The sequence below is a fragment of the Pezoporus occidentalis genome, unplaced genomic scaffold (assembly GCF_034315485.1).
Source record: "Pezoporus occidentalis ecotype Australia unplaced genomic scaffold, CSIRO_AGI_Poc_V1 ctg26, whole genome shotgun sequence".
NCBI classification, from domain to species: Eukaryota; Metazoa; Chordata; class Aves; order Psittaciformes; family Psittacidae; genus Pezoporus; species Pezoporus occidentalis.
Window position 1 is genome coordinate 5,559,330 of NW_026914502.1, and position 142,298 is coordinate 5,701,627.

General features: G+C 43.2%; 6 protein-coding genes and 1 non-coding gene across 24 annotated transcripts in view; 1 reads left to right on the forward strand and 6 right to left on the reverse strand.

Annotated features, from left to right (window-relative positions):
• Positions 1-1,196: 1,196 nt before the first annotated feature.
• CLCN1 (chloride voltage-gated channel 1) lies at positions 1,197-38,287 on the reverse strand. Its single transcript, XM_062624038.1, has 23 exons — positions 37,880-38,287; positions 32,649-32,802; positions 32,068-32,199; positions 30,431-30,559; positions 30,194-30,327; positions 29,217-29,294; positions 28,375-28,453; positions 21,453-21,578; positions 19,926-20,010; positions 17,437-17,538; positions 15,561-15,645; positions 15,004-15,153; positions 12,332-12,401; positions 10,703-10,813; positions 10,362-10,575; positions 9,488-9,621; positions 8,776-9,002; positions 8,549-8,654; positions 7,192-7,274; positions 6,414-6,452; positions 5,331-5,435; positions 3,389-3,475; positions 1,197-2,915 (listed from the first exon to the last, which is right to left on the reverse strand). The coding sequence occupies exons 1-23, from the start codon at positions 38,066-38,068 to the stop codon at positions 2,517-2,519; spliced, it is 3,018 nt and encodes a 1,005-aa protein (XP_062480022.1). The 5' UTR covers positions 38,069-38,287; the 3' UTR covers positions 1,197-2,516.
• Positions 38,288-56,396: 18,109 nt separating this feature from the next.
• Positions 56,397-75,603, reverse strand: CASP2 (caspase 2). 5 transcript variants are annotated; one of them, XM_062624040.1, is made up of 10 exons: positions 75,377-75,598; positions 71,751-71,918; positions 68,700-68,775; positions 67,177-67,271; positions 65,478-65,654; positions 63,961-64,089; positions 63,133-63,223; positions 59,157-59,306; positions 58,956-59,065; positions 56,397-58,399 (listed from the first exon to the last, which is right to left on the reverse strand). In XM_062624040.1, the coding sequence occupies exons 1-10, from the start codon at positions 75,506-75,508 to the stop codon at positions 58,265-58,267; spliced, it is 1,263 nt and encodes a 420-aa protein (XP_062480024.1). In that variant the 5' UTR covers positions 75,509-75,598; the 3' UTR covers positions 56,397-58,264. The 5 variants fall into 5 exon arrangements, with proteins under 5 accessions (XP_062480024.1, XP_062480025.1, XP_062480028.1 ...); XM_062624044.1 differs by lacking the exon at positions 58,956-59,065 and adding an exon at positions 62,957-63,018 and having other exon boundaries at positions 58,273-58,399; positions 75,377-75,603; XM_062624042.1 differs by lacking the exon at positions 56,397-58,399 and adding an exon at positions 62,957-63,018 and having other exon boundaries at positions 58,937-59,065; positions 75,377-75,602.
• TRNAI-AAU (transfer RNA isoleucine (anticodon AAU)) lies at positions 61,150-61,223 on the reverse strand. The gene has a single exon. It is a non-coding gene; the product is annotated as a tRNA-Ile (tRNA).
• A 2,986-nt stretch (positions 75,604-78,589) lies between the features above and the next one.
• On the reverse strand, positions 78,590-82,689 carry TMEM139 (transmembrane protein 139). 2 transcript variants are annotated; one of them, XM_062624045.1, is made up of 4 exons: positions 82,646-82,689; positions 82,172-82,517; positions 80,881-81,189; positions 78,590-79,535 (listed from the first exon to the last, which is right to left on the reverse strand). In XM_062624045.1, exons 3-4 carry the CDS (start codon positions 81,126-81,128, stop codon positions 79,127-79,129), a joined length of 657 nt encoding a protein of 218 aa, XP_062480029.1. In that variant the 5' UTR covers positions 81,129-81,189; positions 82,172-82,517; positions 82,646-82,689; the 3' UTR covers positions 78,590-79,126. The 2 variants fall into 2 exon arrangements, with proteins under 2 accessions (XP_062480029.1, XP_062480030.1); XM_062624046.1 differs by having other exon boundaries at positions 82,172-82,275; positions 82,559-82,687.
• Positions 82,690-94,635: 11,946 nt separating this feature from the next.
• On the forward strand, positions 94,636-133,908 carry LOC134166408 (rap1 GTPase-activating protein 1-like). Of its 13 annotated transcripts, none has more exons than XM_062624058.1 (24): positions 94,636-94,803; positions 100,785-100,878; positions 101,492-101,527; positions 103,304-103,351; positions 104,457-104,495; positions 104,576-104,767; positions 109,999-110,102; positions 111,768-111,846; positions 112,134-112,187; positions 112,278-112,361; positions 112,619-112,719; positions 113,345-113,474; positions 113,726-113,881; positions 116,066-116,137; positions 116,312-116,398; positions 117,052-117,186; positions 118,691-118,837; positions 120,025-120,128; positions 122,572-122,688; positions 126,982-127,108; positions 127,197-127,299; positions 131,251-131,336; positions 131,492-131,563; positions 132,978-133,908. In XM_062624058.1, exons 3-23 carry the CDS (start codon positions 101,510-101,512, stop codon positions 131,513-131,515), a joined length of 2,007 nt encoding a protein of 668 aa, XP_062480042.1. In that variant the 5' UTR covers positions 94,636-94,803; positions 100,785-100,878; positions 101,492-101,509; the 3' UTR covers positions 131,516-131,563; positions 132,978-133,908. The 13 variants fall into 13 exon arrangements, 11 of the variants coding, with proteins under 11 accessions (XP_062480042.1, XP_062480041.1, XP_062480037.1 ...); XM_062624057.1 differs by lacking the exon at positions 94,636-94,803 and adding an exon at positions 94,811-94,947; XM_062624047.1 differs by lacking the exon at positions 94,636-94,803 and adding an exon at positions 97,432-97,690.
• A 141-nt stretch (positions 133,909-134,049) lies between these two features.
• On the reverse strand, positions 134,050-139,999 carry GSTK1 (glutathione S-transferase kappa 1). Its single transcript, XM_062624059.1, has 8 exons — positions 139,886-139,999; positions 139,258-139,339; positions 138,400-138,528; positions 137,970-138,070; positions 137,750-137,785; positions 136,142-136,258; positions 135,499-135,592; positions 134,050-134,351 (listed from the first exon to the last, which is right to left on the reverse strand). The coding sequence occupies exons 1-8, from the start codon at positions 139,949-139,951 to the stop codon at positions 134,311-134,313; spliced, it is 666 nt and encodes a 221-aa protein (XP_062480043.1). The 5' UTR covers positions 139,952-139,999; the 3' UTR covers positions 134,050-134,310.
• Positions 140,000-141,753: 1,754 nt separating this feature from the next.
• The window catches only part of LOC134166411 (antigen WC1.1-like), a gene marked incomplete at its 5' end in the record, with an annotated part of 16,163 nt that continues 15,618 nt past the window's right edge, over positions 141,754-142,298 (reverse strand). The window contains one exon of the mRNA XM_062624060.1: positions 141,754-142,298. This exon is cut by the window's right edge and continues 1,172 nt beyond it.

Sequence of the window (142,298 nt, forward strand, 5' to 3'; positions counted from 1 at the left end):
AAGCCTTTCCATGTGCATAATTTTTGTTCCAGCTTCATCTCCCCCAGCTCACAATCTGTCTGTCATGACTCACACACTCTCTGGCTTTGATTTAGACTCCATCTGCTTTCTCAGCCAGTCAGATCCCAGTTCTTCTGTAACACACCGTAGGAGAAGTGTGGGACTGGAGTAGAACATAGCTCTGCATTCAGGAGAGAGGAGGGGGAGGTGTATTGACTCCTGCCTCAAAATTTCTCCTCGTCTCAGAGCTAAGCTGCAAAATGCAAGTCTTGTACTTGGTGTAGTACAATGAGGCAGGGGCTGACCTGCAGAAACTTGTCCTTCCTGAGGGCGTGCGGATCCTCAGATCAGATTTGGTCTCAGAGTTGCTGCTCCCCACACGTTTATGTGTTTCTAAAAGGAATGGCCTTTCCCCTGCACTCCCTTAAAACACTACCGCTGTTCCCTGAGGAAAAACAGCAGTTGTTTTGCCCCTTCTCTGTAGGCAGGGGAAGGTAACACAAAGGTAGGAGGGAGGCTGTGTGCTAATGCCTGGCAGCTAGAAATGTGCCACAACCCTCCGGTGGAGGCAGGCAGCTGGTGTGTGCAAGAGGCTTGCTCTCAGATCACCACAATCTTCTCACAAGGACAGGGTGACATCAGAGGAGATCGTTTAGCCAGGGAAAGGCTGTTCCCAGTCAGCTTATAGAGGGGGATCGTGTGTCAAACACAATATGGAGCTGGTGGGCTCTGAATTCCAGACAGCAAAACCAAATCTCTCTCCTTCATTAAGGAACTCCTCATGTTCCTTACACCCAGGTAGGGGAGATTTCCCTTGTCACAGACTCTCTCCCCATGAGCATCATCAGAGAGGAACTGGCGCAAGGTCAATCCTTGACATTAAAGCCAAGAGGGAATTTTCCTAGAGAGACTGGGTCAGAAGGAATGGTTTCTACGTGCTCCTGAGACAGCTTATGAAAAATCACCCATTAAGGTGAAACCGGTCCCTCCGAGTTAGGTGATGCTTTGCTAATATCAGGATGTGGCCCAGCATCGGGGAGAATACCCTCCAAGAACATATTCTCAGAGCCTAAATTTCTTCTCTTGCTGGTAAGTGGAAACACACCCAATGGGACTTCATCTGAGTGCTACGACACACCACAAATGTGACAGAAAGAAATGTAGAACGTTAGAGGAAAGCCACAGAAGACACAGAATTTGATTTTGCCTATTTACTGAGAAAACCTCACAAGGCCAGTGAGTTAAACAAAGCAGCATCTTACCTTCGGATGCTGAGGTTTTGCATGCATGACACAAACTGACAAGACATCTTTTTGCAAGATAGAGATCAAGATCTGCTCCAGATTTAGAACTGGAATAGAGGGGGATGCTGCAGACAAGGGCTGAGGTCTTTACTGTTAGTCACAACGGAGACAAGCTGGAAAAAATGAGAGCTGGAATTCCAGATATGCAGAAATATGTGGAAAGGAGGCAGGGTAGAATTACCAGGAAAGAGAGCAGGAATTTTCAGGGATAAACCTGTTTTCAAGGTGTAGGGAATGTGGCTTCCCTCTGCTGTAGTTCTTGTCAGCCTGCTAACGCTCCGTAATTCCTTATTTAGTTCCTATATTTTAAGACTATAACTTTGTAAAAATGGTGATTCAGAGAGACAGACACAGGTTTTGAAACACAGGTGCACACAGGCTGGTTCACTCCTCTTCCTCCAACACTGAGGATGCCCCCACTTAAGAGTTTCCCATTCTATTTAAAGATTCCAGACATGATGGGCAAACGAAGAGGCTTTCCTCCCTTCCAGTGCTTTTCTTAGAGCCATGGCTGAATTCAAGACATGAAAGACAGACTAAATGTTTCCCTCCTATCTATTTTTAGGGCATGGCTCAGCTAAAGGACAGAGGAGAAGCTCCTAACTGCACACCCACCCAAGAAAACCCCAGAGTTAAAACTGAGACAGAGGAAAAATGTCCTACATGGGAATGTTGGGGGGGATTGAAGATAAGAGCTAGAGAAAATGAACTGTGGCAATATGGACAGGATTGCAGTCAGAAGCAGCAATATGCTCCTAGGTTTGGCTGTGTTTACACTGGTAGCTGCAGCCAGCTGTGACACAGATGACACCAATTCCAAGACTACACCAATTGAGAATGAGAAAAGCTGCTCCTTCTCCAGTTTCCACATGGCAGATTGAACCAGAGCATCCTGATGGTGCCCAGCAGTATTCACGTCCTGTTACAATCCCTTCTACCACGGTATATAAACATGGCAGAAGCTTAAGTACTGTAAGCCCAGTCTTAATCACCTTGCAGTCCACATCTGACTCCTGCACACACCCGTATAGTCCAATACTCTTTCCACAGGCAGAGAGCAGCAGTAGAAAGGGTCAGTCTGATGCCCCTTCTCCCAGCTGAATCAATCCTCTGTGGCGATTGCAAAGAACATCCAAAAGCTTCTCTTTGAGGAGCAAACACAAGAAAACTGGCTCAACCGAAGAGTGTGAATGACTACTCCCCTCACACCAGCTATAAGGGGACATCCTCATCCTCATCTTCATCCTCATCCAGGTCAGTGGAGCGTAGGCTTATGTCCTTGAGGATGTCCGAGATGTTTTCATCAACTGGCCCTGTCAGCTCCATCTCTTCCAACTCGGTATCGGTGGCAGAAGTGGAGAATGGGACTTCCCCCTCTTCATGGAAGTGCGAGTGCTGGGGGGAGTGCGTGCTGGGAAGCAGCGGGCTCTCTGTGCGCAAGTCCGCTGCTTGCTGTGCTGCCGCCGTGGAGTTGTCCTGTCGGCTCCACGACTGAGTGGCCTGAGTGGCCTTCTCCATGCTCACGGAATTCCGGTTGGTGTCACGGAAGCTGGCAAGTGGTGGGCGCAGGCGAACCCCAGAGCGTGTGGAGCCCTCTATTGCCTTCTGGAGCTACGAGAAGAGGAAAAGCTCAGCAAAAATGGGTGAGAGGGAGGCTGACCCAGCCCTACAAGCAGAAGTTCATCTACTCTCCAGGGTAAAGGAATCACAACTAGAGAGAGTCACAGCTCTGCCTCTGGGGCCTGTGGAGATCATCTTTTACACTGGTGGTGTAATTTTTCATTCCCTGCTAAATAACAAATTCCATACCATTTTCAGAGACAGTAATAGCCATCAGTTAAGAGCCCTATGTTCAACAAAAGGATGCGCCATCCAGCATCCCTGTAAACGATACCTGCTTCCTCCTCTGAAATAGTCATCTGGTCATCTCCATAGCTTCCAAAGCATTGTCTCAGAAGCTTTCAACACTGGCTGAAAATGTATTAAAATACTCCCAGCTGGATCCTCCAGCACCTGTAGGTTACTGCGTTGATGCACGGGACATCTGCAGTTGATTAAAAGGAGATGGAAGGATATGGACTTACCTCTTCCAATGCCAACACTCCCCTCAGCTTCCCCATACTGGTGACATAGGCATGGCTGAGGCCCAGTAATGAGAATAATGTATGTGTCTGTGAGCAAAAACACAAAAGACCATTTCAGGGACTTTGGATTGGTAGCATCATACTTTGTGCTACAACTGGGACTTGGGATGTAGAAATGGGAACCATACGAGCACATGAGTCTGCGGTTATCTCAGTGAGAAACTACCTTTCCCCTTCCCCTTTTGCAGGTAGCAAATACCACCCCTTGGTCCTTCTGCCATGCAGCCATAGTTGGGAGTGTGCTGATGATGGAGAGCACATTCTCAAGGTTACTCCTATCCTGCATCTGGCAAACAGAGATGCACATGCAACATCCTGTTTATCTGGGGACTTATGCAGATCCTATTTAATGTTGCTGCTGGAAACCAAACTATCACATAGGAATATGCAAAGCCAGAACCTACTTAGGTTATTTATTCCAGTGCCTTCCTTAACACCAGAAAATGTCTTTTTTTCCTGTTCCAGAATATTTCCTGTCAAAACTTATTTTTGCTGCTGCTTATCCAGCTCAGTGGAAACACTGAGAACAAGATATTCCCTTTTCTGAAGCCTCCTGAAAAGGACAGCTATCATGGGGCTATCAGTCATGATTGCTTTAGCCTAAATAGACCACGTTGGTTTACAGTTCTTCATAGAACACACTTCCTAACACTTGCAGCATTCTCAGTGCTCTGTGGTGTATTTCCAACCTCCAAGTTCTTTAAGCCGAGCTCTACCTGGACTTTACCCGTGGCCTTACATGAAGTCATTCTTTCAGAGCTGGTGCTTGCCCTTATTTTTAACATCACATGAAATATTGAATGTCATGTTCAAGTGTAAACTAGGGACAATCTCATTTGTCAGGAACAAGACATTTTACCCTAATGTAAAAGAAAATCAGCCTGCTTAAGTACAATTTGATCTTGATCAGGTGTGATATTTTTGCCTTTATCAGTAGGCTTACATGTAGCTGTACATGCCTCACACTGATTATTCCTGCATGTTTTGTGCATCCAAGTTAAGTTGATTTGTCTGTTATTTCAGAGTTTCTCATTTGCTCTTTTTTATGAGAGGTATCAAACTGTCCCCATTTGCAGTCTTTAGTTATAACTTCTTACATTCTCAAAGATAAATACTAATGGCTTTCAGATGACTTCAGACAGCCCTTTAGAAAACACCAAATTCATCCTAAATCTATGCTAACCTGTTCTTATTTTGCTCAAGGCTGAGGTCATACCCCTTTGATAAGAATGATTAATTAATTCTGTGCATTTGCTGACTATGCATGTTAAATGAATATTGATAAAGACATGCACTGTGCACTCTGGCTTCAGCAGACTGCTTTCCCTTTCCACTGAGTGAAAGTTCAATCCTCTCTTACAATGACTGCTTTTATCCCCAGTCATCCTGTGCTAACTCTAGAAGTTGTATGATCGAGATCCCTTGTTCTTCACATAAATGAATAGCCTATGATATAGGGTGGTTTCAAGCAACTCTTCTCAATCATTGAGGCAGATTCTACCCCTAACAGAAACACCCTGAGAAATCCAGGACTAATCCCTCCGGGGCTGTACACTGACAAGCAGGGTGTAAATCTCAGTGTAATGCCCCCAGCAGCAAGGCATACAATGCTTCTGTTAATGTAGTGACTGAAAAATCTTATGTGGTGTCCAAATCTATTTTAGTAAATGCACTTAGACTTCTTCTCATGTAGCCTTTCATTCTGCAGGAGACTGGAGGTATGCACAGGTTAGAGCAAGAAACTGACTTCTGTAGCTGGATGTGGAAGTAGCAGGTGATAGCAGTTGAAGACAAGGAGAAGAAATAAGTCATAGACTAGAATCACAATGATGGATAGGGTGGAGAGAAACAGTGCATGCCTCAGGGAGACATCTGTACCCACCTTGTGCAGGGATGTTCTCTCCACTAGTTGGAAAGGGGAAGGGTCTATGTGGCAGCTGTCAAAGCACACGTTCTTGTTCAGTTCCTCCTGTTCCCAAGCATCTATCTGATACAGGAAAAGAAGAGGAATCTCCTACAGTAATCAGCAGTGTTGCTGTCTTGTGTACCCAAATTAGTCCCATTCTTCTGTTAATGCTTCCTCCTTCCTATATAGATCATTCCTCTTGTCCATTATATCACACCCCTCAGGTTTCCCATCCCTTCCTTGCCAGATGTCAAGTCCCTGTGGAAACAGAGCAATCCCAATGCCTCAGAGGTTTCCTGAGAAGGTGAGGTTTTGCTCCTTCCTCCTTAAAGAGGAAGGGAACACAGAATCATAGAACAGTTAGGGTTGGAAAGGACCTTAATATCATCCAGTTCCAACCCCCCCGCCATGGGCAGGGACACCTCACACTAAACCATGTCACCCAAGGCTCTGTCCAACCTGCCCTTGAACACCGCCAGGGATGGAGCATTCACAACCTCCCTGGGCAACCCATTCCAGTGCCTCACCACCCTCACAGGAAAGAATTTCCTCCTTATATCCAACCTAAACTTCTCCTGTTTAAGTTTTAACCCATTACCCCTTGTCCTATCACTACAGCCCCTAACAAAGAGTCCCTCCCCAGCATCCTTATAGGCCCCTTTCAGATACTGGAAGGTTTCTATGAGGTCTCCACATCTTAGCTTTCCCTTCTGAGTGCATCTTCCCCTTATCATTGCAAGATGATTGACTGTTCCTTTGTGTAAGACAGGAAGGAACAACACATATCCATTGAAAGATTTAGGTGAGGGGAAAACTGTAGAGGTCCCTAGTCCAAAACCCTGCTCACAATAGGGCTGAATTCAAAGCTAGATCAGATCAGTCACATCTAGCAGAACAATCGCTTATTAGGTGAGAGCAGCCAGTTGTGCAATTCTAAGAAGAAAATAGCTTTAGCTATGGCTGTGGCAATCACTAAGGTTGTTGAAGTATTGCAAGTAATAGGAAATGGTTAAAAGAAGCACTTAAGTAACCCCACTTCCTTTCTGCAGTCAGTCTTACCTCTTCTGGCCTCATTGTTTCAACAACTTCCACTGGCTCCTGTAGGAGAAAACACTGTTCAGGACAACGAACCCAGAGCTTCACAGAGCACAGAAAGGAAAAACATGCAGAGTCTCCTCACACCATCTGCTCCCCTTTTTGTTCCAAATGGGGTACGACTGAGTGCTTTGATTTTCTTTATACATATACATTATAAGGTGTACTCTGTACTGGCTGTGCTTCCCTTGCCAACGAAGATTGACTATGGAATGCTGGTGGCCCAATTCAGGTGCCTAAACATCCAGTACTGCTGTAGATGCTCCCAGATATCCCACATGGGGTCCAACCACGGCCCTAGAGTAGATGCATCTTCCATAGGCTTTGTATGATACCCACCAACCTTTGCAGGCGTATCAGGCTACCCAAGGGCATCTATCATGGCACAAAGTAAAAGCATTTCTTTTTATCTCACCAATACTGTTTGCCAAATGGGACAGAACTGCACTTTACTCCAGGTTAGCCAAAACAGTGTAAGTTATTCACTGAGAAAAACTGCCAACACTCAGTCATGATGGTAGCCTTTACACCTGAGCACAGATGGCTCTTTAGGAAAGGGCATACTCCTTTACATGAATCACACCCCCTCTCCTTGGAGAGAGTTCCCCACTGATGTTGTCAGAGTTCAGGACCAGAAGCGTGTCCATGCTTTGGCCAAGTGCTGAATGGCTCTAAGGAGCAGGTTCTACTACCATTGCATTCTCTTCCCCCTTCAGACTACTGGGCTCTCTGCATCCCTAACCTGGATGGCACTCTCTGTTTCATGTGCACGGCTGTAATGGCACAAGAGCTGCTGGATCAGTTGCCTCCAACTCCTGAAATTGCCTGAAAAAGGAAAACAAATGAATAGGAGAACAAATAAGAGACAAAAATACAAAGCCCGGTGCCCAACTCCTTGCCCAAAGCAGGTTTGGAAATCATACAAGGGACGCAGTACATGGTACATGACAGAGCTGCGCCAGGCACAATCTAGCATTCAATTTGTAATTTGGTGTCTGTGACATGCCAGAATAAATATTCCCATGCAATATCTTTTCCTCAAGGAGAAGAAACAACTCATTACACAGTAGCCCTTGCAGATATCATTTATAGATCGGTGTCCCTAAAGAAAAAAACCAACCAACCAAACCAAACCAAACCAAACAGAAGCAAGACTACTGACACAGCATGGATACAAGGGATAAACTGCTGTGATGAGAGTTTTCTGCAGTCCACAAAGAGAATGTGTTTTGGAGGATGAGTACGGAAAGGAGAGGTGACAATGTGGAAATTACTTCAGACAAAACATATCAACAGCCTTAATACTGTGACAGGTACAAAGGAGTCCATGGGTTGCGACAGCTGTGAACCGAACTAAAACTGATGGCAGAAGACACTCCTGCTCTGCTTCCTCTTGTTACTCCTGGATCACTCAGTACCAGCTTCACCTAAAGTGTCTCACACGCTGTCCTTGTTTTGGTGTGATTCTTTTTCTGCTTCGGTAGGTGGTTGTCCCACCACTCTGCCTTGGAAGCATAAAGTGGATTTTCCTATGCCTTAGAGGTTTAGTCATACGTGAATGATGTTAAGGAACCAGGATGTGCTGCATGCTATATTATGTGCTTCAAAGAGCCAAAGCCCTGCCCTCTGTATTCATTCTCGAGATTGGGCTATACCTCTGTGCTTTTTTACTCTCTGCACATTTCAAGACATGTAAAGATAAAAAACCCCACCATCCTGCATCAAATATACATGATGCATGGATCAGAAATGAGCTACAAGGTGGAAGAGGCAAGATCTGGGACCTTTCCATGCAGACTCCAGAAAATGTCCAAGGGTATAATATTGCAAAGGCTGGAATGGGGAGCACTGATGCAGAGCAGCCGGAGTGGGTTTACTTTTGCCATGCTCTTTGAAGGGTCACAAACAAAAACGTATTTACAGATATGTTGAGGTGATGCTGAAGTGCATTAACAAAGAACCTTTCATAAGGGAACAGCAGAGAAAGCTCCTTCTCTCAGTCTCTGAGAAACCAGCACCTTGCCCAGGCATGTACACACATTTAGCATGAAAGCTTCTACAAGCTGCCTAGGATGTGGCTGAGGCACACCAGAAGTTACCTGCGAGGTGCTGTGGCTCTGAAGGTTCAGGCATTTGTTTAAGAGGACCTGTCGGGCCATTGGGCTCCTCTGGGTAACTGGGAGTGGGACTTGGGGGCTGAGGCAGCTGTTATGGAAAGGAAAGAAAATAAAGTCCACCCTGTGTCATTTCTTTCTCAGCCTGTCCGAATGCCTTACTGCTTCTTAAGCAGTCTCTGTGCTGTAGTCTCTTCACTTCCCTCCCTCACCTCTCCCTTCTCATCTGTATCCTCATCCTCATCAACATAAGCAAAAGATTCATGCTTCAGCTTTGGCAGGGTTGCCCACGGTCCCTTGCTGTGCCCATCGTAGGGTGCCTCAGACAGCTTCTGCTGCATTTCCCTGTGGAGGAGCCGTCGCCGTTCTGGGCTTATATGTCTCTGGAGGAGATCCTGCAGTTCAGATCGCTCTACAGACCCCAGAAGGATCATGGTCTCTGCAGAACACAGAGCAAGAAGCCATTAAGCCACTTAAAGTTTTTTTCCAAAGTCCCCTGCCACACACTGCCCTTTCCTCCATCCAACTTCTTCAAAGTGCTCGGACTTGTACTGTCTAGAGCTATGCAAGAGTCATTGACCAGCCTTGCTAGCTGCTGCTAGTACTCTGTGGGGCTGTGGGAAGCTCACCATTCCTGAGTTGCGCCACATCAGAGGCAAGATCCTTCCCTGTTGCCACAGTTCAGTCCACAAACTTCCCACACACCTCCCTTACCTGCTCTATGCTTCACTACCCACACTCCAGCTTACTTGTCTGACCAGCTGAAACAGCCTTCTGTCATACACCATCCATAGCGGAAGATTTTTAGGATGATTTTTATGTAGTGGGTCACAGACTCCTTCACATGTAAGTTGAAAGCCAATTTCTATGGCTCTTTAACCTCAGACAGTCTTCAGGAAGGACCAGGTCCTCCACCGTGCTTACCTGGTGAGTCCACCAAAGGCAAAGTCTTAACAGTGGTGCTTTGGAGAAGAGCTTGCAAATCTCGGTATTTGCAGTTGGAAGAGACAAATTTCACATCTTGGACCATAATATCCTCAACAAAGATATTGTATTTGCTGTGAATTTATGGACAATAAAGGGAATAATTAGCATATTACAAATGTCTAGCAGATAAATCCCTTCAAGAAATATATAAACGACCAATTCCTTAAAACATGTTCTCAATACAGCTGAGAACAGAATCTACAGAGGAATAATCTTCTGTGAGAGGAACCAAAGAGGACTTTCCAACAGAATCAACACAGATTAACTGGATTTTCATTACAGCTGTATTCCACTCCATTACCCCTCATGATAAAAATACACACATCTATATGTGTGTATATATATACATATATATACACATACCTACATCTATGTATAGATGTTTTATATATACATACCTATGTATATTATTAAAGATAGGAAGACACGTGTATGAATAACTGAATTTTGTTTGAAGCAAAATATCCAAATAGTTTTTTTGGTTTTGCTGGAGAAAAAAGTCCAAACCCCACTGAATCCAGAACAAAATGGAAATGAGACACTTGATTTTTAACTTCTGAAATTGGTACAATGTGGTAGTTTTACTACAAACTCCTAACACTGCAGATCGTTCAAACCTGTGCTCCATTTCTGTGCATGAACTCTAATTCTACTCCACCACTTGTTTCTTTTTCTAGCTGCAGGCATGTTCTGCCTTTTTATTTTCTTTGTAGTACTATCCCCTTTTCGTGACCTTTTATTCTCCCATGATCTCATTCTCTTCTTTATTTCTTTGCCACTCCCCACCTCCACCTCTGTTTTACCACTATACCTTATGTGATTCCAGCCCAGGTCTGGCAGGTAGGGCAACTTCTTCACCTGGATGATGCTATCATAGAGGCTAGGCTGCAGACTCTGGGCCACCATGTTGGCAAGGATGACAGCCACCATCATGGGGAGGATGTGAGAGATCTGACCTGTCAGCTCGAAGCAGATCACAGCAGTGGAGACAGTGTGGCTCACCGCTCCTGTCATTGCTGCTGCGCCTTTCCCAGGTAAGGTGCCAAAGGAATAGAGAGACAACGACTGTCATACAGAAACAGCATGCCTTGTCAACCAGGAAAGTCACAGGGATGGGACCAGATGAAGGAAAACAAGGACATGGACACTCACCAATGACTGCATACCCTCCAGGTAAGATCTGATAAACAATACCATCAAAGAGGATTCCCTTGGGAAAAAGTGATGCCATGATTTCCCCAATAAGACGCCCAAACGCAGCACCTGGAAAATATCACTGACAGTTACGGGATTAACATCTAAAGAGCACCCAGTCTGTGCTGTGAAATCACCTGAGTATTTTCTAATGGAAACAAAATCAAAACTTACATTAAAATGACACCAGGAACTAAAGAGTCACAACACACGGAAGTTAGACTTCAAGAGGAGAGAAGGGTACTATGATATGGAAATAGAGCTAACCCCTCATTCTTCCACTTCGGCACACCAGGCACAGAAGTATCTGTGATTTCCTCCCAGGCAGGAGGGAATTCTTGCAGTGTCAGTCCAGATCACAGCTGAGGCCCTTCACACACTCATTCAGTGAATGTCTGAACACTTCCAGAGGTCTTGTTCTGACCCCTGCTCACAACAGGGCTAATTTCAAAGTGAGATCAAGTCACCCAGGGCCTTGTCCACACAGGCTTTAACAGTCAGCAAGGATGGAGGTTCTCCAGCCTTTCTGAGCACCTTAACCAAGGAAACATTTCTTTTTTCCTTATGTCCCATCAGAATTTTCCCTGTTGCAGCTTGTGCCTTTACCTATTTTTTATTGTGTGTCTATATGAGGCACGTTTCTATCCTCTCTGTCCCCTGCTGCATTAGGTGGTGAAGGCCACCATTAGATCCCCTCTTCCCTTCTCTTCTGCAGGCTGAACAAGCCAGTCTTCAGGATCTCATTTGTTTTGAGCTCCAGGACCAACAATCTCAGCGGCCTTCACTAGACTCATTGCACTTTGTCAAAATCTCTTGTGCTGATGGACACAAAATACTCTGGAATCACGTCCAAAATGCTGAACGCAGGGGAATAACCGATTTCTTTGCCTTCTTGGCTAGGCTCTTCTTAATACAGCCTTGTTTGTGTTAGCCTTCATCACTGCAAGGATATGCTACTGACTCTTGTTTAGTTGCTGCCTGCCAGGACCCAGGGGTCCTTAGCACACAGCATCTCATTTAAGAACTGTGGGTACTTAGTGCTGAACTTCATGAACTTGTGCACTTTAGTCTAACGTAACCTCCCTTCCTTAACTTTAGAATCATATTCTTTTTAACTGTTGATCTTGGAATTAAAACAAGTTAAAAACCAACAGACTCCATGTTACCATATTTCAGTCAGAAGAAATGATTAAGTGGTGGATTACACTGCAGGCACTAGTTTTGAGGTTCTCTCTTCTGCTTGGTCTTCAGGGGTGAAAGGTGCAACTACTACTACTAATAGGTTGAAAGTTTCTCTGTAGGTGAAGAGGCAGAGAAATGAGAAGGCCTGGCTCAGCATGCCTCCCCACAATGTGGCTTTCCTTATGTAAAAGACAGGGATTTCTCCTTAACATTTGGATTTGGGTGGTGGGAAAATTACAGAAGCAGAGACTCAGAGGTTGGTGTATGGACTGTTAACTGAGCTTGTCATAGGAACCAAGTGATCAGTCCTCATCCACTAGAAGAAACCTGCCTGGGTTCATCTGCAATGGTTTCATCCTCTCCCCCTGTCAGGCCTGTATGCAGCAACACAGAATTGAAACTCACCTAGGACAAACACAGGCATGAAGCCTCCACAGGGGATTGGCATCGTGGTAGCAATGACAGCCATCAAGAACTGGAACAGAGGCAGAGGGTGCAGTTGTTACTGAGCAGCAATAGCACTTTCTGCAGCCCCCACTCTACTGCCCAGTCTGTGAATCCATGAGGGATCTGGTGGTTCAGCCAGAAAGCGAAGGGTAAAGGGGCTGTGGGGTGTGAAGGGGAGCTGGAGGAACTCTGACAACACCAACCCTGATGCAGAGGACCTCTGGTTGATGGCTGTGGTGGCAGGGAAGCTGAATCACCAAGGGGATGGACGAACAAGAGAGCTCTTTGGCCTTGGACCTCAGAAATTGCAATTTCCCACTGCTCCAAACAGCTCAGCTTTTCACAGAGCAAGGTTGTCAAAATTTCACAGGCTCAGAATGATTTCAGTGTGACATGAACTCTGGAGGTCTCTCCCCCAAATCCCTGCTCCCAAAAGGGCAAAGCCCTAAGTTAGATCAGGTTTCTTAGGTCCTTATCCAGGTGAGTTCTGAACATCTTGAAGCGTGGCGATTCCCCAGCTTTTCTGGGCATTTTTGCCACTATTGACCCACACTCAGAGGAGAATTTTTTCCTAAAGTCCAACTCTCATAAGTTTCCTTTATTCTAGCTTGTGCCTGTTGCCTCTTGTCCTATCACTATGTTGGGCAAAATGATGAAATCCATACTGGTACCGCTAAGACCAAGTCAAATGACGACTTAGCCCAGCACATACAGACTTCTTCTGGAGGCCACAGCCTAATCTTACAAATACTTCAAAGGCCAATATGTTCACACTTCCTCAGGCAGTGTGACAAGAGAGTTTCACAGCTGAGGGAAACACAGAGAATGCTGCTGTTTTGAAAGCTTGTACTGGCAAGATGTCATTTGCTGCAGCAGTTTCATTGATAGAGAGACCACGGTTAGGCACAACAGGAGCAATACTTTCAGGTATTTCAGAAACATATTCTCCTCAGGACAGGCAACTCTTTCCTTTCTGAGGTCCACCTTTGAGACAGCGATGCCTTTCTAAACATTACTGTAGCTGTAGATAGATGAGATACTAATCTGTAGAAGGTCAGTTTGGTGAGAAAATCTACTCAAGACAACTTTTCCACTGTAACTCCCATTGGAAAGGGAAAATGAAGGCAAGATATAGCCTGCCATTTAGGAAAGCCCTCTATAAAGGTAACAAAGAGCCAGGAGAACAGTATTTCTCAGCCCATGGTAGGGGAACGTGCTGTGAAGATGGGTTGGACCATCAATTTGATGCTGGCTGTTGCTCTTCCTTCCGTAAGCTATTTGAATATTCCAGAGGAGAAGTTCCTGGCTTGCTACAGAGGCCAGCAAGCTGCATAAGTGGAGTACTGATAACTGAAGCCAGAGCTAACTAAGCTCTGTCTTTACAGTACCAAACCCAAGCCATACATACAGCTGAGAACTGGAACTATACTGCAGAGGAGAATCAGGCTTAGTCTTTGCCCAGAGTCAAACCAGCAGTTTCTTATTTATATGGCCTATTCCAGCTCTGAATATATCCAGAATGGAACGGTGGTCTAGTGAATTGAGAAAGGTTTTAGTTAATGGGACAAAGCCAATGAGTCTAGGGTCTGAGGATACAGCTCTTCCAAAAGAGAAGAGATGGACTCAGGATAGATACACCATGTAGTCCATTCCTGTTTTATTTAAGTAAATGAGACCTTATCTGCTTGGTACATATAATCAGAATTATCATAGAAGTAGAACCCCTTAACTGCCTGTCAGAAACTCAGTACAGGCTTTTTTACTTCAGGTGGAATCAGCTGTGTCAATCAGTCATTGCTGTCCATTCCTGATCTGCCAAAATGTTCAGCTGCTAGCACCAAGGTGGTCTCAGCTGATTTTCTCCTTTGCAACAACAACAAAAATCACCATTTCTATGATATTTTTACTATTTTATGGTAAAAAAAAAAGGTCTTTCTTGCTACTTGTATTTTGAACACTGGAATATAAGGTTTTCTTCTTTCAAATCTCTTCTCTTTGTGCTGTCACGTATAAGTTACACAGCTGATCTTTTCAGAGGCTGAGCAGTTGCAACTTCCACAGACCATGTCAGCTCAGAACATCTAACCTGCTGTTGCTTTCCAAGAAGTGAGCAAAGCTGTCTTCAGCTGCATTTGTCCATCACGTTACAGTACTGCTAACAAATCCTTGAGCCTAACACAACTACAGATTGTCCTTGTATGTTCTTCTTTGTCTTCTAGCTATAGTTGTGGATATCAGGTAGGCTGTATCAGACTTTATTTAGACCAAACCTAAAATATCTGAGGCCTTTTTAGTCAACTGTTTATTTTTGTGGAACCTGAGAAATCTTTTCCTGGTGGAATTGCCCCTACCAGCTGCCGTGGGTACCAAAGGTCACTCAATGGGATGCATGAGGAAGATGACTTAGGGAGCAGTGAAGGAGGTCACTAGTAAGGCCAGGAAACAATTCCCTAGTAATTTTGGCAGTCTAATTCAAGGTGGGCAAACATCACATCAAAAGATATAGGGAGCCATTGTAGTGCTTCATTCAATACCGAGCAACTCCTCATCGGGAGTTCAAAACTATTTTACAAAAGATCAAGAACATTCAATCTGAGTGGAGAAGGATTGTGGTCCGCTGGGTTTCCTACCTTTATGAAGAAGAAGAGGAAGATGATGATGAAGACGCTCACTTTAGGATGGATCCAGGCAGCAGACTTCCCCATGATCTGAGGGTCCCCTGTGTATGTTGCCCAGGTATAGTTATCAAAGAGAGAGCTGATGGCTTCCCGTGGCATCAACTAAACAGCAAAAAAAACAGGCATGAGCCATAAGATGGGATGGAGTAAATATTCTACCTCTGTTGTGAGAAAGTGGAGATTTTTACTTTGGTAATTCACAATTATAAGACTCAATTCACATTTTTTAATCTGCAAGAGAGCAGTACTTTACCTGGGCTGGTGAAAAGCCTAACTACCTTTACACATGGGGTAACATCTTACTACTTTCTTAGGAGAGTGAACCTTCTTCTAGCTTTATATGAAGGAGATAGCAGAGATCAGGAGCCTCAGAATACAGTCCTTCCTCAACCCAAACTCCTCCCATAGCTTCCTTCCTCTTTCCATGACATAAAGTTATTGGGGCACAGGATAAGGAGAGACTGTTCCACGGAACTGCACAGGATTTCAAACACACATCCCACTCTCACCTCTCCTGCCATGAACTGTCCAAATCCAGGAGGAAAGGTCATAGTTGCTATAAGGAAGGTTATAACCCCAGGGTATATGAGGCGGCTGAAAAGAAAGTAAAGTTTATTAAAATACAACCTCATATTCTTTTCTTGAAGTGCTATCACTTGAGGACTATGAATTCTGTTCCTGTGAAAGCTCTCTGTCACATACGTATCAATTGCTTTGGAGCTCTGTTGCCGGCAGTTTAATGCCCTGCTCCACTGCTCATCATTCACAGAGTTCGACTGCCAGCAAAACCATTTTCCCCATTATAAAAAGTGCAATGGGAGGGATGGAAGCAAAAGAGGGATGTACAAAATGCACAAACATGAATATGCGGGGTGTGGAGTGGAGAGGAGATGTGTATTTGCAGTGACATGTGAACCTATTGTCAAAAGCCAGCACCTCTTCCATTTGTCCTGATTATTCAAGTCTTGCTTCTTCATCCCCCATGCAATGTATCCTGCCCTCATATATTTAAATGTAGATTTTTTTGATAGATTTCTGCACACATTCCCCATTGCATTAATTCTTATGAAAAAATTTGCTTTTCTTTCCATTGAATTGCTGACCATCACAATTTTGGGGAAGGGGCCCTTGGTGGCCAGTGGGCCTAGCTGTGCTGGACCAGTGGGGCACAGCTGGACAGCAGGCTGAAGACACCTGTGTCTTCCTACTGCTGTGTCCAATCCCAGGATGGGTTTCTGGGTACACTGTGAAATTTCATGGGCACTAGAACAATACGAGTTTAAGCTGCCTCCATGTGCTGGACTAATCCTGTCCAGTCCCCCCTGACAAATTACTGTGTTCCTTACAGGAAGTTCTGTCTGAGATGCTGTAGTATTCAGGAAGACAAAACATAACCTTTAATTTCTTTCTAATACCTACAAAATTCTGAGAAATTAGAAGTTTAAATTCCACCTTTTCAGGCTTTGCTCCACTTCTCTATTAATTTTGATGGCTTTGCTAGTGCTTGTGGGTAATACTAAATCATGAAGAAAGACAAGTGCTCTTCCACGTAATACACTGAGTTAGACTGAACTTCTTAACTAGCAGTTTTCTTCTGTTCAAATCTGCAACTTGCTAAGAAATGTAGGTCCAGCACACTTCTCATCTTAAAAAAATCCTCATAGCACCAGATTTCTTCTGTCAAAAACCTGAAGACATTTATAGTTCGCCACCTTTTCTTGTTCAGGTTGTAAGTTTGGAAGTTGTAACTTAATTAGAGAGGGGAAACAAGATAACTTCAATTGCCCTGTAAAACCTTCATTGCTATGAGTTTTATGTTGTTCTGTGTTTCTCTTCCATGCTGCAATTCACACAGTATTATCAGTTTCAGCTGCTGGTTTGTAAATACGCAGTAACTGCAAAGCTGCGGCACATTCTTTACCTTTTTGCCTACATACTGGTTAAAAAACAATTAGATTTTAAAGACTTTGATTTCAGTTGTATTTAATTTTCTGAAAATATAAATGAATTTCTTTTTTACAGATTCTAATAAAAATCCAAACCAGAAGCAGCACACTCTTAAAGAGCATGAGCATTGATTTTCTAATCAAAAATATTTTCTGTCCAATGAATAGATTCCCTTGTCCTCTTAATGAATATTAGAGACTCCCTTCTAAGTCAAGAAGCTATTTGAAACTATTGGGGCTGATCAAAAGAAAATCCAGTGCAGAACAAATTCTCCTGATGTTTGTAAATATCCAACTCTCATATAATTTCAGTTTCTCATAGTTTTACTATCTTACACTGGAATTGTTCTACAAGCTTTCAGGGAGCATTCGTTACTGTCCAATACCAGTCGAGTATACAAATCTGGTCCCTAAAGAGAGTATCTTCAAAGGCACTCACTATTTGGTGAGAAACTGGCTCAGAGCCGTATGACGCCGGATGCACAGGACCACTTGGCGATTGAGATAAACGAAAAATGCCCCAAGGAATCCAGAACATATCCTAAGGTGGAGAAAATGAAATATAAATCCTACCAAACCACAGATAATACACAAACCAAGAGAACGAGTTCAAGTGTTTTTCCCCTTCCGCTGTTCATGAGGTCTTGTAGAAGTCACCTCCTACCTCGACTCATTTGAAGATGCTGACTCCCTGATGAAAAGGGAGAGATTATTTTGGACCTTTGTCACACACACTGCTATTTTAACACATAAATTTTCTTTTTACAGAGAGGGAAATCTCATCTATAAAGATCTATAACATAATCTAGACAAATAAACTATAAAAAAGGACGGAGAGATCTTAGTGGGAACTGACAAAGAGCAACTGGGCAAAGACCAGTGTTTTCGGAACTCAGACATTAGGTTGGAACAAGAAATAATATGAATGAAGGGAGTTTAACTGATTCATCAAAGTTACACACCTACATCAAACACTAAAAGTACTAGCAATTCTTGTGCCTACAGCAAAGTATGTCATCTCTATGATCCTAATTACTTAGGCCTGTGTTCCTGATCCTAATAAAGTCAAAATAGGTAGAGTTGCAATGCTCCGCATGTTAATGAGACCTGCAAGACCACAGAATACTGAGGATAAATAGATAAATAGATTCTATTAATTTGTAAACTTAATAGAATTCCCCTCTCTTACATGTTATGTAGGCTTTTGCCAAATCTCATTCAAAGATTAATTTAGTTTACTTAAAAAGATGCATGTTGAAAAAATCCTGCTTGGTCATTTAAGAAATGCATAGAAACAAGTTTAAATTAAATATAAAGGTATTCATAGACAAATGTGTCCATTGAATTTCTCTTTAATATTTCAAGCCAGCACTGCTTAGCACAGACAAGTCCAAAGGCTGCGCAGTGAACTGAATTTCTTTCTAATACTTTATATTAAAAAATAGATCACTCCATTTCTGCCTATCAATTTGACAATACAATAGAAGTGCTCCTCCTCTATACATATTTATATATATATTTTTTTTTTTTTGGTATATATATGCAAATTAACACCATTGGCTGACACGGAAGAATATGATCTTACTGCTATTACTGCTTCAGCTGGCTCAGGTTTTTTTGTCCTACCTGAAAGTGAAGAAATATATTGGATAGAAAAAGAGTTCAACTTTGAGACCTAATGTTAAGAGAATTTGGAGCATTTCAAGTTGGCATCAGGGCTCTATCCAAGACAGTCCAGGTCTTTGGCTTTCCTTAAAAACATACCATGTTGGATACCTTGGCATTTGAAAGCATTTCACTGTTGTCATATACTCCTTTCTATGTGCATTACTAAAAAGATAGCTCTGCCAACTATGTTCAAACCACAATGACAAGAAGTTTTGCATTCTAGCAGCTGTAAATCATAAGGATTATCTTTTTCCTTGCCAATCTAAACAGATTGCCCCAAGTTTAGCATGCAAAGTCTATTGAAGAAGAACAAAGTGGATATACATTAATAACCAAACTCCTATATGTTCATAGAGTTTCAACGTCTGGTGCCTTCAAAAAAATCCCGCTTGAGTTCATATTCAAGTAAATGAACATGAGGGCAGCCTGCTAAGAGAAGCTGGAAAACCACAAATATACTTCTGATCTTGGATCCAGGTCTTGCAACAGAATGTGTTCACAACACCAGCACAGGTATTTGTTCTCCAGTCCATTCCCCTCACTACCGCTCTGCAGTGATTTCCCTGGAGCCTCTCTCAAACTCTAACTTCTTGGTGACTTTTCCTCACAGCAATTCCAAACTCAGTTTTTCTCAAGTATTTCCCAATTCTCTTCTAATTTTTCTAAAATTCATTCATTTCCCCAAATTTCCTCCACAAAAGAAGCCAACTCAGATATCTCCATAAATAACATAAATCTGACAATCAAATTAATCACTGTTCTCATTGAATCCTATTATCGTTCAGTCACCCTTGCCACCATGTTGAGTGTTCCAACCTCTCTAGAAAAGGAAAACCATTCTGACCTTGCAAAAGGGAAACTTCCTGGTTAAATCTTCTGTCCTGTTTTTGTCAAGTGAGAAGACCATACTTGTTCGGTCAGTTCATTTTGGGATGCCATCACAACAATTAAAAGGCCATTCAGGAGATCTATAGGCAGAACCTAGACCAAGTCAGACTTACTTTTTTTCTAGAACTTAACTGCTAAAGAAGATGCATGGAAAGGAAATAGCAAACAACTTGACAATACCCACATTTCCTTCCTTACCCTTTGTGCCACATAGGCACCATTTCTGAAGGAGGAATCCCAACAAGCAGAGGCCTTATTTGTGATAAGCAAACTGTCTGAAAGAGATGTATGTAACTGTTTTGCAAAAGAGCATCCAACAGGGCTCACATGATAACCTTTATAGGGCAAGGAGCCAGGCTCCTGGGAGCTTACCCTATTACAGCAAATGCCGGCAGCTCTTGCAGATCAAAGGGGAAATCCATGCGGAAGTTGGTTCTGAACAGGGCTGTGATGGTATCTGTGAGAGAAATAAAGAGGTAAAGAAGGAAAGGGAATAATGAGGTGGGAAGACAGTGGCATAAAAGCTAAGGGGAGGGACAAAGGAACTAGATATACATGCTCCTGTGTGGTTTCATGACCACAATTATATACAATTTACAGATTGGCAGACGGCACTGATTTTAGTAGTGCCTATTTTTGAGCACTTGCAACCCGAGCACTTTAGGTGGTATAGGTTTATTTTCAGGGAAAGTATATATTTTTTAGATACAATCCCAGAAAATTAAAACTCTTCCCACTATATTCACTGCCTCCAAAAGCTCTCTTTGCCAAGGCAGGCAGTGCTTGTGTATCTGGAGAAGCTGTGTCACTCAGTTGTGATTGCTTTCTAGGAAAAAAACCCTCAGGTACTCTCTGAAATTTTATCTGTAAAATATTTCACTGCTACTAAAAGAAGGAAAGTCTTCGAAATCAAGAGATGTAAAATGTCAGCTAAAACCCATCTTCTCCAGCTCGCTTCTCCCGGTAGTGTTGCACTGCTAAAATGACTCAGACGCTGAAACCCATCCTGGAGGCACCTAGTTATGTAGAAACAGTAAATATCTGTACGCCAAGAGGTAAAGTACAAATCAGCAATCTCATGCAGAGTGGAAAGGCAGCTAAATGAGGATGGGTATAAATCCCACCTTGCCCTGGATGAAGGAAATCCAACCCTGTGGAGTCAAGAGACCTAAGAGCAGTTTTAAGTAAGGGAACTGCCCACACGGAGCTCAGATCAATAAAATACATACAAATGTAATATTAAAATATAAAGAAATGATATGCAAGAAGGTTACAAAGAAAGGGCAGCCTTCTGCAGCAGCTGGAACTCCATTGACACAGTATCTGAAATGCTCCTCTGAACAAGCTTGTCCTGTGCTATTTCTGTCTGTACAAATGTTGCACTCACACTTTCCAGTTACTTGAGAGGGTTATTTTTTCAGTCAGACCCTACCAATCCTGTAGCATGCTAATCATTTCACCACCTCCATTTGCTAGACTATTTGGTTTTGATGTTTCTAGCTGAGAGATGACCAAAGCAGACCCTGGCCTTTCCAGCACATTGCCGCAGCACACATTGTACTATGCATTGCATCCTCTGTGGTGGACTACCTCTATATCTGAAGCCTTGACATTACACTGAGTAGAAGCAAAAATCCCTCCTCAGGGGCTCTCTTTCTTGTGGGGACTCAAATTCAGTCATATTTTAGTCATATCCCCAGCACACTCAGGAATAGGTTGGGTTATACAATTGATAACATAAGATACTTCCCTTTCTCCTTCCTTCTGTAGTGCTGCAAGTCATATGCCATGGCAGAAGTTTCAAACATTATCCAAGGTTGTGGTTTTGAGGAAAATGAAAAATAATACATTAACAGGGCAACTTTGATACAGAGAGAATAGGAATGGCTCTTAGCTTACCTGCATCCTTGTTCCAAACAGCAAGGACTCGGAAAATGAAGGCACTAAAAGTAGCTGCAAAGAAACCTCTCCAATAATTGCGCACAGCAAAGTAGGTGGAAGTGACCTCAATGCTGAAAAGCACCCCTAAAAAGAGTTGGAAAAGGAGCAAAGTTAAAATCAGAAGTGTAATATTAGAAGCATGAGAAAGGCTTCTAAATAGTCTTCTAGAGCAGTGGTCTCCTCACTTCTTTGATCACCCATCCCTACCAGTGTAAGATTTTTGAGCACATACTCCCCAATTTATTTATTTAAAAGTGATATTCATGTACTATTGTACTAACATAGTACGTAAACTATAAAGCACATACAAAAATAGAAATAGAAAAAAAAGGATGACGTAAAGATGATTTATTTTTTAATTATTTATGGAACAAAAAAAGTTTTGTTATCACTACAAATATTATCTTTTAGTTTTGAAAATCTCGGTTTAACACTTCGTGATACAGTGATTCAAAGGTCAGTTTCTATTTTCTGTCTGATACTTTGCCTCGATGGCTGTTGTAGCTGAAAAAGAGATCTCACCAAGTTGAGAAGATAGAAAGAAAAATGGCTGTGCTGGCTTAATCATGGCACTATTTTTTCGTTTCCATCCACCAGTTATGCAAAGATTGTCGTTGAGATTTGGGCAGTAAATTTCCATCTTTCCTGATGGCAGCTGTTCTTGCAAACTGATCAGGAGGTGTTAAATTTTTACATCTTTAACAAATGGGTTCAAAACCCACTGAAACTCTTCATCTGTTTGGCAACAAATTCACAGTTTCTTTTGAAAAGCAGTTACTTTCTCACCCACTGTCAGAACATCACTTTCACCCTGAAGGGATAGAATCATAGAATGGTTCGGGTTGGAAAGGACCTTAAGATCATCCAGTTCCAACCCCCTTGCCATGGGCAGGGACACCTCACATGGGACACCTCACAGGGACACCATGGCACCCAAGGCTCTGTCCAACCTGGCCTTGAACACTGCCAGGGACAGAGCATTCACCACTTCTCTGGGCAACCTGTGCTAGTTCTACATCCTCACAGTAAAGAACTTCTTCCTTATACCTAACCTGAACTTGCCCTACTTCAGTTTGAACCCATCACCCCTTGTCCTACCACTACAGTCCCTGATGAAGAGTCCCTCTCCAGCATCCAAGTGCATACACACGAAGCATGTATCTTTTAAATACTACTGACAGAAGCAGCTGTCCTCACAGAAAAGAGCAGCAAATTCAGAACATTTGTCTTTTTATAAACAAAAAATGCATAACTGGTCTTTAAATTCAACAACGCTTTTAAAAGCCCATTGCCATAAGACAACCAGCAAATGTCTGTGTGTTACAAAGGATCTTCAGAGTCATTCCCTGTCTCGTTTCCAAGTATTGCAAAGATTGTACTGTTTCAAGGTCTTGTTTTTAGGAAATGAACCACATCAATGACATCTTGTAGCACTTGTGCATATCTGGCTCTGATTTCTTTAATGCAATAGCCTGCCTATGAACAGTGCGGTGAATGAATTTCAGGTGTGGTGCTCTCTATGCAACCTTACTACACAATCCTTTTCTTATGCCAGTCAAAGCAGCTGCTCCACCAGTCATTACACTTGCACAGCTTTTTCATAAAGAGATTTTATCAAAGAAGTAAATTTACTGTTGAGAACAGAGATTCTGTGGTAGATCTTTCTTTAAGGGCTCAGAGAGGAGAGTTCTTCATGTATTTTACTATCAAAACAGAATCTAGCAAATACTGTAAGCTGAGACATGTTAGAAACATCCAGCTGCATAGCAAGCCTCTCACACTGTAATGTGTACTGATGCTTCATTCTTCAAACCTTCAGCAATGCTCTTTCTATGCGTCTGCCAACAGTGCTTGCTTTCAATGCTGTTTGCAGTTTAGTTTGCTGCCGTACTGCTGTGTGCTGTTTCAGCCTTTTTTTGACTGTGGCAGGAAGAACAAGCATTGCCCCAGTCGTATGTGGATTTTTGTCTTTTGCTATGAAGCAAAAAACCTCAAAGGGAGCTTCTAAACATTTATCATGAAGTTCAGGGACATTTTGAAAGGTACTGGATGGGGTATCACACGGCTTGAGACACCACTGAGAAAACTGTATAGGTTTGCTCTGGATGCTCAGCTCTTAAATGTCTTGCTAATTCTGACGGCTTCATACCATCACCAGCTAACTTCTCGAAGCACAATACAGACTTACAAGTGCACGCTTACACAGACCTGATTAGCTGTCTTGTGCCTTGTAGAGTGGCTGATTAAGAGTCTGGGGTAGGCTGTAGAAAGAGAAGTGTCAGCTCGGCCATTTTTTGTCATCTCTCTGTGCTCGTAGTATTATGTTCAACCCCCAGTCTCTTCGCAGGGATCATTTTAAGCCACTTGTCCATTTTGTAAGGGTCAGTTTAGTTAATGCTAGGTAATATAATAAATAAATCCACTGAAGTGGGCACACACTTATTGCAGTATCATTGCGAATGAGTGAGGGCACCACAGCCAACCCTCTGTGTTGTGAACAACCCTACACCCAGGACTCTTCATGCACTGTATGTGACAAGTGGCCATCTGCCATACAGATTGAGGGCACCACGTATACTGCCAATATGTGCACTGAATATCAGTAAAGCTTCATTTCCATTCCTTCCTTCCTTCCTTGGGTATGCATATCCCAATTTGGAGACCACTGTTCTAGAGAGCCTTCCCCTCTTGCCTCCAGAAGGCTGATAATACCATGGAAATAAAGCCATGAGTTCCCCAGAGTTGCTGGGGAAGTTGGTAATGCTAAAATGTAAGCTTCCTTGGTAAAAGTCACTGACAGGTCAAAAACACAGTGAGGGAAAGGGAGAGAAGAGAACTAGGCAGGAGAGGATTTAGGTACCTGAGAAAAAGGAAACAGAACAGCCACTTGCCTCCAAGTGGTGTCCCAAAGCAGCAGCCGACCCCCACGGCGCAACCCACGGTCAGGACATCTGTGTAATAATATGGCTGCTACTGGTGAAAGAGACAAAGAGAGACAGACAAACAGAAGAAAGAAGGAAAGAAAGCAGAGAGTGAGTAACAAAGTCAGCAGGTACAGCCTGTGATGCCACCCAGCTGTGTCACCCGTCCCAGATTTATAGCTATATTTATCTGATTTCTCCCTTCTGGATGGCTTGAAAATGTTCAAAAGGCAAGACCTAGCACAAGACAGGCAGGTGTCTGGAATACATCTTCAAGACACGGAGAAGACAGCATCTCATCTGTCATTGAAACATGCAGATTTCTGTCACTAGAGGAGAAATGTCTAGTGGAAAGTCCTCCAGAGGGTGCATATTTTGTTCCATCTTTTTTACTTTGGCAGGAATCTCAGGATGCACATGTGCCAGAGAGAGCCTCAGAAAACCTGCCCTGTGAGTCTGTGCGTGCAACACACGTGCATATCCAGAACCAAGTGTGGACAGTGGTCCTGTCACTCCACATAGGTGTGTGGGTAACAGATCACCCAGTAAAGCATCGTGCTGTCCTCATGAAAACAATCATGATACCAAAGGGAAATGGAAAGTATGAAAGGTAGAATCTCTCCTGAGACAGTTCTGGAAGACACAGAGCTGTTGAAAGGTAGAAAGTGCTCTTCCACTCTTTGTGCAGCATTTAGCCCTGAAGTGCCTGAGAATGGTGAAAGATTAGTGTATAGGTTTTATTTTACTTGGTCTGAACCCTAGGGGGTATTTAATACACCAGTGTTAAAAGCCTCTGTATTTGGTACTTCCTACCATCATGTCTTCCCAAAGTATCCCGTTACTTCTCCCATGAGTTTTCAGAACGGGTCGGCCTGTTTTATGGTGGGAATTTGAGTGGCAGGCAACTAATTCTTGTTTACCTGAGCAGGTGTTAGATACAGCCTCAACCAAAAGGTGTGTCCTGGGTTCAGTCTCAAGGCTGTCTCTGCACAACCAAGCAAAAAGGGCCTTAGACCATTCCCTAACCCAGAACAATATTTCTTTATTCACAGGTTTGCCCTAGGTAATTTGGGGGCCCTATTAGTGCCCCTGTGACCTTAAAACATATTAATGTCCTGAAAGGGGATGGGGTTCAGATTGAAGTGTCTGGCAGAGGGGGGGGTTGTGTTATAGCCCACAAGCATGGAAATTAACACCTTGAAACTGAGGGTACATGCAACGTAGCCTGCAGTATAGCAAGAAGTTATTAGACCAGTTTGAAGGTGCAAAGCCTGATGGGACAGTGTTGAAGAACACAACGAGATAGAGCAACCTATAGCAACCACTGAGAACAGCCTGTGGCATATGGCATCTCCCAGTGTGAATGATTAAGAAGAACCCAGCTAGGGCTACAAAAGCTATGATAACTTTGTTTGTTCCCATACTGCAATGTTATCATAGACTCACAGCAAGTTTTAGTCTGGAAGGTACCTCTTCTCCAACTGTCTGCTCAGAGCTGGGCTAACAAGGCTAGATCAGGGTGCTCAGGATCAGGGTGCTTGGTGAGCCCTGAGCACCTCCAAGGATGCAGATTCCCCAGCCTCTCTTGATGCATGCCACCCTGAACCACCTTTGGGGCAAGGGGAGAAGTTCTTCCAATGCATAGATAGGAATTCCTTTGCTACAAGTTGTGCCAGTTGTTTCTTGCCCTTTCACCATTCTTTGAGAAGAGTTTGTACCTCTAACGTCTCTTTTAGCTACAGAAGACAGGGATTAGATCACTGTCCCTTTAGCCTTCTCTTTTCTTCTCTAGCCTCTCCTACTGAACTACATAAGCTTCCTGCAGTCTCTGACTATATTAATGCCAGATACAGAGAAAGAAACAAGCTGTAGACTGTGCTAGGGAAGGTTTTTGGTTTTGTTTGCATTGAGTGTTTTTTACCATTAAGAGAGACCCTGTTCTCCTGCATACTGCCAGTGGTTCCACCTGAGAGTGGTCTAATCCTTGGTTCTGAACCTGCTTTCTGTCAAGGTTTTTGGCAGACTTTAAAGTTGTATCTTGAAGCCTCAGGCTTCAGCTCAGGCTGTCCTCAACTTGCTATACTGCCCACATACACACAGCTCTCTGCCTGTCTCTTGCTGAACCTGATTGTCTTCCTGGCACATCTTTTCTCAAGTTAACATCTGCAGAATCTCTAATTTGTAGCTGAAAAACAATGTTCCTTCCCTTTTTTTTTTTAACAGCACCAGTATAAAGATCATAATTATTGTTAATGCAAGACCATATTGCATTTGTCAGGTAACTCATCCATTTGAAGACTAACAGGAAAGTAGTGCATGGAAGAAATAAAGCCAGCTTAGAAAAAACATCACATTTCATAGAATCATACAATAGTTGGGGTTGGAAAGGACCTTAAGATCATCCAGTTCCAACCCCCCTGCCATGGGCAGGGACACCTCACTCTAAACCATGTCACCCAAGGCTCTGTCCAACCTGGCCTTGAACACCACCAGGGACTGAGTATTCACAACTTCTTTGGGCAACCCATTCCAGTGCCTCACCACCCTAACAGGAAAGAATTTCCTCCTTATATCCAATCTAAACTTCCCCTGTTTAAGTTTGAACCCATTACCCCTTGTCCTATCACTACAGTCCCTAATGAAGAGTCCCTCCCCAGCATCCTTACAGGCCCCCTTCAGATACTGGAAGCTGCTATGAGGTCTCCACGCAGCCTTCTCTTCTCCAGGCTGAACAGCCCCCACTTTCTCAGCCTGTCTTCATACGGGAGGGGTCTCCAGTCCCCTGATCATCCTCGTGGCCTCCTCTGGACTTTTAAAAACCTCTTTAAACTTCTTGGCACAATAACCACGGAAAGAGGCTCAGAACAGTGCATGGGGGGAAAGTGAAATGAAGTCACAACAGAGAATGGAAAACATTTTAAGACAAATGATTTATGAATAGATTTTTACTGTTTTATAAAGAATTTACGGTATGTGCTTCTGGCACATGTTTTGTCTATGGAAATTTCATGAATGAGGAGACTAGTATGAATGTGAGGGGTCAGAGATTAATTTCCACATTTCTCCTCACATCAGGGTCTAAAAGGTGGGAAGCAACAACTGGAGATGTCTCCAACTCCCTGCTTGGAGCTGTGCTAATTTCAAGGCTCGATCAGGTTCTTGTTCAGGTGAGTTCTGGACATCTCCAAGGGGGGGGCATTCTCTGGAGCCTCTGGGCATTTGTGCCAGTGCTGAACCACCCCTGGGGAAAGGGAGTGTATTTGCCTTGTACATAGTCAGCATTTCCCTTGTTCCAAGCTGTGCGCATTGTCTCTTGCACTGTGCCACTCTGAAAAGAGCCTGGATCACTCCTCACTAAAATCCCCCTTTAGGTGGTTGATGACATCAGTTAGTCCATCCCCCTTTATCCTTTTCTCCTTTAGGTTAAGTAAACCCAGCTCCTGCAGCTTCTCTTCATGTACCATTGCTCCAATTTCTCAACCACCTTATTGGCCTTTCACATCTCTCATACGGGGAGCTCAAACCGCTACACACTGCTACGTTCTCCAGTCCACCGACTAAGTATTCATGGAGTAGCTCCCTGTTTGCATTATCACTTCCTGCCATAATTGCTATCATCTCCTGTTCTCAGATATTGGTATTCCCTTTTGGGGTTTTTGACTTCTGTTCTTTACTTGGTCCTTACTGATTTTCTGGACAGCCCCTGGCATTCTCCAGGTTGAACAATGTCCGTGGCAGGTAGGGACTGTACAAGCTGCATCATTAGAAATCAGCACATTAATAGGTGTCACTTTTCCTGTAACCTTCCCTTTCTCTCACTGCCACCAGTTACACGCAGAAAGAAACTCGTGTTGCTAGAGTGGAGAGGTATCTGTGGAGTACCTTTCCTCAGAGCACAAAATCTCACCCCAAGAGGCTAAATGAGTCATACATTAAATGTCATATAGAAAGACACTTGCCTCCAAGAGGAGCCTCGAAGCAACATCCAACTCCAACTGCACAAGCCGCCACCAGGAGGTCGAACTGCCTATGCACATTCTGGAACAGAGAGTGCAGCCAGAGAAGGGCATGCTGGGGTTAGAGGGAGCAAAGCCAGGGGGTTAGGATCCAGAACAATGAAACAAAGCAACAGCCAGCAGCAGACTCAGCCATTGCTATTACCAACAGCAGGCTCTACACATTTAGTGCAGTCTTTAGTACTGTCAGCTGGTCTTCAGCAGTGACATCTGGTCCTGATGACAGGGCAGCAGAAAGGATCTACTCAAGGAGAAGAGCATCTCCCATTGTTGTATTACACAGCCAGTTTCTGCTAAGAGTCTATGTAAAGCAGTTTCTACATGTAGCTATATACGTAGTGAATGGATTTTTTTATACAGCTAGTCAATACAGTGATCAGCCTGCAGAGGCTGTTCTGTGACAGCATAAGCCCAGAGACAGTGTCAGTGTCTATAATTAGCAATGCTGTATAAATTTGGCTTAAAGACAAACTGATCTTTGCCTGCAGCTACTTTTTTATACAAAGATGACAGTGCATAAGTATCAGCATCATGAGACTGAAAACTTGTTAAACGCGTATTCCTAACCATCCTCCGTGTAACTGGTAGGTAACGCTGGTGGTCTTATTTGACTGTGTATCTGGCTTCTCAATACCATTTTCTTTGGCTTGTATTTTACTGTTTTATAGGGTAGGGTGAACTTCAATCCATATGTTTCCTTTTTGGTTTGTGGCCTACCAATACTACCCTATGTGTCTTAGGAGTTCAACCTGTAGAAGACCTGTATGCAGAGACATGTGCCTTACCTCATACACACCACAGAAGATTGACATGAACTTGCTGAGTACTGCAGCACAGATACTGGCAATGTGCACAAAAGGACCCTGGAAGAGAAGAAGAGGAAGAAATCAGAGAGGGTTACCATCTGGTTACTGACAAGCACTTAGCCATTGCAGATCTCAAATTTCTCTTTGGCTATCTCAGCCACTCCTCCAATCATTGGTTTTTATCCCTCTAAAATACTACCTGACTTAATTTCTTTGATGTTTTCTATATCAAGCCTTTCTAACTAGAAGGAAAAATGGCCAACGTAAGACAAGTGTTGCTGGAAAGAGCAGAGCTCTGGAGAAGAATGGCAGCAAAACAAATAAAACATTTATAGAATCTTCTTCCACAGACAACTCGTAGAATCCCAGACTGGTTTGGGTTGGAAAGGACCTTAAAGCTCATCCAGTTCCAGCCCCCTGCCATGGGCAGGGACACCTTCCACTAGAGCAGGTTGCTCCAAGCCCATTCCATCCTGGCCTTGAACACTGCCAGGGATGGGGCAACCACAGCTTCTCTGGGCAACCTGTTCCAGTGCCTAACAACTCAGCATGGTATCTAATTTAAATCTTCCTTCATTCAGTTTAAAGACATTCTCCCTTGTCCTATCACTACATGCCCTTGCAAAATGTCCCCCTCCAGCCTTCTTGTAGACTCTTTTGGTATTGGAAGGCTGCAATAAGGTCTCTGTGGAGCCTTCTCCTCTCCAGGCTGAACAACTCCAGCTCTCTCAGCCTGTCTCCATAGGAGAGGTTCTCCAGCCCTTTGATCATCTTCATGGCCTCTTCTAGACTTGCTTCAATAGGTCCACATCCCTCTTGTGTTTGGAGCCCCAAAACCGAATGCAGTATTCCAGGTGGGGTCTCATGAGAGAGGTGATGCAGCCCAGGATACAGTTGGCTTTCGTCCCACCTTCCAAATTCTGGCCCCTACTGCACATGAAAACAGCAATATTTACCTCTTTCCCCACAGGCATGCCACTTCCAAGCCCAGCTGTGAGGCCCACAACTTTGGCCACAAAAGCTTTGAGAGTGAGATATTCCTTGAGCACCACTCCCCTCATAATGGTCTTTAGCTCTGGTATCCCAGACCCTGAAAACAACAGGAGAGCAGGGCATGAACAAAATCCCCAGACAAACGGAGTAAGACAAAGGAGACAGACAGAAACAGATCTTGCCATGCCTTCTGCCCTCACCAACAGCCTGTGGAGAGACGAGGTGGCAGAAAATGGCCGCAAACAGAATAAGAACAAGTGGGTATGTGACCCACACCAGATACTGCATAGGAACATTCGGGTGCAGCTCTCTGTACATCCACTTGTAGGCTGTAGGCACACAAAGAAAGAAGTTGTCAGTAACCACAGGTGCTCCAAACAGGTTGGCAGACATCAAAGAATCACACACTGGCTAAACCTGCCCATACTAAATCTCCCTGAGACATTATATCCTAAAGCCCTCATTTTCTAAGACAATCATTGACTCATTTTGAGTAAGAGTTCCCAAATAAAGCAGGCATTCTGCAGGAATGGAGAGAAGTGTCTCTCTATTCCTAGACACTACTAATACCTGTGCCCAAATGTGGCATAGGAAGAGGTTATGTGCAGTTGTATGGATGAATCACTGTACAGGGTCTTTTCATTTGGCCTTACATGGGTCCTGAAGGACAATAAAGTGGTCCACCAATAGCTAGTGCCTTCTCCTCCATCTCAATCCCATGAAAAATCATTCCTTCATAAAAGCTACCTTAAAAGCTCTGATTATGGTTTGTCTTTTAGAGCAGCTATGGGGCATTAAGGGAGCTGCGCCAAGTGTTAAAACAGCAGTGGTTCCATTGCTCAGCCAGGAACAGCAGCACAAGCTGCTGAGAATCCAAATTGAACTGATGCTCCTGTGCAGTTCATCTCCTTTACCTGAGCTGGCTCCCCACACAGCAGGAGGCTGGGATTTGGCAGAGGGAAAGAAATACCCAAAGGACTCAGCTGCGGGGAGTATAAAGGACAGGGGCTCTCTGACACTAATATGCCTGGCAGATGTGGGAGCTCTAGATGGAGGAACACTGGGATGAAGGAGTATTGGAGCCTTGAGAAACTGCAGCGTTCAGTGGACATCAGCAGCCAAGAACACCGAGAGGAAAGGGCTGGAGTGTGTGCACAGGTCAGGACTGGGACACTGAGGGCAAGGGCAAAGAAATAGTGCAGTTACCAGGATGTGGGCAATGCGGTGTGTGCATGTGTGCATTGAGATGGTGGAAAAGGGAACTGAAGGATCTTGTAACTGTTACGGCTGCAGATAGCAATTAGGAGTTCTCTGTGGAAAAAGCCAAAGGAGGGAGCAGTACATGGCCAGGTAGCAGAAAACTGCAGGGCAGTGTATAAATAAATATTGGAAAGAAAAATAATGAGGTTAAAAGCAGAAACAGTGTCTGGAGGGCACCTAAGAACCCTTTCCCCTCCCCACTCCTCATGTGCTCAATACCCCTGGGAAGGATGTGGACTATTATAATAGGAAGGACCACAGTGCCACTTCCCTGTGTCCTTACATATTCAAGGGAGCAGGAGGGAAAGGGAGTAAAAATAGTGATTTGTCCTTGACTCCTCATACACATATCCTTTGTTTCTGCCTGCTCACTTCCAAATTTGCTCCTGCCATCCCTTTAAAGAACTTCTCCCTAGTTAACCTTTTCTCCCCTATGTTGCAAGTACTTCAAGGGGGACTTGCACCATAGGCAGCAAGGGGTGAGGATGGGAACACTGATGTTAAAGGAGGAATAACAATGTCACTGGGCTTTGTAGTCTTGTTTACAGTGCTTTTGCAGCACCTGAATGGGACCCACCCTGTAGGCTCTTCGCACTGGCATAATCCATTCCCCAGCTCACCAACGCCATGACCAGACCCAACAGAATCAAGAAAATCCAGTCCTCTCCAAGCTTCCTGGTAACATATTTCTGGATGCGTCTAGCACAGTCTGTGGAGGGAAGAGCGAATCAGAAACACTGAGGGCACACAGATGAAACAAGTGTCTGTCTCTCCTCTCCTATGCCGAGAACTGACTACAGTAAGGATTTATTTCGAAGCATCATGGGCTTTGTGTGGAAGAACTGGTACCCATCCTTCTCTTACACAGTCCTGCAAACTCTTATGCAGTTAAAAACCCCCAAAACCACAGGGAGGAGTGAGGTGTGTGTGTGGGGAGGACAGACAGAGCAGAACTCAACATCTTTCCAAACAGATCTTGGCTCTTCCTAGGATGAAAGCTCACATGAAAAAGCCTTTTCAATCCACTGGGATTCCTTTTGCTTCCCTCCTTCTTCCCAGTCACAATTTTCTTGTCTTTTAGCCTTGCTTAAATTCCATTTCTCTGCCTGGCCTACCCAGTATCTGGACATAGGGTAATGAAAGATGCTTTGTCCCTACCTTGACATTTGGAATAGTGCTCTTCTTTGATCTGCACTTGACTATCACGTTTCAGGGGTCTTTCATTGTTCTTTTGGACCTGCTTCTTATTCAGTAGTTTTGCTGCTTCCTTGTCTGCAAAGTCGGTTACCTGGTCTGTGTACTGGCCATAAAGCTAGGAGAGCAGAAAGCAAGAGAGATCAAAAGGAAAAGGTAAGGCAAAAAGCTCCTTCAGAAATCGCATCAAAGATGAAAAGGCAGATCGACTGCATTTCCTTTTTGGGGGTACAAGATACGATCCCAGACTATTAGTTGTTTTCTAACATCCTGAGAAAGAGCTGGCTGTGGTCTGAACAGACGGAGCGAGGCTTTCTGGAGGTAAAACAGAAGGTCAAAGAGTTCGCATGAGGTCTGCCACCCTCAGGGCTGTCCCATAGATTTCAGCAGCACTGTGAAACATCTCTGAAGGCTTGGAGAGGTATTACACTATCAAACAGGCTGCATGAATGTCCTGCATCTGTTCCTCCTGCTGCCAAGGAATGTTTAACAGGGCACACAGCCACTGTGGAGGAAAAGAAGCAGCATCAGCTCAGAAATATCACAGGGTACTGCACAGCTCCCCCCGTTATTTACCCAATTCATCATGCTAACTCCTCACATATATCCAGCTCCTCTGAATTTCCTAGCTGTTTAATGTAGTCTTTGTCTTCAGCTGCTAATCTCGAAACGCACTTGGTTATATGCAATTCAAAACTAGCTACATGCGCTTACCAGTGACATTTCACACATGGATCTGTAGTAAACTTGGCAGTTGTGCTGTCTCGTCAACAAGATCTCAAGGGAGCTTCAAGGATCCTGACTGTACCCCTGTAAAGAGCAGCTATCCTACCTCACTCCTTCATAGTACAGGTGGGGAAGGTGTGCATTTGAGAAGCAGAGAATAAACCCCTCCTCCTCACATGTCTTTCAGTGAACAAGCTTTGGCTTTACCTGAGTGAGGTCAGGCTACCACCTGATGACAGACACAGGAGAGATATAAAGCTCTACCATGCGCTTAGGAGACATTTCTATTTGACAGCTTCGTGTCTCCTCCTTTCAAAGTAACATAGGAGATGTTGCTCCTCTTTCCTTGGGATCAAATAGGTTCAGAGACCCGGTGAAGGATCTACACTGGAAGGCATGTCTGGAAGTTTCTAGTCCAAGCCTTTGCTCACAGCATGCAAACTCCAAAGCCAGATCAGGTTACTCAAAACCTCGCCCAGACAGCTCCTGAACATTTCCAAGGGTGGAAATTCTCCAGCTCCTCTGAGCACCTGTTTCAGTGCTCTAGCAGTTCTTGTTTCCACGTAACAGATATGACTGAAGTAATAAGTAGTTTATTTATTTGCATATATTCTTCAAGAGACACTCGAACCGTGTGCTCCCATCAAAAACCCTACTGTGTGTTCTGTGAAAACAAAACCATCTAGGCTTCATTAAATCATCCTATTCTTAAGGTGGCTTACCTGCTGACTCTTAAACAAAGAGCTCCTATCTGAATGCATTCTTCCATTCACCACTGCACTGGAAGCTGACACATTTAATGTAATTATTAACCATATGATTATCAGCATACTCTAGGCAAATTACACAATATGCATACTCTGCAGGGAGGAATGACCATGCTATCACTCCCATAATACAGACAGGGCAGTGAAACATCAGGCTGAAGAACTTTGTATACAAGGTAAGCTGTCAAATATAGAATGCAGTCCTAAATAGTAGACTGCTCCTTCTTTCTCTCTCACTGTGCCTATTTCACCCAGAAATGCCAAGTACTAGCAGATTTTAGACAAATGCATCTTCACATCACCTTAGCTAATGTGTCACTGCCTTTACATGGTCATCAAATGCAGCTTAATCCAAACTATGAACTCAAGCCTGTGCCAGGTATGATGCTCAAATTAATCTTGCATCTGCCCAGATGGAACAGCATGACAGTATAAAAGTATGAAAAGTAAAAGTCCTCATACAGTATCCTTATTCATTATCTGGCTGGAAAATGATGCACTCAGGATGCAGGAACAAAGGAGTTAGTTGTTTTGTCAGGCACAAAAATGAAGGTTCTGTCCTGGAGAATGAGTTAGCCTCAATACAACACGCTTCATACACTGCTTTTGCTTCCCCAAGACTCTGGTAGTATTTAAAATGGTAGGAGATTGTGGGACAGAAAGAATCCAGAAACCAAAGGGTGACCTTAAAGCAAAATGAGGTTAGGCAAGAAACATCTACTCCGTTAGAAGGCACGTAAACCTAAAAATATAACACAGTAGGACTTAGACTGTTCCTTCTTCTGATGCTCTTTCTCTAACACAAGGAACAGAGCGTTTCTGAGCACCATCAGAACTGGGGAGAACTGCAAAAGGTATCAATTACCACCTCAAAGGCTGTGCCAGGAAAGGTACTATCAAGCCTAGCTTGGCTAAATGCTGAGTGAGACCACGGTACAGGTGCCAAACCAGCTGAAGGGGGGGAAGCGGTGGGTGGTGTGTGGAAACGGAAACCATTCAGGGACAAAGTGCAACCAGGGTGATGTTCCAGTTCAGGGAGGACTCGTTTCTTAGTGTTTGAGCAGGGTTTGAGAAATAAAAAAGATGGGAAAGTTTCATTGAGTAACTGCACAGGATCCCCAGGGAAAAACACGTGTACAGCACCACAACCTCAGTGCTTCCCTGGGAGCTGGTTTCCGAGTGCTCAGCACCTACATAAAACTGCCCTTCTTTCACAGTCCAAAGCCTAAGCGATTCCCCATGCCATTTGGACTCAACAATGTGCTCTCCACAGCAAACTCCAGCCCTGAAATCCCTTCCCACAGCACTGTCAGTGCATGCTTTTAATCTACTGCTTCTGGCCATTGAGGCACCCTAGGGCTCTACTGCTCATCGCTCTCACTCTTTCCTTGTAGCCATCCTGCTGTTCCTGAAATTACCTTCCCAGATTTTTTTTTCCTATGGATCACAAAACCCATATAGCCATGAAGGTCCTGAAGGTGAAACCTTTGTAAGTCAGCTTTTTCAATGTCAGGTAAAAGTCTAGGCTCAACTTCTCAGACACAGAGCCAAAGAGATACCTGTGAGGGGCAGGGGCAAGCAACGAAACAATACTTCTTCCTGAAGAACAGAAGGCAAAGGGGAGATCTGGCTTGGGCCAGAGACCTCCAGAGGCCTCTCCCACCTACATCCTTCTGTGAGCCTGTTATTTGATATTACTGTACTGCCTAATTCCTTGTAATAACACATCCCTCCCACTACGCCCATCTGTGTATTGCTGGATGAGCTCTCTGCCATGAACACCCTTTCTTAAAGCCACGAATAACACAGCTTCTGAATACTTCGCCAGCTGTAGCTGCTTCCTCATGCAGCAAGAACACAACACAAAATCCTACAGTGCATGATAAAGTATGTTTTTGCCAATGCATATTATGTCATCTATCATATATCTTTCATCTTCATTGTAAAAAATTATGTATATATTACTATTATTATACTATTATTAATATTTTATTATTTATTAACCACTATATGTTTTTTGACTGACAGTTCTTTGAAGGTCCCAGGCCAAAGACCAAGATCTCACTGTTCTGGGGTTTGTGTAAACTATATCAAAGCACACAGCCAGTCTAAAATAGCTTCTAACCTACATATAAAACAGAAGCAGAAGGGCACAACTGAATCAAAGTCTCTCTCTGCCAACTCTTTTTACACATGACAGTGGGGAAGGAAATCTTAATGGTTACTCTGCATGGAAATGGATAATAACAAGTGCAACAAATTGTTTTTCATGCTAATGATGCAAGCGTGCATGTTTGTACAAGATGGACATTAGAGGGCGTATTTATACTTTATCTGCATGTGCATGAATGGCTAGCAAAATATACATATGTACAGCAAACCTGTTTATGTCAAAGTATGTCTGCATACAAAGTTTCATACATAAACATACATGCACATGTGTACATAATTGTTTATATAAAAGTATTTCTAGGGCATATTTTTCATACAGTAAATCTAATTTTCATATCATAAATTCTTTTTATATAGTAAATTTTCATATAGTAAATCTACAGATAGAGCTGTCTTGACTTTTAGATTGCAAACTGTGTTTATAAATGTTCATAAATGGTTGCTTGGGGGCACTACTGCCTGAAGATATGCATGGGAATATGCATTTGATGATGTGCCCATTTGTGCATGAGGCTGTCTACCTACATGCACTGACCAGCATGCCTCACTGTGTCATCTGTGCCTGTTGCAATGTGGCACATGTAATTTCCATTGGGATATTTATCTATTGGAAGAGGTTTTCTTGGTGGCAAACGTGGCTTTTTTCCTATCACTAAATCACAAAAGTCTTCAGGAGATGATTAATGGATCCCCTCCCTCATCTCCCGATTGTTCACCTAAGTATTCATGTAAAGGGCTTTCTATTGACGTAAGGAGAAACATCCACTCTATATGAATATCACATTCATATGTTCTCTTTCACCCTTTGCCTGGATCCTTCATTGCTCTAAAGCCCCCTTAGGTAAGCTTAGTCTGAGCAGAGTGGTAGGAAATAAGACACCAGGACTCTGCTGCAAGACCTTCCCTTTGCAAGAGGCTGTTCCAGAAGAAGAGGTAGAGGAGATACAGAGGATAACAGAACAAGAAGCCATAAGCAGAGTATGTTTTCTGAACCACGGCTTGTATGAACTAGAGCAAGAGTCAGGTCAGGTTTAAGGGTTAAAAAATCCTCACTTAACAGCTCTCCTGAGAATTACCAAAACTATCAAAATACATTCACGGGTCTGTGACCATGAAGTGCTTTTTGGTCAGAGAAAAGTGAGAACAGAGCTCTGCATCACTTTGTCTATACACCTGTGCAGATAGATACCCATCCATATACATCACTGTTCTGCTTGTTTTTATTTACTCCTTTACTGTACTTAATATCACTCTCCATGCAGCTGTGATTTCTCATCTGCATTACCAGACTGCATGATTTTCCCAATCCCAGCTTGTCCACTAACTCTTCGTGTCCATGGCAGGTGAAAATGACCCCTGACTCAAAATGCTGACAGCACTCATCGATGTAGTTACAACCATGGAAGCCAGCAAGCGAAGGGAAGAGGTGGTAGGGTTGGGAACAGACAGCACCGTCCTGGGAACCCCAAGAGCCTATGTCATCCCTGGAAGACCTGTGCTGCCACAAACGTCCCAGTTGTCCAGCCCTACCTGTGGGTAGCTGAGGGAGTTCTCCAGGCAGTGCAGGTCGTCCCCTGTCCCCCTGGCCTCATGTCCTGCCTCCACAGGTATCCCGTAACGGGTGCATTTCTCAAAGCAGACATGGTTGTATTGCGGAGTGCCCCCCCACAAAGCTGACTTCGATCTGGGCTCCTGCGTCATGGTCTCTGAGCCTTCCATGCCTCTACTCTTCCTCACGCTCAGTTGTCACAGAGCTGTTGCTCTGAGCCTTACCTAGAACCACCTCATGTTCTGGCCAAGTGTATGGCCTCCACACTTAATTCTGCTCCCTCTCTTCCTTCTTTCTCTCCTCAGACCACTCTGATTTGTCCTCTTGCTGCACTCACTTTCTCTCTGCCCCTCCTCCTCCTTATGCTTCTCTCACTTTCTCCCCTTCCTACCCAAAGGCAGTGATTGCAGGGTTCAACTATATTTATAGCAACCTTCTTCTGCCACATGATCTCAGCAAAAGGCACTAACTCTGCCGGGATTGAATATCAGGTGTGAGCAAGAGGGGAACTCCTGAAGGAGAGGGAAGAGGGGAGCGTGGAGGGGGGTGGAAAGAAGGTGATAAGACAGACCTAGAAGTACAGAGACAGAAAGCAGACAGGAGGAGGCAGAAATGATTATTCAGGAGATCTCTTCACTCACACTTCCCTATTCTGAGCAAGCCATATTTGCAATGAGAACAAAATTCAGTGGGCTTCCTCATTCTCTCCCCAGATATCAGGTGTCCGAAAGACTAAGTGACAATCATAAAGATGCCAGCAACTACGGTGAGATAGAACAAGATGGGTACACACTCAATGTCCCAACTTTTCCAAGTCCACGATCCACAAGAGAAGCAGCAAGTCCTAATGGAGAAGTCGGGCATCCCTGTAAACTGTTGGGCATTACAGCTTAAACTCAGCCTTTCCATGTGCCCTTATGGGGAATACTTGACACATTTGGAGAATGTTATCAAACTGCTCTGTGCATATTCAGTCATGGGTATATAGAGAAGTGTATTCTTCTTGATGCTCACTTTTCCACATGCTAAAGCATTCAACAGCTTCTCCTCTCCACTATGGCACGTGTTTCTTGGCCAGGCAAAAAAAAAGCAATGAGCTCAGCCAACACCGGTGACCTACCAACCAGTGACAGGAATGAAGAGCATGTTCCAAAACATCGCCTAGGGATAGCTCCCAGTACTGTCAGTGTGCTGCCTGTAACTATATGTCTTCTGATGCCTATTAAACTACAGTGAGCTTTGAGTTCAAGATCCTAGAAACTGTGTACAAGAAGACCCTGCATGCCTCAGAATCACTAAAGAGCTGCTATTAACTCCTTCTTCCTCCTCTTGTGCACTATCACCTCTCTAGAATAATGGTTTCCAAGCTTCTCACACTGCAGGATAAGAGATTTGGAGGCAGCATGGGGGAGAGGCAGGCAAAACACCCTTCTCTGGTGTCCAAAACAGTAGTCTCGCTATTTCATTTTGCAGACCCCTGTAAAACATTTCACCGGGAGGCTCTCTCAGGATGCATGGTCCTTCAGAACGGGGTACAAAGAAAGGCTCTGAGAGGAAGCCTTGGGTGAGATGGTTTAGCATGAGGTGTCCCTGCCCATGGCAGGGGGGTTGGAACTAGATTATCTTAAGGTCCTTTCCAACCCTAACTATTCTATGATTCTATGATTTCCTCCATAAACCACCTCCCTACCTCCTACAATGTTTCTGCTAACAATATCCATATGGCTATCCATTAGCAATAATATCTATATGAATATTGCTACTCTGTCCAATACACACGTGGTGGCAGGCCAGGCAAGCCCTGAGTAGTTACAAAAGCAGTATCAGCGCTGCCTCAAAGTCTGTTTCATTCTCACCGGCAGTCACTTTGCTGTCAATAAGCAATGTTTCCTGGAGGAAGACTGTGGCACAGCAGTAGGACAAAACTTGTAATGAACCACCTTAAAGAAGAGTTTCTAAGTGGCTGTGCCTAGGAAATGAGAGAACAGCATTCTGATACCCTCTTAGGTTTCCCTCCTAAAGGGTTTTATTCCCTCATAAAGGCTCCCAATTTATTGAGATGCTTTTGGAAGACCAGTGTCATTATGGCTTACATAAATATCATGCATAGCATATACAATACAGTGTAGAAAATACATAAAAATACATAGAATATAAGTGCACATCATGTACAGAAAACCTAAAAACCAACCACAGTAAGCCCCAGCAAACATCAAAGCTGTAACACAGAACCACATCTTCAGTTACTGTTATGTTTACTGGAGGTGAACACTCATGATCACAGCTACTGGAGAAAACTAATGGGAACCTTTAGCCAAAGGTGCACTCTTCTAGCTCTTGTTTATCCAGAGGCACAAGAACAGCACATCACAAATTGCTTCAGTTTCAAAAAGAACCCCCTACTGCCAGCCAATCAAACTCCACTGTTTTGTATGATACTGGTGTGGAATTCCCATGGAAAATAATGAGAAGATGACCCTGAAAGTTTGGGTTTTTTCCAAGAACTGTCCCCTCTCAGCCTCCAAACTGGCCCCAGCCTCACTCACCTCATCAATGAAAGCATGAAGGGCACAAGGCCGATGTTCACCACATGGCTCTAGATGCTACCCAAAACCAGCAGCCTTTACTATCCTCATGAGGAAGACAGCCCATAAAACCCCTGCACCCTCAGCTGTACTTTCCACAACATAATACACCTCATCCAGTGCACCACACGGTAGACTGATAACTACAGGTGAAACAGTGGCACATGCGTACACTCCAAGGACCTAGCTCAAAGGACATCTGCAGCTAAGGACCATGGGGGAGAGCACTTCTCATCAAACAATCTCTATACCTCTGATCTCTCTACCCAGATATTTCTCCCAAGGAGAAGACTGAGAAATGAAATTCACCGTTCTAGTGCATGACAAAATACATGACATCTGTAGAGATACCGGACAAATGAGACATAAGCAAACACAAACCTTTGGTTGGTAACATTTGGGTCTTGCTTACATTTCAGACTTTTCCTATTTTTAGAGCAAATGCTATAAACTACTTCTATGAACTCCATCACTGCCAAGTACTAGCTGCTGACCATACTAGTTTGCCCTCTCCATTTGTCTCAGCTGAGAAAAATAATACCAATATAAAAATTATAGCACAGATATGTTATCAGTACCATTTTTAAATTCCTGATTTATTATCAAAGTTAAACTAGTAAATTTTGTACAGTTTTGATTAAGCTTCCTATTTTTCCTCTCATTGCCACATCCAAATGCAGATACCCACACAAAACCACCTAACCCTCCTACACAAGGGATCTTGCCTGCTTGCCATAAAACAAACCCTGGTAGTAACATGAGAAGGTGAAAAGAGAGAAGATAGTAGTTCTCTTGGCACCTGAATAATAAATCCATCACAAAGGAGGGCAAACCAATTCCCCTGCAGTGATAACCTTTCCTGTTATCACTGGCTGCTGACACAGGGATGATGACAGTGAGAGTCAGCATGGCATTTATTGGACTCCCTCCCTCTTTTATCAGCCCCCTGCTTTGACTCGTAGGAAAGTGCTGGGGGAAGGGAAGAACTTCATCAAGCAAGTGCATCCAGGCTGAATTACTGGGTCATTTTGGTATGAAGGCTACAGGAAGTCTTTTCTCTGTGGAACTCTTTACGCTAAAGCTTCTGTATACTTAATCCGCAAGAGCCTATTTTGAGCGTCACAAAGGGAAAAAGGTGCCATGAGGGTGCAGTAATTACCAGCTTGTCACAGAGACAGGTATTTCAAGCCCAGATCAGCCAGCAGAAGGAAGTGCAGAAGGTGCCCCACAAATGGCATTGTGTCCCAGGGCTGACATTTAATGTCTATGCCATCTAAATATATTATACCTGGAACAGGAATCCAGGGAGCGCCGACATATCAACATTAGAAGCTACTGACCGAAGTTAGGAGTGGTGAAAGGATAATGGGCTAATAAAAAGAAGGTGTAGAGGTTAAATGATGGGAACTGTTCCAACATGCATTTAACTTGAGAACTGAAATAAGTTCTAGAAACTGCTAACTCGGATTGCTTATGGGAGATCACTGATTTTTGGATGTCATGTTTGTATGTTTAATAACATCGCTCACAGTCTTGCTCAAGTGCATTACTTGGTGTTCATAGTAAGCAGAAAGCACTGAGAGTATTTGCTGCCCCTGGTCTGGAGTATAACTCAATTTTTTCCTATCTATATCAGTGCCGTATTCTGATCCACGAGCAGGGTTATGTCCGTGGCACAGTTTGATAGGGATCAGTCAGAAAACAAGAACAAAAGCAGATACGGTCCTTGTGAAACTTCTCAAATCCCACTCCCTCTGCTGCTTGTCCCTGCTTCAGAAGAGCCACTGCTCCCAGCCAGGTGCACTGGCTGGGCCAGGGACCTTTACATAGCAGGAAATGTCCCACTCCACAGGCTTTTGGGCACTACAAGGACCACAGGCTCACACAAGCCTTCAGGCTCCTCAGACCCATCATGCTGAGGGACAAGCTGTGACACCAGCTGAAGACCTGTTCGGCTGGGGACAAGATGCAGCTGACCCTGCCATAGAATCATAGAATAGTTGGGGTTGGAAAGGACCTTAAGATCATCCAGTTCCAACCCCCTTGCCATGGGCAGGGACACCTTGCACTAAAGCATGTCACCCAAGGCTCTGTCCAACCTGGCCTTGAACACCGCTATGGCAGATTACAACCTCTTCTTCATAGCTCTATTCAAGGAGGGAAGGGGACCCTGGGAGCAGAGTGCTTCCCTGTAACATGGGGACTATAGCTCTGGCTTGAACAGTGATGCTGGTGGTATCACTGGCACCACCGCTGCTGGCCAGAAGAACCCTCACCCCCTTCTCTCTCTCTCTCCAAGTGAAACGGCTCGAAATCCTGCCATTAAAGCCCATGAGATGGAGTTAAGGAGCACTCTCATTGCAGGAGGGCTCTCCATTGTGTTAGCTGCAGGAGACTTTCACCTTGGCAATTTAACTGTACTTCAAGGCATTACCATTTGGACAGACATGTCTGTCTATACAATTTCATACTGAGTTTTGTCACACTGATCATTACAACCCTGTCCTCTCTTGACCTATAGTCTTGAATGCTAGGGAACATAATCGTTGTACTAAACTAGCTGCTGCACATTCAGATCTGCTTGGAAGTGCATTAATGCATTTAATATCTGTGCTCTGACACCAGGTCTGCAATGTCATTTTTATCAGGATGCCTTCCTCAGCAGTACCAGCCCACAGGAGTGTCTGGCCTTGGCTGTGAATTTCTGCCCTGCTCCTAGAGCTGCATTGGAAATAGCAGGCAGATATCATTGGTCAGCTCTCCCTAAAGGAGACCTGGTACCACCTTCAACCAGACAGGAATGCTTCTTTCACCTACATCCAAGTGCAAGAGATCAGGCTGAGCAACTCCTGACTAAACAGAGTCTGCATCTTGCACTGGAACATCTCCCAGGCAGCATCTGACACTGAACTGTCATCCCTTCCATACAACCATCCACTCTGTGAGGGCTGCTGTCATTTCTTGCTGGCCTACTGGCCATTGTAACGTGAGCATAGTAGGACCTGTGAAAAGACAGGACCAAAGACCTTGGGAATGGTATGTGCCTGGCTGCCCTGCCATAGCTACACACAGAGACAGCTGCCAGCAGCAGGATGCGGCAACAGAGCAACTGTACTGGTTTTGGAGCTGGGTGACTGTCTTGCGATCCATCTTTCTACAGTAAGTGTTTGGAGATGTAGGATAAAAGCTGTAGGATTTGGAAGTTTACTTGTCCTAGACTGTTCTGGTTTGGTTTTTTTTTTTCCCCTGGTCATTCATGCAGCTTCTTTGGGAGACTGATCATACCACACATTCCTTTTACAACCTGAAGGAAAAGAGGGTTCCAGGAAACATAGAATCTGAATCCTGGCAGGGAACAGCCAGGATTTTAAGGATCATTTTAAGGATCTGAAGCAGATGAAAGAAGGACTGAGGGTTATTTGGACCTGTTCTCTTTAGATACCACTATGGTGTTCTTCAGTAACCCAGATCTTCTGGAAATGTTTCATTTTTTTTGGTCATGTCTCTTGATTAAAAAGCTTCTTCCTTTTATATGGGTTTCTCTTTGATCTATTCTAGTGGATTCTTTTGATCCTTGTTGGAATATCGACTCCAAGCACACTGTGGTCACTAAGAAGTACTGGTTTCAATGAAGTTGTGAAACTGTTTAGCACGGTATCTAGTCATAACATTTTGTGCACTTCCAGCTTACTATTCCACAATCACCAATTGCATCTACTTCCCACCCAGTGACAAGCCTATATGGAGGTCATGGCAGTTCTTTGGTACTGTTGTTTCTTGCCCTAGCTGGCTCTCTGATCTCAATCAACATACGAGTTTTGCAATCTGGGTTCAGAGGCTGGTGACACAGATCCAACACTACCCCATTCCTACTTAGGTCTGAAATGTCAACATATTTGGATGCCGAGTTCGTTAGTTTGATCCAGATTCTCATTAGCACATAGTACTACTCCATCACTAGTATGCTTTACCTTATCTTTAAGCAGATTTTTTACGCTGGTATTACAATTTCCCATTGATTGTCTACCACAAAGATTTTAAAATGCCTGCTGTATCTTCTGTTACAACAAGAGACTGGTCCTACATGTTATTTTTCATAATTCTAGCATTTGCATACAGGTAAGTATACCACTACTTTGGTTCCTGGTTTGGTATTCTATTTAAATTGAACCATTTTTGCTTCCTCTGTTCAACTGTTCAAAGACTTTGATCTGCCCTGCACTTGAAAATACAGGATTTCTGTAACTTCCCTATCCTTCCTAGAAATGCAGAAAATACACTTGTTTGTATTCTTTTTATACGCTTTATATACCATAAAGAAAATATACTTCATAGGTTTGTAAATGCAGAAAATTGCACCTGTTATTTTCTCCCAAGTTTTCAATCTGACAGTGTACTGACAACCTCCTTAACGTTCACCATCAGAAGCCTGATTCCTGCTGCTCGTCTCTCCCTCCTGCACAAAGTCACTCTTTATAATAGGTGTGCCAGAGTATTCTCAGGTGTTTTGTTAATACATTACACTAACATTATACTATGTACTTGCTATAAGGTTCTCAGGTTCTATAAGCTATTGGAAATTAGATGGTGAGTAGAATATAAACCAAACAAGACTGGAAGAAACAGCACATTAAGAAACAATAAGCAAGCGATACTTGGATAATCTCTTACTACCAGCTGAATACATGAATTCTCTCATTTCCTTTCCTTTCCTTTCCTTTCCCTGGACAGGCACTTTTGAAGGAAAAGGTCAATTGAGTACTTGTCCAACCCCTGGGGTTCTGCTCCCTAAGATGCTGCTGAGATGAAGATGGGGGCAGTTCTCACAAGGGTGGATCCAGAAGGGCACATCGGGCAGTTGTTAGCACTGTATCACAAGTTTAAGCTGTTGTAAATCATGTTTCAGGGGTAGTGTTTCTTTAATATGTTTATGCCTATGCATAGCCTATTTAGAATTTGATCAGTTTCACACAGTGATGGAACAATAAAAGTGATGACAGTGGGTAGCTCAGGTCTAGAACTGAATGGAAATTGAAAAGTACTACACAGAAGGACTACTTCTTGCAGATAGTCTGACTCTTTCTTTGGGTTTACAGTGAAGGACTACTGGTCAGACTGGAATAGCCCATGCTACCCAAGGCCTACACAGAAGAGGCTGCCTGTCACATTCTGTACCCACTTAATTAAAAGCCAGTGATGTCTCAGACCTTACATTTCTTAGTCTCCCTTATTCCTCATTTCCAAACAGGGTCAAGTTTGGTCTTTTATCTTTTGGTATGAGTGCAGTTAAAAAGAGAAAAACAGAAACCAAAAAGGAACTCTTTCGGGGTCACGGGGTAAAAGCAGATCAGACTGCTTCTGAAAGGTACAGAAGAAGCTGTGTTAAAGAACAGAGAACACACAGTAGTTCAAGAGTTTTCAGTGTTGGCCTGAACCTTCACAGCTGCCTCAAAACTGTGAGCAGCATCCAGAAAGGACACTCACATTCCCTTCCTTGCACCAGCTCTGTCTGCCCTTAGCATTGTGAAGGTAAACTGATGGAAAAGCATTCATATCTTTATGTGATTAACTGCTCAGTGCCATGCTCTGAATGAGTTCAGCATGGGTCACACTAGCAGCATTTAAGTAAGAAGCTGTTACATGTGGTGGGCAATAGATCATCTCAGCTACAGCATAGACATTCACATAAAGCACTAAAACACATGCTTACAGGAAAGGGGAGCTTTACTTAGCCCTTCCTTATCTTCCCAACAGAAAGATTTCCATGTACCTGTGGAATGAAGTTCCTACACCACACTAGCTGTTTCTTCTGCCACTATAACGTTGCACAGCTGTGCTGTGCTTGATCTTGCACTTGCCTTTACCATTCCTGGGAATCTTTAAGTAAACCTGCAGTTCTTCTACCCTATGGGGCTGGAGCATCATGGATTTCCAATTAGTGGAACAGTGCCTTGTTCTCTACTGCTGATAATAAACTTGATGTCAAGCGGTTCAATATCAAACACCTTTCTCGCCTGGAAAAGGGCTCACAGTTTGTCGGCAAGTTATTCAGAGGAGTGAAAACAAAGGCTGACTGTATAAGGACCTTAACAGGATGCCTGAGCAGTAAAATGACAGATGAAACAGTCACAATAAATGTAAAGTGATGACTGTGAGGAGGAACAGATGTTCTAGCTTTGCACACACAAGAATCGTCCAACTGTTACTATTTAAGCTGACTTTTACTGTTCAAGAATAAGGTCTTGGGGATAAACAAAGAGGTCACGGTAATGACTCCCTCAAGATTCTTCTAGAACCATGGGTTTAAAATGAGGAAAACAAGTCCAAATTAAACGCAACATGCACCTTGAGCGATACCTGCATTTCTGTTTTCCCTAATCTCAAAAAAAATAGAGCAGAACTGGAAGAGTTTCAGAGCATAGTCAAAATCATGGAATAGCTTCTGCATGAGGAACAGCTAAGAAGACTTGAACCTCCCAGGTTGGAAAGGGCAACAAGGGCTGAACATGAATAAGATCATGAGAGATACAGAGAAAGTGAACTGAGAAGGTTCAATTTGCTCTATCTTGGGATGTAGGCAGGGGGTTGGTCAGATAATATGCATCTTGTTCTATTAAAGTCAAAACTTTTCAGAACTTAGATCACAGAATGGTTTGGGTTGGAAAGGACCTTAAGATCACCCAATTCCAACTCCCTGCCGTGGGCAGGGACGTCTCACACTAGACCATGTCACCCAAGGCTCTGTCCAGCCTAGCCTTAAACTCTGCCAGGGATGGGGCATCCATTTTCTTCGGGCATCCTGATCTCCAAGGATGCAAGTTCTGCAACCTCTCCAGGTAACCTGCGCCATTGTTCAATCACAGCAAAACCTTTTTCCTCATTGTCATACTGTATTTTAATTTGTGCCCATTCCACCTTGTCCTGTCACTGGGCAACACTGAGAAGAGTCTGGGTACATCATCTTCAGTGTTGCATCAGATAACAAAATCCCCCTGAGCCTTCTCTTCCCCAGGCTAAAGAGTCCCAGGTCTCAGTCTTTCCTCATATGCGAGATGCACCAGTCTCTTCATCATCTTTGTGGCCCTTTGCTGAACTCTCTCCAGTAGCTCCATGTCTTTTGAAGTGGGGAGCTCAGAATTAGACACAGGACTCCAAACGTGGCATCGCCACAGCTAAGTGGATGGAAGGATCACCTCCTACAACCTCTGGCATCACTCCTCCTAATGCAGCCCAAGACACCATTAGCCTTCTTGGCAGCAAGGGCACACTGATGGCTCATGTTCAACTTGGTATCCCTCAGGTCCCCTAGACCCTTTTATGCCAAGCTGCTTTCCAGCCAGTCAGTCCCCAGCGTGTACTGTATTGGATTCTTCCTCCTCGGGTGTAGACTCTGTATTTCCCTTTGTTGAATTTCATAAGCTTCTTCTCTGCCCTTTCCTCCATCCTGTCAAGGTCTCTCTGAATGGCAATGCAACCCTTTGGTGTATTACCAGCTCACCCCAGGTTTGTATTATCTGCAAATTTACTCAGTTCTATCATCTAGATAATTAACAAAGAGGTTTTAATATTAGATCCAGTATTTGCCTTGCCATGCAAACAACCAGCAATTAGATCCGGTTCCCCAAGTAGTTCTAAGTCACTTAATAGTAAATTAAAACACTTTAAATAATCAGGTTCTGATAAGGTAGTCTCCAGGCTAAGCCCGTCCTCCTTCTGTGTCAACAAGGTGAGTTAACAGTTATCATTGTACCATGCAGGTATGTGGCAGCTGTTCTATGAATGCTAACAGCAGCAACTTTAGCAACAACTTTCTGGTACTTCACTAAAGCAATCATAAACAGAATAACTTATTTTTATGAAGTCTTTTCTGCCAGCTTTGCTGCAGCATGCCCAGGTTCTTTGCTGTGATTTTGTGGAGATTCACAACAGTAGTAGCCAGCTTTACCTTGAGGACTTGTATTTCCTGTACACTTCTGCATTGATGCATTATTTCTCATGCACTGTACTTTGTATGCCACCTGCTGTACAGCCTGGGCAGTAAATCTCTGTATTCCAGTTGCCCCTTTACTGCTGTTGACAATTTTACTAGCAACAGGTCTAACTTTCTGAAGTACCAGGAATGCTGGTACACAGCCTTTCTACCCCAGCCCCAACTCTCCGCCTCCCAACTTGTCTGAAGTAATTTAACCTGATCTACTGCCAAATCAGCATGCAAGAATCAGCTGTTGAAACAATGAACTTACTTTGTCCATGTAAAAAAGCTTATAGCTTGCAGCTACCCTGCTAGGTTTCAAACAAGTGTGGGATTCCCCCTTCTGCCATCCCACAGCACAAAAGCAAGAGGTCTGTTTGCCCGGTGATTGGCTGATGGTTACAGAAGAGGAACACTACTGTGTGTACATTAGAGGGGAATGACTTTCAAGTCCCCAGGCGTTTGTACCACGCAGCCAGGGCAAGACCCTGTCACTGATTTCTGCAGTGTATTTCTGACAAGGCAAGGTATTAGTTCTGTGATCCCACCAATGGGAAGTGGGAAGAAAAATCAATGCAGATCTTCAAATATGCCTATAGAACCAAGTCAGTAGATGTCAAAACAAGGGAAATAGATGGCAAGGTGGGTATGAGTGAATAGGAAGACTTTAGCTTCAGTAGATATTAAATTCCAGTCTGACTTAAGGGAAGATGGGAATGAACCTCTTCTTTTCTCCTCTGTTTTTCCTATTGTCGTTATCAGCAGTCTTCAAATTGCCCTGTAGAGCTTGGCCCTGTATTCATCTGCCTGTTGTTCTCCCCAGCTTTGGAATCAGCAATAGAAATGATGCACAAGTGATCTTTCTCATGACCTCAGTTTTCCAGGTCTCTCCTCCCTTCTAACATTACATTGACAACATCTTCAAAAAGCAAAAGAGGAGAGGGAAGCTGTGGAGAATCCCCCCACTGCCTTGGGACAGCACAGGGAAAGGGTCACACGGGATATTTTTAGAACAGAATCCAATGGCAGTGATGTGAGGAAGGCACAGAGAAAAACACAGCTGTGAAACCGAACACTTGGCTTCATAGACACTGAAAGCAGGAATAGCAGAGAAACAAACTGAGAAGACACAGCAGAAGACAAGAGTGAGAATAAGGTACGTGAGGGTAACAAGAGAATGGTAAAAGACTAAGAGGCAATGAACACCTGGGAAAGAAATGGCTAAAGAGAACATGGGAGAGAGATGCAAAAGACTGAGCCAGCAAGAGAAAAAATTAATGGAGTAGCCAAGTTACATAAATAAACAGAGATACTTTAAACACAGAAGGAATCAAAGGGCAAGAAATGGTCAGCTGACTCATCAGCACCCTTATGTAAATTATTTGTGACCTTGAAGTCTCACCAGGAACTCCTCAGACTACCAGCTCTCCTCATCCCACGGTATAAGGGCTTCGTAAGTGACTTAGGTTTTGCATTGAGGCACTGCAATAGATTTTCTAAATCAGAGGAAAATAGAAGTCATTCCTACAGTCTTGGAAGCATCTCTCTTTTACTAACAGACCAGCATTCCTGGAGAGCAGTGATTGTTTTATGTATGAAACCTGATTATGTAGCATTAGTTTGGAAGTGCTCTCTGCTATTGTGCACTCAGTACACAAGAAAGAACTAACACGACTGACTACAGGGAGTGGACTGCGGTAATGATGATACTTGATAGGAGTATGCTCCTAAAGTTAGCATTTTAAGGCATCAATTGCTAAGGCACTCAAGGCCTCAAAGTGTCTGGGATCCACCTGAGGCAAGTACATCCAGAATTACAGTTGCTTGTTCACTTGCTACCTGATCTTTAAAATTCTTCATTTTTCTTGTCTTAGAAATAATTCATCCTTCAAGGTGACTGATTCAGAATGTACTTAGCACCAATGCCTGGATTAGATCCAGCAACTAGTTGTTCTTGGTAACTAGCTGCTACTCTGCCTGTGATCCCTAAGAACTCAAGTATATATGTCCATTCTTGAAGAATTCCTACTTCTACATCCACCTCTTTAACGAAATATGTTGTAGCATAGTTGCCTCCTTATTATAAAGCTTATCAGGGATGTGGGTGACTTGAATTCAGCTGAAGAACTGGTTTTGGTTTATGCAAACACTTCAGGGATCAAACAGCTATCATTTATTAAATAATCTTGTCCTGTCCAGAAGCCATAAATACCTCTCAATGGCAAATATTTGGGATAAATTTATGGATGAATGAAGACCATGCATGCAGTACATCATCTTCCTTTCTCTCCTGAATACCTAGTAAGTAATGCACAAATACTTTGTCAAAGACTCGCCTTAGCACAAGTAATACGGATAACTTGACCTAATTAGTTGTCTTCCCATAGGCATTGAGAAAAACTGTCATTAAATACTCTAATCAGTCTGATTCTAAACTAAAGAATCTAAACCTGAAAATTCTAGAGATTCATGAGTTTGTTACAGTTACAGAACAAATACAGCTGTTCTCCCCAAGGCGGACACTCACTATTGCTGCTGTCTCATGCTCTCTTCTTTACCACTGCTTTAGTTCAGGTTTTTGTTCCTAACAGTTCAGTGCCTCGTGCAATTTGATAACTCCGAAACCAACTGAGTTTGAATTTTTTTATCCAGAACCCAACTCTTGCTCTCCCTCCACAAACCTTACCTGTTTGTATACTGTGCAAACACGCCACTGCAACCCCATTATGTCCTATATTGAGCCCAGTCTCAATGATCTACTGGTGTGCAACTTGATCTTGACACTCAGGCTGCTACCTTTTTGTATTGTACTACAGAAAGCCAGGCAAACAGAGATGAAATATTTCATAATCCAGCCTTTACACTGTAATGACTGGTTCCTTCAGCGATGTTAATACTTGACAAGTAATAAAGTATCCTTAGAAAACACTGCTGAGCTTGTGATGTGCTTATGTGGAGCACTAAGAAATCTACATTCATTACATAAGTCTGGATTCAAAATAGAGCTTTCAGTCATAAAGGGCTGTATGGTCACACAAAAGATCAATCAATTCTTCATTCATCTGTAAATCATACACAAGAGCAGGGCTCAGCAGCAGAAAATGATGGACTGAAAGCTATTCTCCTGGTCCTCACCTCAGCTTTCTGTTCCCAAAAGCAACCCTACATTCCCCTGTGTAAACTAGGTTCTGTAAGAAGTCTCTCCATCTTTCTTTGCAGTATCTCAAAGAAGATGAGATTTCATATTTTCCTCAGACTGAAAGAGGCTTATTTGTCTCCAAACACTGCTACCAAAACTTTATACGCTCAGGTACAGACAGGCCACCATCCATTGTTACAGGCTTGGACTCCATTCATGCTGTTCCCTAAGCAACCTGGAGTGCATGATGCTAATTCTCACTTCAGTGACCACAGGACATGGCTTTTATTTTACCTCAGTTTGTTTGGAGAAGTGTGAGGACTCATGACACGCAATATATCTTAGTTCTCCTACTTGGCAGTAATGTCCTAAAGTACCAGAAAGGAGGGTCATAGCCTACATCCAAATACCCATAAACCAAAGCAGTGCAAGACCCCACTGGGGTATGCCCAAAAGATGCCCCAGAGCAACACGTTCTGGTGCTTTCACAGCACCTGTTAACACCCACCATAGCAGAATCCTAACCATGTCTTCTGGGAGCTGTAATGAAGGACAGGGAAAGGTTTCAGTGCCTTATCTGGAGTTATGTGCAAAAAGGAAACCCATTCAGAACCAGCAGTTACTTTTCTATACAGCTCTATTAGAGCAGGCATCCCTGCAGACTCAGCCCTGAGGCTCTCCAGTATTTTTTACCTTGTCTGGTGAATTCAGTGATGCACATTTTTCACCCATGAAGATTAGGAACAATTTTCATACTGAGAAAAGGAGAATATGGCCTCATTTGCTCTTGAAGGAAGACACCACTGGGGTATGTGCTCAGGCAGGGCTCTCACGGATTCTTCCTCATGCAGTCAGGGGAGGATATTTGTAGGCAGCTTTTTAGCCACTTAAGTAGAGAAGGGAACAGCCATCGTGTAGGAAACATTCTGTCTACAGGTATTGTACTCACCAGAGTTTGTTGGTATCGAAACGCTTTCGTTGGAGAGGCATCCCCAGTCATATCCCCAGGGACAACGTCCTGTGGAGCAGGGGTTGTTCAGAGCAACGTCTTCCCCGTCTGCTCTCCACAGCAAAATCATGGAGTGAAATGGACGCAAGGCTTCAGCTAAAATCCCAAAGAGCACCCTGAGAGAGAAGGTTATTGGTGAGGGAAAGGCAGAGAGGGAGAGTGTAACCAGAGACTCCCTGCCCCCTCCTGTTCAGTCTGTGCTTGGACACAGCAGCCGCTTCCCTGCTTTAATATCCCTTGCTGCCCTGGCACCAGGACAACTCAGTAAATTAGTAGGAGGTAAAGTTTCCCTTTCCTCTCTCAGTATCATTCTTCACTGCATTTGGAAGGGTTCAACAGCAGGACCATAGGAAAACGGGGCTAATGACAGAGAGAGACTAGGGAAGAGGAGGATGAAAATAAAAACGACTAAAACTAGAGACAAGCATCCCACAACTTGAGCAGGGTTATTCCTACAAACTGTTTCAGGGACAACTTTGTGAAGTGTCAGCGTCTGAGGAGGTACGTTCTCCTAGCAGCCCTTGGAAAACTATTCCTTATATAAACTACATGGTGTCCTCACATTTAACATGATTCTTAAAGCATACCCATTACTGCTGATGCCCTGGCCACAGTATCTCACCACAAATCAACAGCCTTCCTTGTAGGCTTTGTACCTTCACGAACCTTCTCCCACTGGCATAACTAACCCTTGGAATCTTTTCCATAGAGAGTCAGAGAATGGTTGAAAGGGAGCTCTGGAGGTCACCTGGTCCAAGTCCCCTGCTCAAACAGAGCCACCTAGAACCAGTCACCTAAGATCATGTCCAGACGGCTTTTGAGTATCTGCAAAAATGAAGAAGATTCTGCCACCTCCCTGGGTAATCTGCCCGCACACTGCCTGTGACGGCAGTCAGTAACTTGGCTACAATCTCACCTCCACTTCTCTACATGTATAAATTGGGCATTCTAACTCCTCCGTGATGGAACATGAGGATACAACTCCATGTTTCGGACAAGCCAGTGGGCTCACTCCTCTCTCCTCCCCGAACCAGGGACACCTCTGTGGCAAGATCTGCACCTCCAGCTATGTTGGATGACAGCGAGGTGGAAGTAAACTCCACAGTAAACTGGTAATAAACCAATTGGCTCAATTAATTGTTGGTTAGCCTTTGTATTTCAGTGCTAATGCAGTTAGTGGATTCATCAACAGCAATTCCAAATCTGTGTTTCTGCTGCTTCAGTAAACTGCACTATCTGTGAATCCATGAACCATGACAGTTCTTACTAAACATAACTGGACCTACAGTGCCCAACTGGTGGTGCTCAGAAACTAAGCCCAGCTGCAGCCAGCCCCTCTGATCTATGAGGGTTGCCTGAGATGCAACTACTGCTACTGCCTGAGACAGCAAGCCCAGGAATCAGTGGGAATGAAGCAGATAACACAGATCACAGCTCTTTACAAACATCTGCTGGGTTTTCTTCCCCTCTGTTATCTGTAAAGCTTTTCAATCAGGGAAATTGCTAAATTCTGTACATAGCTAAAGTAGACAGTTACTTAAAGTAACATCATTAGTCTTCTCCCATTAAATAAAGTCGAGTTATGCAAGGGTATGAAAGGTGAAAACATTTCCCTTTTTAAGGTCATTCAGTCAAGGACCTTTTCAATGCAGAAGGAACTGATAAAGCCACAAACAAAGCCACATGGAGACCCAGACCTGAGAGACAAGGGATATGTTATCATGCCAAAGAACTCAGTCACTATTTTATGGACTATTAGAAAACTACAGGCACAGCTTTGGAGAAGGCCGGCCTGGACTTTGCAACCAGTAAGAAGGATGAAATAAGAGGAATGCAAGGGTTGGAGATATTTGGACTGGGTCTGTGGGACTATGCAAAACCTGAGGAAAAGGGTTGGGGAGGAAGAAAGTGGGGAACAGACAGAAAGGGGACAGTTTGTGAAAACCAAGGCTGGTCAATGTGCTTGCCTGACTGAGCGCTGTACCTGACCACCAGTTTGTCCTATGTTCTTATTAAATCCTTTCTTAGCTATTTTCCCATGAAATCTCACCATCCCATGTCTGCAAGTGCTGTAAGGTTGAGGTGCCAGCAGCTGGCAAGTTTGGCACGGACTGGAATAACCAGCAAGCAAGAGGCTCTGAGTCCAGTTAGGGGTATCAGGTATTCAGGGGCACCCGTGAGTGTGGGGTGCCTGTGGGATGAGCATGCGAGCACACGTTTGCTAGCAAGCATCAAGCTGAACTAGCCAGCAGGAGCAAGGAAGACCCACGGAGCCGTTAAGTAAGGCCCAAGATCTAGGCAGGAGTATGGGAGAGACAGGGGGTCTGTGCTCTATGTACTCCATGAATGTGCCTGTAAACCTAGAGAGCAGGGATGGGGAGGAATGCTTTCACTACTGAACTTCAATCCATACCAGCCAAAGAGCAGAAAGGGGAGGTGGCTGTTTAAGTGTTGAGTCCTGGCAGCACTGAAGTTAGGCGCCGATGAAGGCAACTCTTTTATCTGTTGCACTGTGTTTAGCCAGTCATGTCAGTGTCCTCTGCACATGGGTCTGTTTCCGAGATGCTCACTCAGCCTTCCTTACTGTTTGGATCTGCAAATGGAAAATCAGCAGCTACAGCCACGGGCCTGGGACAGAAAGCCAAGAACTGTTTTTCCAAAGGCAAATCCTTTCAGCATCTATTACTTTTCATAATGGCAGACAGGGAAACAAAACCAGTTTAGAACTGCTCCAACTGTATTCATTTACGGAATTGTTCTATTAATAAACACACTGATTTTCATGCAACTCAAGGTTTGTGAATACTTTGTCTACTTCCTGTTCACTGTTTCCACGCCCCATCCCACAAAACTTCTGAGCTCATTCTTTCGGTTTTGAGCCAAATGTGAAGCAGTTAACACTTTGCTGTTATCCTAGCTACCAAAGTCATTCCTTAAACTATGCCAGTAGCTCAGAACTTAATTCTCTGAAAATATAAACATCTTGCTTATTTCATCTTCAGGACTATTAGAAACCCTTACTACCGACAGGTAGATGTTGGTAATTCCACTGCTAACATTACTACTAGATTTCCTCTAGCAGAGTTTGGTGTTATTGAAAAAACAATGTTTTTCCCCCCTCAGGAAACACCCTAAGTGTCACAGATAAGACAGAGTAAATGACAACTTCTACTGGATCTGAACACTGGGAACTGTTCTAGAGCTGATGAGAACAGAGCCTTTACCTTCTTATTTCAGTCACCCACTGGCTTTTTCCCAGGACTCAGCTTCCCTTTCAAGCAGCTCATCTGTGAAGGTGGAGAAGCAAGTTCTGCTGGTTCTGCTCCCAGACATGGGCATTACACACCAACACCTCTGGGCATCCCCTAGCATTCGTTTCCATGCAGCTCTCTGATCCCCTGGATCTTTTGCTACTTCCAGGATCTTTCCTCTAGCTGGTATCTTGACCTTCTTCCCAGGCGCATCCTCCTTCCAAGACTCCTTTTTTTCAGGAACCCTTCATTTTGGCACCAACTCTTCCTTTAAGAATACCAAGCCCACAGTTTTCCCAATCTAAATATCTCAGTGCTGAAACACAACATCAGCCTCTCACTTGGTTGCTCTCAAAGACAAAGAGCTTACTTACAAGCAGGCCATACAAGTTGCAGTCAGAAAGTAGCAAGCTTCTGGGCTTTCACCGTAAGAGTTCAAAAGCACTTCTTGGAAGTACTACCTCAAGAAATCATGCGAAATTCTCTTTACATAGAAACAGCATTTCTGCACAAGGTATAGCTCTCCAAATGGAAGATACAGGTTAATCAAAGAAGAATTCTTTATTTTGACACCTCAAGGCAGTAAAATACAAGTATACAAAAAGAATATATGAAAGTGGCAGTGATAATGCAACTTGATGCAATCCTACAGAAATCTAATCCATCAGAGAGGACTACTTCATTCATACACCTACCTGTAAAATATTGCACCATTTCAAAGAGGGAGCACTCGGGAAGAAAGTGGGTTTTATACTCCACGGAGGTACAATGGCCCCTAAACCAGCATCTTAACTTCAGAGTAAGGCACCAATTGGCAAGTATGATCCTTGTTCTGTTTATCACATTGTGTGTAAGGTAAGCGCAAGATGCTGCACCTTTGTCAGCTGGAGGACATAATAGTCTTCATTTGCCTCAGCAAAACAATAAAACAGTACATGCCTAGTTTTCCAGCCTCCCTCCATATCCCTTTGTGCTTCCTATTCATGACTCTATCCTTAAAAAGTATTTTAAAAGCCACACTTAACATAAGAGGAGTAAGGCAGAAACAATGCCAACTTGCTGCTACAAAACAGAGATCGAGACTCAGGTGAACACAGACCGTAGCTCATATGCAACCCAGTACATCCGGACTTAGGCTCTACCACAAGAAGAGCACAATGCCCACCTCCCACATCGCATCAAAAAGGAGTAACTGCAACCAGACACAAGCAAGAGACATGCATGAAGAGACCGTGTAGGAAATTTCCAAAAGTGATGGATTATGCCTTATTTCTCACTGAGGATTTGAAATGACACTTTGCAAACAGCATCAGCTAAACCACAGCTTCAAATGATCATGGCTGAAGAAAGAAACCACGTAACAGGGTAGTAACATGAAATTCTTCCCTTTCATTTCAAAGGGAAACAGACTGCAGTGATAAATAGTCCAAGTAACACGCTTAGACTGTAAAGAGCTGCCTTGAATACTTTTGTTAATTAAACAAAAGACAAAAGATCCTTTTGTACAAAGCTGTCAGGTTTCAGGGATCCAGTGGTACAGTGCAATTCATAGTGTCCTGAGAAGCTGGCGGATTGAATGTTCTGCCTCTTATGACACACAGGTACAATGGCAAACACATTCCTTAAAAGCAATATTCCATGCAGTTGCTCACTTTTGGGACTAAGGGGAGCTAACCTAGAATTTCTAGATTCAGAACTATTTCTGGGGCAGTTTATGGAGGTTTATTTGTCTGTATGAGAAACCCTAGATCTCGACCTGTTTCGTTGATAACTTGCGATGTCTTGCATTTCTTCTGGTTACTTGGCTACAGAAGGAATGTGCAAAACCAGGCTTTTAACTTATCAAGATGATAGGAAAGTGTCAAGTACTGAAAACAATAACCTTCTATTTTAGAGAGGGGAAGAAGTCTCCTTCACAAGGGAGCCCTCTTCTAACGTCCATAGGAGCTGACTGTCCTGCATGAAGAACCATACAGAAAGCACTTAAAACTTTTAAAATAGAAGCATAAAATAAGTAGCATTTTATGAATAATTTTCCTTTCAGAAAGGCTTAACTTTTAAAAAATTGTATGATTTGTCTGTTTCCCTTTTCACGTTCACTTTTCTTAGAAATGTCCTTAATGTCTCCTTCCAAAGGATGTTCCCACTTCTTCCCAGTTCCAGTGCTGATCCTCTTTCCATCAACTTCTATACATATGGATTAAGTCAGGATGTAAGAATTTTAAACCCTGAACTGAATCAGATTAGTGAGTTGCCAGACTATTTAAAGACATCAAGAATCGGACTGGCCAGATATAAACCATCACTCCCTGCTTGTGCATCTCATGTCACAGCCTAAAGAATGAAAGCGTGGACATCCATACTCCAAGTCCAGCTTTGGCAGTATCTCCCTTGCACAGAGCTGGCAGGGTTATTTTCCTGGCAGATAACCAGGGAACAGGTAAAGGTCCTGGCAGAGCGTGCTGCAGTATTCTGACATTTCTTTGCAGCGGTGGAATTCTGTGCCTGGGGCATAACCTTCTCGTTGCTTGATGTGCCTGTTCACCTGGATGTGAGAACAAAACACCAGGAGGATTAAGACAAGGAAGAAAAACTTCATTGTTTTCTGTGCTGGTAGATTATTCTGTTTACCTGACTAAGTAGTCCCTTATGTATTGTCTTTCTAAATTATAAGGATAATGAACTTGGGTGCAGTTCCACAGCAGCTCAAGTTCCTCACACTGCTGTCTTCACTCCCTCTACCCCCATTTTCTTATTCTTTACCTCATGTGATTGTGCAGTTATGTGGTGAGCCAGTTCAATGAATGACTCTACCTGAAAGAACAGCTATTTCTATAGAAGGAAAGTAATTCTTGGCAGATTAATTCTTCTCTTAAGTTCACCATGTGACTGCACAAGGAATGGACAAAGTCAAAGAAAAAGCATTTTTACTTTGGTTAAACTGCCGTGGAACTGCATATAAGTAAACAGCAGAAAAAGCAATAATTCTGCTACAAACAAGGCAAGAACAATTGCTTTAATAGTAAATTAATCCTACCAATGTGAAGCACTGGAGGGCTCTTCAGATACAAGTGTGGGAGAGGAAAGACACTCCTGCTCACCTTCACCAACATGTCAGCCACGTGAGTGTCTCGAGAGTCCTCTGCAAACACAGAGGTGAGAGCCTCAACATACCAGGATCCACGCTTGGTGTTTCGCATGGCTGCAGTGCCTAAGAAGAAACTGTGTATGATGAAGTTTCTGGGGAATGCAGACACATAAAACCTCCTTCTGCCTTAACTATTAGGGTCTCCCTGCAGTACCTTTCAGACAAGCATATCCACAGATCATATCGGAGCAGGTAGGCAGACGCAGCTTGAGATTTTCTTCCTTGTTTGCATCGCTTTCCTCACAGCCTGGGGAATCTGACCATTCTTTCCCATCTTGCTGATCCACTCCCCGGTCTGTTTCATCTGAGGGGGCAAATAAACAAAGAGGGAGTGGGACAGAAGGAAAAGAAAAAGAAGGAATTATCTGTATTTACTGGAGGTAGTTTTCTTGTTCTTCCTTTGTTTGGAGCTCTGGTCACCAATGCCACAACTGCTGCCAAGGCAAAAGCTTTTACATGACTTTAAGTGGTTTTAGCTGTCCTCAAAATTCATCTGCAAGTTCTTCTGCACAAACTAATGTAGATACCACCAGCTGCTGAACCTAATGTGACTATCAGTCCACATGCTGATTATTTTTTTCTCCCCTCTCCTTTCCTATGCAGATCATGGGATAACTGGAAAGCAAAGCTCCTGATAGTTCTACTTCATGCATGGAAGGATTCGATACCTAGAGTTAGAAGTTTCTATTTTCCACTTTTACCTACCTTAGAAATGTCCAAAACCATCTAGTCTAGTTTGCAGTACTAATTACCTACTTACTGCAGAACTCAAGCAAGAGCTGATTTTAGTTGCTAAGGTCTACCTTCAAGACATCAAGGAAACATGGACCAAATAGCTCACCTAGTTCTAAATCCTGATTAAAATCAAGGCTTTCAATATATAACTTCTGCTTCAATCAAAAGCATAAGTTGTGCAATAATAAAACGTGCAATAATTTCACCCCAAACTGGAGAGAAAACCCCAGTACATGGAGATTAGTTTAAAACCTGAAGAACATTTCTTTTGCAGCATTCATTAGTATGTATTATGACAAGTGTAGATATTCTCAATTGCTTGTTTACTTGATGCAGTTCCCACTGTAATCTAGACTAACTGCTTAGTAGTAGTAGTAACTTTAATAGCCCAACTATGTTGTATGAAAAATAAAACTACATTTTACAGGGTTTTTTATATAATTTTGCCCTTTTGTTGCAAGATGAGATTCTATTATTTTACTTCCTAACAGTATGGGTCAGATTTTAGTTTTAGGAGGCATAAGCGTCCACTTCCTCTCATAATGTCTCTAGGTTTTTGTCGCCAGATTGTGCCTAAGAAATGCATTTGGATTCCTAACCCGTTTACAGGCAGTGGCATCTCATAATTATGGCACAGGAAAGGGTCAGTTGATAAGTCAGCAGTGTTGTTGCTTTCCTCCAAAATGAAAGCAGCAGTGGGAAGGGTCAAACACGCCAGACTGGGATTGTGGGACACACAGATATAGCCTACAACTAAGGCCCCACAGCTCAACATTTCATGACTGCTTCCATCAAGTTCCTTCATCTCTTTAAGGGAGCAATGCAAATTTTTCCATTTTGAACTACACTTTTTAAATGTATTTTATCACACATCTCCAAGTGCTTTTCATTCTTCCTAAAAATTCCATATACTCTTCACAGTGCATGTTATTTCAAATAAGACTCAATTTTACAACCAAGCTGTATTATTCACACTGTCATCATCCCGTAATATAGTCAAAACCTTTTTGATTAAAGCTTCAGAATTAGATGTCTTCCTTTCCTCATTCATTTGTCTTCAAATACCATTCCAGTCAGCTTACTAACGTAATTAAAAAGTATAAAGCACTGGGTTAGGTATTCCTCTGCATACCAACCCTTAGTATATATCAATGGTAACCGTCACCCAGATTGAACCAGCCTGTTTAAATTTTACTCAAGGTCCCAGACAGCTGTTTTCCCAATTGATCTAAATACAGTAAATTGCTCTAACCACCTATTTGTCATTATTTAGAACCACAGAACAGTTAGGGTTGGAAAGGACCTTAAGATCATCCAGTTCCAACCCCCCTGCCATGGGCAGGGACACCTCACACTAAACCATCTCACCCGAGGCTCTGTCCAACCTGGCCTTGAACACTGCCAAAAAACAATGGCCCGTACGGGGATCGAACCCGCGACCTTGGCGTTATTAGCACCACGCTCTAACCAACTGAGCTAACCGGCCTGCCGGCATGGCTTGCTTTTCCGGATCAGCTACTACATTGAACACAGATGTTAAGCATATACAATGCCTCATTTTATGTCATGTCATAGTGAAATGTGGCAATTTGTCCTTTCCCATTCCTTTCTGTCGCTGCTGAGTTTTGATCCATGACTGTAGGTGGACTATTCAATTCTTTAGGAGACTTCTGCCAAAGGCCCTTTGGAAATCAAGTAGGCTGTAACAACTCCTCTTCATCTACAGTTTTTAATGTGTCATTAATAGAAGATAGGTAAGGCCTATTACACAAACTTCGGGGAAAAAGAATAACCTATGCATTTTGCATTCAGTTTCAACTGGTTCCAGCTAACCACAGGGACAAAGTACTAATAACAAAGTTGCCCACACTATATATTTGAATTCTGCTATTGAAAAAAAGCATTCTTTTGGCTAGCCTAACCTTTGAATGCTAACATTCAAAGGATAACAAAAGGATACACATTTCTGTTGACAGCTCAATTACTTGGTAATTAGCTTTCCCCCACAGATATTAATCAAGATTTAAGAGAGGTTTACAAAAGGCATTCTCCCCCCCCCGCCTTTTTTTAATTGAAGAAAGATTTTCCCTTCAGTCACTCAAGTCTCAACCCTTTGCCTATTGCAGTATCCCAGTTCTACAGCATTTTGCATAGAGAGCTCCAACTCCAACTGAAAACCTTTTGGGGATAGGAAGGCCAAGTCTGATTTGCCAACGTTGACAGACCCATTATTATAAGATTACAGTCAAATAAACCTGATCAACTAATTAGGTCCACTGCAAATTCTGGCTTACTACACCTATTTCCACAATGTTACATGTCTGCATATTCAGAAGTACCTATATTCAATTCATACTGTAAATGTGCACGCTATAATATTCCCAAATGCTTAGTTGAAGTGATTATTTTTGATTGTAAAAATACTTCATGCAGACTTTAGGTTTTTCTCTGCACTGGGACTAAATGCGAATAGATAACAGGCAAAAGGAATATCCACCTGGCAAGAAAGCAGCTCTGCTAAAAGTGAAAAAGAAGGGAAACAATTCCAAGGAACAAGGGAAAATAAAGGGGAAAAGCATACACACTAGCAACCTTCTCACAAGGTAAAAAGCAAAGCTTTCTAAGACAGAACTCCTCTTCAGAGTATCTGCAGTTTCAGAGTGACCTCAAAAAGTCCAAACAGTTTAAGGACAAATTTGGTCATCAGCAAATTTGAAAAGTAGTTTGTTACAGATGTGTTCAGTTACAAAAGGAGGGAAAACAAATAACAGAATTAAAGAAAATGCAAACAGAAAGAGTGGAAAAAGAACAGGTCTGTGAGAATCAAGAACTATCATGCACAATAGTTAGGTAAGAATTCTATGATAGTATGTGGAAAAGGGTCTAAAGCATCTGGAGGTTGAAAACAGGACAGAATAAAGGAAAAGAAAAAACCCACACATTTGGAGCCAACTGATAGCTCAACAGATGACAAAACAAGAGACACAATGCATCCAGGATCAAGAGACAGACAGGACCTCAGACAAGACTCCAGTGTTAGTGTACCACTCCATGCTGTGCTGCAATTTGATGTACCATATGCCCCACTCCCCCTACTGCAGGCATAGCAAGAGAAAGCCTCAATATATGAGTTGGGATATAATAGAGCTTTGTATCACTAAAGTGCTCTGGGGTCTGCAAGTCAATGCACACACCTCATGCAGAGCAAAAGACACTTACAGAGCAACAGATGCAGTGGCAGCAGCAGGGCAGAGGGAGGTGAATATGGGTCCCACTTACACCTGAGAGAAGCAAAGAGGAAAGTTGACAGCAAGTTGAATGTGAGGGTGTGTATGTGTGTAAAATGAGCCTTAATGGCATGCCAAATACATGGCTTTTAGTATTTAGGAACTCACCTCCCCGGCAGGCCTGAATAAAGAACATTTTGGGCTTATTCTGGAGATTTGGACAGTTTGCATTATCAAAAAGCCGGAAGGCCTCCTGCAACTGAAAGAAGAAAGATGATAAATATTACTCACTGCAGCCTTTTGTGAGCCAAACCCAGTCTCATTTTGCTTCCATGTATTTATAGAACCCTAGAACAGTTAGGGTTGGAAAGGACCTTAAGATCATCCAGTTCCAGCCCCCCTGCCATGGGCAGGGGCAGCCCTCACTAAACCATGGCACCCAAGGCTCTGTCCAACCTGGCCTTGAACACTGCCAGGGATGGAGCATTCACAACTTCTTTGGGCAACCCATTCCAGTGCTTCACCACCCTTAAAGAACTTCTTCCTTATATCCAATCTAAACTTCTCCTGTTTCAGTTTTAACCCATTACCCCTTGTCCTATCACTACAGTCCCTAATGAAGAGTCCCTCCCCAGCATCCTTATAGGCCCCCTTCAGATACTGATCATTTCTGTTATTAACTCTTGATATTTTCTCCTTTATCTCCAGACTCATCACATAACTTTTCCACCCTCCCCCCAAGCTCTACTAGTTTGAGTTCATGCACTCTATGTAGTACTTGTACAAAGAGAGAATAGAGTAACTTCCCTTCTATGCCACTCTTTACCTTACAGACCTCTCATAGACAGCCCCTTGTTCTTTTTCTCCTATAAGCCCTCCTTTTTAAAATAGAGAATCCTCAGTCTCTCATCATTTCAGTTTTGGGTTTTTTATCTCTTTCCATCATTACTTTCAAAGAGATAACATGCAACAACATAGCAGGACACAGCAATATACCTGCAGTAATTTGCCATCACTGCCATAAACCCCACCCTCCACACCATGGGAAAGTAAAGCTACAATGCAGGAATCCACATCTCGATGACCTGGCATCTTAGAGAATCTCTCCAATGCATTCTGCATCTCCTGGAAGAGAGAGGAAACAAAAATGTTTGATGCTCTCCAGACCTGCGCAGGAAAACTGGGGCAATATACGGGGAAAAACACAAGCAGTCATTAAATCATAGCCTGGTTTGTGTTGTAAGGGGCCTTAAAGCTCATCCAGTTCCAACCCCCCTGCCACAGGCAGGGACACCTTCCACTAGAGCAGCTTGCTCCAAGCCTCATCCAACCTGGCCTTAAACACTGCCAGGGATGGGGCAACCACAGCTTCTCTGGGAACCCCATGCCAGTGCCTCAGCACCCTCACAGGGAAGAATTTCTTCCTAATGTCTAATCTAAATCTACCCTCTGCCAGTTTAAAACCATTCCTCTTGTCCTATCTCTACTTGTTTTTATAAGAAGTGCCTCTCCAAGTAGCCCTATTAGGTACTGGAAGCTGCTCTAAGGCCTCCCCAGAGCCTTTTCTTTTCCAAAATGAACAACCCCAGCTCTCTCAGCCTGTCTTTATAGGAGAGATGTTCCAGCCCTCTGATCACCTTTGTAGCTCTCCTCTGGACCCACTCCAACAGATCCTGTCCTGTCCTCCTGTTAGGAAATAAAACCTATGTACACCAAATTTACAGGGCAAAAGATGTGTTCCATTAAAAAAAAACAGCAAAATATTCTTGTGTGTAATATTGAGTCCTAAGGATAACACTGCAAAGTTAGAATCCCTTAGGCTGACAGGGGAATGCAGCAAGTATCCAAGCTGGTACATATGCATTCAACATAACAGAAACCAACTTATATTTTTATACAGGTTTTACATCGACACTTGAGTGTGGCTGGGATACTGGAGCAACTTAGCAGATACATATTCCGGTATTTCAGGCATTCAAACACTAGTGAGCAGAACACAACAACAACTAAAAGTGGAAAGCTTTAGGAACTCTGACAACATGGCAGGTGCAATATAATATTGCAAAAGATGCCTTCTTGAATAAAACACACTTTAACAGGTTCTGTAACACTTGGTTTCATAGGGATTTAAAAGGCCTAAGAATGAATGAGGTTGAAGAAGGCTGTAATTGCATTCCTAGAGGAAAGAGAGTGGCTTGATTCAGTCAGTCATGGAATATTACCAATTTTCCTAACACAGCCACTTCTCTAACAAAATGAAGACTGAAAGAGTGGAACTTAACTGCATAGATACTGGAAGACTGGTAAATGGGATGGCAGTTGGCTCCATCAGTGAAAAGACATGAAAACACCACTTACACTTTCAAAGACTAGGTGAAATATCTGCAAAGATTAACCTTTAGGATAGCAGAACACTGGAGAAGTCTATCTAGAGTAAACTGGAGACCTTATTCATTTGTGGCTTTAACTCTGATCCATACTGGTTGCGAAGTATTGGGATCCACCCGCTTTACCTGTGCGGTCTGATCATGGAAGACAGTCACTTGATACCCAAGATGCTTGAAAAGCATCTCGAGGGAAGTGCAGTCCACATCTCCCCCTGCACGATACTCCAAGTCCTTCTCACTGCTGAAATGGACATTGCTGAGAATAAGTGCTAAGCCTCGGGGCTCTGATATCAGTTTATACGCCTGCAAAGAAGATGTAAGATTTGTAAATTCTGACTACATAAGGGAAGCGTTAGAGCAGAACAGCAATCCCTACATACCAGCTTGATCCGCAGGATTTCTGGACTGTGGAAGCACAAAACCAGCAGAGGTCGTTTCTGTTTAGGTTGTGGTTTTTTTTCTCTGTGTGCTTGTATGTGGGGGTTATTTGGTGTTTCCTTTTGTTTGGTTGTGGTTTTTTGTTGTGGTGGTTTTGGCGTTTTGGTTTTTTATAGAACAACTGTTTGTATTGCAAAGGGTCCCAAAGACAACTGTAGCTGCAAGTCTCCACAACTGCTGACCCCACAACACCACTATGAAGATGTGATACTAGCTTGCCTTATTTCTCAAAGAAGCACACAGCATTTCAAACTGTGAACTGGACCTTGCTAACTCTTTTCCCTTTTCCCACCCTCACTCCTGCACAGCCCTGTATATTTCTGCCATCCCCATGTTACCTTAGGACAACACAATGTAAAATTTGATGAACATTTCCTAATTGCTGCTGAGAGCAGACACAGATGTAAAATAGCGTGTGAGTGCAATTCTAACAGCAAGGAACTGTCAATCACTGATCCTGAAAGTTATATAGCAGGTTAAAAGGGAAAGAACTAATTTAAGAGAGGTTTGCTCAAATTAACTTCCCTCTCTCCCCCCTCCCACTCTAACAACAAGTCTGTTACTAACACTTGTGTGAATTGAAAGTGAAATTTAATACCAAAGGGGCATATCAGGTTAGGTGCATCTAGGCTCAGCTGTAAGAGCCAAGTCAATAGTAAAAAACCCAAACCCAATCTGCTTTGCTGCAGATAGAGCCTGTGAGAGAAGTGTTAAGTGTTAATATATTGTGTAACCTAGCGAAGGGTCTGGCCCATTATACAAAATGATTGCTTTTTCCCTTAATCCTTAATTATCCTTTTTTTTTCCCTTAATCCCACCACAATTTATGCTTAACAAATTGAATAAATAAAAACTAATTAGGCTACCTACATAACTTCTAACACTGCAGATTAGAAGTTCAGGCTGTTCTAGCCAGCATCTAATCCTAATCTGGTTCTTGAGATTAAGGAGAGACTCTTCATGGTACAACTGGCAACTAAACTAGCCAAGACTGTGACTACTAGTAGAAGCACAGTTCTAGTACCTTACAGTCATTTGCAAGGTGTGTCATCACACAGGAGATGAGGATGCAAACAAATATATATGAGGCAATAAGACTGACAGCTTACACAGAGCAACAGAATAGAGGACATTTCACAAAAGTTCTTCACCAAAAACCAGAGGCAGAGATTTGTACAGTTACAGAACTTCTTGACATTTGTAAATTAGAACTACATCAAGTCAAACAGAACTGGTAACACCTCTCAGTGATGCAAACAGCACAACACTGATCTGCATCCCAATGAAGCAAGCATTTAGACTCAGTTTTAAGTTGCAAACGTTCAGTTGATACATCCAAACACCTCACGTCTTTCATACCTCAAGATTTTCTCTCTCAACTACTTACCAAGTGCTGATGATCATGATAAAATTTGGGAGTGCAGTATTTCACTTGAGGAATCAGGGGACCATCTCCATTATCCAAAGAATTTTCCATTGGTTCTGCGCAAAACAAACATATCAATAATAAAAAACTCCAGCTACAAAGCCTCTGCATTAGGACAGTAACTTGCAAATGTTCATCCATGTGGTCTTAGACATATTCCTGTATTATAATATTCATACCTCTAAAAATTCTGTTTGAACAGGGACTACAGACACACAATGAAACACAGCAGGGAAAAAAGACTGGAATGGTATACTTATTTTTTATAGTTTTAACTGGCAACTCTTTTTCATCTTGTATGTGGGTCAGCCTTATCTAAGGCCTAGCAAATTTGGTTCTAGAGTATGAAAACATAACTCTCATCTAAAATTAGAGCTGTGAGCTTTCTGTTGCTTTGCACAGTATGTTATTTCTTTCACAGCCAAACCATGGCTAGAAATACTCAACTAGAAGAGTGCTTTTCCCTTCATAAAAGGCCTCCCCCACTGGATACAATGACTTCTATTTTGCTGAACATGTGTGTAAATGATCAAACCAGATGTTTCTAACTGCCATAAAGTGCAATGCCTTTTTCTGTTTATCTGCCTCTGAACAACCCTTTCCTCTGGGTAACAGCAGATAGTGGGAATGATAATCAACTATTTGCCACTTGCTGACAAAACACTCACTCCCCTGTCCAGAAGGGACAGATGACATTCACGATCTCCTCTGAAATCCTTTTGCAACCTTTTACATAGCTTTCCTAGTTAGAGGAACCTATGCTGTAAAAAAAATGAAACAATCCAACTTTTGCACCTAAATAAAATAGAAAATAATTAGGAAAAAAAAATTAAAACAAGGCCTTCAACATTTGGAGACTTGTTCTTTAACATCAGAGAGAGCTCCTAGTAATGAGCATATAGTTAAAGCTGTGGCTGGGGAACATGAATACTCCAGGCATTACAAGGGGCAACATAAAAACTAGCAAGGAGGTTCATTCTAACAACTAGTTCCCTGATCTAAGTCACAGATTCCTGCTAAAGGAAAGTTGATTTGACACTTGACAAAAGCTACAGAAATGTATATTGGGGTCCATGTAACATATGAAAGGCCTTGTACTTAAACTTATTTGTCAAGAAGGAAGTCCAAGTGAAGGAGTACTGCTCAAAATTGGTATCTTTTCACATTTCTATTTCAATTAAACTTTATTACAAATCTTAAACAAAAATCTTCCAAAATCTAAAATTTTACTGACATGTACTATTTGAGCAACAAAATTTCCTGTAAGAATAAGGGAAGCTGATTAGAAACCGCTTCGGTTCTCTATTCCAATATGCCATTTCATTTTCTAGCCTAATTCTGCCTCCTGCATCTGATCATAATACAGCCAGTTCACTACCAAGTTTGCATTCCTGGGATGGACAAAGCGGTGGGAAGCTTATTTCTAGAACTAAATTAACAGAGTATTAAGAAACCAAGCAGATAGCAAGTCAAGTGCAACTCACCTATCCAGCGCGGTCTCTTTGAATTACATGACTCACTGATAGGGATTGGAAGATTTGATCCATAACGGTGTTCAAGCTACAAAACATTCAATATATCTATGAAAAGAGTTTCATAAAACAGCTATTTCTTAATCTGCAATACAAGACTGTAGGTATTATGGAACACAGACACATGCATTTACATACACATATACATCACTTAAAAAATATGATGGCTCACACCAAATGAAACATCACAACAAGACAGCAACAGCATTTTCTGTCAATTCAAAGTTTCTTCCCTTCTTTGCTCATCTCTACTCCTAACCCAAGTTCCCAGTTTGAAAACCTTAACACTGTCATTGTACCTCCTCATTTCTGCCAAAACTGTATTTGTCCAGTGATTTCCATCTTTCTGTTTGCTTTCAAGGTTTCATTTTCATGGCAAACAACTGGGAAAAGTTTCACGATCGCTTTCCCTTGCTCTCATGGGGGACTTCAACCTACCAGATGTCTGCTGGAAGTACAACACAGCAGAGAAGAAACAGTCCAGGAGGTTCTTAGAGCTTCCTAACCTATCTGGTGAGTGAGCCAACTAGGGGAGATGCCTGGTCAGATTTACTGTTGGCAAAGAGGACAGTGGGTAATGTGATGGGTGAGGCCCTCTTGGGCAAAGCGATCATGAAATGACTGAATTTTCAATCCTTGGAGAAGTCAGGAAGAAGGTCAGCAAAGTGTCCACCTTAGACTTCTGGAGGGCCGACTTCGGCCTTTTCAGCACACTGGTTGGCAGAATTCCTCAGGAGACATTACTGAAGGGCAAAGGGGTCCAGGAAGGCTGCATGCTCTTCAGGGATGAAATCCTTAAGGCGCAGGAGCAGGTGGTCCCTTTGTCCTGAAAGTCAGCCCGTCAGGAAGAGACCAGCCTGGATGAACAGGCAGATAGTGCTGGAACTCAGGAAAACTAAGAGAATCTATTACCTGTGGAAGGAAGGGACTGTCACCTCATGAGCAGTACAAGGATGTTGTTAGGCTATGGAGAGAGAAAGTTCGAAACACAAAGGCAGAGATGGAACTAAATCTGGCCACTGCCATCAAAGATAAAAAGTACTTTTACAAATATATTAGCAATAAAGGAGGGCCAAGGAGAACCACCATCCTCTGCTGGACACAAGGGGTAACCTAATGACTGAGGATGAGGAAAAGGCTGAGGTACTTAACGCTGACTTTGCCTCTGTCTTTAATGGTCACACCAGCCATTCTCAGGGTACCCGGTACCCTGAGCTGGATAGCAGAGACTGGGAGTTGACTGAAGTCCCCATAATTCAGGAAGAAATGGTTAGAGACCTCCTGCTCCACTTAGACATATACAAGCCTATGGGACCTGATGGGTTCCACCCAAGAGTGCTGAAGGAGATGGCAGAGGAGCTCACTAAACCACTCTCCATCATCTATCAGCGGTCCTAGTGTAGTGGGCAGGTCCCAGGGGACTGGAGGTTGGCCAACATGACACCTCTATGCAAAAAGAGCAGGAAGAAAGACCCTGGAAACTACAGGCCTGTCAGCCTGAGCTCAGTGCCAGGAAAAGTCACGGAGCAGATGATCCCAAGTAAGATCATAAAGCACGTGCAGGAAAACAGAGGGATCAGGCCCAGGCAGCATGGATTCATGAAGGGTAGGTCCTTCTTGACCAACCTGAGCTCCTTCTATGAGACGGTGACCTAACTGGTGGATGAGGGAAAGGCTGTGGACATTGTCTATTTGTATTTAAGTAAAACATTTGACATTTTCCCACAATATTCTCCTGGAGAAACTGGCTGCTCATGGCCTGGACAGGAGGATTCTTCACTAGGTTGGAAACTGGCTGGATGGCCAAGCTCAAAGAGTAAATGGCATCACATCTAGGTGGCAACTGGTCACTAGTGGCGTCACTCAGGGCTTGGTGTTAGAGCCAGTGTTATTCAATATTTTCACTGATGATCTGGATGAGGAGATCAAGGACACCCTCAGTAAATTTGCAGATGACACCAAGTCAGGGACTGATGATTTGCCAACGGACAAAAAAAGCTCTGCAGTGGGATCTGGACAGGCTGGATCAATGGGTTGTGGACAGTGGTACGAGGTTCAACAGGCAAAGTGCTGGGTCCAGCATCTCAGCCACAAAAACCCCATGGAACCCTCCAGGCTTGGAAAAGAGTGGCTGGAAACTGCTCATGGAAAAGGACCTGGGGGTGCTGACTGACAGAGCTGAACGTGAACAGCTTGTGCCCACGCAGCCAACAGCATTCTGGCCTAGATCAGAAATAGCGTGGCCAGCAGGAGCAAGGAAGTCATCATCCCCGTGTACTCAGCTCTGGTTAGGCTTCACCTCGAATCCTGTGTTCAGCTCTGGACCTCTCACTACAAGAGGGACACTGAGGTGCTGCAAGCAGGTCCAGAGAAGTGCAATGGAACTGGTCAAAGGCCTGGAACACAAGTGTGATGAGGAACAGCTGAGAGACCTTTGGGGTTTAGTGTGGAGAAGAGAAGGCTTAAAATGACCTTATCAATGCATATGAGTACCTCTACGGGGGACATACAGAAGACGGAGCCAGATGTTTTTCAGTGGTGCCCAGGGACAGGACAAGAGACAATGGGCACAAGCTGGAACACAGGTTTCCTCTGAACATCAGGAAACAGGTTTTTTTACTATGAGGGTGATGAACACTGGAGCAGGTTGCCCAGAGAGGTTGTGGAGTCTCCAACCTTGGAGATACTCAAAAGCCACCTGGACATAGCCCTGGGCAACCTGTTCAAGGTGATGCTACCTGAGCAGGAGACTTGGACCAGGTGATCTCCAGAGGTCCCTTCCAACCTCTGCCATCTTGTGACACCGTGTGACACTCTCTTCCTCCCAAATTCCTTCCCCTCTTCTTTCACTATGTGTACTATAAGTTTCAGTTTGCAATAAAACCCCATCCTGACCTTTGTAAACAACCTTTTTTTTTTCCCCATTTGAAAAAATTATCACTTTGCACCCAAACCCAATCTGAAATGCAGTCCACCGGGCTCAGTTTTTAAGAACTGCTGTACCCTTGCAATCCCTTGGCTCAGGCTGGATGCTGTCTTCAAGATTACTGCCTCCAGATGCTGCTGTCTGGTTTCTCGTAGAGCTTCACAGAATGCTGAGAATGCATTAGGACCTCTCTTGGGCAGCAAATTGAGGAATTCCACATTTTGGCTGAAACTTCCAGGCTTGGCCTAGATCCAGAGAAAAACAATGCACACTCTACTACATTAATTTATGACTAACAGCATTTGGTTTTGTATCAACTATATCCCTTAACCTCAGTATTCTCCTGTCCTTTCCGTTATTAATCAAACTTCTTTCTATAAATCAGTCTCCATCTGCTACAGTAAACAAACCACTTTCTTTCAGCCTTCTCATAAATGGCCTCTTCCCCTTGACAATGCAACTACCTTTTCATATTCTAACGGGAACCTCAACTTTCAGAGCACTGTTGACTAGAAGTATGTACAGTAATAACTCACCTGTGCCTTTGCAGAAGTATGAAAATACTTGGCCCTTTCTCCTGGTAACACTTCTTCATTAGTCCACAGAAGATAACCAGCTCCATATATTGTATCTTGCTGTAAGCCCACTGAATTTTATTTTACCTAATAAAGTAAATTAACAGCTGATATTCTAAGGTACCTATTAATTACTTCTTCCTTTCTAGCAGGCCAGTAGATCTTTATAACACACTTAGAAACATTAATCATCTTAATTTTTATGTCTTCACAGTCTATGACTTTAAGCCATAAATCATAAGAACACAAGCTGACCTCAAGAACTGGATTTTAAGTTTTACTGAAAAGTTAAGAAATTTCCATAATGTTTAGATTCTGCACTTTGTAGGTACAGTAGTCAGCTTTTGGCAGACTTACTCCTGACTCACAGGACCACAGAAATATAGAATGGTTTGGGTGAGAAGGGACCTTAAAGCTCATCCAGTTCCAACCCCCTGCCATGGGCAGGGACACCTTCCACTCGACCAGGTTGCACTAAGCCTTGGCCTTGAACCCTGCCAGGGATGGGGCATGTTTACTTAAACATCAAAATAAAGAAATATAGCACTTTTTGTATTTAAGGCAGCATTAAGGTATCTCCTTATGAAACTTCCACATCCACTTCAGGTTATACTAAACAATAGTCAGCAAACATTCAGAAGCGAAATATTTTTCTTTATTCTTTCTTCAAAGTGTATATAATTGAAAAAAATTATCAAATTGTTTTGTATCGTTCTGAATAACCTAATTTAAATTCATGCCTCTAAGTGCCTACCCTCTCTCCCCATTTTTGACATCAAAGGAACCTGCTCCTATTTATTAGCTCTTCTCCAGTATACACATACAAACTCTTTACTTTTTATATTCCTTGTGAGCTCTTCATCCTGCAAAACTACCTTTGTCTTCAGAGGCTCTTTCTGCACTATCCTCCCCTCTCACCTTTTCCTTACGTGTGGTAAAATTTCAGTACTGGTTTAGCACCTCACACTTGAAGAAATTTCATCCTTCCTTGATCTCCCTGAGCTCCTTGGTTTATTTCACTTTCCTTAGATTACAAAAGTTTATTTAAGTGAATTTGCCCTATTTCCAGAATCATTATTCTTCTGCTTAGTTTAAATCAAACCAAAAGGACCAGTATAACTGTTTTTAAGACAAGATGATTTAAAACATATTTATCCAGACCTTAATAATTTCCTAACTTCTTGGGGAAGCAGCAGGCTATACAGAACCAGCCAGCTAGCATATCCAGGAAAATCTACACTCCATCAGCCACGGTGGCATTTGTCTCCTCCTATTTCCACTAAGGTACCCAATGATTAGCATCACAATACATTTTCAAGAACAGGCTACCTAAAGGCACTCCCAAGACTTTTCACATTTCAGCCATAGCGGAGGACTACTACAAATTCACAGACATTCATAGAAAAATGAAAAGCAACACAAAGTGGTTTTAACCCAAGTGATCTTTTTTTTAAATGCACATTACTTTGTATCTATAGCACTGTTATTAGCATGTTCCCTTCATTTCTATCCTTATTTCACAGTACTACTGTTCCAGTTGTCAGTGCTTTCCTTCTTCCCCACTGTATTTGTTTTCATTGTAATGTCCAGATTCATACCCTGCAACAGTAGTTCAAGTCGCTTTGTTCTCTTGCTCAATCTGCTATTGCTATTTATATATATTTAAGCTCTCAGTTATGTGTGTAGGTTGTATTAGGCATAATTTTTTCCACTAAGCTATTGCTATTTACCTGACTTACCCATGGTAATACCTTTCTCCTTACCGATAATCCATTACTAAGTATTGTTGCATCTCCTTTTATGTAATTACACCTGAAGGGGAAGATTCCTCTAGTCTGCTTCCCCTGTCTCAGCAGCATTTTGCCAAAAAGACTCTTCTCTGGCATTATCCCACCTTTGGGAGGGCTTTTTCTTTCTTTTCCTTTTTCTCCTTTTCTTTTCCTCCCCTCTGTCCCCCTTCAGTAACTAACTGCAGGCTAGCAACTGAACATCCCTACCAACCACCCATACTTAGCATAAATTGTATTATCAGCACTGTTTTCAGCACAAATCCAAAACATAACCCCATACTAGCTACTATGAAGAAATTAACTCTATCCCAGCCAAAACCAGCACAAACAGTTCTTGATTCATTCTCTGACTTTTCACTGTCTTGCTGCACCTTTGTCCTCCTTCACTAGGGATCTGAGCTATTTCAGGTGAGACTGCCTGCACCTCCCAATTACCTAGCACAGGTGCCCCTAACAGGTCCCATGAATAATTTCACATTATGTGACACATGTGAGTCAAAAGTCATCACAAAGTTATTTCTTCATTACTTCTAAAAACCTTATCAGTCTAAGGTTCACACCACGTGCAGCAGTGCCCAGAAATAGCTCAGAATTCTGTTTTTCAGCATCTGTTTTTACAACAGGACCATCAATCCTACTAACGGACTAAAAAGTGCCTCAATTGCTTATTTGAGTCCTGAGATGCACTTGACATACACCTTCAGTCACTTCCTTTCCTGCTTTCTCTTTGAAGAATTTTACCTTCATCCTGCACACACTTCAGTGCATTACCACGCCCCTGGGAGCAATCCCAAGATAATTCCAGTGACTTCTCTTCATAGTACCAACTACACAGGATAAGTTAACAAAAGTGTATGAATGGCATTCGCTATGTGAGAGTGAGGGTGCTGGATCATGTAAAGCTCTTCATGCAATTAAGGAAAACACAGACAAAGTACAAATTCTTTAAGTGCCAGGTGACACAATAAGCTGATTTACAATATATTACTTATTTTCACAGTATTCTTGGGGAAATAGGTGTTATTTCTACTTCTACATAGGGAGGCACAAAATGACAACAAAGGACTGGAAGATAACTACTGGACTCACAAAGCACAGTCTGCTGCAACTCCAGCATGCAAGCCAACGATTTAGTAAGCCCCAGTCAAAATTAGTATCGCAAACAGTGGCTTACAGTTCTCCCGTGGGTTGCAAGCAAAACCCACATGCTTTGCACGTTCCACACATGTAATCGCATTAGAATAAGCAGTTTATCATGTTGCCACTGCCAGGAAGGACACTGAGCTTAACTAGAACTCGAGGTTAAGGCTCGGGTGTAGCCGAGTATAACCTGCATACCTGTATAACTTCCACCATCTCCGCGGTGATGATGTCTTTCTCTATCATATGCTCCAGCAACTCACTTAAAAGCAGCTGCTTTGCCAGCAACACCCGGTTCTTCTTTAGCGCTTCCTGGTGACACCGCTGCATTCCGCACGCTTCCCTAGCGGGAGAGGTGAGACCTAAGCGCAACTCAGCTGTACGAGCCACCCTTTCCTTCCGCCCAAGAGCAAGCGGACCGACCCCGCCGCCAGCCGGACAACGGCCGGAAGCGGCCTGCGCTACCCCCGGCTCCCAAACCCGCACGGGCCGAGGCAGGAGCAGGGCTCTGCGTGCCCCCCCCCCCCCAACCCCGGGGCCCGGCTCCCACCGAGCGGCTCGCACCCATCGCACCCATCGCACCCCGGGACTCACCGCTCCCCGACGGCCACGGCGACCCGGACCGCTCTGCCTCCGCTCAGTCACGTGAGCGAGGCAAGCGCTCCGCGCCACAGGACGAGCGTCAGGCGCGCCCTGTGTGGCGGATGTGCGCATGCGCGGGCGCGCCTTGCGCCGGTGGGGTTCGTGTCTGTTCGTGCCTGGGCGTGGTGGGTGCGGGGTGTGATCATGGAGGTCTTGTGGTGCTTAAAGGGGCTGCAGGAAACCCGGAGAGGGGCTTGGGACAGGGCCTGTAGGGACGGGACAAGGGGAATGGCTTTAACCTGCCAGAGGGGAGATGAGATGAGCTCTTAGGCAGAAGCTCTTCCCTGTGAGGGTGCTGAGGCGCTGGCACAGGGTGCCCAGAGAAGCTGTGGCTGTCCCATCCCTGGCAGCGTTCAAGGCCAGGGTGGACACGGGCTTGGAGCAAGCTGCTCTAGTGGAAGGTGTCCCTGCCCGTGGGATTAGTCTTGCACATCAGAGTAATGGGAGGGGTTCTGTGTGTGGGTAGAATAGCAAGTATGCAGCTTTCCTTGCAAACAGAGCAGTTCTGTGATTGGCTTTTGGTTGGGGTTTTTTGTTGGATTTCTGTTACAGGTTTTCTGTTACGTCTCTTGTTAACACACATTTCAGGTGAAATCAGCGGAAATTGATAGAATCACAGAACAGTTAGGGTTAGAAAGGACCTTAAGATCATCCAGTTCCAACCCCCCTGCCAAGGGCAGGGACACCTCACTCTAAACCATGGCACCCAAGGCTCTGTCCAACCTGGCCTTGAACACCACCAGGGATGGAGCATTCACAACTGCCCTGGGGAACCCATTCCAGTGCCTCACCACCCGTACAGTAAAGAATTTCCTCCTTATATCCAACCTAAATTTCCCCTGTTTTAAGTTTTAACCCATTACGCCTTGTCCTGTCACTACAGTCCCTATTTAAGAGTCCCTCCCCAGCATCCCTATAGGCCCCTTTTAAACACTGGAAGGCTGCTATGAGGTCTGCACTCAGCCTTCTCCAGGCTGAACAGCTCCAACTTCCTCAGCCTGTCTTCATACGGGAGGTGCTCCAGTCCCCTGATCATCTTCGTGGCCTCCTCTGGACTTGTTCAACAGTTCCATGTCCTTTTTATGTTGAGGACACCAGAACTGCACACAATACTCCAAGTGAGGTCTCACGAGAGCAGAGTAGAGGAGCAGGATCACCTCCTGCGACCTGCCGGTCACGCTCCTTGATAAAGGGCTCAAGTAATGTTCCGTAGTTAAATGGGAGAAGGGAGCACATGGGTTGTGCAGAGTACACTTGAAATATGAAGGGAGAAGCAAATGAAAATCCTTTTAGCAGAAGCAAATTTACAGCTCTTGTCATGTAAAGCTCCAGATAGTTTTTCCTTGGTGTACAGGAGTTTCACATGCTAAAACTTAACACAAGTCCAAAGGCTTGAATAACTTGAAAAGGTAAAAATCCCAGTGATCAAAACTGGTGACATTTTGGCCTTTGTTTTGACCAGTTTTTGTCTGTGCTGGCTGCCTGAATTTCTTCCTGACTCCTGGCAGTTTGGTGCACTCAGAAAGGTCCTGGGTGGCCCAGTTCACACTCTCTTTCTATTACTGTGTGGTATACGTGTATTGTTTTTGATTGTGGTTTGTTCTTTTGTGTTTGCAGATATAGGAGGGAAATGCACAAAGTGGTTGCCTTTAAAGAAATCACACTTCATCTATCAGCAGATTTATATCTCATTCTATAATAATAGTGTCATCATAGCTGCATCATTAATGATAGTAAAGTGATTCAGTTGTAGATTTAGAAATTAAACTCCACTTTCTACGCCAAGATTCTCAGATAAGCTGAATGCAGGCAAAAGCATGGCTTTCTGGGGTGTTTCTTTTGGGAGGAAAAACTAATGATGCCACCAGGTATTTTTAATGTGGTTTATTTATAAACAACATAAAAAGGGGTTTGGTTTTTTTTTTTCTTTTTTTGATCTTAAAAGAATCAAACAATAAGAATTTATTTACTTCTAGCCTGTGGTTTGATGGTTTCTCATATGAATTAAAGGTGATGCAGTCATATGAGACACAGCTTTGATCATTGCTGCTCTCCTTCATAAAGAGATTCAGACCACCTTATTTCATTGCTTATATTTGGACACTCGCCAGACATGAATGATTCTTTGCATGCTGCAGACTGCTTTAACCCTGCACAGCCTATCAGGTTAGCTCTACCGTTGTAAATGACCGCACAGCATCACTGATCAGTGAGAGCTGAAACCTGGCTCCAGCCTAGAGCCACGAGAACACCACATGTGCCTCAAAGCTGTTATTCTCCAGGGTGCTCTGCTGCAGCTGTGGCCTTGGCAGATGGACTGGCCCTTTGCAGAGTCCAGAGAGAAGCCTCCATGCATGGCAGCATTATGGAGAGCTGGAGGTGCAAATGCTTGCCATGATAACAATAAAGTATCTTGAGTCATCTGTTTGGGCCTGTAGTACAGTTGAAAAACACACCCTCCTGTAGAGCTGCAAAGAGCAGGGGTTCAGGCAGAGGACATGTATGTGTGTACACATCCCATTGCCAGCTCCTCTTACAGGAAAAAAGCTGCTATTATCTCCCTCTTGTCCACCACTGCAGGCTGTGTGGGTAAGAACCTTGTGAAGGACTGAAGTAATTTCATGGTGCCATGCTTGCCATCAGCTTTTCAATCCCAGGAGACAAGTATGAGGTGGTGCCAGCTTTTAGATGAAGACAGCCATCCTTCCCTCAGTCAGATGTAGTGGAGCACAGCAAAGGATGCCCAGCAAGTGCAGCAGAGGGGTAGCAACAAACAGTGTAGACTATAAATTTGTATTGCTGCAAAGCAGCAACTCGGGGGAACTGCAGCCTCAGTCTCTCAGTAGGCGTTTTAGGGTGACTGATGATTGCAAAGCTGTTTGTAATGCACAGGCAGAATCTACTTAGTGCTGTTTCTATTTTTCCCCTATCCCAGGCAACTTCTCCTGACTGCATCCTACAGTCCTTCTTCAGAGGTCCTTTGGAAACCTTTTCTCAGGATTCACATTCCTCCTCCATAAAGGTGTCTCTCCAGTTTAAGAATTGTTGCCAGGTATAACATGGCTTTCCTCCCAGTGGTTTTATGTATCTGCTAAGACAAAGCACTGTGGTATTGCATTGGTTTGTATTTTGTGCAAAAAGTTCTAGTGACATCAGAAGCTGTGCCTCTAGCTCAGCTCTGGTTCAAAGAATGGTGAGGCAAATTTGTACAGTTTGTGGTGTGAAATATCTCAGCTCTTTCACCTTCTAGGAGCATTCTATATTGGGCAGAGGATTTCGTTCTGCATTCCTGGAAGGTGAAATGAATCATAATATGGAGGGCTGGAAAGCATCTTCAAAGACATCATCGTTGACAGCACTCTCATAAGCAGGTGGTGGAGTGAGTGGCTCCAGTGGTTCAAACCTGTCTTCAACACCTTTCACTTCATGGATATCCGAAACAAACCGCTGCAGTCTTGGGGGCAGCACCAGCTGCAACTGCATCCTGGGTCCTGTATCTGTCTCAGAGGTTCGCCCTGTGTCTGATGCCACTGACATCCTGAGAGCCTCCACCATAATCTCTTCTTGGGTGGATGATTCAATAACTACGTTGTAAGGAGGAGGCTCATTCAGTGGCGAGGGCACTAAGCCTGGATTGGATGCAATTGTCCATATTGCTGGAACTGACATGGTCATCACTTCCTCATAGGTGGGTGCTTCATAGGCAGCGTTCACCCTATGCACAAAAAGAGGAATGGCAGTTACAGTGATTATTTTACTGCTTAGTTTATGCAGAAGCAGGTAGTCCAGATAATGTACTATTGGGACCAATCAATAGATGGGGCTGAGACATTATCTCTCACATGGGTTTACTGTATGTGATATTGTGCCACTGGATCAGCTCACTTGTACAGCTAACTTAGTATCTCGCTTCATGGTCTAGAGAATGGCTCATTCATTCTCATCCACATGCTCCGGAATAAGTGAGGAAACCCACACTGTTCATCAGTGTCCTAGGTTTGGCTTGATGGTCCCTCATTTTAAATCTCCTACCAGTTAAAATTTACTATTAAGAATTGCTACTAAGTATTTCTTGGAATAAAACAGGACCTTGCTTTTTTAATACATTAGCTCAATGTTTGTCTATTTTAAAAGGAAAAAAGCCCAAGTATTTTCATTTAGTTTAAAAAAGACTAATTATTTTGTGTTAAAAAGAGTATCTACAGAGGAAAATGTTATTTTAGAAACATTTTCCTTTCTAGGTTGCATTTTTAAATAAACATACTAATTTTCTTCTAGTGAGTTCCCAAGCTAGCAAAGCTCAATATAGACTCCTTTTTACTTACTCTTTCTAAAAAGAAACAATAATATTTCCCCTCTTACAAACCCTGTATTTAAGAATGTCAAGTCATTTATGAATATGATAATGATTATGTGGAGTATACAGACAAGGAAGCAAAGAGACAAGTAAACTCTTCAACTGCAGTAGGTAAATAGGGGTTAAAATTAGATGACACTGAGAACCTGCAAATGTGCGTGAAGCCAAAAAGATGTGGAAGAATTCAGAGCCTCTCAAAATCAGGGTTTATCAGCATGTAATTGGGTGTTTAAGACTGGAAACACTCCCAGTTACAGGTTCCTTTTTAAAAGTTTGCTGAGGCACAGTTGCTTTACAGATAAAGTTTATAGAGCTAAACCCAGCTAAGATTCAGTATTGCCTCAGCAGTTTTTCTTTTTCCTTGTCTGACTCATTGTTTGGCAAGACTTAATTACTCAAAGAAACATAAAACTGGGCCTGGATCTGTTTAACCCTGGAAATTGTTAGTGGATCAGTTCCCGGGGGGGGGGGGGGGGGGGGGGGGGGGAAGAAAATATATATCGAACAGGATACAGGACACGCATGGCAGAGACATTTGCAACCTCCACCTGAAGAATGAAGGAAAACTATGGAAAAAGAACTTTAGACTTCTGGAACAGAGTCTGTGTTTTGTGTCCTAGGAGAAAGACAGCAAAACAATATGTAAAATGGCCATGACTCAGGAGAGAGTTAAAGTAAGAGGAATAGCCAGGTTGCTGCTTACCCTGCTTGGTTTTGCCTGTTTGGAGATACCTCGTTTGCGTCACGTCGCTGTCGATTCCTCAGGTAACACTCAACAAACACACTCAGCAAATAGCCGATCAGGCACACTCCCCCTACCCCTAGGAAGAAATAGCCTACTGGATTGATGTTGGATGAAATGGCCAGCATGGTGACCCCAATGAGAAGAGCAGCAGTGAAAAGAAGCAACAAGGCTTGGCGGATGTTCTTCCACTGTGTCTCTAACCACATGGCAGTACAGATGCTGGTAGCAGACACTTGAAAACAGATGAGCAGTTAAGGGGACAGACATCTGTGGAAGATGGAATAGTTTTTTCAACATAAAACAGAAGTCATAAGTATCATGACCAAAATAAGAACATACATACTTGAGTACATGCCATCATGAGAACATGCAGCTATGCACATACATAATATCCTAGGGAAATGCGTGCATAAATGCATGCCAGTGTAAATGTACTAGGATTTCCTATGTGAATGCATACTGAATAATGGGAGCATTTGATCACACAGACCTAAAATGCATAAATAGACCATAAGCACTTATTGCCAGGCTCATCTAAAAAGGGCTTCTTAATAGAACTTAGAGCAGTCTAGGATGCAGATTCGTGGTTATTATTAAACACAGAATAACTTTAAAGGTTAATTCTAGGACATTTGTACGTTGCATAGCAAACATTCAGATACTAGTTCAGATCCTGGAAGTAGCCTTATTAATGGGGCTGTCAGCTCTAGTAAATAGAACACCTAGCTTCAGTGTAGCATTATAGCAATAACATTACTTTAGGTTCTAGATGTAGCTGGTTTTTGCAAAACATAGGCATGTGTTTGAATATTTGCCTATATCGTCAGTTCTTTTTCCGTTGATGTGATATTTTTGCACTGTCCTCAGGCATGAGAGCCCCTTCTGTCCCCCATTCCAAACCGCATCTCTGGGAAGGAGACAGCAGTTGCACTGTGTGCAGTCAATACGAAACACATACCAGGGATCTGTATTCAACAATTTTTGCATGTCACTTTGCATGTGTTACACTAACCTACACATATCCCACTGTTTTGATGAAGACACTGTCAAAAAGCATGACAAAAGCATGACACAATGGGCATTTTTATGAGAATGCATCTCCTAACAAATACATACATATATGTTACATTGTGTGCTTTTGCACACAAAGTAGGTTGCCCTGTTAGAGCACAAATAGATACATATATATATATATATATATATACAAATGCCAGAAAAAGAACTACATTGTTTTTCAGGTTATACTTACCAGAGACAGGTTTTGGTAGGTAGAAACAGTCATGTTTTACGTTCTCTCTTCATCACAAGGAAAAATGTGCAAGCGCTTTTGTCCTTGCTCCTTTTCCTTCTGACCTGAGGATGGGACACTGGTACAAACTCTCCCTCCTTCTGAGTTTTCTTCTAGGGAGGCAATAAAGATTTCTTTTGAAACTAAAAGCCAGCCACTGCTGAATGATGGGAAGATGCTGTTGTACGAGTTTTGAGTGTGAAACCTTGTTTTTCCAGGTTCTTAATCCAAGGCAATTTCTAGACGATCACATACCTTCTACGCTTTTGCAGCTCTTCTAGGTCTATCCCACAAAAGCAGGAAACTCCTGAGGAAAGAGGGCGGAGTGAGCAGTGGGGGAGTGCTTACCTGTGTCGGATCTGTTTGGTCTGCTTTACTTTAGTGAGATAAACCGCCCTGAAAACTATGTTCTTCCACCACCACCACCCTGCGAACCAGAGGAATCTTGATCTCTGCCTCACAAAGCAGGAACGGCTGCTGGCCCAGCCCATGTCACGTGGCCCACACATAACTCTTATGAGTTCTGTAAAATGGAAATCTGTACATTTTTTGATCCTGATTGCGTGCTGTTTGTCACATGTTGTTTTATCCCTTTTGGTTTTACAAAGGAGGCAATGGTTTATTATTTCACAGAGGGATGAGTTAAATTCCTTTTTATGCCCTGATGTGTCTGGGAATGAGGGGTACTGATAAGCAACAGAACAGGTACTGAATTACTTTTGAGGTCTGTTACCATCTGAACCTTTAGTGCATGTCTGAAAAAGAATGAACAGAACAGAATACAGTAGAACAGGGTAACAGAACAGAACAGAATGGAACATTTCAGTTGGATGGAATCTACAGCAATCATTTAGTCCAACTGCCTGACCACTTCAGGGCTGACCAAAACTTAAAGCATGTTGTTCAGGGCATAGTCTAAATGCCTCTTGAACACTGACAGGCCTGGGGCATCAACACCTCTCTAGGAAGCCTGTTCGAGGGTTTCACAACCCTCTCAGTAAAGAAATGCTTTCTAATGTCCAGTCTAAACTTCCCCCTGGCATAGCTCTGAACCATTCCCATGCATCCAGGATGTCAGGGAGAAGAGATCAGCACCTCCCACTCCACTTCCCCTCCTCAGGAAGCTGTAGAAAGCAATGAGGTTCCCCTCAGCCACCTTTGCTTGAAACTAGGCAGACCCAAAGTCCTTAGCCATTCCTTACAGGACATTCCTTCCAGCCCTTTCACCAGCTTTGTTGCCCTCCTCTGGACACATTCAACCACAGCTGGGCAACTTGTCCAGAAGGATGCTGCCATAGTAATAGCCTTACTAAAATCCAGAAATTTCTACATCTGCTGCCTTCCCTTCATCCACCGGGTCTGTGACCTTATAGTAGAAAGATATCAAATTAACTAGGCAGGATTTTCCCTTTGTGAACCCATAGTGACTGTGCCTGATGACTGCATTATTCTTTAAATGCCTTTCAGTAGCACCCAGTATAATCTTCTCCATAGCCCATAGTTTTTTCCAGGAACTGAGGTTAGACTCACAGGTCTGTAGTACCCTGGGTCTTCCCTCATACCGTTTTTGAGGATTGGAATAACAAGTGAGTAGAGACCTTCCAAGACCTTTGGTAGATGATCGAGAGGGGTCTTGCCATAACATCCGCTAGCTCCTTCAGTACTCTGGGGTTAATCCCGTCTGGCCCCATGGACTTAAGTACATTTACTGGTACAGCTGGTCCCTTACAATTTCAGTGTTCACAAATGAAAAGTTACTGTTCCCACACTCATGGTCCTCCAACTCAGGGGACCAGGCAGCTCAAGGTCTATCAGAATTATTAAGGACTGTGCAAAAAATGCATTGAATGCCTCCACTTTTCTTTATCCCGATCTGTTTTCTGTTGTTCAGTCATGCTATGGGGATCAGACTTCATTTAACATCAGATTTCTTTAGTTAAGAGCACAGATTTCCTTTTTTATCCTTTCTCTTTCTCCCTGTTGTTGATCTTCATTCTTCTTCCAGTCTCTGGGAATCATTTCACCCTTCTCCTGCTTCATCTCGTTATCTACTCTACCTTCTGCCCAGACTCCTACTGATTAGCTTAGTTACCTACAGTAAGCTCACTTATCAGCTCAGTCTGCAGAGAAGCTTGCTTTGTTCCCCAGGGTTTGTGACGTACATGCCACGGCACAGTTAATCTCTCTGCAATCACTAAGTCTAGTCTTGCCTATAACCTTGTCCTGAAGCAATTTCTAAGAGCCTGAGCAAGTACTGGGGACAAAGTGCTACTGAACCACCTTTCCCCGTGTTGTCTACGTCTCATTTTGTCTCCTAGGTTCTGCTTAGTCACTTTTGTGAAATATGATGTGTATTTTTCTGTTCAGGAGTACCATTACACTGTATCACTACACAGGTCATAGGGCAGCCATGAACTATGGTTGGTATGTTTCTGGTCAAGTCTAACGTCTTGAAAAGGAGAAATCAAAACCCAAGGGAAGTTCTGCCTATGCTCAGATGTTCAAAAAACCAGTGTGTAACTTTGAGAGACACAGTTGTACTTGACCTGCCATAGTTGAATGTTCATACATTTCCTGGTAGCTGGCAATCTCTTTGTCTTCCAGCTTATTCCAGTTCTTACCGGACAAGAGCTGAAAGTTAGTTTATGTGTAGTCACTGTATGGTGGGGTTTATTTGGCATGGCTGCCTTCTACCTGCAGTGGCTTTTCTCTGTACATCAAGGTTGAGATGTGGTCACAGAAGGACTGATATTGCAAAGAGAGCTTCTACTGCTGTGACTAGTTCCTCAAATAGTTGGACAGAGCCTTGGGTGGCATGGTTTAGTGGGAGGTGTCCCTGTCCATGGCAGGGGGGTTGGAACTAGATGATCTTAAGGTCCTTTCCAACCCTAACTATTCTATGATTCTAACTGTCCCAGGGATAGCTAAAAAACGTAAATCTACAGAGACTGAGTCAGAGACACTTGTTATGTTGTGCACAACTAATAGACTTTTCTTTCCTGAAAGTGGGGAGTCATGTTTAAGGTGACAAGTGTTTCCAGAGCTGTCTGCACACCTAAAGTTCCTAAGTATTTAAAATTAATAAAGCAGAGCCTCTGTTTCTGCCATGAGAAGGGATGGCTAAGTACCAAGCATTTACCAACAATGTGATATATGAGGGGTTTTATCTCCTCTTACAGTGTTTTAAATTCATTTACATCATGTTTTGCTTTATCTTTTTATTGTGAGTTCTCCTTAGGGCCAGGACTTTAAAACCATGAGGTTTCATTAGCATCAGTAAAGCTTTCTGCAGCTGGTTTAGTTTAATGACAGAGCTCAGTCTGGTCTCTATTATTTACTTTTTGTTGGAGCACCTTCTGTACTTGTGTAGAAACTCTGCACATTGCAGTACTTCTACTGAAGAAAAATCAGATGTTAGTGTACATAGGATTAAAACTGGCAGTACGCACTCTCGTGAAAGAATTCACCCACATGATTAGAATGCTGTTAAATGGAATACTACAGTGACTTCTCATTTTTTTTGCCAATTCAGAGCTCCTAATGTGGATCAGAGAGAGGAGTAGATGACTGTGGCTAAAGGTGAAGGAGAGCAGTTAAGACCTTACTGATAGAATACAGTGAAACAATCAAGTGGCCTACCTATTGCAGAAAGAACAAGTGAGTGGAAAGAAACAGTTGCAAGATGAAATTAAGGAATCAATTGAGGACAGTTGAAAGAACACAGGAAGATCATTTGCTGTCATTGTAGACTGTAAAAGGTACTTCTGGAAATAAGAGAAAGTAAGACCTGTATATGCTGAGCTGCTTTACTGTGGAACAATATTTGCATTCTTTTTCTCCAGATGTAATTTCACCATTCCAAAATGGAAAGTTTTCAGCCAAAGGATGGATGAAGATGCAGTGAGAAAAGTTAATGTGTAATTGCCACAGAATTTCTGTTCCCTATCTTCCTCCTTGGTCCTAGTGACCTATTCTTGCTGCTTATATTGCCAAACCTGTTACGCACTGGACCCCTCCCTGACATGTTCTGATTGTTAACAGGGCATAAAACTAACCAGGAAAAAGGAAAATGAATTCTATCTTCTGTTGGGTTGGTAAACTAAGAGTCACAAAAACATGCAGAAAGCACCAGTATGGCCACAAGTATGGAAGGCCAGAGCGAGAGAACTTGGTAAGAAAAGAAACAGGAAAGTTAGTAAAATCTATTTTAATAAAGGCAATTTTTGCTTGAAAACTACATCTATAACAGTGATCCTTTTTTTTTTCTTCATTATATGTTCTCCATTCAAACACAACACTCTTTCAACACTAGTTTTAGCTGTAGTTTTCACTGTGCTTTGCTCCAGCCATGTGCCACAAAGGCAGCATACTTCAGAGAGGGGAAGCTTGATGTGGTTCCTTTTCTACCTCAGGGAAAATGAGTGTTACATTTCAGTTACATTCATACAAATGAGGTGTTCACAGGAGTCAGCGAAAGAGCGTTTTCTCCCTCACTTTATGAAAGCAAACAGACACATAAGCTGAAAAGAATGTAACTTTTATCCTGGCATGGTTCCACGTGCGAGCTGTCAGTATATTTAGTGATCCATACAGGTTTTATCCAGTCCTGGTGTGGATTTGCACTTCTAATGGGCATTGCCAAATTAGCAAGAGCACATCATAACATATTTCTGGTATGTGCTATGATCATGTCTTGCAGTATTGCAGTTTGTATGGCATCTGGAGAGTTATCCTGGGCTACTGTAGCGTGGCATTGTGAAGATGGTTTGGATGGTTTTTTTGCTGTGTGGTGAATGACTGTTTCCAAGGTCAGCCATCAGCTGCAGGGACAGTGCCTGCATCAACACCATGCCACATCACTGGCAGACCAGGCTGCTATTTGTAAGTTGTGCTGTGAAAGCAGGACATCATTTTTGCTTACTCCTGAGGCAGCAGTAGTGGTGATACTGCAGCTCCTGTTGTTTGTGAAGGGAAACTCTGTTTTATGAAGGCTTCTGTTCTGAAGAGATAGCTTTCTTGTTCAACAAATGACCAGAACACTCAATGTGTGTATATATGGTTGAACTGATGTCTTTGATCGAATTTATTAGTGGTGATAACTGCAAGTCTGCTTGTTCCATATTGTATCTGTATTCACAAGAAAAGTGATGACTGGTTGCAAAGGGTCTTTCTGTGAATATCAGAGAATTTCAGGATAGAGTGGTCATAATTCAAGACATCTGTGTTGTTCTGAATGTTCTGAATCATATTTGATGCCAAAGATAATCTGTGTGACGGCAACACTTCCTTGAGAAGAGTTGTCACGTCTACTGGCTACTGGCAACCTGATTCATAAGCCTGTTCTGTGAAACCCCTTGCAGATGAAAGATGTCAGAGTGTTTCAGGAGACAGTGTTAACTGTGAAAAGCTGTCACTGACACTGGGCTGAAGAGACTTCTTTGAATACATTGGAACTACTGATGAGGTATCTGCTCTTGCCCACTGCCTCCTCTGTTCCTCCCTGCTTCTTCCAAATCTCGTCTCACTTGTTAAAATAAAAGAGGGATAATAGTCTTGTTTGAATCACCATAATACGACCCTTTACTTCTCACACTTCAAACTGTGGCACTGCGACACACTCGGACCTCTCACAAGTTTGCAGTCTCCACGTTGCTGTAAATCCATCAATACTGACGAGTCTCCATTGATACTGAAGGTGCTCGTTTCCAACCTTTTGATGGTGCTATTGTTTCCAAGTCTTTGGTGTTGCTATATTTACCCTGATTCCCCTGTTCATCAAGCTACTCAGCAACAACTCTGTCATCAAGCCTTCCTAAATTTCTGTTTCAGCCACTGCGATGGGATGTATATTTGGCCATCTGAAGAGAAGATAAAGGGCCTTCATGATAAGAGCTGACTCCTCTGCTTCCTTGGTGATTTTATGTTAGCCTGCTCTTCTTGAAATTACATTTGCAAAGTGGGGGATAGGGCAGAATGAGAAACATGTGGAAGTGAAGTTGATTTGTCCAGTTTCCTATGAGCACTCTATAGGACAAATGATGCACTGATCTGTACTTATGCAAAATCCCTGACAAGTGTTTGCTCATATTGAGTACTGCGGCTTCCTGCATCTCTTGCTTCTGCTTTCCTGTTGAAACTCTACCCTGAAATGTTCTTGCATGGCAGCCCAGCTTTGGTGAACTTTGTTAAGACTGTCTCACAGTTTCTACAATTCTAAACCTGAAGTACATGAAACCAGCAACATGAGTTTCTATCAGATCAACACATTTTAACGTGGGGCTGGAGAAGGCAGAAATATGTTCATTTCCATGCAAACTATGTATGACTTGTTTAATATAATTAAGACCAAAATATGAATCATTAAAAGACTTGTAGAGATCTTTTCAGGGATTATTTTTTATGCTCCTAGTTTACATTTTGTTGATTTGCAGGCTGGTTTTCTTACAGGTAGTGTTGTAACTGGAAGGTCAAACAAGAGTAAAGTTTGACTGCAAACATTTCCAAACAAAACAAAACCAAAAGCAAGGCTTCTTGTGAATTGTAGCCCTCTAAATGGAGATGTTTTGGCTAGAAATTCCCATAGTAAAAGGACTGGGGGACACCAGGACAGGGAGTGAGTGGCTGTGTGGTGCTTAATTGCTGGCTGGGGTTAAATGACAACACAGGGCAGTCTCAATGCAGTCTACTAGGATGTTTTTGATGTAGCAGTTCAGCTCCCTGCAATCTAGGAATTCTACTGGATTCTTACTACAAATTGTGCTCTATGCAGGCTGATTTTCCAGGGGTGCTCAGTTGTTTGTCCTCTTAGTGCTACCAGGCCAGTGAGGTGCTGAACAAATTGGTCCACAGGATCATTTTTCATTAGTTGTTCTGCCATTGAAGTCTGATGTGGAAACACTGTTTTGTGAGACATTGTCTGACAGTACTCCCAAAAGCTTAGGGAGCACATGTCTGTAATAAGTGAACTTGAAGCCATAGATTCAGTTTTTACTGCAGGGCTGATAGGGTATATTATGCATTTTACAAATATATGTACATTTATACTGTACAGCCCATGCCAACTGGAACTGTTCTATTGTGATACATACTGTACAAACACAGTAGGATGTATATTTAGGCATTCACACAATCCCCCACATTTCTCCATGAACAGATTTCCTATGATTCCATTTCTAGGTATTTAGTGTATGGTTCCTAAGTGCTAGACATTTTCTTACCGAATACCGTGCTTATTTTTAAGACATTAGATATGCATTTGTCTAAGTCAGTATTGGCTGTTCCCTGCTGCTGTATACTACTAGACCCTCCTTACTCTTTGTGTGTCATTGGTTAGCAAAGAAATGCTCCATTATTTTCCCTCTTCGCCCTTTTCCACGTGGCCCATCCTCGTTGAGTAATCAGTAGGTGCTTTTTCAGGCAATTCTCTTGAGGAAATTCATTGTGAACAGCCTGCACATTGTTTGTTTACTGCTCTGATTCCAGGAAGGCACAATATCCTCCCCTTCCTGAAACTAAGGGCACTGTATGCTTTTCTTCTACTGAGCAATAATAGCAGGAAAGGGGAAGCAAGGAGACTTCTCCCAGCTGAGGAGCTGACCTCTGATGCAGGTAGTCTCAGTTCAGTTTCCAGTTGCTACAACCCTTTACACTGTGACTTTAAGCAAATCTGTTTGCAGGTTTCTTGGAGAACGAATGCTTTTGGAATGGGGCCTCACTCTTACTTTCTGCCTTGCGCATAGGGCAGAGATTTTACTGAGCTGTCTCAAAGGCTCCTTCAGTGATCAAAAAGGAATAGAAACGTTTCACAGAAATCACATTTCAGGTGTTGATCAAGTCTGAATCATCAGCAGCTCCCTCATGTGCTTACAAGTGACCTTTCGTGCCCTGGGGTGTAAGTCCTATCGGGCTTCCCTAACGTGTGTAGAGCAGGGTAGTTGGCGGACGCTCCCTACCCCGCGCCCGCACCGCAGTGGATCGTGCCGTCCACACTAATAAGCAGCTACTCCGGCTCTTAAAGAGACCGCGGCAACTTTCCACCTTCCCGGGATCCCGTCCAAAGGAGGGGTCTTCTGCCAGACGGGGGTGGTCTGGGTGTCCTGGAGCCAGGGATTCCTCAGCTTGATGGGGTCTGGCAACAGCCGTTCCCTGCTGCCCCTCCTGCTGGAGGCTGCTTTCCCATCAGTTTCAGGCTGACAGAAGGCATTTGTGGGTAATAATCCCATCTGATTCAGATTATGTTTGGTGTCCTCAACATAAAAAGGACATGGAACTGTTGGAACAAGTCCAGAGGAGGGCCACGAGGATGATCAGGGGCTGGAGCACCTCCCGTATGAACATAGGCTGAGAAAGTTGGGGCTGTTCAGCCTGAAGAAGAGAAGGCTGAGTGCAGACCTCATAGCAGCCTTCCAGTATCTGGAGGGGGCCTATAAGGATGCTGGGGAGGGACTCTTCATTAGGGACTGTAGAGACAGGACAAGGGGTAATGGGTTAAAATTTAAAACAGGGGAAATTTAGATTGGATATAAGGAGGAAATTCTTTCCTGTAAGGGTGGTGAGGCACTGGAATGGGTTGCCCAAGGAAGTTGTGAATGCTCCATCCCTGGCAGTGTTCAAGGCCAGGTTGGACAAAGCCTTGGGTGGCATGGTTTAGTGTGAGGTGTCCATGCCTATGGCAGGGGGGTTGGAACTGAATGATATTAAGGTCCTTTCCAACCCTATTCTATGGTTCTATGATTCTAAATCATAATATCTGCACAGATAGAAACTGAGAGCAGCTTTATCCCTAACTCTGCAAAAGAAACTTGTCCGATTGCCTTTCCGTCCTGGCATTCCCTCGTTGTCCTCACCTGCACTGACCCTCCAGGTCTGACTTCCCTTCTTCCCCATCCCGTGTATCTTCCTAGCATTCCCAGTGCCAGTTTGGAAACTTGTGAGTACATACACAGCACAAAAACTTTGCTTGTGTGCCCTATCCTTTTGTTTGGATTAGACCAGTATTATTCCCCTCGCTTGAATAGCATTTCATTGTTGCACACTGCTAAACTTGCTGACCCAACCTAGGCAATGCCCCTATCTTCACCTATGTGCTCTTGAGCCTTCCCTCACTCCAAGGGCTTGTCTCTCTGCTGCCAAAAAGGTCTGTCCATCCATCTGTTTTAACATGACCCTGGCAATCCTTTCATGTCTCTGCCTTGATTTCACATGTAATTCACAGACATGAACTGGCTCTGTATGTCCGTATATTACTGCTTTTGAGGGACTGGGCTGACTAAGAGTATGAAGAAGGTGTTTCTTTGTTAAAATTTTTGGTTAAAGACAATCATTAAATTGATTGTGCAATAAAGCCTACGAACTAAGTCTTTTCTCTTAGGCATGATTATAATACAGGTAATGCACTAGTGCTTGCAAAATATGAGCTTCTTGAGGCTATCTTCCTCTGCTAGAGCTGGCCTCACATGTCTTGTTTTTTCCATCTGCCTGAGCTGTCCTCTTGTCGAGCACCTGTGATACACTTCTAGGGCAAGACCTGCTGGATGCCACGAACTCTCTCTGATGTTCAGTGCTCTTACATATGCCAAGAAGATCCTTACCCACTGAATGATTAGAAAACCGGATTACTTCAGGGTGGAAACCAGAGAAGAATTTGAACTCAGTTATGATCTGATACACTGCGGAACTTGAAGCCCTTCATTTTGTACTGAAATGATGAACTTTGAGCTTTTGAACATTCTTTGCCACAGGTGTTCTAACACCACAGTATAATTAGGATGGAAAGGTCTCATTTAGGTCAACTGCCCTACCCAAGCTGGACAACTGCAAAGCTAGAACATGGTGCTTGGGGCCTCATCCATACTTCTGAAGGTCTCCAAGAATGGAGATTACTCAGTCTCTCTTGGCACTTCTTCCCAATACTGAACAGCCCTCATGGGAGGAACCAGTTTTTCCTTATGGATAGCTGAAATTTTCCATGGTGCAACCTGAATGTTACCTCTGGTCCTTCTGCTGTGCACATACATACTGTCAAAATCTCTCCCAATTCATATGCTACTGACAGTCAGATAACTTAGTACATATTTTTCATGTCATTAAGTTCTACTCACAGAAAGTGTTGAAAATCAACTGAATTGTTGCCTAGGGGCTCTGAGAGGAGGTTGGTGATGCAGTTTCAAGGGTCAGTTCATCATTCTATTACTTGCAAAAAAAGGGAGTCCTGCCATAGCCCCTTTCCACCCCTGGCCACTTATTGCAGTCCTCTTCATTACACCAGCACTAGCACTAGTTCATTGAACACTAGTTCAATGAACACTAGTTCATTGCACCTGACTATCAGGATGTCACCTGGATCATCCGAGTGGAATTGTCTTGGTGTCAGTGTAGTCTGCAGGTGTCTCAAGCTGTTTATGCTACTGTTTTGACAGACCCCGAGCTGTTTTCTCTTTCTGGCCTTGGGTAACAGTGAGGGTCTCTCTGTGCCAGTTTATCCATGTGTAGAATAGTGGTAATATCAATAATGTATTGTGACATCTGCAAATGAAGGTGTTAAGGAAACGTGGAAACAATTTCTCCTAGATTCTTTATAGACAAAACATGAAGCCCCAGTCAGTTTGTAATCTAAGGGTGATTTAAAGGCTTGTAGAAATGGCAGGATGTTATAATTTTATTAATCAGGTTATGATAACACTGATTTAAAATTGTAAAATGCCAGAATAGTCCCACGATGAGTCGAATATGAATCTAATATTATCCAGAATAAAATGCATACCTTTATGCTTCTGTATCTGCAGGTAGATATACAGGTACTGATAATCTGTTGCTTACTGAAAAGCCAAACAAGACTGCTTTTCTAATATTTACAATACCAATTTTCTTACATTATTGAGTTTTACCATACTTTGTTCTTAGCCTGCTTTTCTGGAGACAAAACTTACCTTAGTCTGTCTACGTGCATCCGTACACCATTACTCCTCAGTAACCTTTGGAATAATTATCTTCTACTAAAATTAGGGGATCAAAGTCTTAATTTGTTCATTTGAGCATTTTCTCCGAGTTATATTTTGATAATGATCGCTTTGATAATGACCTCAAAGATCATTTGTTCTCTTATCTCAGAGAAAAGGTTCCTGTAAACTTAACAAAAATGGTCCACTGGGAAATAAAATTCCTGTAAATGCCCCAAAAGAGGGAAAGGTTGCAAAGTGAACCTCATCGAAAAGTCAGTGCAAGAGAAGGGTCTTGCAAGTGCTCCAGGAGACTCAGTCAGAGCTCTTAGAACTCTTACACAAAGCAAATCCAGGGAAATTCACTGTTGTTCCAGCTATAGACTTTGTTGTTTTCAATGCCAAAGTGCTTACTTTTTCTTTATTAAAATAAAGCATTTCCAGCCTGCATAACTGGGGGGAAAAGGCTGACCAATCTTGATCCATGAAGTTTTGAAGAGAACATAATTAAAACAATCGCAGATACAATTACAGTGCCCTCTTTTTAAGAGTTGTCTCACTCGCAACTGAGGTTACAATACCAACGTTTTTTTTATTAGGTACTTTATTTTTTAATGTAATTTCAGGAAAATTTATGACTTCTGGTAAAATTAATGCAGATATTTTTTCAAAGTACGGGAGAAGTTAAATAGGGCAGAAAAGCCAATGATGACCTATTGTTTGAGTACGCTGATACAGGTTCTTGTGTGTGTGTATCTCAGTGGTGCCTCTGCAATGGCTATGGTCATGGGAAGAATTGACAGAAGGAATCAGTGTTGTTTGACATGACCTAGTCAGAGATCCCCCCAGCAGGCTGATGGGACCAGAATGAGTTACTCCAGTGCAAAATAGAGTGGTTTGGCCTAGGAATGAAAGCTAATTTTGCTCTGAGACAGATCTGAAGCATTCACACAGTTGTAGGTAGCAGCCCTCTACAAAGGCAAAATGCTTTAAATGCTTTCAGCTACGTCTGCCAGAACTCATTTTAGCATTGCCTATGACCTGTACCACATAGGATCTTCTTTACTTACCTACAAACAATTGTGACTAACAATCATTCCAATCCACAGGTCAGTCTCATGACACAGGATTACCAAGAGTGTTGCAGAAAGTAATGTATTATCCTGCCCCCTCAGATTATCCTCTTTGAGTGCCTCTGCTATGGTAGTAAGTCAGTACTAAGGAAGCATTTCTCATGTATTTCCAGTCTGCTGCTTTCCCTTCATACTCTGATCTACACACGTGGATCTCCATGACCCAGTTCCCTGCCATCAAATAACTCTCATTATACTTGAGAGGACTGAAAAATTGCGCTTTGCTATGGAGAAAAACAAAACAACAATGAAATAAAATAACCAAAACCAAACCAACCAACCAAAGCCACCAAAACACCTCTCCTTTGTAAAGGTCATCCCTGCAGGTCTGGGACTAGCAGTGCAAGGAGCAGGATATAGATGCACAGGGCTGCCCGTGCTCCACCTAGGGAGCTGCCGGTCTGGCCCCTTCTGCCAGGGCCAATCTTCTCTGCATAGAAGCAGAGCTGCTCCACGGGCTGCTCTTCATCGACAATGATCTCTAGTTTCAAGTATGACAGCACCGACCTCCATTCATCTGCAGGTGGGGGCAGCGGAAGAGAAAGGGAGGGAGGGAGAGGGAGGACACTGCAACCTACGTGAATAATTGATAGTGCAAGGAAAGGAGAGCAGCTGGGTTCCCTGTCTCCATCTGCTCACCAGCTGGGGATGAGAGAGCCTTGCTCAGGTAGGGGATGAACAGCTTAGCTGCTTTTATTCTCATCTTGCCTGCAATGCCAATTAAATATGTTTTGCATCTAGGGGGAATGGGAGCAAAGATAGCAGGGGGGCAGGGGGGGGAAGGCTGATTCAGATCTCTTCTGCTCGTGTGGCATTGTGTAATGGATTGACTTTGGGGCAGTTTCAGCCTCAGCAGGAAAGTGGCTGTATGGTTTTTAAAAGACATTGTGCTATACTGCGTTATGTAGACAAGCAGTTGGAGAGAGTGGAGGTGGGGAGAGCCGATGTCTGCGTTAAGAAATGAGACAAACTGGAGAAATGGGGGGGGGGGCATGAATGAGGGTCTGTTCAAAGAAATCCCACCCTGATTCTGTCAACCTTTGACATAAAATGATGGGTGCAAATGGGCAGTGGGAGGTGCTGTCTCTGCATGCTCAGTACTATATTTAGAAGCTGTGTGCGTAGATCTGTGGAAGCAGCTGATGTGAAAACATGTATGTTTGTGTGTGTGCATCTATGAGTTTGTGGGGACCGAGTGTAAAATTCCAGTAAAACACAAAAAAATACACTTTCTGCCCTGAAGACCTTACCCTTGAAGGGTATGCTGCTGTGTTTCTGTGGTGTTGCACAGTTTCTGTGGACCTTCTGATGTTCTCATAATGACTTAATGAAATTGCAGAGATCAGTTTTTGTGTTGCAGTTGATACAGACTTTTCCTATGTGAGGAAGAGAAAATGCTAATGCATTTGTGAGAATGGTAACTCTGTTTAAAAAACCCGGGAAAACAGAAAAAGTTGTGGATACCAATTACTGTAATCCATATATTAACATACCTACAAAGATAACCTGAAAGAACAGAAACTTGTATGACAGTTGCTAAAACACACAGTAACTATAAGATGCATAATGATCTATGCAAATACAGACCAATATATGGATTACAACACAGGACTACAAGTACGCTGAATTAGTCATATTAAGAATGCAAGTATCAACAGGAACTGAATCTACTTAGTGCTACTGAAGTCTTGTTTAGGTGATATTGTTGCATCAGCTGTGTAAGTAGTGACAATTGTTAGCTTTATTATAAGTAAGTGAAAAGGGGGCCTATGATTTGCTTACGGGCGGCAGTGATTTATTCATATGTTTATTTCTAAAGGAGACTGATCTGTAAATAGGGTATTTAATATCTGTGCTGGTTTGCTTGTGAGTCTTCAGGGCTTTGTACCCAGCTGGAATCACACAGGAGGTTAGGTAAAGCTGTGAGACGGTTAAATGAAAGCTGAGCCCAGTGTTGTTTAGTACGGAAACAAAGTTGGCTCTTGTCTATAGTGGCAAGCTGCCGAAGAATGGCAGAACAACCTCTGTATAGTTTGCTTTCTCCATGGCCAGGCTTGCTATTGCTGCTGCTAATGACCCTGGGATGGGGGAGGGCAGTAGTTACTGCTGGCAGCCCTCTCTAACAGCAGAAAATAATGTCTCTTCCTCTTTCCTGGATGCAGCAGAAGTGGCAAGCTTGGCTCTTTGCCTTGGCCCAGTCACATCTCTGCTCAGAGATCCAGGTGAATGAGTAAGAACTGCCTGTGCAGAAAGCAGCAGTTGTATTCAGTGCCCTGGACCCATCTGGAAGGTACCTGGGCTGGAGCAAGGAGGTGGGCTGAATTAGTTAGCCCCTACTCCAGCATCGGATTTGCTGGGGCTGGGGGAATGTAGACAAGAGGAAATGGAAGGACCTGGTTCCTCTGTCAAATCCTGTCTCTCATTTCCTACTGTCCCCTTCACGAGTTAGAACAAACCCAGTGTGAGGCAGACACTTGGCAAAAGGTAGTGGCTGCTGCCTTTAGAGGTCCTGATGTGAAGAGGAGACATTACATCATCCTGTAGAATGAAATTTGGAATCATAGGGGAAAAAAGTGTGTCTAGAGGAGCTGTTTTCTTATTTGAACACAAGTGTATGTATTGTTGCAATGGAAAATCATGATCTTACTCTCACTTTTTGATGAGTGAATAAAAATACATGTTTCTGACCCTTCAAAATTTGAGCTTCCCTAGAGAACAGCTTACATGTTAGATCAGAGAGCTATTTGAATGGAAAGCTAAATCTCTAGTACCTGATACGCATCAGCTCCACATACCAAGGGCTAGTGGGTTTGGTATCCTGTTAGTCTTCCCTTGAAAGGAATCGGAAGTTGTAGAGGATTGCCTTGATGCTCACTTTTCCCACTCTGGGGAAGAGATCTTACTCTACATGAGAGTTGAATGGGGGAACCCTCTGCTGTCCTTGTCCAACACTGCTTGTCTTACCATCACTGACTCCCCGAAAGACAGCTTCTCCGGCTCGGCTGTCCCAGCAGTGCGCTCCCGCAGGTTGTGACTATCCATGGATAACCCATGAAGGATGTAGGGGAACTGCTCTTCCGCAGAGAGGAGGGGGGGAAGTCATCACCCCATCCTCCGCTGCCTCATCTTCTTCCCCCTCCTCTCTCCGTTCCCCGGTGCCGCTGGCGTGGCTGGGGCCCGGTCCCGGCTTTAGGTGCCTTTTGCTTCCTCTCCTTTGAAGCGCGGCTTGAGAGGAAGAGGAGGGGTGCGGAGCCGCGGCTTTGCTGGGAGCCGGGAGGGAGCCTGTGCCCTTCTCCATGGCGAGGCAGAAGGAGAGGAGGCTCCCGAGGAGGGAACCCGGGAGCTGACTCAGCGAAGCAGCCCGGCATGTCTTCCCGGGAGCACGGCTTCCCTGCCGGAGCCTGCGGAGGGTAGGTACTGGTGCGGCTGGAAGTGAGGTTCCTAACGGGAGGTCAGAGGCTGTGGGCAGAAATGGAATGGAATTGGTTCTTTGGAGTTTTAGGGATCTGTGTGTGAGCGCTGAGTAATTAAAAAACACGTATTAGTGTCTCATTGCAAGAATCACTTCTCAGGCTGGGACACCAGTTATTGTACTGACTGTTGTTAGCTGAAATCATAATCATCATTAGCTGAAAATCATGCTGTATTGTTTTTCCTGCTGGAAAGCTTCCAGATTAGCAGAGGTTTTTTACAATAGTTATACCCGTTTCCTTGTGAACTGTTAGGAAAATAGTTAGCTGATGATTTGGGAACTCGCCTGTTCAGAGTGCAGGAAATCCCCTTTACACCCGAAAAGCTTAGGAAAGATGGATGAAGGGATGTGTGAAGTCTGTCAAGGCCAATTTGTATTTCTCACAGAATAAGTACTAGCATTGACTTGGTTATTAAACTGGCTCAGCTGTAGCAGGTGGGAATTATTTTGAGGGAGCTGTATAGAAAGATCCCAGGATTGAAATAGCAGAGGATGCTGCAATACAGGAATACAGGGCATGAGCAGAGTTGTGTGTGTGGAGGCAGTGGCTTAGAAGTCTGCAGAAGGGATTCTTGTACTTCAGAATTGAGAGTGGAGTCTTTAGCAGTGGATCAGCAGTGCCTGTTTTTAGTTTGGCTACCTGCTTGAAATTAATGTGCTGCTACCTGCCACTAGTAAAATCCTAGTTTAGTCTGCAGCATTTTCCAGGTCTTCTGCTTCCCCTTGTTGCCATTTCCTAAAAATTAAGCTTCAGCAAGTGTAGATTCACATGTGCATATTCCTGTCTCAGCCTGCGATTTGCTTTCCTTTTCCAGGAGGATGGCATTCTGTTCTTTCTATAACAAAAAGCTTAGTGCTTTTCATTCCAAAAGTTCCAAATTCACAAATGGGCTTTGAAGCGATAGTTACAATGACTGCAAATAATTGTGATATTTTGAAATAAGATAACATAAAATCTAAGTAATTCTCCTGGACTTCTAAAGTCCCCCAGCACATTTCTAATCTGGGATCATACAGAATAGAGAGCATCTCTATGTGTATGGTAAGACCACTGATTCTGGCATCTGCTGGCATCTATTGGCATCTGTTTGATCTCTGTTTGACAACAGAACTGTACCAGGATTGGCTGGTCAGGAGCAGTTGCTGCATTGAGAGCTCAGGTCAGTCCAAAGTGTAGGGATGAATTTATGATGAGAGAACAAGGGCAGGACTGACCACACTGACCTCAGGTAGGAGCTGCCAAATTTCCATGATGCATGTGTGCATTCTACTCTTTACTGAATGATTCGGGATTGAAACCAGTGCCATGCCAAAGAAAAGCACTATAGCATGGAACAAGGCCCAGGGGTATCCAGTTGCACTGAAGTTCTACTATTATACTTCTCTGGGGTTGGCTAGTTTCTGAAAATGAGAGCTTATCAAATTAAGCTCTTACCCTTTCCAGGGCTGACAGAACAGAAACTTAATGTTTCTAAAAGAAACAATAAAATCTTTCATGTGCTGCCTTGGGCATCAATTTCATCACTCCCAAACATACTTCAAGTAAATGACTAGGATGATAAATAAAGTATGTGTTGGTATAATATTAATTTAGAATAAACTTGCCATCTAACTGTTCTAATATTTATTTGAGGATATCAAGACTCACTCCTACATCTTCTTTCCTGTATACATTATGGCTTTAATCTCTAAATGCATTGCATCTGTCTAAATGACAGATCTCTGTCATTAGAATTTCAGGAGAAAATAATGGGATGGAAGCATTGTGTTATTTTGTGTCGATCAGCCTATATGCAAGTTACATGATGCCTTTGGGCTACTAGAATAAGTTGTGAATTGTCAGAAAATTAGTGGGCATAGAAGATGTAGATGGAACTTGTAATAGCATGTAGCTTCCTGATTGCAGAAGTACCTTATATTTCCATACAACAGGGACTGTAGCCACTGGTTTCAAAGCAAGAGTCTGCATGACTTATAAATACCAGTTTCTTAGTGTGGAAGAAACTGCAGTAGGATGCAGTAGGAGTCATGCATCTAGCAGCTAGAGGATAGCAGTTCATCACTGCATTATATGATCACATAACAACCGTATTCATGCTTGCATTACAAAGTGGAGTCTTGTCTCTTGTATTAGAAACTTGCTTTTTTGTTCTAAGCTCCACCTGTGTGACCTTCACGATGACTTAAACCCCAGTTGTGACTGCTGGTAAAAACTGTGAATAGTGTGGGACATTTATTAACTAACAGTAATAGAGCTGCAGCAGTGAGACTGTCCATGGTGCAATGGGCAATGCAATATATGTCTTTTAAACTACTGTTTGAGTTGCTTTTCTGTCTTCTCTTCTATGAAATCAAGCAAATGCTGTTGCTATTTGTGTACACTGCTGCTCCCGCAGGGGCCAGAATAAGTTTTCAATAGAAGATGTGCAGACAAAAGCCTGGGCATGCTGGCTTTACCATCAGTGGAAACATAGAACTGTGTCTGCATCTCTCCTGCAGGGTGTATTGGTTCTGTTCTAGCACCATCCCTGTTATGCTCCTGCCTTGGAGACTAGTACTCAGACTGTGACAGCTGGGGCTGTTCTTTAGCTGCTCATATTCAGATGTTTCAGAGCTTTCAGCTCTTTTAATATGGTTCAGTTTTGAGATCTGATCGCAAAGCTTTCCATGAGACCTAACTTTAATTCTGCTGCAGATCTATAATAGAGGAGGAACTTGGCGAAAAAGATCATGCAGCACTTACATGGCAGTTGTGAGGAAAATAGTGCATGTGAACAGAGACAGAACTGTCAGGGTGGGGAGGTTGTCGCTGTTACATCCACGGTGTTTGCAGGTGGCAAGTGGTAAATTAAGGCAGCTTTGGGAATCTCTCAGGGAATGACAGCTTCCTCATAGGCAAGAAATGGTCTGGGTAGGGGAAGAGTAAGCAGAAGGCAAAGGAGGCAATGCAGGCAAGCACTGGCATCTTGAGTTCTCCAAGAGTTAGAAGTTCTTTCTTTTTCCCCTCTACCTGTTCTGCCTCTCTCTTGCAGGAGGTCTGAGAAGGGGGAGCGCTGCTTCAGTGATGTTATAGACTCTCCCACCCAAGGCTTTCCATGTGCTCTCACTCCTGCTGTCCCCAACAAGGTAAAGGCAGTCCATGTTCCTGTGGCTCAGGGTTGGGGTGTGCCTTGAACCATTGAGCAGAAGTGACTAAAGCAAGCTCGTGTGCATACATGTAGTCAGGCACTGGAACAGGCTGCCCAGGGCACTGGTGGAGTCACCATGAAGTGTTCACATACCCTCAGTGCCATGGGTTAGTGATGGGCTTGGTGGTCCTGGGGTAGAGGTTGGACTGGATGAGCTTGAAGGTCTTCTCCAGCCTCACTGATTCTGTGTTATAGCTACAGTTGCCCACTTCTGTAAGAACCCTAAACTTGTTAATTTAATCATTTCTTATGCTATGCTGTATCAAGTTGGTAGTCTGACCCATTGAAAGAGAGAAATTCCTGATACCTGTCCAGTCAGATTCCAAGTCAAACTTTTGCAACCAAGCCAAAGACTATTTGGCCAATTGTATTGTCCATGCTATCGCTAAAGAAGCATGATTTAATCTTGTCTTCAGTGAGCAGGTAGTTTCTGTGCCAAAACAGGGAAAGAGCTGTTGGATCCTTCACTAACCTGTGGGTTACCACAGAAGCTAATGCTAGCTTCTGCAAATGTTCAGATTGTTTTCCCTGTTGTCTTTTCCTTTTCACAGACTGTGGACTTGTTTGAGATGATTGAAAAAATGCAGGTAAGGAGAAGTTATTCTGTCAAACTTTGGGATCTCTTGATTTTGTTTTCATAGCCAACTGAATTATCAGCTCCTATTTGTCGTGCCGCTTCACACCTAATACCCTTTAACTTGGGCTTGCAGAATATTTAGCTCTTCTAGGCCCAAGCTTTTGTACCTGCTCTTGAATGGGGTTTCAGAAGTGTTTTCCTGTGTTCGTTTCTCCAGCCATCACGATGGAAGCAATAGACACAAATTATTATAGTTGTGTCCTTTGCAGAAGTGCGATTCTGAGAGAAAATCAAAGCTGCATTAAGGTATCTCTGGCATCTTTGCCATGAAACTATATATCTGCTGGGTGGCAGCTGCTAATGACAGGTGATCAATGGGATGTTAACATAACTGTATTTAGTAAGGTCAGCCAGTTTAATAAATAACTACTGCAGACCCTGTCTGTAACTTGCGGAAGACAGGAGGACTCTGGCTTAATTCTCTCATGGAAACATGTGGATTTAGTTACATATATTACATTATAAAATTAAAATAGAGTAAAAGGGGAAAAAAACCTCAACTCTGCCTACCAAATAAAAAGATTGTGATGTAATAATGTGTTATATATGTGAATAAAAAAAACCTTTAAACTGAATTTTCAGATGATTTGTTCACAGAGCATTCTTGGAGACTACCAAGATTTGTTCTGAACGGTACAACATTCTTTAAAATGCTGTGGTTAACTTTGACCTAACATAACACGTAACATGGCACATAACTCCTGCTTTTTGTTATGTGCAGGAATTAAACCTATAAGAAACAATTAACATACTTTCTGGAATTCGGGTGATCAAATTATGGGCATGAGGAAAATGCAAGACTTTGGTGGGACTGCAAAGGTGAGGAGGTGGAAAGTAGCAGCAAAATGCTGGGCATTTCATAACTCAGTATAGAGTTATGAGGCTGACGTGTAGAGTTATTTGACAGACTAGAAAGGAAAAGGGAAGGAGGGAGGGGCTGAAGGTGTATCTTCTGTATATTCATGTGTATACAGATACAGGTCTTGAAACCACTGTACTGACACTGAAACTATGGGATATGTTCTCAGTACTTTAGAATAACAAGCATGGCTAACTCATTTAACTCTGCTAGAAAGTGAGCTGGAGTGTGCAGAGCTTCTTGTTCAGTTCAAGAGCATGTTGAAAGGTGTGACAATCTTTTCCAGGCCTTTTGGAATCTGTATAAGAAAGAATCACTAGCAGGCTTCCCTTACTGGAAGACTGTTGCTTAAGTTTCTCAGTGTTTATCAGTTCCCAGCTTACCATATGAAAGCTGTCTCTCACTGGGTTTGAACCTCTTTATCTCTTTAGTTAGAGATATAACAGAAGGAACTGATGTGAATTTCCAGCAAATGCAGACCAACTAATTTCTCATCTAGATTAGTTTCTTAGCTGCCCATTATTAAGAGATAAGGGGTTTTTATTTAGCTTGTTTTGTCACCTGGCTTGCACTAGAAGAATTAATAACTGCTCCTGAAGTATGACAGCAGTTTCTTGAAAGAAAAGCTTTCTGCTTTTAAAGAGGTGTAAAGTGGGGGGAGCTCGGAGCTTTCCAGTTTTGATGTCAAACTAAGGGACTGGCCAAGTTCTGGCTTTACTCCTCATCTTTATTCCAAACGTGCGTAAAATAGAAGTTTATGGAGAGAGGCAATTACTTATGTTGGAGATACGGAGAAGGACACTGAGGGTAAGTGCAGCAGACATGCGAAAACATAGGGTTCACTGTCTGTGACTTTTATGTTTCCAGGGAAGTCGTCTGGACGAGCAAAGATGTTCCCTTCCAGCTCCTCTCAAGGTCAGGCCAAGTTGTTGTTGCCTCCTAAATTGCTGAGAATGACAAATAATTACTGACCTGCCTTGCAGTGTATTTTCATCTTGGGGTGAGCAGGGAGCCTACATGCAGCCCAAGAATGCATACGTGCTTGCCTTCTTTTCTGCTTCTTCCTTGAAGCTGTTGCACAAGAGGGTGAAACTATATAGCTGAAATAGAATCAACACTTTCCTTTACAAATTTAAGTGGTTCCAAGAGGTGTTTCCTATTATTAACAATCTTAGCTTTGAATAATTTCTTAAAATTTATTCAGCTGAAAAGCTGTAATAATAGTTTTGAAACCCCATTGCGTTTATTTCAGTTAGTCTCCTTGAGGACTCATAGAGATGCTACTAGCAAGTTGGTATATTTCCCTCAATATTAGGCCAGTAAGAACAGATTCGCAACTTCAAAGTCTGAAATCTTCTTCTCCATTTCTTCAGTCTCCACTCAGGCACAGTAACCTTAAAATCAACCTTGACATCAAATTTAATCTCGGAATGACTTTAAAAAGAAGCCACATAAAGAACTGATCCAGCTGAATTCTGACAGAGATAGTCAGTGCTCTTTGTGGTGATGGAAGGGGCATCCAACTGCCATAACGTGGCTCAGATACTGCTCCTGTTCTTACTGTGGTGCCTCAGGACTGCTCAGTTGTATACCTCAGGTCTAGCTATGGAGATGACACAACCTTGATCCCACTGTCAATAATAGTACTATTTCTACCATCCCTACTGTCATCTCTGTCTGCAGAACAGCAGCTGTCTAGCACTGTGTGGAAGGAAAGGAGAATGGCTCTTACTCCTAACCTCATCCAATTTCTCTATAGTTTGGCTACCTCCTCATTTTGTATGCCTGTATTCTGTGTAGTTTCAAAGAGGAAGGTGGGTGAAATCCGATTCCTAAATTTATTGTTCTCAAAGTTCTATATTGCTGAGACCTGGAAAATGGAGCCTAACCTTAAATCCTAAAGTAAAACTCTAAAGATGAACTAGGGCAGAATGGAAGCTGAGGGCACAGTTTGCACCATCAGGAATTCATAACACTTTAAAAGATGTGCATTTTTACTAATGGTCTTCTCTGATTTCAGACAGAAGAGGAGTATATTCCTTACCCCAGCATCCATGAGGTGAGTTAGTACTGCTCTCCTCTGTTTTCCCTTGGACTTATTGGCCTGTCAGCGTTCATGTTCTCTGTCCTTCCAAATAGGTATTACAGAAAGGGTGGCCATATCCTCTCATTATCTTACCCCAGTTTGGGGGCTACTGGATTGAAGGGACGAGTCACAACCTCTCCAGCTCGAGTCCAACTCTGTCTGATGCACCCTTTCCCTGGAGTGGTAAAGTGAAACTGGAAAGTGACCCTACAGCCAAGCTGTACCGCAAACATTTCCTGGGGAAGGTAAGGGTGTCCTTCAGAGCCTTCTCTGCCCACCCAGCCTCAGGGCTGAGATGCATCTCAGGCTTTTTCTGATGGACTTAGAAATAACTGCACCGCTGCTGCATTTCAATTCCTCATGATGCCATAAGCTAATGTAAATGAAGTACAAACTACTGTATGGCCTATACTGTTTTAAGTTGGTCCTGTTGCTCTGTGATATGTGCTACATAGCAACATCCTATGTGCTAACAGAAGAGAAAGGTTTGTACAGGAAATGCTTATATTTGGTTAAGAAGCTCTTCTGAGGCTCCATGACAGATAACAACTTTGGGATGATAAAAAGGGAAAGTGTAATAGTACTGAGAATTGAGATGGTGCTGTTTTTAGAAGGGACTTCAGAACTGAGAGTGCAAGCCCCGCAGTAGTAAGCAAAATGGTTCGTGTTTCTCAATAGCAAGTATAGTCACCACAGAATGTTCATGAAGAAACTGGACAATGTGCTTTATAGCTGTTTGATTTAAGTTAGTTTGGTGCTAAGTGTTCCTCGAGTTCCAGTCTGACAGAGAGAAACGGAGCTTGGCCTCCCAAAGTGGATGTTTGCTGCCTGGCCAGTAAGGTCTTTTAGCCTGTTCAGGGAATTGATCGATTCCCAGACTAGATCTCAGGATGATATTAGCCATCAAGAACAAGTGAGAACAAACCCATGTTCTCGTCTGAGATTCGGTTCAAGGCATAGGGAGATAAGAAGCCTGACAGGTATACTTGCAAGGCATCTTATTCAGTGGTCTCCCTCTGCAACTGCTTAACAAGTTCAAAACTAGGGAAGAGGTGAACCTTTGAGCAATGCTGAGGACCTGTTCTGTGGTAGTTGGGCTTGTCTGAATGATCTTGTGTAGTATTCAACACTAGAAACCAATATTAATATGATGTTTGTAAAGTGACCTTTGTGGAGGCTTCCCTTCTAGGCTGACAGATAAGAAGGTTGTAAAACTTCGTGTCTTACGCTGTGGGAATTATTCAATGTCTGTGTTGTTTTCAAGACTATAATAAAGAGAAGTAGCTTTAAGCCAGGAAGGATTTAATAAAGGTATACCTTGGGAATACCAGACAGAGAACCTTAGGATGCAGTTTCACAAGCACTTGAAGCTGATGATGTTGATGAGAGAAGCTTTCTTGCCATACGTTCATATGTGGTCATGTATTTCTCCATTACGCTGTCTTTTCCTTGTGCTGGTTTAAGTGCTGCTGCTGCAGTGCTCTGAATATGGAGTATTCTCAGTAGAAGGAGCTGTGTCTTAAGTTATTAGTGTGAAATTCTAGCTTAACCTAGGATAAAGAGGTGGAAACTATTTGAAGTAGTCAAAGGACATTTTTATTATTAGGTGTAACTGTGATGATCTCTTTTGTTACTTTAAAGTGTCTCTAATTTTGCTTCACTACAAGTCTGTGCTTTTAGTAAACGTGTTCTCCAACTTGCTGAGACTGCAAGTCTTCTCATATTCATAACCATTTTCCTTTGGTATGCAAGTACATGTGTTTTGGAGCTTGTTACTGTTTTCCTGTCATGACAAGCCCAAGACAGAGCAGAGATGCAAAGAGGGCCTGCAAGAAGACAACCTTATCAGGTATTATTTCAGTACCAGCTCAGCCTTAGTGACTCTGCAGTTGACAACAATTGCAGTAGAGTCTTGGTCCTTGTTGTCATCTGACTGACAAACAATACCTTGAGCTTTTCCAACAAGAAGTCTTCAAGTATATCAACAACTGTGATAATGATGCTGCCTACTCAGTATTGTGAGATTTTAGTTATCTATCACTGTTGATAGTTTTAGATGGTCAAGTATCATAATATTCCTGTAGGTCATCACGTAATCATTCGGCCACCAAGGCTGCTTTTCTTCCTTCTTCAGGGATGAAATTATCCCAGTATTTTACCAGGTGATGAGAAGTTGCCAAGCTTTTTCAAAGTTAATTGTTTTTCATTATTTTCAGTTGTTTGATGGAAGAGAACGGGCTAATGACTTTTGAGTCCTGGAAAGACCTTTTTGTGTTCTCTGGCTTACTATTGCTAAAAGAGCTGATGAAACATACCAGGCTCAGAAGCCTGTGTCCCATTTTTTGGTCTTTTTTAGCTCAGTGTTAAATTTGGCTGCAGTTAATTTCAGGCTTTGGCTCCTATTCCTTTGTTCTGACTTCTGGTCTTGGCTTTTGGTGGCATTGTGCCATCTTCTTCCTTAAAACCTCTATTGGACATCCACCTGAGCCTATGACTTCTTTGATTCATGTATCTCTTTGATTCTAAATTTCAGCTGCCCATTGAACATACTCTTTTGCTCCTGGAGCCTGCCGTTCTTCAGCTTGGACACAATGACTACTGCACCTGATTCTTGTTCACATCCCAAAAATGTATTAGTATCCTGAAAGTCATGGTCATGGAGAAATAAACTGTCCTGTCAGCCTTGGGATTCCCTGGATTTCATCTTTTCTTCCCAAGTAACATAAGTTCAGTCACGACAAATGATTTGTGTAGCAGATCAGTCTGGACTCCTGTGGTTTGAACACTGCAGCTAGCAGCCACGTTATTCTGTTTGCTGCTCTTTACCTTATACCTTAGCTTTTCCACGACCCACTTCTTTGGACGATGCTAGCACCAGAAGCCATGAAATTTCTTCCCCATAAGTCAGTAGCAGGGCAGTTCTGGGTGTTCTTGTGTGGTTTTGTTTGTTTTTCTTTCTGTCTCAGAGAGGAAGTGAGGACAATGACATAAGGACTCTAATACTTAAAGTAAGGTCAGTAGCATCATCTTCACCTGCAGGTTCAGGGTAGTGACTGTGGTCTTAGTTATTCTTTTTCCTTCTCTGCAGAGAGGGGACTGGTGTCTCTCTGTCCACCCACAGAATCAGAGGATTTCACTAGATGTATCTTCACTTCACAGTGAGTCAGAACTATGACTAATATGAAAAAAGAGTTCAGGGTTTTCCCACAGCAAAAGCCAGTCTCACCAGTGTGTTGAGAGAGGTTGCGATCCGCCAGAGAAAGAATAGACCACCTATGTTTTCTAGGCAAAAAAAGCTGAGGAAGGAACCATCAGAGGAGCAACTCTTTGATCAGATGACACACTTTGCTCCTATGGAGTTCTTCTTATTATTTTTTTGTGTGTCTGGAGTGTTCCTTTCACAGAACATATTCCAAATTTGCAAGTTCTGACTGTACAACTGGACACTTACTGTCCCAGTGCTCAACACCCTTGTGTCATGTGCAAGAATGCTTCCTGTGATGCTTCCCCTGAGTCTTGCAATCCTAGTTACTTACTTCATGCTACCTGGCTGTCTTCTCAGGTTGCAAGTGTCTCTCTCCTTGATTTGAGATGACTGCTATTCTGGTGGTAGAACAGCCCATTCATTAATTGCAGGGCTGTGCAAATCTCTGTCTCCCATTTAATTTGACCATGACAAACACTTTTACAACCAAACAGCATAAAGCCTTTGGTGTATACCAGAAAAGAGTTTGTACACGCTAAAATGTATGCAGAGTGCTTTGAATGTATCTTTCAAGTAAGGTGGTGATGGACAGCACTATGATTAGAAAGTATATCAACAAGCCAGATAGCAAATGGTGCCTGCTCTCTGCGAAGCAATTGACCAGTGGAATTGAGGAATCAAGCTCCCCATTAAAGTCTCTGCATTTTATCTCCTGGGAGCATCTGACTTCTCAGTGAGTGGCCAGAGCTTCTTTTTCCTACAGATCCACGAGTGGGTAATCCAGCTGGGTATCTTGATGTACATCATCTGTCTGCAGGAGATTCCAAAAGAAAACCTTGGTTTTTAGTACGTTGTTTTCTCTTGCCTAAACTGGTTCTGCACTGACCTCTCTGGACACATTCTGATCTCTCTGGACACATTCCTGATTCCACTATCAGCAGATTCCTGTATAACATGTTTGCATGGTGCTGAGGCATAAGGAGGCACTGATAATTCTGCCTGCTGTAGGGTAGCTGAGACTGTTTTGGTTTGGAAATTCTTTATTTTGTTTTATTTATTATTACTTTTCTTTGCTGAGAAGGGGTCCTACCCCAGCTTCCATTGGTGCTAGCTCAAAAGTGTGATACAGATCTCATTATATTCTCTTGGGTTGGAGGCTGAATACTGGAATGTAGTACTGCCCCTTTCAATAGAAGTTCTTATTAGCAGCAAGAGAGGAAGTTATTAATCTAATCAAATCTAATGCAAAGAGAATTGGATCCCCTGCATGACATTTGATAGTCTCTATGTCCTGCTTATATCCCAAATCTAATAATTTGGACTGTTTGCTGAAAGCATGAGTTCAGTCTCAGTTCTTTGGTCAGAGTTTATACAGCAGCCAGCTCCAAAAACTAGCCATAAGGTGGTTTTCCACTAGAAAGATAGGGGTGATCTAAGCATTTCTGGATGATTCCACCTGTGTAGTATTCTTACTGTTCTAGAGGTTTCCATTCACATCCCTTGTTGAAAGGCCTCTAACCACTTGAGGTTAAAGGTCATATATATTGATATATATGTTGTATCTATCTGTCTCAGTATATAAAATATATATCGTTATACCCAGTCCGTTGGCTGTATACCCAGGAGAAATGTATGACTGCAGCCACTTGCATATAGAGCCTGTGGAAACGTTTGCATTGCAGTTCATTGTTTGACTGAATGACGCTCTCTGTTCGAGCCATGCTTATGCTTTAGTGTAAGTAGTGTTAGTGGCACTGCTGAGAACAGTCTTCATCTGCAAAGAAGTTACCTGAACCTCTGATGCATCCTCACTGAGATGCGAGTGCTCTTACAGGCCAGCCACTTGGTATAATGATCCTGCCATTACTCATTTGTATAGAAAGTTCCCATGACCACATCCAGTTGAATGTGCTGGAGACCACTACTTGGTCTTGAAGGGCCTGAATGGATAGAGGGAAAGTCTGTGAAAGATACACATTTATTTACAGGACAATTGATTTCTTCAAAATGTGTTGCTGAATGTTCTCATGCTATTCCTTCTCAGGAGCCTTTATGATGGTGGACTGCTGAGGGGAACCTGAGCTGAGAGTGGATGAGCTTTGATTAATATGCTTATGCACTGATCATCAAGGGGGCTGGGAGACAGCATATGCCTGTTGCTAGTCAAAGAAAAAATCAGCTATTCTTAGGTGACAAGTTGTATGCAAAAAATCTGGTAAACTTCCCTGGGGAGCATGTTGGGAATAAAGCATTTTGGCTTTCTGTTTTCAGGAGCACCAGAACTTTTACTCCAGTGACATGTCCTTGGGCTACCTGGTACTTTCTGTGAAGTATGAGCAGATTGAGAAGCAAGAAAATCTACGCCTGTTGCTCAGGTAATAGTGCCTGTTGTTGAAGTGTGTGTCTATCACCTTACCTTGAGCTTTCTCAATATGGGTGCAAATCTCACGTCTTTCTCTGGCAGTGGACTGCAAAGAAACCTTTGAGCCTTCTGTTCTTGCTTCCCCTCTAAGTTTCTCTTAGCAGTTTCTTTTAGGAAGCTGAAGTCATGTTTGCAGGCGCATCTTTGTAGTTCCTGGGTGAACATCTGTTCTCCTCTCAAAAAGGAAGTTTTTCTGTTTATTCTGCTTACTTAGAGACACACGAGTACTCTCTAGGAGAATATGGATTTCCTGATGGAAGGCAGCCTAGCCCAGGCCTTAAGGGAGACTGAGGCTCCCTTAAAGGTGAGCTAGAATGTTCTTTATCTTCCCAGGACAGCTTACAATGTGCATGATCACTGCAGCCTCCAATCTTGACATCACCTATTAGCTCACTTGCATTACTGACCATGAGGTCCAGTATCATATCCTCCCTGGTAGGGCTATCTATTTCCTAGCTGAAGAAGTTATCCACAGTGCACTCCAGGAGTCTCTTGGATTGCGTACAGCTCACCCACTGCTGTGCTACTTTCCCAGCAGATGTCAGGGTAGTTGAAGTCTCCTAGCAGGATAAGAGCCTGCCAGTGTGATGCCTCCCGTAGCTGGAGTAAGAAGGCTTCATCAGTAGTCTTGACTTGATTGGGTGGCCTGTAGTAGAACCAATCACAAGGTTTCCTTTGTTGCCTTGGTCCCTGATTCTTACCCATAAGCTTTCAATCTGCTCGTGGGTATTCTTGAGAGACAACGCTTTGCACTCTACCCATCTCTTGATGTAGAGGGCAACCCCTCCACCCTTCCTTCCTTGCCCATCTCTTCTAAACAGCCTGTAACCACTGAGAGCTGCACTGCAGTCATGGGATCCATACCACCAAGTTTCAGTAATGGCCACCAGGTCATAGCTTTCTAGCTTCACGGTGGCTTTCAGCTCCTGTTTGTTGCTCACACTGTCTGCGTTGGTGTAGTGGCACTTCAGCTGGGCTGTTGGCCTCGTCGCCTTCTTAGAGGAACACCTCTTAATTCCTTTGGAGTGTTCTATTTGTGTTTCTTTGTTGGCTCCTATTTCCTCAGGTGCCCCTTCCTCATCTCTGTGAGACTTCATGTGTGTTCTTCTGTGACCAGTGGATTTCAGAGCCATCATCTGAGGATCCTCCATCAGCTTTCTGGAACACTGCTACACCAGTTTCTACCTCCTCAGATCTGCTTTCTGAGGCTGTCTCTCACATACCTTTTAACAGTCTTTCAAACATTCATTGTATAATCTTAAGAATCCATTATAATGCTGTGTCCATGAACTGTATTTTAGCATTTAGATTTCTGTGAAAGAAAATGGTAGTAGTGGGAAAGCAAAATACTTCTTCAAGCAAGAAAAGAATGCAAAGGAGCAAGAGACTAAGCATCCCTGTTTTGTCTTCCTCTGCTCCCCACAACAACTGATGAGCAATAAGAAGTGTAAATAACCTCCCTTTTCTGGTGATTTTATGCACCAGACTTCAAATTAATCCTCTGGAATTAACTGCTTTAAGGATAACTTGCAGGAATGGCTACTCTTTCTTTGAAGAGCCAGTGTTGCTTGTGTCTCCCTGCAGCCTTTTCTCTAATTACTTTTTTGTTTTGTGTCAGGACTCGGACTGGCACCAAACATGACCTGATCCCCATTTCCTGTCTGAATGAGTTTCCTAATGCCGTCCAGATGGCAAAGGTGAGATTCGTGCTTGCCTGATTGTTCTTAATGCCTCATTCTTCAAGTTGTTTTTACCTCTGTCCTTCCACTTCCCTATTTTCTACCATTCTTCGATAGTACTGTCATGTACTTCCCTTTTACACTTCCCTTTATCTTCCCTTCTTTTTCTTCTAAATTTACCTCAGAATTTTTGCCTGACTCGTATCAGATAACTGGAAGCAGTGCCCATGCTCTCATGCTCACAGTGAACCAGGACACATGATAACCTCACTTCTGTTTCCCTCTTGCTCTCTCTCACTCGACAGCTAGTGTGTGAGGATGTGAATGTTGAACGCTTCTTTCCTGTGCTCTACCCCAAGGTACAATGTTCTGATATGTCCATATGTCCCTTTTCCATTAAGGTGTGGCTAATGACATCCAACTGATAACTTGTATTTTCATTACCTCAGGCTTCGCAGCTTATTGTTGCGTTTGATGAACATGTCATAAGCAATAACTTCAAATTTGGGGTCATCTACCAGAAACCTGGACAGGTAAGCTCCCTTAGATCCCATGATAATTGAGGCAAAACAGAAAGAGTCAGTTCTCTCAGCTTAAGTGTAATAAGAAAGTCTGTGTTATGCTGTGAAAAATGCACATGCTGTAAAGAGAGAGGATGGAAGCTTCATCCATCAAGTTGATTGATTTGTTTGTCCAGGTCCTCAAAACTGATTGAACTGCATATAGAAATTGCTGACTGTTTTTTTTGTATTGCTTGTGATCCTCACGACTTCTCCATTGTCTTTTGAAGACGACAGAAGAAGAAGTCTTCAGTAACACAGAAGAGAGTTTGGGTTTCCTGGAGTTCCTGGATTTCCTTGGTGACAAGATTCAGCTGCAGGATTTCCGTGGGTGCGTACCCAGCGCAGTTAGGAAGCCAAATTGGGTTAAGGAATACTGTGTGTTCAGAGGCCGTGACTCTGTTAAGTGAGGTGTCCTCTGAATCCCGGTGCAGGTGGAGAAGCCCAGAATGCTTTTGTCAGTAATCCTGTCTGGGAGCAAGTTGGAGCTTAGGTCTGTGGTGGTATTTTCATTTAAAGGTCTCATTGTATCTTAATCTGACCCACAATATCAGCAAAGAATAATTTGACTGGGCTATGCAAAGGTAAGTTTGTTTCACAATGGTATGGGTCAGTATTGATTTAGTCTCTCTGTGGGGTGGTTCATCCTTCCTGTATTTCTAAAATATGGATTGTATTTCTCAGAAGACTGTAAAAGAAAGGAGCTCCTTTGAGGATCCCTGGTTTAACTTCATGACTTTTAGCAAGCACGTATGCTCATCAGCTGAAATACTGTGCAGGTTCAATCAGTGCGTTTGTTTTGGGAAGATGTATTGCCTTCACTATCACTGATTTCTTAATATACACCTTTGATAATATTGATGTACCAGCTACTGTTATTGATACCGTCTTTCTTCTCTCCACTTTCTGATCTCTGTCCTAATGCCTGACTGATGGCACGGTATGGATTTGCTCAGGTTCCGGGGAGGCCTGGATGTTACCAGAGGTCAGACAGGCACTGAGTCAGTCTATACAAACTTCCGGGGCAAGGAGATCATGTTTCATGTATCTACGAAGCTGCCCTTCACAGAGGGAGATTCCCAGCAGGTACTCAAGGGAGAACTGAGAAATACAACAGTGAGGCTAAGAGAGGAGGGGTATTTGGTGAGAGACTGCATAGAGGGGAGAATGCTCAACTGCATAATTGGGAGTTACTGCTGGGGTAATGGTAAAAGTAGTGATGAGGAATTTGGTTCAACACATGGGTTAGAGATGCTACACAACTCATGTTTGAGGCTCTGTTATACTGTTCTGCTCATTTTCACTTGCTTTCTTGCTTTATCATTTTTCCTCTCCAGCTTCAGCGGAAGCGTCACATTGGGAATGACATTGTAGCCATCATCTTCCAGGATGAAAGCACACCTTTTGTCCCTGATATGATTGCTTCTAATTTCCTACATGCTTATGTGGTAGTTCAGCTCACTCATGGCACCACTGGGGACACTCTCTACAAGGTAAACAGAGCCAATAGGTTCCTTGGTACTGATTTACTGATACCGATGCTTGAAATGAAAAGGTGTTCTTGGGCCTTTGGGAGAGGTATAGGTTCAGCCAGCTGTCATCCTAATTTGTTAAGTATCTATACATGAAACCTTGAATGTAGTTATATTTTTCAAAGTAGTTGATGAATTTCTGAAGCTTAAAGCTTGGGAATTGAAGCAGGACAAGTTAAAATTAAAAATTCTGCTTACATCAAAGAGCATGGGGTACAATTGATCCTATTCTGGGAGATGTCTTGCTTGTACTGTGTAAGTCACATAAAGCTCATTCACCTGACTGATGGCCATGCCTGCATTGCTCATGTGCACAGCACAGTGCTTGAGATCATGCACTGCCTGGGACTGTACACCAGGTACAGCTGGTTGGCCTAATCCGAGCCAGCTACACGTGCTTTGGGGGATCCCAGAACTGATGCTCATCTGGCAGGAAAGTGCTACCTGTTAGGGCCCTCCAGTTGGAAGAAGCCCTAGCAGAACATGAATTCCCTATCTGCAGCCTTTGGACACAGCTCTTTCTGTCACATGACCCTGTATGGATGCCTTAATGTTCAACTTTGTCATGCTGAGACAGCAGAAAAATATATGGAAGCTTTCATTCTGTGATGGATTTTCCATTGTAGAACCATTTTAATCAAAGTGCTATGTCTCATGTTATGGAGGAATTCTGATGTGGTGATGATGAGTCCTTATACCATGGAGGTCTACAAGAACACCAAGAATATCAAAATTAGGACAGGTTCCCCATCTCCACTCCCACCAAATAGGGTGCTGGGGATGGAACAGCCACCTTCCATTGTACCCTATGCTATGGGCAGCCAGGTCTGTAGTTAAAAGATAGCCTCATGTTGATCAGAGGCATGGTGTTCCAGTTCCCCTCTTGTCCTCTATTTTGTAGGGCACAGAAATTTGCTGGATTTTTTTTCATGACAAGAGAAAGAGCTGGGGAAGCTTGGTATTTGTCTTGTCTCTTTCTACTACTCCTGTTTTCATCTTTGCCTGTCTGCAGTGGTGTTTTTGTTAGTGTAGTAGGGTTGTTTGTACCTTTTAATGAAAAACAAATAGGACCATAGAATCATACATTAGTTTGGGTTGGAATGGACCATAAAGATCATCTAGTTTCAACCCCCCGCCATGGGCAGGGAAAACAGTCCCAGTCGACACTGGAGCCAATGTAGAGTGTTCTGTAAGGTTTTTCCAAAGGGGTGTTAACTTACCCTGCCTGGAGAGTGTTCAAGTGCCTAAGAGCCTGCAGTTTGGGAATGTCTTTTCCTATTCATTTCGCCTTAACTTAAGCTTTAGTGCCTAGATGTTAAATTGGAATATTAATGGCATTTATTTCTTTGAATCAACTTTTGCAGTCAGCAAACGAAAAATGCACAGCAGGATTTTAAGTAATAGATAGCTATTGGGCGGCCTTGTAGTTATTGGAGGTAGCTAGCTAGGGAGAGGGGGGCCTTGTAAGTAGGGGAGCTGGCATACAATGTGAGAAATGTGAATTAAATTGGGGGCCCCTTTCCTTCTTTCTCTTATTAAACTCGTGCCTCTCATGGCCTCTGTGACATTTACACTGAGGTGTTCTTTTGAAGCAGTCGCTGTTGTTATGATGTTGTTCCCTGTTGTATGAAATGACAAATAATGGTATTGTTCCATCACACGTGTCTCTGAGAGATGGTGTCACAGATACTCCCCTCTGTGTGCAGTGTATCTCCACTGAGGATTCTCTGTCAAAAAAAACCCATACATATTGGTACATACAATACGGTACAACCATATTGGCAAAGGGTCTTCTCGTGGAGGTAAATATTGCAGGCTGAATAGAAGCATCTTGTTGTTGTTGTTCTAAATACACTGGTTATTATTAAAAATATTTACTGAAAATACTGTTTAAAAAAAAACAATTATTTCAATTGTTTTTTGTTGCTCTTAATGTGTGCACATCCAGCTGACTGAATTTCTGGGAGATAAACCAGCACATCCGTTCACTGAGTTCAGAAATAGATGGGTGCACAGAGTAGCACGTTAGATCTCTTTCAACTATGTAGATGTTCAGGAGGGATTGGATGTACCACAGTAGTTTGAAGGCTTTGGTAGTCTCACTTGTGTTACAGTACTTATTTTTTTCCCCTTATATTGTTTCAGGTTTCAGTCACAGCCCGAGATGATGTCCCCTTCTTTGGACCCCCTCTGCCAAATCCAGCCATATTCAGAAAGGTTTGTTTCTCTGGTCCACTGTTGATGGCAGGGGGATGTGGTACACACCCATGTGTTTTGAGTCAGTATTGTCAGTCTGGCTAAGGGTCTTGGAGGTCTAAAGAGTAGTAAGGTGGAGTGTGCTATTTTTACTACTGTTTTCATCTCCAGTCTAGTCTTCGTCTTGACTTGTAGAGTGCAGAATTCCGTGAGTTTCTCCTGGTCAAGCTCATCAATGCTGAGTACAGCTGCTATCGAGCTGAGAAATTTGCTAAATTAGAGGTGGGTCTATTGCCTGCTTGCTCCCATTAGAAGTTATAAAACTGCATTTCTGATACATTAAGAGAATACAGTGCAATTTTTTTACTTCCTTCTAATATTGTATTGCTTGAAAAAGGATGATGAAATGGGATTATAATCGGCTGTGTGATGCTTCCTTTATATTTCACAGCAGGTGTGATAGAATATGCACAGGTGCATTCTAATGTAAAGATCTAATCCTCAAGTCAGAATGGGAATATGATGCATTTCCTTCGTTTTGCTGGAGGAAATCCTGTATTAGCTGAAACTGAGTATTGTGCTTCAGGTTTTGTATTGATATTACTGATTTTTGGTTCAAGGAACCAAAATCCTGTTCCAAGCTCTGCTGCTTGCCTGATCAAAAAAATACATGCCTCTGTTACATCACTTGTAAAAGATACTGATGTCTTTTATGACTTGCTTTAGAGAGACCTTAAGAGGACTGGGTGTTACTGTAATATATTCCATGCCGATACAGCTAAAGGCACTTCATACCATTCAAAGTAATTTTTGTGATGATTGATTGATTTATTTATGTATCAAGGAATATGTGAGACATTGCCAAAACAGAGAGGAAAAAAAAAATCCCTCTGCTCCAAATAATAACTGTGTTTTCATTCCTGATATTGATGCAGGAAAGAACCCGGAGTGCCCTCTTGGAGAGCCTTTTTGAGGAGCTACAGCTTCGCAGCCGCAGTATGATGGGATTACCCGTAGGGGAGGATGACAAGATAGAGAATGGCAGTGGGGGCTTCCTTGAGAATTTCAAGGTGAGCCGTAGTGGATTGATTCGTTACCCAGTTGCTCACACTTTTCTCAAGTTCATTGGGTATCCCTCCAAGGAATACTGACCCTGCTGAGCAGCTGTGCTTAAGTCTTTCCATACTTTCGTGAGAGCATCTTCAGCTGTGCTTTACCATGTCTCTCAAGAAGAGACATTTTCCCCTTTCTATGTACCTTCCTGCAGAGCTGCAGTGTGGTCCGGGGTGGAATTCCATGCTGTCCCTCAGGAGTCTTTGTACTTCATGCTGGTGTCAGATGGGGTTTCACTCTATAGCTACAGAAGGCGTGTTTGCAAGAGGAGCTGTAATAACTAGTAGCAAGCAGCTTTCAGTTCCTCCAGCAGATCTCTTCCAGTTCATTCTCACTGTATCTGAAAGAGTTGCAAGAGCCACTGCAAGAGAGTTTCTAACATATCTGCTCAGGCACTGCGCACAAACACTATGATGCTTTACTTGCCCTGTAAAAGCCAGAGTTAATTTGCCTTTGTTCAGTGTAGATGATGCTTTTTTTTGTGATGTCAGGATCAAGTGACAGAACTCACTTTTAAAAGTGATCAAGATGACGTCAGGAAGCAAAGTTTCCATGTGAATAGGCAAACCTGAGTTTTGAACCGATTATATTGAGAGAATGTTATATTACTTTTCTATCTACTTCCCCTTTCCACTTCTGTGGGTAATGCCTCAACACTTCATTTGTATAATAGGTTATCTGTCTGATAGAGAGATGTGTTATAAATAGCATTTCTTAAGATGACCTCCACCTGCTTCGTATAGGGGGCTGGTTAGAATTGTTAAGGGCTGTGAAACTAATCCATTCAGGTATAGGTTTGGTAGCTATATGCATAGCTTTGGTCAGAGCTGGAATGCTTTACTGAGGTGTATTCTTACATGCAATCTGCCTATCCTGTCTTTGTTGCTAACCAGGAATTTCATACCCATCTATGTCTTACACTAATTATCCCAAAATGGCCTTTTTCTGACTTCTAGCAGATGTTGTGACTTGCATGTCATGTAGACATTTGGAAAAGGTTGTAAAAGGCTGAGTAAACTTAGAAAATGGCTTTTTCAAATGCTGCCAATTTTGATATGGCTGCTTTCCCCTTGGAACCAGCACTCAAGCTCGTGCAAGACTGAACCTTGCAGTCTTGAACAGTATGATTTTGTAGCCTGTAGTGTGTGGGACTTGTACAGATTATGCTGGTCTATCCAGTATGCTGGGATAGTAGTAGGGAATCTATTGCAACAGGACAAGGGAAGTAAAAGTAGAGAAATACTTGAGGAAGAGTTCTTCCCTGGCAGTGAATTGCCTACGACCAAAAGTGGGTAATATCTAAGATTCTTCCTTCTAGGAATTAGGATTTCTGTGGTTCTGGTGTTGGTCTGTGACAACTTTCCACCCAATCTGTTGTGCTTTATTTTCATGCTACCCTACCGTGTGCATGTCTATATGTGTATCTGTGTTTGTCTGTTTCCCTGCCTCCCTCCTGTTCAGCGGGTGATCAGAGGCCGCAGCCAGAGCCTGGATACCATGGGAATATCCATGAGAAAGCAGCAGCCAGCTACCCTGCCCAGCCGCCCAATGCCAGCTGGCCTTGCCCTCAGCCAGAGTGTCGCCGAGGGCCCTAAGGCTGTTGCTGCGGTAAGGTATTCGGGTGGACTGTCAGGAGAAACCTTTGTGACCCATCCATAGGTTTTGTTTCTCTTTTCCTATTAGTTTGTCCTCTTGTCCTTCTGTGAATCTCTTGTATCATCCTGTTTCACAAGTGGTGACAGCACGCTTTGCAGTCTGTTTTAGCTGTGCTATCTCTAGCCACAGTTCAGCTGTAAACTAGAGCTGACGTTGCAGAGTGGGGGGGGAAAAGCCAAACATGATTCTACATCAGACATCTATCTCTGTTATCCCGGATTATATCCTGTACATTGCCATACCTTAAAAGAATGTGTGCAGAGTGGTTTGACCGCAGTGGTATTGTATTGTCATGTGGCAAGAGCTCAGAACGTAAGGACACTAGATGTGTTCCATTTGCTTCAATTTCACCAGTCAGATTATTTTCTGTAGGATAAAGCAGGTGCACAATGTTTATTCAAGGTGCTATTATTTTGCTGTAAATAGAACTTGCATGTTGGGAGCAAGCAGCAAATTAATAAAAACTTGGGGTGATAAAGAGTGACTATTTCCAGTCATCATCAAAGGCTTTCTTATTTGATGGGGATACTAAACATCCTTGATCAGTGTAAGCATGATAAATCCATGACAAACATTTCCAGGAAAGGATACGTGTTTCTGATATTGGTCAAAATCCATCCAATTGACTGTGGTCTCTGCACTAATGATGTCAATACAGGCAAACAACAAAACACCTCTGTGTAAGCCAGGAAGATGCCTTTCAATGTGGGAATTCCTTGGTGAGAGTTTGGTTGGTTGCATGAATTCTGTATGTCAACACAACAAAGTCACAGAATAGCAACAACTTGGGTTTGCTGCCACCTCCTCTCCTTTTAACTTGTAGTTTTCTTACCTTCTCCTTCTCTCATCGTATGGGATATCTTTCTTCCTGAGTCTCTCTCTATATAGTGGCTGTGTATCTTGTTCTGCCTTTGTTCCTATGCCTCTGTCTCTTTTTCATACTACCTTTATAAGCCTAGCTTCTCTTTCTCACTGACAGAGTGCTCCTTGCACTGATGGAGCTGGGCTGTGCTACTGTATTTCAGAGTAAAGGAGAGAATCTGAATCCATGTTGCAAACTCCCTATCCCGTGCTTCGAGTTCTCCACAATTCTTCCTGTCTTGTTCCCCTCCTTTCTGTCACACTTTCCTTTTTTGTAGTCCTTTGCCTTGCCTGGTAGGAGCCCATCACGTACTCGAGCCAGCCGCTTCCATGGGCGACGGAGTAGTGCTATTGGCATTGAGAACATACAGGAGGAAAAGAGGTACGAGCTGTGGGAAGATAAGACAGAGAAAAGAAAGCAGGAGGAGATGGGAAAAGGAAGATAGAAAGGCACATGTAAGGACAGAAGGGAATCAACAGGAGTGAGAACTGAAATGGAAATGGTTGGAATGGGAAGAAAAGCCTGATTGTTTACTAATGGAGAAATGGACAAATGACAGAAACAGACAAAATAAAAAAGGAGGTGTGGAAGTGGAGAGTATCAATATTTGAGGAAGAAGGGAGGAGATGGGTGGAGGAACATAGTAAGACTGCTCTTGAATATTGTGCAGTATGATCCAGGACTCCTGGTTCTCCGGTTCTGTATTCGCCACCTTAGCTAAGAGTCAGATGAAAAGCTTTCACTTTGGAAGGGGAAATTGGGGATGTGTGTGTGTGTTTTCATGTTAAAAAGTTCAAGTAGGCAAAACTGCCAATATCTTAAAGGGATTAAATTAAAAATGCTGTAAGTCAAAATGGTTAGTGTTTTAAGTTAGGTGGGCTTAGAAATGATTATAATGAAGAGGTAACATATGGATTCAAGGCATGACATGGCATATTTGACAGATTACAACCATTCAGAAGTTGTCTGTTGGTGATGAGAGATTATTTATGTAAATGGATAAATTTGCCTCAGCTCTAGCTGAGACACCTTTTTAAGATTATGAAGTCTTAAAAGTCACAGGAGCGTTGTGCATCTATTATACAGTTTTCCCAGTTGCAAGAATTCCAGGGAACAGTTTAATGACTCAGTGTAAAAAGGGAAAAGCCATCTTCTATGTGGAAACCAGTGATTTCACAATAGGGATAATTACTATCCCTATTTCCCTTCTTTCCAGTTGGACCTAATTTGCCTATGACCTAATCTGAATAAAAATACTATAGAACTTTCCTAGAGAAAAATGAAATCTGAGCCAAATTCCCTGTAACAGTCTCAGCCAACACGGTAACTACAGCTCCTGACTACATTAAATAGTTCTGTACCTTATGCAGCTGTGCCCCCCAATCCGTTACTTTCCATGCAACATCCTTCACTGTTCCCTTTAAAGATCTGTAAAAGATTTTCTACAGCAAGGAAAAATCCTGGATTTTTCCTTTTTTTTTTTTTTTTTTTTTAATCCTCCTTGCTCTTTGCTAGGAGGGAGTTTGGTTTCTTTAGCTTTCCTTTTGCTTATTTGTAATCTTAGGTATGAGGCACAGTGAGCCTTATCTTGTGTCTGTGGAAGCCTTTTTGGGTAATTCTTGAAGGTGCAGTTTCACTACCAACTGGTCTAAGTTCATTGCTACTGAAAAGCAGATACCGTACTTTCCCTCTCCTGGTTTCTCTTTCAGCTATCCCATCCTGTCCTGTTCCTTGTGATGGCTCAGATGCTTAGTGGACCCTTCATGGAACTGATTCAGCCCATTAATCTAACAGAAAAAGTACCAACTTTCTTTTATTGGATTAATTGGCTGCCAGGTTCTGCCATGAACTGGCTCACAGAGAAGCCTGATGGGTACCAGGGCAGATGAGAAGTACACTCAGCAAGAGTGAACGAAGCTGGAGCGGTCTCGCTCTCTAAGAACAGTGACCTCAACACGTCCTGTGGGACTTCACCCTGAAGCTTTATGATACACAGGCTCTGATGACAGAGCTGACCCGCTGCATCCCACTCCTTCCTGTGTCATACAAGTTTCAGGGTTGTTTCAGTTTCAGGATTCTTCTTTGCCAGGATAATTTCCAGCCCCACAAACATTTGTATGAACACAGCTGAGGGCATGAGGAGCTGTGATGTGAAGGGGTACAGGTAGGATCAACTGGCCAAGAGAGCAGAAGAGGAACTCTGTGAACTCCACCACTGAAGCCACAAAAAAACCCCCAGCGAAATCCTGAGTTTTCCTATCCTTTATTAAACATACCCCACTTGTCAGTTACTCACACAGACAGCTTCCTGCAGAAGTGTCTTTACCAGTACTAGTAGCAATCAAACGAATGGAACCATCCTGAAACAAGGAAATTTGCTGAATCCTCTTTTATGCAAGAAATATATAGTATATATTATGCATTATAAATATATACATTATATTATATAAATAGAAATATATATTACTAATATGAATATATTCTATGCAATAAATAAGCTCTAATAAATCATAAAGCTTAAAATCAACGAAATGGGAAAATGAGGAGGGGTAGAAGAAAATGTTGAAGAATTTAAGGAGAATACTGGAATTATTTTATGCTTTTATATCAATCCATAAGGAGTGTAAAGTTGGTGATTTCTAATATATTGCCCTCAACAGGTGACATCTAAGGAGTCTGTTCTTTTCAACACAACTGCATTTGCTTCCCTTTCTTGTGTATACAAGAGATCTAGCTTGTAAGGAAGTGGCTTGTAAGGAAGTGTTAGAATAGACAGTGGTTAATTCTATCCCTGGGCTATAGCTGGTTTCTCTTTTTGTCCCAGCAGAGACACTGCAGAGAGGATACAGAAGATGCTGGACAGTCCAGGGACGTTCTTTGACCTGAAGTCTGATGGATCATCCAGTCCCAGCTCCCCAGAGTTCCCCAACAGGAAGAACAAGTGAGTTGAAAATGATGTTAGTATTTGGAAGTTGCTCACTGTGTTTGGTACTGGCTGAAGTGTGGTGGTGCATGTCTTGCTCTGTTGGAGGTTTTCCTGACATTATGCACATCAGGCATTTCAGCATCTTAAAAGTTAGATGTCTTCTGGCCATGGCACAGTAATTCAGAGCATGTAAGTAAGGAACTGAGCTTTTTTAAACAGCCAGTGAAGAATGATTGGACCACTTAAAGGTGATTTTGGCTATATCTTTACTGTAATATTAGCTTGCATCCAACAGGATACACAAATCCCTAGCTGTCCAGTTATCCATGCTTACTCATGTATATGTTTCCTCTATAGTTTGCTCTGGAGTGATTTTGGAGCTTAATGGAGAAGCTTGGACAAGGGTATGTTGGGTTGTACCCAAGTTCTGCCCCTCTAAGCAATATGTATGCTGCTACTCCCAACCAGTGTGAACTAGGTGTCTTCAGTCGTCCCAAAGTATTAAAGCAGGGTCTCATGTGTATGTTTCAGTGGTAAAGCATGCCACACCACAGCCAGTGTTCTGCAAAACACTACATGCAGTAGTCTGCAGAAGAGTTCTCCAGCTTCTGGTGGTCAAAAACTGGAGAAATGCACTTTCTTGACAGTGCAGCTTTGCTGTTGCTAAGCTGTATTATGCTGGGCTGTGATCCTATCCAGGATCCTTCAGAACTTCATGGAAACCACACATTTCTATTTCCAAGACACCGGAGCAGTCTGTCTTTTAAACCCACGACTGCAGCTGACTTTCTGGAACAGCCTGCCCACACCTGATTTTTGTCATGAGAATTTGGATGAGACCTGTGGCAAAAAGGGCACCGAGTACTTTGTAGTGGGGCATGTCCCTTTCTCAGGACTGGGGCTGCTCTAAGAAGATTTCAGAAGGTGCCCTACAACCAGGCCTGGATTGTTGTAGTTGCTTCATGTGCCAAGTCTGGCAAGGAAGTGCCTTCCTTCCAACTAGACCCAATGTTCCCTAAGAATTACAGCCTGGTGACTGTTTGCAGTAGTTCAGCTACCCAGTTGTATGCTGTAGGACTGCCCAGAATTTTATCACAGCCCAGATGCAGAGTTCTGGTAAGTATGTTTTTGTGATACTAGTTTCTAGGTTGTGTGAGTGTCCAAAATTTTGGTGTGGAGGAAGATGAGAGCACAGCTAGGAGATAACAGACCATTTCAGATGCTAGCTCTGACAGCCAAGGACAAGAGAGGATGCAGGATGTGGAACTGCTGACTGGTCAGCAACCTCCATCTTCCAGCATTACCTGGACCTTGTTAGTGAACTAGAAGCTCCTGGCTAGGCATGTGTGAGGGACTCTTGCTCTAATTAAGTAGCTGAAGTAACCTTGCATAATCAGCAAGGATTCTGCCTAGTAAGAAAACATCTCAGCTTGGCTGGTGCTGGTTACCCTCAGTAGAACGTGTCCTGGAAAAAAAGGATGAAGCTTTCTTGACATCAGTCCCTGATTTCTGCACTTGGTTATGGGCTTCCCCCGCTTCCCAAAGCCCCATTCTCCATTTGTCAGCTGTGGAGGTGAGCCCGCTGCAGTGGCTGTTTCAGATTGGTATCACATGCTTTCAGAAAGCAAACATAGCATGGGATTTCAGTAACAATACTTGCATAAATATTGTTCATGCACACGAGGCATGACCTGCATGACTTAGCACTCTGTCTGCTTCTGTCTCCAGGATTCTCTCTATGCATCTTTTTCCAGTAGTGGACTCAAACCCACTTGTACAATCACCAGAAAAAAATCCTTTCACAGGTGTGGTAGTTTAGCCCATTCCTGGACAGTTTGTTCATGAGGTTGGATGTAGCATGGAGTTCTGCACAACTGGTGATTAGCCAGAGTTAGAGTTGTGATTTCAGAGCTAGGGACCAGCCCTTCTGCATCGTATCTGGAATAAGGAATCAAGAACATGTAATTCCACCGTGTAAAGCACACCATTTTCACCAAGAGGGCATTAGCACAGTATTGCAGGAGCAAGCATGGAGTGTAATTCTAACAGTCTGTCTTAGAGACAGAAGTTCTACTGAAGTTTTACTGGATTAGTCTATTGGTCATTAGTTGTGGAACTGCAAATCAGGATCATGATATAGGCATATTTCTAATGGTTCTCTCCAGGGGGTAGCATCACTGGAGATTCCTCTATCGCAAAAGCACCCAGCATCTCGCTGCTAAACTTAAGTAACAAATTCCAGACTTGAATGATCAAACTCTTCATCTATGTTCTAAAAACAACTTGGAAATAAATGCAAGGGGAACACATAAATAATAGATTTATCCTTTATAGTAGAGACAAACCAGCATTTACTTTTCCTGTTCTTGCATGCTGGTTTTCAACACACCCTTCTGCAGCGATCAGCCCAGAATCCATGAACCCTAATCATTCACTTGGGCTAACAGTGTCTTCTCTCCTACACGCAGGGACAAGTGTCCTTAGGTTTTCTGCTCTCCTGTTCACATAGCTTTCCAAATAATCTTTTTTTTTTTCCCATGGACAGACTCAAAAGAATGAGCCCAGCCTATGTAACCAGGTAGCAAAACTCCTCAGGAGCAGATGGCTTTTAGGGTTGCATCTCAAAACTCAAGCACTGTACTGTGTATGTTCATGTCCTAGGAAAAGTACATGGGTTTTTTTGTGTGTGTGTTTTCCCTCCTCAGACACATCTGAGTGGGGACATCAAGCCAATCAGGAGTGGACCGGATGCTACTCAGTCATTGATTGCCTCACTGAAGATACTGGCAAGACTTTTGGGGTGAAATGAGAGTCCGGGCTAAGAGGAGCATGAACTTACTTAGAGGACCTCAAGGACTGTGGAGAGACCAAGTGGCATCAAGTAACGCTCCACTGGCAGTTCCTGGAGCAGGAATCCTGGGAAAGGGAGATGGACAGATAGCTCCTATTGGAGCATTTTGGCTCTATGCCCTTCCTATTGCCCAACCAGGCTCTACTAATGGTGGGGAAAGGAGGCCACCTTGAGTGCCTCCCCTTCTGTTCCCCTCCCCTCACATGAGTGAGAACAGAACAGCTTGGCCCACAGAAGGCAAGAGGAGAAGAACGTGTTTCCATCTGTCTCTAGTGCTTTTCGATGACATAGGTCAGGAAGTGCAGTGCAGAGAACGAGGATGGAGAAACCTGCTGAGGAAGGATGCTGATAAGGAGATACTTTGTGGAAATCTAAGTCCCAGTTCATTTAAATTCATGTTATTGATTTGTTCTGCCAAGGGAGAAGCATGTTGGTCTGCATTTCCTCCAAGATATGTTTCCTAATCTCCTGAGGAAACATCTTGGCCTATATTGGCCCAATCTTTACTGTTCTCCCTGTTGCATGCTGGCATGTAATATGCCTGGGACTTTAGGTTTCATTACTGCTTGTAGGTCAGACTGGCCATATTTTGCAGTGTTTCTGAAGGAATAAATATATTTAGTATGTTAAAGGTGTCTTATCTTTCTTGCTTCTTTTAGCTTTTTGGGGTTTCTTAACATTTTTGAGCCCTTCATCTCTCTCTTATTAGCTGGTCTCTTGTGCAGGCAGTGAATATTTTGTCACAAATGCCAGGCTTACATGCACAGTGCACCTTCCACTATGTAAGCATATCAGCCTCATGGACTGCTCTTTCTCCAAGATGACTATAAGCAGTGGATCCCAAATTCTGAGCTGTGAGAAGCTGACCTTAAGGGTCTTTCTTGGCAGATACGAAACATGCACCAGACTACCTCAGTGTCCAGAAACACAGTGGTAACAGTTTATAAGCTCCATGACATGAAAAATATGCCTTTATAGTCCCTTTGTACTGTCTGGAATTTCACTTAAGACCAGATATGATGGGCTGAGAGTGGCTGTGGGAATGGGTGGCCTTAGGCTGAGTAGCACCTTCCCTTTATACTCAGTTTAACACCTCATCATGTTTTATTTAGGCTCCTAAAATCTCTGCTCTCCAAAATGAAGGCATGTGTTGACTTCAGTGAATGTCTACAGGTAAACAGTGCTTAAATTCAGGTGGTTCAACTCTGCATTAAGACTTTTAGGTGATACAATTATCCAGAATGGAAGTAAGAAGTGGTGTTTCTACTAAATGAAGTAACCTCTAGAAATGAAGGAATGCAAGCCAGTTGATCTGAATTCTCTTCCTTGGTGGAAAACCTAGCTGTGGATGGAGAATTTCTTCTGTTTCTGACTGCTGTATAATAAAATATGTCACAAGAAGTGCAAGCCTGTGTGTAACAATAAACATGATGATGTTGAATGCTTGCATTTCACAGAATGCTCAGGAGTCAGACTTCGGGATACTGTGTGATGCAGCCGTTGTCACGTTCTTCATCCAGTGTAAGCAGTTGTTGTAGTGGTTTGAGAGAAAATGAAACATCTGAGGAAGAGGAGAATGACAGGGTGGGTGTATGATCTCTAACAAACAGAGGCTACCCTCCCTGATTTTACCAAGTGCATTGTCAAAATACATCTTCTTTGCCCTCTCCAGGAGCTGATGTGCTCTCTTGAGGGCCCTCCAAAACAGGATTCAGTGGTTCACAGCGTATGGCTGGATGACAGTGACTGCACACCCAGTACTTCCAGCTCACCAGGTAAAAAAGAAAGAAAAAAGGAAAAATCCTCTACTTGAGCTTCTGGAGGCACAGGAGAGGTCGAGCCATGTCTTTTGTATGCTATACTTAAGATCTGAGAAGCATAGGTAAATGATAGGCACTAGTAATGGGGAGAGAAGACAGCATGTAAACTTTAATGGGGAGAGAACAGGAGTTTCAGTAGCATGAGTAAATAGTGCTGTACATACTGTAGAAGAAGGTAGAGTAAATTGCAAATAATTAATGTGTTCGTGTTGCTATGGAGAGCATGTATTTCAGTGGTTGCTTTTCTGAATGCAGTGCCCACGTCTCTATAAACCAGATTGTTTAGATATGGGAATTACAGAAACAGTACTTCCTGAACAAAGCACTGTGCTTCTGAGAAAGTGGGTAATCAGGTAGCTAACCTACACTGAGCAATTTGACTGCTGAAGCTGGGCTCTTAATGTAGTACTTGATTAAATTTTGTAGTTGATTAAAGTCAGCTGGGATTCATTCACAGTGCAGAGATGGTTACAGCCATTACAAGTTCTCTTTAGTCCTACGGCAGGCAGAACTACTGCAGTATCTGTTGTTGAGGTTGTTTCATCTGCCCTGATCTCAGACCCTGTTCGCAGTTGTTTCACTTTGTTAAAATGAACTGGTTTGGATTGAAGCATTTCTTGTTGAGCATCAGCCTAAAGCTAAAGCGATGGAAAATTAAAATCAGTTTCAGTCTGTTTCTGAGAATTAGGCTGAAGGGACTGTGCAAGATTCTGGGAAAGTACGATTGAAATGACTAAGCTTTTCTGAGATTGAGAAGCCATTAGGAGCTGTGGAAGGCAGAACTCAGTGTTTCTTGGTGAAGGATTCTGGAATAAGAGCGGGTTGAGATGGTAAGAGATACTAGGGATTATGTAGATGGTTAAGAGATACTAGGGATTATGTAGAGGGCAAGGAAGAGACTTGGTTGGAAGGAACAGTGAAATCTTGATAGGAATTATGTGAAAACAGATTGTTGAGAAAGGTTACAAGGGTCAGAAAGCAGAGCCAGTTTCCTTTGAAGGCAGAGTTAGGTCTCTCAATCTCTGCAGCAGCCCTGTATGAGATACCAAGAGCAGACATTAGATCCCTACTTAAAATCGCCTATATCTTAGCAACGGCAACGGAACTGCTACTGTGAGATGTTCTGCAGAGACCTGTGTTCTTTTTCCACTCACAGCATGATTGCTGAGGTACACAAGAGAACCCAAAAAGATGATAATCAAAACTGGAAGGATAAACAAATGGAGTTACTGATGATGCAGAGGAAGAAGAGAGCCATGCAGGATGCTAGAATTAGGAACTGGTGTGCTATATGCAGAGCCTGCCTGTCCTGAGGGAGAGACATAATGGTGTTAAACGTGGTGATATGGAAAAGGAGCATGTAGGGAACCTTCACAGCAGGAGAGAGCTAATGAGCTGCTATTAAGAGGCAGAAGCTGGGAATGAGCTTCAAGGCTTTCAAGTTTAGTGTCCTCAGCTCAGAGTGATAAATAACTACTATAAAGTCAGGAGGTCCAACACGATGAAACTGTGTCTCTTTGAAGGGATCTGAAAATGGCACCATAAAGGCAATATCTACTTTGTGCCTGGTGGCATGGGGATTTTCACTGTATCACCATGGCACTGTGCAGCCTGCCATTTCCACTACCCTGAGCAGGCCACAGCCCCCCTCACAAACATCTGAGCTATATTCACTCCTGTAGTCTTAGTGGCAGGTGTGATAGTTCCCCATCAAAAGTGAACTAATAGGTTGTGTTTACTTGCGGTGAGAAATATTAACGGGAGCAGAAAATAAGTGTAAAAGCAAACTGATTTGTTCTGCTTCAGTCTACTGTCATCAAGTAAAAGATTTCACATTCCTTTTGACCTTTTGGGTAACTGCAATTCCCCTTGCCCTCCAGTTTTTCCAAGAGCACTCCCAGTCAGACATAATGCAGTGCTGCTTTTAACAGTGCTGTATGCCTGCCCTGCCATGGCCCATAGTTTAATCCATGTGTGATCTTTTCACAAATCCATTTACTACTCCCATCTACTGGTGTCATGTAAGGCCAGGTGGAACTGATCCACTATAAACTTCTATTATATCGGTTGCTGTTCTCTCTCCTTTTGCCCCTCTACACACTTGTTCGACAGTTTTCTTCCTGCATTCTTTGTTAAAAAGAAAATCCCACTGCATCCTAGAGCTGTAGCTGAGCTATGAAAGTTCAGATTGAGATCCAAGGGTGAGGTTGAGAGCACAGGTCCCAGCCCGCTCTGAGCTCCCAGCTTGCCACCTAGGGAAAGAGCTGCTGACTCAATGTACTCTCCAGTAGAAAAGTGCTAGATAAAGACATAGAGAACTCCTGCTGCCAAAACTGCAGTCTTCTGAGTTGCTTTAAAGCACCAACATGTCTCATGTGCCACCGTGTACCACGTGAGGCAGAGGTGACATTTCCCCTAGCCTCAAGGCCAGGGTATAAATTCAGCTATCACCCACCTTAACACTTTGTTTAAGACATTTCTGGCTTAGTTAATATGCATAGTTGTTTTAAATGTGTTTTTAAGTTACTTTGACTATTAGTCACTGCCTACAAACATATATCATAATGAAATCTCAAAGTACTGGAGCTGGGATATATACAAAATGGAGAAGAACCCTGGTATTGCAAATTCATGTTGTTTAAAGCCTCTGTTTAGCAACAAATGACAATGATGTACCAGTTTCGTTTTTAAATGACAGAGTTTTAAATTGCATCATGAAATTGGGAAAGGGAATAGTCCATCTTTGAGAAACTGCTGAAACACTGTTGCATCTCAGCCATTCCCTAGCAAATACTGATATGATCATGTATGGGTCAAAAAGAACAAACGTTCCTGTGAAGAACGTCTTGGCTTGCCATCTCATTGCAGGAATCCCTCATTAGCTGAATTTTACAGCTTTCTTAACCCACTTGATGGAGCGGTGTATAGGTATGCAGCAAAGTAACTCATCTGCTCCTTCTGCCACGCTGACATCAGCTCTTTAATTCGAGCTCTCCGTTTTCCTCTGATAGTTACAGTTAATAGTTACAGTACAGATTACAGTACAGATTTACTGTTGCAATACCACTATGTGTTAAATCCCATAAACTCTACTGTTTATGAAATGATTATATTTAATAATTGTAAACCATCCTTAGTGCATAGGATGGAGGGTTACCTACGGATTAATTAGGCTGGTGTAAGAAAGAGGGCTGTTACGTTAAAAGACATCATACTCATTTCTTGTGAAATGTGTATGGTGACCATGAGATGAAAGCAGAACTATGTTTTACGTATGTGAACTTTGCAAAGCATTTCATCCCTGGTTTTGCCATGGTGTTAATACCTGATGATAGGCAAATTTCTTAAACCCTGAGATCAAATGTAGGAAGGAAGGAGGAGAAACACAGAATGATTAGACTCTGCTTCATGAAGTGTATTTGAAAGGATAAGGGCACAGATGTGTTCATTGGCATTTCTTAGCCTGACTGCATGACACTGTCACCTGCTGGAACCTGCTGCATTAGTTTAAACTATTTTTTGTGTTACATAAATTGAAAATAGGGTCTGATGGAAGCATTTTGGAGGTGGAGAATGCCTTCATTACTCATCAGATGCAGCTTATTTAGGCAAGAAGCTAGAGCCAGAACAACTACAGCACTGAAACACGGCCTCAAACCAGTGGCCAATGGTTTCTATTTTTCTTTTTAATAATATGAAAGCCAAGTAGTCATTTTCCTTATGCTGCAAACTGGAATGAGGAGTAGGTCAAGGTAACATCAGCCAAGTTAGGTGTAGATACATTCCTTTCACTCCTACATGTGCATAATCCACAGATCTGTGGAAGTTTTGGGTAAAACTAACTATGTGTGCACCTCCTGGATCCTCTCTTGATTATTTATTGTTCTGTGCTTGCTTCCCTTCCAGGAAGCAGGTTGCTTCCTTCCAGCAGTGTTGCTGGCTCCACTGGAAAAGGAAGAGACAGCAAAGCAGATGCTCATCACCATAATCCAGTAAGTGCTTTAATAAAACATTTCCTTCTCACTCGCACAGAGATAAGGATGGGAGAAAGGAGAGAAACCTGATTTAGGAGGCTTTGCTTTGCTGAGGGTTGAAAGGACAAGAAGATGATTGCAGAGGAAGGTTAAAGAACTGCCTTGTTCTGCAGGCTTCCATTTTGTGCTGCGTGTGAGGTCACCGCTGGAGAACAGTGTTGGTGCACACCGGGTGAGAAGCACAGGTAATGGGACATGGAGAAGTGCTGCAAGCCCATGGTTCAACATGGAGGCAGGCCCTTGGGCTGCCTCTGACCTCACAGAAAGAGCGGAGCAAATACTATGCAGCTTCACAGAAAACCTTCCCCAAAGGCTCTTCCATGGCCAGCCAACTCTGGCCTGTTTAATCCACCTAAGTTCTGCCCTTCTTGGTTGCCTGCCCCCTGTCAGAGACAGCATTTTGCGTTGAGACACCTCTCTGCCTTAATCTCTTTTCCTTCTCTTCTTTCATTGTCTGGTTTCCTTTGCTCAGATGCAGCCTAGCTTTCTTTGCACGTATCCTCTGCTTCCTGTGGTTTCATTACACACACAACCACTTTTGCTCATTTTGTGACTTTCTGCCTACTCTAGGCTTGCTTGTTTGCTTTCAGCCTAGCATTAGTGGGACAGGCAACAAACAATGTAAGGAAAATCCCAAGTTTGCATTTTCCCTATCTATCTCAGTATTGTGTAAGTACTATGTTAGTACCTATGGCGTTGAGCATTTCCTTTCCACTGATTTCAGGTAGGTCTAAGGGCCTTTAAAATCATTCTGGGAAATCATAGAATCATAGAATAGTTAGGGTTGGAAAGGACCTGAAGTTCAAGTTCCAACCCCCCTGCCATGGGCAGGGACACCTCACACTAAACCATGTCACCCAAGGCTCCGTCCAACCCGGCCTTGAACACTGCCAGGGATGGAGCATTCACAACCTCCCTGGGCAACCCATTCCAGTGCCTCACCACCCTCACAGTAAAGAATTTCCTCCTTATATCCAATCTAAACTTCCCCTGTTTAAGTTTTAACCCGTTACCCCTTGTCCTGTCACTACAGTCCCTAATGAAGAGCCCCTCCCCAGCATCCTTATAGGCCCCCTTCAGATACTAGAAGACTGCTATGAGGTCTAAATACAGAGTAGTCTGTAAGATCCATCTCATTTGGTCCATCTGCCAATCAACAACATTCTGTCACAAAGGCTGGGTTTTTTTTTCAGTCAAGCTGGTTGAAAGGACAAGTTTCATGAAACCCTGGCTTTCACCATGAAATGACTTCAAGATGTTCCTTGCATTCTTCCCACCTTCCTACCAGAGTTCATTACTTCCATAAAAATACATTTCACCCGCTTCTGAGACAGAATTGCTTCTGTGGCCCTGGGCCAGTGGGGTGACTTGGCCTAAAGTAATGTTTCAGTCCTTCCATTTTTATTACAACCTCAGAATCAGTTTGATAGCACAGGTTGGAGACCAGGAAATTTCGAGGGGGGAAATGGTAAATTTCTTCAATGTGGCTTCAAGGGACTCAAAGAAACCTGTGACATCCACCTAGGTAACTTCCTTATCATTCTAACTCCTAAAGCAATGTAGCCTCTTGTATCTCACAAAGATCTCCTTAAATTCCAGGCAGGATTTGCCCAAAGACTAATGGGTGCACTGGTGGAAAGGAGGAAGAAGTTCTCAACTGATAGGATATTTCCTCAAGAGCTGAAAGAGGTGCAAGAAGGAAAAATTGTGGATGGGGGAACACATGATACTACCACAACACTTACAGGTGTAGGAACATGAAGGATACAGGTTTCTTTTTTTCTGATGCTTTGCTCCAGGCTTTGCTATTTAAGTGAACAAATATGAATGTGCTTTACTTAAATTTCAGAAAGCAACAAAAAATGGAATTCCAGCTGCTTCTAGTTCTTCTGCTTCCTTCAGTGGTGTGTCAGAGACAGCCAGGAATCACTGAGAAATCAATATTTAAGTGTATTATTCCAATTCAGCCAATATAGGGCCGGGTTCAAACTATTTTAGTGTGAAATTTCTTAAATGCTAGTTGTTGCCTGTCTTTCTCTCTGCAGAATACATGATGGGAAGCCATATATAGCCATATCCAAACCACCTTTGCATAGACAGCAATTAGACCACCCTTGAGGAAGCAAAACAGAGTCTGGTTCAGTTACCAGTTAAATTCACATGGTATTTACCACTGTCCTCCAAAGATATTACTGTAAAAAGAGCATTAATTTAAAACCCCTGCAGGGTCTGGGGTTAGTTCCCAAGAAAGCATTTGTGTGATGGTCTTCTCAAATGTCAGTCACCACAGAGCAAGGGACATAAAATACCGTCCAGGAGGTGCACAGTTCCTTCTGAGATACTTGACTGGTTCCCTAGATTTTTCACTGGGCTTGAATTGTCCCTCTGTCTTCCACTCTTCTCTCTTCTGCCCCCTTAATTGCCATGCTGCAGAGTAAAAGGCAAGTGTGAATACCTCGTCCTGTGCTTCTCATGTCTATGTAGTACCTCAGACTTAAAATAAAAGGAGAACGTGGCCAACTTCCCTTAAGCTGTGTGTATGTGTGTTTATAAAGGACAAGCAGGAAGGTATGTGAAATCCAGAGATCACAGTCCCATAACAATTTAATCCTCGTGCTTTTGGGGTAAGAGAAAGAGAACTGATCAGGAAAGAAAAACGTTTAATCTCCAAGAAGTTAAATGTTTAATCTTTAATGTTAATCATTAAGCTATTGAAAGAAAATAAGCACATCTTTATTAGCAAAGACCTCCCCAGACTGGCAATACTGGCAAACCTTGAAATTCATCATAATCAGAGAAGAGAATTAGCTGTAAAGTTAGCTGTTAAGGATGAGAAAGCCATCTCTCCATAAAATTGGATACGTTCATATAATCACCGAGGACTGACCATGTACAGATACATTTTCATTCTTATATGTTTCCCCAGGACTTTTCACATCTTTGGGCTTGGAACTGGTCCCAGCCATTTTTCACCTGCAAGACAAACCAGCACGAAAGAGAATGTTAAATGCATGTTAAGTGATTGGTCAGTCACCTTTCTGCACTAGGATGACTGTTTCTGCTTCACTTCTGAAGGGTATCTACTGCTGATGAAACGCAGATTTGTATCCTGTCTGGCATGCTTCAGGCAGCTCCATACATCTGTCACTGTCTAGTCACAACTGAAGCTGTACAGGAGAACTGTTTTCCTCTGTCACACAGATTTTTGCATGTCTGGGGCACTCTGCATGAGGGACTCCCGGTTTGAGGGGCTGAGGGTAAGGAAGAGAATAAGGGTGGAAGGCTGGGGAGTCAGAGAAACAAAAGGAAAATCTGTTGAAATCCTTGGAGTTGAGGCCAGATACCAGGCCACAACATTCCAATTAGGGTTAGTGACTATTGCAGAGGGTGCTGGGTATTCATCTTCCTCTCCTTTTCAACAAGAGTATTTTTATAGGATTATAGAAAAACTTCCCTTCTGTTTAAGCCTATGACTTAAACCAAACACATCACAGCTAATTTATATGCTTAACTCTTTCTAGTGACAAACCCTTTCAAGTGAAAAATTTTGAGATCAAAAGCCAAATGTGCTCTAACTCACGTAAAAGCAGGTGACTGAGTTTTATTGATCACAACCCACTCCAGTTATCTTTAAAACCCCAAAGTTTGCATAGAAAAAAAGAAAAGAATGATGGTCAGTATAGGAATACCTGTTAAAAAGCTCTGTAGTTATGTGATTACAAATTATGGACTGGGAAGCTGTGATAATGTTCTTCTATTAAGAAGGAACATTAAGTGTCAGCCATAGTCTTAATCTTAGCCCAGTACTGAAAAGTTAGATATGAACATCTGAAAATTAAAGAGTTTTGGTAGTAATTTGACAATGGCATGTGGAGCACAAAGCCTTGAAATGTACAGAGAAGAGGATGGAGGACTTCTTGTTTGGAAAAGGACTACATCTTTGGTCACTCTTAACTGTACTGAGATACATTCCAGTCAGCAGTTTCATCCCATGGGAAGGACACCCAACATTATTTAATATTTGAAAGACCTTAAGAGCGTTTTGTTTAGCTGTATTACATATTTCACTCAAAGAGGGTGAAAACATTAAACCCAAACTGATGTTATTAGGTACACTCACCTATAACGCTGCCTAGCAGCTCTAAACGATCAGAGCCAAAAAAGAGATGAGGTTCCCCATTAAAATGTGCCACAACAGCAGGCATCCCAAATGCCTATTCACACCATGGAGATGAAACAGAGAACGTTACAATGACAGAAAGTTTTGCAGGTACATCATCAAGCCTCTGGAATAAAAAGCAATGACTGACTTTTTTTCCTCCCCTTCTTTTCACCTTCGTCATTCTGACAGATGAGCCTAATTGGAGCCAGCACAAAGAAGACGACTCTCCAAAGCCTGTGTGCCCCTTTTGAAGGAGCAAAAAGACCCAACCACCAAAAAACCTCAGCCTGGCAAATCCAGAGTTTTATGTCAAGTAGCAATAAACGGTATCTCCTAGTGCTGGTCCTATAGCTGCCCATCCTTGCTGCCCAGCTGGAATGAGCTGGATGGCTCAACCTTGGTTTTGCAGATGACAATGAGAAAAACTACCAATGACAGTGAGTTAGCTTTCACATGGTCAAAACCAAAACAAAGACCACTTAAAGGAGATGGTCTGTATACTGCTTTCTAATCATCACCTTCACTGTTCCTTGCTTCCCAGTATTCTTAATAGGAAAGGAATGCCCAGCTGTGATGCCAGCTGGCATTGGAAGCATCTCACCCCATATTTTATTGCTTCCTCTGTTGTCTCTTTCAGTCGGTCCTTCACTGCAGGGGATGAAATCATTTCAAGTGTTTTCTGGGCAAGTTCTGAAGATAGCCCAGCCTGTCTGGCAGCCTGAGAAAACATGACAGAATTAAGAGTATTCTCATACTAAATATTCCAACCCCTACTATGGTCCGGTTAGGTCAATCTTCAGTATTGTCACCCAAGGTCTATTATCAGAAACATTACAAAATACCCTTGAAGTACTTCCTGTGCAACTGTCTTGCTGTGTTCCCAACCCATTCATCATTGATGAACTCTTAGATAGAAAGCAGAAGGGCTATTCTAAACTTCCAAGCCCAAAGCTGCACTTTCTTTCAGGAGTTGCCAAACAGGGACAAAAAGTTTAGCCTCTGATCTGATGACTTATCAGATAATAAAAAACAAGTGTTCTTCTGAAAATCTTACTGTACAAGCCTGCCGAGACAAGATTTATGGCTACACAGGATCTGCACGTGATACTGCATGAAAAAAGATCATAACTCACAGAGGTTAAACAGTTGCTGGTGTTCTTGTTGTATCTTTTTAACCTCCTCTGTGCCTCTGCCACACAGGAATGAGATAAAGTGGCCAAAGGTAAAGGTTCAATGTTTACTGGGTAACTTTGAAGTTATGAGTACCTATTTGAATCAAGTATTCCACAAATGAATGTTAACTTCCTGCCATCTACCTGAGTGATGTAAATACTAACAGTATTGCACGTGGACCAGTAATCCTGCACATGCAGGTGTTAATGGGTTTTAATTTCTTTCTCTTAATCACTTTTCTGTTTAGCATCCACATTTTCTTGTACCTTCTCCTACTTCCCCATGGAGGTTAGCAGCTCTTTTTCACTCTGCTTGAATAGGAAATAGACAAGTGTAGCACTGGAATAGAACAAATTCCTGTGTATGTTCGGTAGCCCCAGTGTTTAGACTGCAACATTTACAAAGAGATGTAGTATCTGGTCCTCACCATTTTAGGGCTGAAGGGGTATTTAAGTGGATTGGGGCAGGATTCAAAGACTGTACATTCTAATTTATGTGAAGTTACTGCTGAGTAAAGAAAGAAGTGAAAAATACTGAGGAACCATACAAATATGGTTTATAAATATACCATCTATAAATACACCATCTATAAATATGGTAAAAATAAACAACATCTCATTTTTCTAATTGATGTGTAAAATAAATTCACCTATAAAGACTTGGATGAAAGGGTTGGGATGCCTCACCCACCTCTGAATGCCATATTTCCAGAACCAAAGTCTAGTACTTGCTGCAGGGGTGCATGGAGACGGACATGAGCAAACGAGATGCTTACCTTGTTCATGCCTTGCTGAACATAGGGGGATGCTCACAGACCACCAAGCAGTGGGTCTGTGTGTCGTTCAAAGCCTGACTCTCCACCCAATCATTCCAAACAGAGCTGCTAGGAAATCAAATCCACTTTTTTTCTAGCTGAAATTTCTCAAGACTCCAAGTGATCATTTGACTAAGCTGACTTCATGTCTATTACTGATCCAAGCACCAGTAAGAATCTGTACCTGAGACGCAGAAGCACCAACAAAAAGGAGACACTTACAGCCAATATATTTGCTGGCTGACTGATATCTTCACGCTGGTAAAAGAATAAAACACGTGATTCAGTATTTAAGAACAAAAGCTTAGCTCTGGACTTCAAGTTTCATGACTTTGCATTAAAAGACATTTCCTTTCTCTTACTCAAATTCCACATTTGAACAAAGTGGGATGGGAAGGGTGATACAGAATGGATCAGGAAGTTGGCTTCATAAAACACTGACCTGTGACCAAAAACGTAGCCAGAACTCCCTAGATAAGGACTCCACATATTGTGGTTGTGTCATATCAATGGCTGTGATAAAACGCATGGCTCCGAGAGTGCCTGGGATTAGTGGGAAGACAAAGAAACACACTGAAGGCACAAGATCAGGAATAGATATGGCCTGCACAAGTACTACCCAAGAGCAGTTATGATCTTCTCTGTAACAGTCCCCACCCTGTAAGGGTTATGTTGTTTCACCATATCTTCCATGCTAATATCATTCATAACCATATTTCTCCATGAATTTATGGTTACAAATGTACAAACATCACTGCTCACAGATACAGGAAGAGGCTGTGGACAAGGAATTCGTCTTTACTGTTAGGAAGAACTTGAACCAGAAGTGCTGAGAGTTGAAAGATGCCAACTAAGCTAAGACTCTAACTTACCTGTACCAAGGACACGTTTGAAGTCATCTCCTGAAATGTGTACAGGCACTTGGTAGTATTTTGCCATCCTTTTTACATCCTGCAGCAGGTATTCTGCACGCTTTGGCAACATTGCTGGGGGCTTGTTACCTTTCAGGAAAATAGTTCTGTTGAGATTTTTCTGGACAAAACCAAAACTGGACAAATTAGACCTCATGCATACACATGCCTAAGGAAGAGCATAATTTCATATTGACTTACTGAAACATACACAGCTTTTCCAAAGATAATGCTAAGATTTAAACATGATTTAGACTGGTTTTGCACAGATGGACCCTTTAAGTTAGCAAAATCAGTTTTAAACCATGGTAAAAAATGCCCTAGCAGGGATTTATACCGATTCAGACAGATGACTTCTAAGCTAAACAAATGCAGAGACTAGTTAATTTCCTGATTTGTCTCAGTGATTAATTTCTAACAGGGCCATTAATTACTAATAAGGCCATTAGTAGTACTTGGATCTTTATGCATATTACAAACTGAGAGTGTTCCACAAACTAATTCTGGTGTGAAGCCAACAGAAAACCTTTAGGAAAACATTCCATACCAAATTATTATTATCCTGGTTTAGAACTGATGCACTTTGTCATACACTGTATGTGCCACAAACAGTGGCTGTGTAGTTGTAACAGCATGAAGTTCCTTGTGGCTGATTTCTCAGTCACTGCCGAGCTCTGCAACTCTGTATTTAGTTACTGGTGCCAAAATTCAGTTTAAAGCTGTCTCCGTAGAATCTGCCCTCACTAAGAGCTTACCCACCAGCATCGTACTAGTGAAGAAGGTATTTCCCTACAGAGCTACTCTCCCTGTATTGCCTACCAGTTGCTTGCATTATGCCCCCAAGGAAAGCTGGACGAAAGCGCAGATCAATGTTCCAGATGTGCCGGTACCGGCAGAGCACCTGCAACATAAAAAAGCAGTGATGGATTAAGTCAGAATAGATGCCTATAGAGCTGTGCACAGCTAGGAAATAAGCTAGGGCATTAAACAGATACTGCAAATAAGTCCTTTTCTATTGTATTAGTAATAGTCCTCAAAGCTTTTTGTGGATGCCGCTAGAGTTCTGATCTCAGAGAAACTAAGACTGTGTTTGTGATACAACTATACACGTCTAAACAAGGCTAAGTAAGGGAAAGATCAAAAACATGAGCGGATCCTTCCGCTTGTTAAACATCAAACCTCCAAAATACACACGGGCTATGCCGCCATTCGGCTGAGACACGAGAGGAAGAAACCGAAATGCCCCTCACAAGTGAGACTAAACCAAAACCTAAACCTAAGGTAGGGAGGAGCGCTGCAGCCGGCCCGGCAAGCTGCCCTTCAGCCGCCTCCCAAAGGGGAATCAGCAGCAGCAGCCGCAGCCCGCAGGGCCGGGAAGGGAGAACGGCCGCGGGAGAACGGCGAGGCTCCCGGGAACGGCCTCCCTCTGTCTCCACCATGCCCTCACCTCAAACCCGAGCCAGGAGTAAGGGGAGACCACATCGTAAAACAGCTCCACCAGCGTCCGACCCATCACGGCCCCAGCCCGTCCCGTCCCGTCCCGGCGCCACTACCCAGGGCGCCCCAGCGGCAGCGGCACCTCCTCCGGGGCGGGCGAGGGACGGTGGAGGCGGAGCGCCCTTCGGCTCCCGTTGGCAGCAGCCTCCGTTCGTCAGCCCGGCTCCGCCTCTCTCCGTTCCCCCGTGCCGCCGGCGTGCTTGGCCCCGATCGCGGCTTCGGGTGCCGTTTGCTGCCTCTCCTTTGAGAGGAAGAGGAGGGGTGCGGAGCCGCGGCTGACGCCGGTGCCCTTCTCCGTGGCGAGGCAGGAGGAGAGGAGGCTCCCGAGGAGCGAGCCCGGGAGCTGGCTCAGCGGAGCAGCCCGGCATGTCTTCCCTGCCGGAGCCTGCGGAGGGCATGTAAAATCAAAGAGAGAAGGGAAAACTCGTCATGGGCGGTAACAAGGTGAAGTCCTTGGTGGCTGGAAAAACCCTGCCGTTAAGAACCGTTCTTTCTAAACACTGGCAATTTTTGTGAGCGTTTTCCTATGGACGTTAAGGGGTGTTAAAAGACAACCGACGTAGGCATCTTCTGGGGTTTGGGAGCTCCTCCTCCCAAGCCACTGGAGCCTGCAGATGTGGTTGCTGCTGTATGAGGTGCGGGTTCAGCGAGCAGTGAGGCTGCTTGTGTCCCCCACAGAGATAGGTACGTGCACACACACACGCTGAGGATGCTAACGTGGCTGCACAGACTGAAACAGGCAGAGTGCTGCCTGTAACAGCATTCCCGTACAACATACCAGAACTAAAAGCCCGTATAGATGCTTAGTCCTGTCCCGGTGCTCCATAGCTGACTGGGGTTAAGTTCACTAGTGAAAACATACCCTTTACCCTCTAGATTCACAAGAATATGAACATTTACAGGCCCTTTGAATGGGCATGTTCATGCCCTGATCCTGAGCCGTCTCACCCACTGTATGGGTCTTTTGCTTTTGGATCAATACTCACTGGCAGAGATGCACACTTACACGCTTCTCCCACAATCATTGTTATATGCATGAGTCCCTCGATTATCCGCAGAGGCTTGGTCTATGGACTGTGCTCTAAGCTCCCTTAGCAACCTCCCACTCAGACATGAGTCTTTCCAGGTTTTGGTTCTACGAACCAGGTAATACAGCTTGAAATTGTAGGTTATCAGGTAAAACCAATACTCTGCACATCCACGGAGGAGTGCAGAAAGACAATGGTGGGTGGGGGAGTCCCCTGCCCTGCCTACTTCCAAGCCTATCGCAGGAGCATGCCACAGGTACATCTCTGCAAGTGCAGAGGTGCTCAGGGCACCTCAGTGGCACGTGAGAACCCAAACTGGGTCTCTCTGGAGGTGGAACACACGGTCCTGCCCTACCAAGGGCTGTCCCGGGACAGACATCAGCCCCATGGTCTAGGGACTCATGAAGTCAGCAGGAGCAGGACTGTTGGAGGGAAGGGATACTGCAAAAGGGTCTGAGTCCCAGGGGACTGTAGGGTTTTACAGTAGGGGTGTTTCTGGGAGGAAACAATGACAGGGAAAAGGTATGAATCTGAGTGGTTTGGAGAGGAATAACTGTGTGAAATTAGAAGTATAAGGGGATAAAAAGGGTTGGTCATATGCAAACATGACTTGGCTGCCAGAGAGACCAGGGATGTCCCAGTAAGCTCTGCATATCTGTCTCAAAGGGCAAGCGCACAGAAGTACTTGGCTACCAGAGGGGAATGGGGGAGTCCCAGCCAACTGCTGGGAAATGATGAGTGTATGTATGTGTGTGTCAGTGTGAATTATGAGTGTATGTATGTGTCTGTAACAGCAGCTGGAGTTAGGCTGTGGCCGCAGGGGCTTCTATGACCACATGCCAGCAACTGAAGAGACTGGGATCCAGTAGCTAGCTGCTCGGTAGCCGGAGTGTCTTAGCCCAGCTGTGGGGCGAATCCACGTTGTACCTAGTGGATCTTTGTTCAGATCAGGTGGAGCAGGGACAGTATGAGGGTGTTGGTTCTTGCCTGGATTTAGATGTCAAGGTGGTTGCATTCCCTTAGGATCTCTGAATGAAGTGCCTTATCTTTGCCAGGCTTGCCTGTCCTTTTGAATTTCCTTCTCACTACTTCCAGGCCAGCTTGGAAAGGAGAAAGTTACACAGATAGAAGCATCCTATGCGTCACAAAATCATAGCAGTACAGAACGCTCCAGTGCTCTCACAATATTCCACAGGAAACTCCACTCGGTGCTGAAAAGAAGGCAGCCAGGGAAGGAAGTGTAGATTTGCCAGGATACTCACTGAATACAAAGAAGTATTCAGTTCATCTCAGTCCAGTCTCTTCTGCCTCAGTCCTTGGCACAGGGTTGTCCTG

Bases quoted from the DNA above. Each gene is read 5' to 3' on its own strand.
- CASP2 (XM_062624040.1), bottom strand. From the start codon at position 75,508: ATGCAGCGGTGTCACCAGGAAGCGCTAAAGAAGAACCGGGTGTTGCTG. The intron at 71,919-75,376 runs GTATGCAGGTTA...CTCTGGATCTAG, and splicing joins AGATGGTGGAAGTTATACAG to GCCAAGCCTGGAAGTTTCAG. The intron at 58,400-58,955 runs GTGAGCAGGAGT...TCTCACATCCAG, and splicing joins TGGCTGACATGTTGGTGAAG to GTGAACAGGCACATCAAGCA.
- CLCN1 (XM_062624038.1), bottom strand. From the start codon at position 38,068: ATGGAAGGCTCAGAGACCATGACGCAGGAGCCCAGATCGAAGTCAGCT. The intron at 10,576-10,702 runs GTGAGTGTCCAT...TACCTGGGAAAG, and splicing joins TGGAGGGTATGCAGTCATTG to GCGCAGCAGCAATGACAGGA. The intron at 9,003-9,487 runs GTAAGCACGGTG...TGTGTTCTGCAG, and splicing joins GCCTTTGGTGGACTCACCAG to AGACCATGATCCTTCTGGGG.
- TMEM139 (XM_062624045.1), bottom strand. From the start codon at position 81,128: ATGTGGTTAGAGACACAGTGGAAGAACATCCGCCAAGCCTTGTTGCTT. The intron at 79,536-80,880 runs GTAAGCAGCAAC...TTTTGTGCATAG, and splicing joins AACAGGCAAAACCAAGCAGG to GGTGAACGCTGCCTATGAAG.
- GSTK1 (XM_062624059.1), bottom strand. From the start codon at position 139,951: ATGGGTCGGACGCTGGTGGAGCTGTTTTACGATGTGGTCTCCCCTTAC. The intron at 138,529-139,257 runs GTAGGCAATACA...TTTTCCTGAAAG, and splicing joins GGGCATAATGCAAGCAACTG to GTAACAAGCCCCCAGCAATG. The intron at 136,259-137,749 runs GTAAGTGTCTCC...ATGTTTTCTCAG, and splicing joins AGCCAGCAAATATATTGGCT to GCTGCCAGACAGGCTGGGCT.
- LOC134166408 (XM_062624047.1), top strand. From the start codon at position 97,647: ATGTCTTCCCGGGAGCACGGCTTCCCTGCCGGAGCCTGCGGAGG. The intron at 112,362-112,618 runs GTAAGCTCCCTT...TGTCTTTTGAAG, and splicing joins TCTACCAGAAACCTGGACAG to ACGACAGAAGAAGAAGTCTT. The intron at 113,882-116,065 runs GTAAACAGAGCC...ATATTGTTTCAG, and splicing joins CTGGGGACACTCTCTACAAG to GTTTCAGTCACAGCCCGAGA.